This window comes from Acomys russatus, chromosome 7 (assembly GCF_903995435.1).
Source record: "Acomys russatus chromosome 7, mAcoRus1.1, whole genome shotgun sequence".
NCBI classification, from domain to species: domain Eukaryota; kingdom Metazoa; phylum Chordata; class Mammalia; order Rodentia; family Muridae; genus Acomys; species Acomys russatus.
The window spans coordinates 60383709-60527450 of record NC_067143.1 but is presented as its reverse complement, the minus strand read 5'-3'; the positions used below and the strand labels follow the sequence as shown (position 1 = coordinate 60527450).

The following is a 143742-nucleotide window of genomic DNA, read 5'->3' as shown; positions in this document are numbered from 1 at the left end:
TCTGTTAGTGACTTCTCCAGAGGAACCAAGTGGGGGGGGGGTCCTGTAGTTTGACTCAGTTTGAGCTGTCCTGGACTCACTTCGTAGAGCAGGCTGGCCTCAGCAGTTCTTTGATCGCTGTAGAGGCGTCATCATGCAGGTGTGATCAGCTATCAGCCCAGTCCATGGCTTTCTCTTTCAGCTAGGCTGATGCCCAGAGTGCATCCATGATTCTCCTGCCTCTGCCCGTTTCAGTGCGGGGGTTATGGGCATCAGTGGGGCCACATTTGGCTTGTAGTGTGGGTGCTGGGGTCTGAACTATGGTCCTCACAGTTGTTGGGAAAGTGCTTTTACCAACTGAGCCATTTTTCCAGGCCCTAATTTGTATACTTTGATGTGCATTTTGATTTTATAAAAATTCTGTCAAGAACCCTCTTGTGGCATACACCTTTAATCCAAGCACTAGGGAGGCAGAGGCAGGCGGAGCTCTGTGAGTTCGAGGCCAGCCTGGTCTACATAGTCTAGAACAGTCAAGGCTACACAGAGAAACCCTGTCTTGAAAAAACCAAAAACCAAACCAAACCAAAACAACACCCCTCACACCGCCCCCCCCCCCTTGCAAAACAAAAAACAAAAAACAAAAAAACACCTCTCATTCAGGTGCGGTGGTGCACACCTGTTCCCTGCACTCGGGGAAGCTGAGGCAGGCAGATCACTGTGAGTTCGAGGACAGCCGTAGCTACACAGAGAAACCCTGTTTCAAAAAACAAACCGAAAACCAAAAACAAAGACAAAAAAAAAGTAAGATTATGTTTTCTCTGGCTTGGAAGTTAGTATTTTGAGCGAATTCTCTTTTAATGCCCAAATAATATTGCTATTTGTGCAAATTATTGACTCCTCTCAATAAGGCCTCTGGGTTTTGTAGTTGTCTCAGAAGGACTGTTACGTTTCTCAGGCTGGTAATTCCTTTGCATTCTAAGTGACCTTAGGAGTTAGTGCTTACATCTGAACACTTCTTTCATCAGAGTGACTGTGGGTGTAGGGAGCGGGACAAGAACTCACGTAGTCTCCAGCGGTGGCAGGCAGCTGCCTCAGCTGCTCAAGTTACAGTAGCTAGGGAACCAAGCCAGCTTAGATGTCCACCAACAGATGCACAGAAAAAGGAAATGTGGCGTACACACACACACACACGCACACACACACACACACACACACACACGCACGCACACACGCACCAGGATTATGTTAGTTGTAAAGAAGAATGAAATGGAGACATTATCAGGGAAGTAGATGGAACTAGAAACCATTAGGCTAAGCAAAATTAGCCAGGGAAAGACAAAGACTGTATATTTTCACTTGACACATAATCTAGAATAAATATTTTTGGGATGTGTGTGTGTGTGCATGTATGTGTGTATGCATGTGTGCATGACATGAAAGGAGAAATGAGACCATGAGAGGAGAGGAATCAATGGGGTTGGGGGGCAAGAGAGGATAATAGAATACAAGCAGAATATGGGTACCACGTGGGGAGAGCAAAGGACCAGCAGATGGGGGCTTTGTGGCCTGGGGAAGGGCAGTGTATGTGGGTGAACAAAGGAACAGTGACAAACGCATGAACATGTCACAGTGCAACTCATCTCTCTGTGTGCTAACCAAAAAGGTCAGTGTGCTTGGGAGCAAAGGGGAGGAGCTCCGCACTAAATGCAGAGCCAGATATAGGACTCGTGCCTAGGAAACCCAAAGGCAGGCAGGAAAGAGTGTTTATTTCATCTGGAGTGTGCAGAGAGGTCCACCTGGAGACACGGGCCCACGTGGGAATGTTTAGAATCACAACAGTGGAGCCGCAGACAGACCCTGCCGGGCGCCAGTTCCAGGTGCATGCTGCAGCTTTTCCATGGCTAGCTGGCCCCGTGGGCTCCTGGCTTCAGTTTTTTGTCTCTAGCCCTCTTACCAGCTGCTGCCTCTTCTGACCCTCCCCACCCCACAGAATCTTATTTATTTTCAACCTTACTCACTGCTGTGTTGATTCAGGGCAAGATGCTCCACGGATTGTTTGTTTGTTTGTTTGTTTGTTTGTTTTCCTTTTCTTCCTTATCCTTAGTTCTGACACAGCAACAAATAGGCACACAGTAAGTATGATTCAGTAATGAATAAGCTCTTTTAACCCAACTATGACTCTGTAAAGTAGCTTTAACTCTTTTCTACCTTTTTTTTTTTTTAAAGAAACAAACTAAGGACAGGATCCTTGCAATGAGAGGTTGACTTCTCACACGTTAAAACATAGTGAGTAACCGGATGTGGTGGCTCACGCTTTTAATCCCAGCCCTTGGGAGGCAGAGACAGGCGGATCACTGTGAGTTTGAGGCCAGCCTGGTCTACAAAGCAAGTCCAGGACAGCCAAGGCGAACACAGAGAGACCTTGTCTCGAAAAACAAAACAAAACAAAACATAGTGGGTAGTTATGGGTGGGTGAAAATGTTGGTGAGTTTGTTTCAGGGACTGTTGGTCGGGGAATGGGCAGTTGCTGGAGAGTCAAAAGGCTGTGTAGGCCATGACCTAGCAGTAGGGGGCAGCAGAGGGCCACGCAGGGCCGGGCTACTGTGTTGAGATCTGCTGATACAGCACTGAGTCCCAGTGCCTTCCTGTGGGTCCCTTGAAAAGGGACAAAAGAGATGGGAAGACAGGGGTGGAGGTGGGAGCAGCGATGGGCTCCCCACGTGGGATTTGGGGCCCTGTTTGCTGCAGCCAGGCAGGGAGCTAGGAAGGGTGAAAGCGCCGGTCCCAGGACATACATGGTCAGAAATAACTTCGTTTCTTTTGTTCTTTAAACTAGTTTTCCTTCTGCCCTCCTTTTTGTTGGTAAGGGGTTTTTGTGTTTGTTTTAAGTGTCCAGCCTATCATGAGGGTGCTGAGGAAAGGGATTTTGCACAGGTTCCTGGGGCCATCAAGGCCTCAGCAGCAGTGACCAGAGTGCAAGGTCCTGCGTAGAAACGGCTCAGTCCAGGATTTTAGTTTCTCAACTCATCCGCTTTGTATAAACATACATCCACAAGCCACATTCATGCACTTACGTGCACACATCTCACATGTAACATACATTCATGTGCTCAAAGGCATACATGCCACCCATGACCCAGCGTGTTTTATGCTGACACACGGTACGACACACCATGTACGAACTCAGTACTGGGTTCTATAGATGCCTTTTTAGCAGCACTGGAAGTTTCTCTTCCTCCACTTCCAGGTGCCTATGCAGAGAGTAACAGTGTGATTTAAGTCTAGGATCAAACCAACTCCCAGTCCCCATGCACCTCATGCCACCAACACTGTCCCAGCTCCTCGGCATTGCCTCAGTGACTGCAGGTGTTTTAAGAATGAGTGAGGAAGCAAGTGGCTGTGGAACCTGTTGGCTGCTGTTCTGTTACCACCGAGAAAAGGCCAAGTTAGAAACAACTGATGGGGGTGTGCAGACAAGAGACTTATAGACAGAGTTAGCAGGGGCACCCCCCTCCCTGCCCCAGTATGGAGCCTCAGATTAGCCAGTGCCCCCTCTGGGCTTTAGATTTCATCATTACAAACTAGCTGGCTGTGGTGGCACACACCTTTAATCCCAGTACTCAGGAGGCAGAGGCTCTGTGAGAGTTCGAGGCCAGCTTGGTCTACAAACAACCAAGCTACACAGAGAAACCCTGTCTCAAAAAAATTAAAAAAAAAAAAAAATTCCTCGATTAAGTTGCCATGGATATTTAACTCGCTCACATTGGGCTTTTCTGTTTCTTATATCCAGGATTCTCAATGAAGAGCAATTTCTGTCAGAACTCTTGATGGAAAGGCCTGTCCAGCCTCTGCGTTCCCTCCTTTCCCTCTTTTGTCCACTTGGTCCCCGGCGTGACCACAAGGTACTGTGTGTAGTCCTTAGGAAAAGATGGTGGTATTTAAACCAGCGCCCATGGCAGCCTCTCTGCCTCCTAGGCAAAGCCACACAACTCAGACCCAGAGAAGAATGACTCTGCGTGGGTCTTCCTTTCTTGTAGAGGCTGGGATGAGGTCAGGCCAGTGTCTTTGGATTAGGAGGGCTAGTTAAACCTTGGCTCCCCTCTCCCCCCATCTCTCTAACCACTCAATGAGTGGACATTGCTTATCCTATTTTGTAGACAGGGAGGGATCTCAGAGAGGGTGCCTTCCGCTCAACAGAGAGTGGAGCTCAGCTTCCAGGCCAGGGCTCTTTGGCTGAACAGCTTGTGGATGCCTCTCCAGGAGAGAATGGCCATGAGTAAACATGGGCTGCCCCCTGTGTGTGATGTGCTTTGGGTAGGCTTTTTGGAGGATAAAAGGGATGGTGAAAAAACCAAGACCCCAGACGTTCTTGCGTATTTATCTAACTTGTCACAGGAGTGGTGGAGGGAACAGGGAGCAGGTTCTACTTGTGGTAGGAGAAGCAAGGTGGGCCTTAGAAAGTCAGTTCCTGGGCTGGGGCCATGGCTCAGCTGGCAATGTGCTCAAAGCAGGAGGACCTGAGTCAGAGCCCCAGCGCTATGGTTAAAAAACAAAGAGCGAGACAGAAGAGCTGAGCGGTGTACATGTGTAATCCTAGCTCTGGGGACACAGAGACAGGTGTCAGACACCAGGCCAGCCCCAGGTCCCAGTAAAAGACTCTGTCTTAAAAATTATGGTAGACGGCTGGAGAAACGACTCAAGAGTCTCAGAGGACCTGGGTTTGATTCCCAGCACCCTCCTGGCAGCTCACAGCTACCTATAACTTCATTTCTAGGAGATTTGGCACCCTCTTCTGGCTGCCTTAGGTACTGCAAACACCTGGTACACTCATGGACATGCAGGCAAAAAACAGTCATACATATAAAATACAAATAAACAAAGGTTAAAACAAACAAAATATTGGTGGTTCTCCCTAAGAAATGACACCTGGGATTGTACTTTGACCTCCACAGCATGTGCACATATGTACACTCACGTGAACACCCACCTACATGAACCCACACACACATAATCATACAGACATGAACCCACACTTACATGAACACCCACCTACATGAACATCCTCCTACCAGAACACATGCACACAATAATATTCTTCTACATGAACACACACACAAAACACATACATAAACACACATATACATGAACATCCAGCCACATGAATACCACCAACATGAACATACACACACACACACACACACACGGAAGGAAGAAAGAAAGAGAACAGCTCTTTTGGGGAGTGGGCCCACAGCAAGGGAACTGCGCACCTAGATTAGGAGCCCAACTATGGCTTGCATTTCTAGGCCCATGATGTTTTCATTCTATTATGTCAGAGTGCAGCAAATTATTCTGAGTTTCTGGGTGAGGCAGTTCTGAGTTTCAGGCTTGAACACAAGAGCTATCCTTGGGTCTTTGGTGTAGGTTCAACCAAAACCCACAAGTAAAGCACTTAGCTCTCTACCTGGCTGCCCCATAGAGAGCTATTTCCATGCTGTATTAAGGTCCATAGTGCTTAGCAGGTTTGCAGGCACCCTGGAGTCCTCTTCTCATAAAAATTGCCTTGTTCAGTCTGCGAGGGGGCAGGGAAGTGGTGCCTCTTCCCTTTTCTTTTTCCCCCTTGGGAGCAGTGAGGCAGGGAGGAGGGTGGGCACTGGAGCAGCCAGGCCGATTGCTGCCTCTGCTACTGACCAGTGGTGGCAAAGAAGGGTTCCTCACTGCGTGGGCCCCAGGGAGGCATCGGGACACGGCTGAAGGCCTCTGAATCCAGACAGCTTGATGTCAATCTTTACTGCCAACTTGGATTTACAGTCACTTAGGAAGTACACCTCTGGTGTTTCCAGAAGTTTACCGGAAGAGGGTCATCCTGTGGCTGGTGCCGTCACCATCATTTGTGATGAGCCTCTTGAACCGTGAGCCAAAGGAAACCCTTCCTTCCTTAGGCTGCTCTCATCAGGAGTTCTGTCATAAGACAAGTAACTAATAAGCCTGGAAGGAAAGACTCAGAGAGGCCAAGCCCCTTCTCACATCTGGCCTGGGACTCAAACAGGATGTGGCAGGAAGCCTGCACTTAAGGAGACACTGGTTTTCTTGCCATTCTGATCTTCCATGAGCCTCACAGGGGCATCTCCCATAATTTAGGAGTTGGGACACCTTCCTTGCCCCATTCTCATCTTGTCCCCACATGGGAAACCAGGCTTTCTATCACTGCTCCTGTTTCAGAGCAAGGGAGATGGCATCTGCTAAGAGGTGTGTGTGTGTGTGTGGGTGTGTGCATGCGTGCGCACCTGGATAAAGGTACACAAAAGTCTAGCTAGAGGCAGAAGGGCCCTGGGTGGTGCCAGGCTAGGTTGTGTATTATGATATCCTTTCTCAGGACCCAGCCTCATGTTTTTCATGATTGTGCACATGCTTGGTGTGATTTTTTTGTTTTTTGTTTTTGGCACTGAGTACAAAAGAAAGCTTGAATTTCATGTAGACCACAGTCCAGGAGACTTGTATTTGTGATGAGGCTTTACTGCTTATCTTCCATCTTGTCATTGCTGCTGTTTGTTTCCCGGACAGGGCTTTATGTAATCTGTACAGCTGAGGCTGGTCTGCTGCTTCTGCTTCCACATCCCCAGTGCTGGGGTTATAGGTAAAGACCACCACTCTCCTGCCGCTAAAGTGTCAGCTTCATATACCAGCGCCATGGGGCTGTCTCTCCCGGACACACACACACACACACATACACACACACAGACACGGACACACACACACATGCATGCACACACACAGACATGGACACACACACACATGCACACACACACACAGACACAACACACAGACATGGACACACATACACACAGACACACACAGACACATACACAGACATGGACACACACACAGACACACACACAGACATAGACACACATACACACACAGACATAGACACACATACACACACATATACACACAGACATGGACACACACACAGAGACATGGACACACATACACACACACAGACATGGACACACATACATACACACAGACAAAGACACATAACACACACATACACACACAGACATGGACACACACACATACACACACACAGCCCCCAACATTCTTCCAAGCCACCCTACACACACATTCACTTGGTAAACATTTATAGTTTAAGAGAGGACAGGCTGGAATGCACAGACAGCTTGGATCTTAACCACAGGCGCCTTGCTTGCATCAGCTTGGCTTGTCAACATCTCTGAAGAGTGGAGGTGGGCTGGGTGAGGCAGCATGGGCGGAAACACCACAAACATGTACTGTTTGGCTAAACTCATGGCAAAACGAATTCTAAAACCAGACATTAATTGTAGATTAACCACACAGCCCATGAGCTGTAGATGCTGTGGGTGCTCAGCCCGAAGGGAAGATTGGTGTAAAAAGATGGAGTTTGAGTTTTGAAATGCAGCTAGGTGTGTTAACCTCTAAAACAATTCGAATTTTATTTTACTAAGTAAATCAACAATTAATATAATATTTAGAACTCAACAGTCTTTTTCTTTCTTTCTTTTTTTTAGACAGGGTTTCTCTGTGTAGCCCTGGCTATCTTGGAACTCACTCTGTAGACTAGGCTGGCCTAGAACTCAGAGATCTGCCTGCCTCTGCCTCTGCCTCTGCCTCCCAAGTGCTAGGATTAAAGGTATGCGCCACTACACTCAGCAGAACTCAGTAGTCTTAAACAATGAACAAACCACCTTCATGGTGATACAATTTATTTATTTTATTTTATGTGTGTGAGTGTTTTTGCCTTCATGTGTGTCTGAACATGACATGTATGCCTGGCTCCTGCGGAGGCCAGAAAAGCGGTCAGATTCCTCAGAATTGGAGCTACTCAGACAATTATTAACAGCTGCACAGGTGTTGAGAGCCAAACCCAGGTCCTCTGTAAGAACAGAAAGCGCTCTTAACTGAGCTACTTCAGCCCATGATATGAATTTTATTTTTGGTGTATGTGGTAGATGTGTGTGCACACATGTGTAGCTGCACGCACCCATACATACAGATGTAGAAGCCAGAGGCCGAAGTGGGTGGTCTCCCTCTGTCACTGTCCACTTTATTTTTGAGATGGGGCCTTTCACGGGAGCTGGAGCTCACTGCTTCGGTTGGACAGGCAGCCTAGCAAGCCCTGAAGGCCCTCTTGTCCTTTTCTCCTAGCACAGGCACACATGAGACTGCACTTGGCTTTATGTGGGTGCTGGAGAGTCTAACGCAGGGCCTCACCCGTGGGCATCAAGCACGTTTACCAGATTGAGCAGGCTCCTCAGCCCATGACTTTTAAGTTTTTGTTGGTGTATACTCAGTGATCCAAGTCATGGCTTCCTAACATTTTGTTCAAGCACATCATGAACTGTGACCACGTTCACCCACTATACTCTCCTCACCTTATCCTGCTTCCTTTTTTCAAACAATGCCTTGTTACATCATGCGTGTGCACATGTATGTACCCAGGGAGTCTAGGGTCCATGCATGAGAGAAGTGTGGTGTTTGTCCTTCTGGATCTGTTTTAGTCTGCAGATTTCCAATCCCACCCATTCTCCTGCAAGGGGCCCCTTTTCTCTCTCTTTTTGAGCCGAATGGTCCCTTGTGCATATGTACTACAGTGTCGCTAGCCAGGCATCTTTTGATGGACAGCTAGATTTGACTCCATTTCCTTGCTGTTGTGAATAGAGCAACAGTAAACACGGATGTAGAAGTATCTCCACAATGGGGTCCAGGGTCCTTTGGGCATTTGCCCATAAGTTAGCTGGGTCATATGGTTGCCCTAGTCTTAGTTTTCTGAAGATCCTCCATACTGATTTCAAGAACGGCCACGTCCTCTTACATTCTAGAGGCTTCCGTAGAGCTCCAACAGCATGTTCTACGCAGCCATTACCAACCAGAGTTGTATATCTAAAGGGTCATTTTTCTGTTTTGTTTTATTTTGATTTTTTGAGACGGGGTTTCTCTGTAGCCTTGGCTGTCCTGGACTTTTCGTTTTGTAGATCAGGCTGGTCTTGAACTCACAGAGATCCACCTGCTTCTGCCACCCTGAGTGTTGGGATTACAGGCATGCACCACTGTGCCCGGCTTCAGTGGGTTGCTTTCTAACATATTTTTCTTCTCTGCTGCAGGCTTGGCTTAAAATGAGATTCATAAATTTTGCCTTTTTCTATAAAATTCATTTTTCATGCTGTGTATGTATGTTAGACTGTTTAACACTTAAAAATGTTTATTCATGCCCCATCCAAAGCAGGCACGTACACTGGAGAAAATGTTGATGTGTTGGCAAGGTGGCTGAGCAGAGCTCAGAGGAGCTCGCACCACCGACTTTCTGCAGGCTGGCCTTGGCCCCATCCAGTGAGCCTTTAAGTCCATATCTTAGACCTCACACATTCAGGGAAACAACTGTGGCCAGCTGATAGCAGCTAGACCCCCACCCGACCCCCAGGAAGTGGCTGTGCACATCCTCTGGCCTTGTCAGTATGCTCTCTGGCCTAGAATCAGAAGAAAAATGAAGGGGTTCATGTTTTTGCAACAAACTGATGTTAAACTTGAACCAACGACGCATGAATGTAAGCTCATCATGTGAATTTGAGTGGCTCACTGGGCACAGGGGTCCCTCTGTCTGTCTGTCTGTCTGTCTGTCTGATTTTCTCATTTGTAAAAGGAGCTACTCCCATTTCAGCTACCCTTCATTTCCACCCATCTAAGCTCCAGGAGGCTCAGCCCTAAGGCCGATCATTTCTGACCTGAGACATCATCTTCCTTGAGGGATGCTCCTTGCTTGACTTCCTGGCTAGCCCTGAAATCATCAGGGTCCTGGGTGCTCCGTTTCTGTACTCCCTTTTAGCCCCACCACACCCTTAAGCTCCATTCTACCCAACCGCTGCTAATCTTCTCCTGCTACCCAGTGCACTCTGTACAGCACAGACTTAGCCTACCAGGCCCATAAACACTGGTTTACCAATAGACCCTAAGCAAGACAGGTAACCTGGTTAGGAGAGAGACAAACTTCCTGTGTTTAACTCATCTTAAAGTGCTCTTTCTTTTAGCTACAGTTGAGATCTTTTTGGGATACCTGCAAGGACATTCCTTAGCCCTAATTTATGGTCTGTATTTGGTAGACAGCTTTCAGAAGCGCACAGGCCACCAGCAGCAGGCCCAGCCCCAAGGCGACTGTTATCTTTTTGACGCAAGCTAAGAATAGCCAGGGGTGTCCCATCCCCCAGTTTTCCTTTTAGAATTGTGACCTTAAACTGAGCATACATCTTAAACCTGCTCAGGGATGTGCCAGACTCCAAAGTGCCCCGCATAAATAGTTGTAGGCTCAGATAAAAGTCTCCGAGCCTCCTCTACTATTACCGTTTTGACATGATTTCCCTTGCTCATCTCAGCTGTGGTGGTAATCCAGCACTCTGCGCTCCTCCTACCCTTTATTTTCCTCTTTTACCTCCCATGCATGCCTACGCTGGCTTCGTCTCACTACAACACCAGCCTGTTACATTTGGTTGCATCATCTTCCAGATTCCTGTTGGCAGCCTGGCCTCCACTGCCATCCCTTGGTGACCTGCTGGCCACCCCAGCGCTTGTGTGACCGTCTTGGAGCTGTCACTCATGCTGTTCGTTCTCATCAGCATGAGCGGGAACCCATATGTATTGACAGCAACCCTGTTTGAACATGTCTACGTGAAGACCAGGTACCAGGCTGTGGTGGATGATCTGGGTTGTCGGCATGACAAGATTTAGATTCATCCAGGAGGTACATCTCTGCGCATCTGGGCCTGTCTCTGAGGAAACTTCCAGAGAAACTTAACTGAGATAGGAAGGCTCACCCTGATTGTTGATGGCATCGTGCCATGTGGGTGGCAGGTGTTGCTGCTTCCTAACTGCAGGCAGAGAGTGACTGGCTGCCTCATGTTCCTGTTGTTATAGCTACAGCCGCTCTCACCCCCACACTTTCCTTTCTTCAGTGAACTATACCCTCGAGTGGTGAACCAGGACAAATCCTTTGTTGTGTTGCCTTTTAAAAAGAGTATGCGGCCTCTGCACATAAGTAGCAGATGCGCAGCTTGGTCTTCATGTGGGTCCCCCAGCAACTGGAGCAGGGGGGCCCTCTCTGACTCTGAGGCCTGCCTTTGGATCCTATTCCCCTAACTGGGCTGTATTTTCTGGCCTCAGGGAGAGAGGATGTGCCTAGTCCTGCAGCGACTTAATATGCTAGGCCCCCCCCCCATTGGTACCCATGGGGGACCTTTCCCTTCTCTGAGGAGGAGGAGAGGGGAGAATGAGGGGGAGCTGTTAGGATTTAAAAGTAGAGTAACTCGCAACAGATCTGATATGGAGAGATTTATTACTGATGTGTGGGGAGAGAAGGGAAGAAGAGATAGGGCCAGAGTGGGCCATGAGGACAGAGAGACAAGACAGAGAGAGAGAGTAGGGGAGAGAGAAAAGGGAAAAGAGGTGCCCTAGAGAAAGTGAAAGAGAGCAAGAGGAGGGCAAGAGGCAGACAAGGTGGCGCATTGGCCCCTTTATAGTCTGGCACACACTTGGCAGCAGCAGGTGATGACATCAGAGATTACCAAGCAACCTAGAGGCAGGCCCTTTATATGCCAACAGGAATAGTGTGTCCAGGGTGGGGATGGGGGAATGGGAGGAGAGAAGGAGCTGCGATTAGGATGAAAAGTAAATAAATAAATTAATGGAGGTAAAAAATGTGGATGTGGGTGTGCACACGCATATGAGTGCAGTTATCCTCAGATCGAGATCTGGACTAAGGTTGTGAGCTTTAAGACACATGCCAGCATTACTCACAAGGAATCTCCTCCAGGAGAGCAGAGTGTGACAAAGACCAAAGACGAAAGCTCCAGAGAGGGGCAGCAGAGTTCCAACAATGACTCAGCAACTTAGGGTCTTGGATGCTTCTTAATCTTTCAGAACTTTGGAGGCCTCATTTGAACAGGCAGAATAAATAAAAGTACCCAATTCTCCGAGTTAATGTAAAGATAAATATAAAAGTAACTAGCATAAATAAGCCTGATTTATAGTGAGAAAAAAAAATTTAAAGCAGCCTTAGTTTGTTAAGATTGCTCTAAGAGGGCTGGAGAGATGGCTCAGCAGATAAGAGCACTGTCTGCTCTTCCAAAGGTCCTGAGTTCAATTCCCAGCAACCACATGGTGGCTCACAACCATCTATACTGGAATCTTATGACCTCTTCTGGCATGTAGGTGCACATGCAGACAGAGCACTCATACATAAAAATAAATAAAAATCTTAAAAAAGATTCCTGTAACAAATTGTCACAGGCTGACTGGCTGATACAGCAGAAATTCCCTATCTCTTAGCTTTAAAGGCTGAAATAAAAGCATTCTGGGGTTGGCTCCTTCTGAGGGAAGGCCCTGCTTCAGATGGCTTCTCTTTCTGTTTTCCACTGAGATGCTGCTGCCCCTGTGAGGGACTCTTGGAGCCCAAATATCCTTTTCTTTTTTAAACTAATTGTCCTATTGGACTAGGGCCCACTCTAATGATCTCATCTTAACTAATTACGTCTACAGCTACAACAACCTTATTCCCAAATAAGGTCACGTTCTGAGGTACTGGGGACTAGGATTTGCACATGTGAATTTTGGGGTTAACAGTCCAATTCATAACAGTAATTAGCTCTCTCGGAAGTTCTACTAAAACCGTGGTTACCGAAGGGACTTTTGGTGAAGCCCCGTGAAGGAGTTCTTCTGTTGAGTTGCATGCTAGCTCATGTGTAGGAACTGAGTCTGGCCCGAAGAGTGGCAGCAGGGATGGTGAGGATGGGGCAGCATCCAAGGGTCATGGCAGGCCACGTGGGAGCCAGGGGTCCATGTTGGACCTCTGGGCCTGCAGGCCACCGTGTTCAATTTATGCTGTGTTGGGCATCGAAGCAGAACTCCATGCATCCTAGGTGAAAACTCCACTGCGAGAGCTACACCCCTGGCCTCTCAATATATCTTTGCCATTAGTTGGAGCTTAATATCATGGGTGCTCTCCAAGGGAAGCCACGTTTGGGAAGGCACCACTCTGCAAGGCAGGGTTGAGAGTGGGACATTGAAATGTTTGGGATGGTCACTGGTGTTATCAACATCCTCGCACCCCAGGTGGCCTGTCCTTTGGAGAGTTGTCATTTCTGCCTCTTGTCAGGTGGAGGAGCTGTTTGTGAACATGGCAGCAGTGGCTTCACAGTCCCAACCCCTGGCTGATGGTCCTTGAGGATTGGTGGCAAGCCCTTGGGAGTAGCCCAGCCTGAGATGCAGTGACTTAGCCTCACCCCCCCTTCACTCTTTTTTTTTTTTTCAAATTAACAAACTGTAATTGTTTTCCCAAAGATACATTTTTTTTCATACACATCCATCCTACACTGTAACCAAAAAAAGCAGTGTACATGAAATAAGAGAAAATAAATTAAAAACCTATAGCATAGGTAAGGAGGCTCTAGTCTGGAGCAGAGCTGCGTTTCCAGCAATATAAGGAGGCTTGAGTTTCTTTATAAGAATGCCTGCTAGCAAGGGTTCCAGCAAGGTGCTTGGTCTGTAGTCAGTCTTGAGTACTGGAGACAGTTCAGTGTGTGTTGTTTGTTGTTTTTCCTTAGTGTTTAGAATAGCCATCATTGTCCTGCAATAGGCAGAGCTATCACGTCCAGGAAAAATGAGGGTGGGAACCAGAGGCAGCGTGAGACCCAAATACAGCATTCAAAGGTAATTGGTCCAGTGGTGCCTGGGGAGGAGGGGGGACACTCCAGGGTTAGCCATCTTCCTTCGGGGGTGTGTACCAGCCGTTTTTTTCATGGATCTGCACCAAAGACTTGTAGGACTGCTGTGCTCTTGTCAGACTGTACTGGGATTTGTTGGCTCCAAACTGCACCCGTGCCTTCCCCTTCACCAGCGTGGCGCTGATCTGCATGATCACGGACTCTATGGAGTAGGCACTGCTCCAGCCCTGCTTGGTGAATAATTCCATGCAGATGGCACCTCCGCCTAGAACATACCCTCCAGAGAGGACTGGAGACACAACCCTGATGAACGGTGGGTCAAAGGGGAAGTTATCTTTAAAGGAGAAGTTAAGTAGGATGAAGTCTGCCCTTTCCTTCTCCTTTAGGATCTGAAGATCATTGTTATCTTTGGCCTCCACTTGCACACACATGCAGGTGCCCCTGCACACATATGTACAGGAACACAACATAACCCCGTGCACCCACAGATAATGCACCAGAGGCGGCAGGAAGTGAGTGGTTGTTCTTGCCTGAGGCTTGTGGAGGAGGAGCTTAGTAGCCTGGATGTCAGTCAGGCCTGGCCACTTGTGCTTCTCACCCCAGCGCTGGGGTGTGAGGGTCAAGACAGGAGGGTCACTGAGTCCTACAGGCAGCCACATGGCCTAGGCAAAACAAAGTCAGGCTTCAGGTTCAATGAAGACAGTCTTAAGGGGATGAGGTGGAATGTGATAGAACAGGATACCACGCACACCGACACACACACGCTCTCACACACACATACACAAACACTTCCACATGTACTCACACACACACCCTCACTCACTCACACATACTCGCATGCTCATATACTTGCACTCACACACAAACTCAAATACTTGCACATGCACATATACACGTATACACTCTCACACACACACCCATACACACACGCACTCTCACACACACATATATACACTCTTATATACTCTCTCTCTCTCTCTCTCTCACACACACACACACACACACACACACGCACACAGTTGTCTAGTAGTCTGTGCAATGACTGGGTTAGTGTGGTAGAGCTGGAGGCAGGGAAGGCAGAGGGGAGGCTGTTGCCACAGCCCAGTCAAACATTGCCAGTTGCTCCTCAGCCCCAGTCTGTTATTCTTATGTTCGAAAGGAAGTGTTTTCATCCTTGCTTCCCTGGTTAGGACGGCATAGTAGTCTTCTGCAAGTAATTATGTGGAGGTTTTTTTAAAAAGAGAAATTACAGGCATCAGGGGATTCTAAAGCCTTCATTTTACATGAGCTCCCTAGTATTGATTATTTTTGTCTTTCACGAGTTGGGACTGTCCTCGGATTTCAGTAGCATGTTTCTCAGAAAGCTCGTTAGAGATGACAGACGTGTACGCCCTCTCCCAGCCTCCACTCATTGCTGTAGACCACAAGGGGCGTGTACGCCCTCTCCCAGCCTCCACTCATTGCTGTAGACCACAAGGGGTCTTTAGCCTGTCTGGATAGGTGGGGTTGGGTAGAGCTCCAGTGTGGTCTATACAAGGGGTTTGCTCAAAGCAAACCAAATGTGGTAGGTGTTTTAGCTCTTCAGGAGAATTTTTCCATTAAGTTTGTTTACAGCTCAGTGAGAACCCACCATCACCACCACCACCACCACATTAGTCTGTCTTCCTTATCTGTTCAGAGGCAATAGTTATAATAGCTTATTTGTCAAGTGTGGAGTGCTGAGCTGTCTAAGGTCTGGGCTGATAAAGGACCCAGGCACTTGTGGGCCTCAGTGTTTTAAAAACAAGTTGGTCTTTGCTTAATAGCTTTGCTTCCTGCAGATATGAGGCCTTCTTCTGTGAACAGGACCAGGTTAGTGTTATACCACTCACTCTAGGCTCTGCTTTTAGGGAGCCATTCCTCCCTCTACTTTTCTTAGTCCCTCACCCTACAACTTTGGTGTAACTGTGACTTGGTTTGCTACTGGGACCGCATTATGGAACCAGAGCATCCTTGACCACTGAAGCTGGAACCAGGCAGCTGCTGGTGTCTCCTTTTGTTTTCTTTTGAGTCAGCATCTTACTGTGTAGCTCTAGGCTAGCTGGGAACTTACTATGGAGACCAGGCTGGCTTTGAACTCAGAGATTCACCAGCCTTTGCTTCCTGAGTTACTGTGAGTAATGCGTGTGATAGGAAGAGAAATTAGTGAAAGTAGGAGGTGCACTTTCTGGCAAGCGTTCAACTTTATTTCCTTTTGTTTTGGTCTATGTGAAAAACCACATGAGCTATATGGAATCAATAATATATGAAGATCTTAAATTAGAACATATTTAGGGATATGTTGTTGTTATTATTTTTTAGACACATTTCCCTCATTCCTTTCCTGTCTTTGTGTGCTTAGGATATAAACCGTGAGACTAGGAAAAGGCCCATGCTGCACCGCCATGCCTAGCCTTTTGTTGTTTATTGAATTTGGTTTTTATAGCAGCTGTTTGGCTTTTCAGGGGGTAAAGATGGAGATGGAGGTCCTTCCAACCCCTTGGAGAAAACTCCCAGCTTTGCAGCAGCAGCAAAGGAAAGCTTTAAGAAAAAATGGGGAAAAAAAGGAAAAAACTAGGCAAAAATATGAAAGGGAAAGTGTAAAGGCCGCTCTTCCATTGCTGGTGTCTGGACCCCAGATGGCATGACTGCAAGGCATGGAACAGGGTCTCATGAGAGAATGAACAAATGGGTGAATACTGAGCTGTGGCTGTTATTATTGAGCTGTGGTGTGGGGCCAGTTCTCTAAGGACAGTGGCGAGTCTTTAGACTTCTGGAGGAGTAAGGCTGTCTCCTCTTAAGATCTTGAATCCCCATACTTCTGTATAGTGACTCAGTGTCGCTGGGCCAGGATGGCTTCTATCTGTGAGTCCTGGGACTACAGGCATGGGCCGCTACACCTGCACTGGAGATTGAACCTAAGGCTTTGTGTATGCTAGAGAAGCCCCCCACCAGCTGAACCCCATCTTTGGCCCCTCCTGTCCTGCTCCAGTCTGTGTTCTCTGGTGCATATGGAGCTCCATCAGCAGCTGATGGTAAGACCAGTTCCGTTCATGGTGAACTCCACTTTTCCATGTCTTGTGGTTTGCAGGGTGGCTTGTACATTAGCACAGTCTCTCTCATAACCTCTCTGGTTTACATCATTTTTAACCCAATAGCACCAACACCTTTTAAACCTCCACATGTGGATTCAAAGAACAGGTGGTAATCTCTGGGCCATAGGATGGCAGCTCACATGCAGAGCCATAGTCCTGCCAAGGGCCCTGCACCTGTAAGGGACTGTGCTGGCTAGTTTTTGTCACCTTGACACAAACTAGAGTCACCTTGCAGGAGAGGACCTCCATGGAGGAAATGTGTCCATCAGATTGTCCTGTTGGCAGATTGTAGGGCCTTGTCTTGATTGGTGATTGACATGAAAGAGCTCATTGTGGGAGGTGCCACACCTGGGCAGGTGATACTGGGAGGTATAAGAAAGGTAGCTGAATGTCAGCCTAAAAGCACGCTGGTAACTAGCATCATCCACGACCTCTGCTTGAGTTCCTGCCTCTAGGTTCCTGCCATGACTTCCCTCAAAGGTGGACTGCGATGGGATGTGTAAGCCAAATAAACCCTTCCCTCTCCAAGTTGTTCCCGGTCCACTGTCATAGCAATGGAAAGCAGACTAGGATGGGTGGACCACTCTGCTTGGGCCCTCGTTGTTCCTCTGGACCCATGATGCATGTGCCCATTTCAGAGTCTCATGTTGTAGTGTTTCAATGCCAAGATGTTCTCAACATCCAGAAAAGCACACTGGGCACTGATCAGCCCAGGAGACAGGAGTGAAGTCTTAGCTCCCCTTAACCTGACACTGGGAGAATCCAAGCTAGGCTCCGATGCTGTAAGATGCTTGCCTTTAAACCAGAGAGAGGAAGGAAGATCACAAAGGAAGGCTCAGGTCCAAAGTGAATTCTTTTGTCTAGTACACGGTTTATTTTAAATGTGAAGGCTCAAGGTTATGAAAACAAACAGTTTGCCTAATGCGTTTGTGAGTTCTGAGGCAAAGATATTTCTCCATTTTTGGAGGACATGCTTAGATAATTGTGTGATTTTTTTTTTTTTTTTTTTTTTGGTCATTGTTGAAATAAAAAAAGGTACTGAGACTGCAGACCCTTGCACCCAGAGCAGTGACCATTCCTGGTAGTGCCTCCATGCGATGCAGAAGGTCCAGCACTCGTAAATACCACACTGTTAAAGTTTAAATTTGAACTTCAAACTTCAAGTTCATGGTCTGAACGCTTACTCCCCAAATGCTGGTGCTGTCTGGGGCCTGTGAAGCCTTTAGAAGCTGGGGCTTGCCATTCAGAGGTTATAGTCCTGTCCCGATGCTCTCTGAGCCCTAGTCTGTGCTGATGTGAACAAGCCTCTGCCACATGCTCCTGCAGCCAGGGACTCGGCCCTGCCTTCTCTGAGTGGTAGATTGGCTCCCTCTGGAATAAGCCGTCCCTCGCTTGAATTGTCTCAGTGTTCTGGTCACACTGAATAACTAGCAGACAGCCTGCTCAACAGAGTGAACCAGGTCATCAAGCTGTTGCCAAGGACAGGACGTCAGCCCCCTTCCCCTTCTTCCTCTCTGGCCAGCCTGATTTCGTTACGAGCCCTTTTCATTAACTTGCGGTTATATGGCATTGACTCTAGCAGGCATCGTTTTTAAAATTGATTTCCTGGGGATCAGGGTTGGTATTGAACTCAGCTTCAGCCCCGGATCCAGGCCTTCCTTTTTTTTTTTTTTTTTTTTTTTGATGGAGGGAGCACAGGCCTTGAGATGGTTAGGCTTAGTTCTGTCACTAAGCTGTGCGGTCTTACAATAGGGTGCTTCATTTCTCTAAGCTTCTGTTTCTTAACTGGAAGAAGTGGCCCAAACACTTTTAGGAGTGCAGTCTGAGGAAAATCAGTTTTGTATGTGGGGAGCCTTTGCTCCTCGGGGGGGGGGGGGTGTGCCTCTCCGCTGCACCCCTTCCCATTTCCCTTTCCAACATTTCCAGTCTTCTTCCTTGGATCTGGCTTCACATCTTGGCTGATAACCCCTAGGAGATCTTTGGATCCCGTAAGTTAAATATTTCTTGAGTGTGCACTTCCCTCACTCTTCTTTATCTCAGTGAGTGGCCAGTCCATCCTCCAAGTTACTTAAGCATCCTCCAGGCGCTGTTGAAGGCACCAGGGGTCTGACAGAAGACTAATGAACTAAATAGAGAACATTTAGTCATGATAAGTGCAAGGAAGCAACGGAAGGGAGAATGGAGCACTATGGGGGTTTATTAGAATGACTTGCAGCCTGTGATCCAGCTCAGCCAACAAGGGCTGGCTGTGAACAGAATCCAAGAGCCCCGTAGTTTCTCAGTCCACGAGGCTGGCTGTCTCAGCTGGTCCTCAGGACACACTGGAGTCCTGAAGGAGTAGGCTTCAAGGTCAGGAAAGGAGTGGACTTGCTCGCAAGGCAAGGACAAGCGAGCAAAGAGCAAGAGCTTCTGTCCTCTGTGTCCAGGCTCCCAGCAGAAGGTGTGGCCCAGATTAGAAGTGGGTTTCCCCAGCTCAAATGACCTGGATTAAAGGCACAGCTTCCTACCTCAGAGATCTGGATTAAAACTAGATCTTCCTACTTCAAGTTAAGCAAAACACTCTAACAAGTGCCCTCCATTTTTGGGTTCTAGTTAATTTCAGATGTAGTCAAGTTCAAGTTGACAGCCAAGAATAGACATTACAGTCAGTGATGTGGTGGTGGGGGTCAGTGGGAAGGGTCTAGTTGTGTAGGGTCTCTCAGGCTGTGGAACTGCTTTCCTATCCCCTCACTGTCCCCCCAGCTCTTCCTGTGGCCCCCTCAGATTTATGACATCTTGTATAATTATTATTATTGGTGTGTGTGTGTGTGTGTGTGTGTGTGTGTGTGTGTGTGTGTGTGTGTTTATATACAACCTACTGAGTCCATTTTGTGTTTCTTATACGAACATGTGTTTGGGTCTGGTCACTTGGAATTAGAGAACCCAGCGGGTTGCTTTTCCCTGGAGGAAGCTGATTCCCCCTCTCAGTGGCCAGCGGTTGCCATTAGCTCTTTACTTAGTGGTGGGGCCTTGTGTAATCTTCCCATCCACTTTGGCATGTCCCAACTGGTGGTGTCATTATGCAGGTCCTGTGGAGGTGACCACATTGGGAGGCCTCATGAGTGTGGCTTTCCTGGTATAATGGAGAGATACAGTGTCTCAGCAGACATCCTGGTTCTCTGCCCATTTCAAAAGAGATGGCCCCTGAGCCTTAGGTGTAGAGGTTTACCATAGATGTACCAATTATGGCTGGGCACCCTCTGCTTGTTTTTTTTTTTTTTTTTAATCCTGCATTTTGGCCAGTTGTGCATCTCTGCAGTAGCCCCCATTGGCTGTGAATTTCATGATTTTTTTTTTTTAAGGTGAAGTTTTACTTTGTAGTCCAGGCTGGTCTACTGCTCACACGCCTCCTGCTTTGGTGTCCCGAGTGCTGGGATTACAGGCACATGCCGCCACTCATGGCCCCAAATTAGCTTTTTATGCTGAATCCATGGGGAGCTGTTGCAGCGGTATGGCAGGATCTAATACAGTTGCATAGAATCCTGCTTCCTGCACTGCGGGGGCAGAAGGGCAGCGAGAGGGTGACTGAGTTGATCACACCACAGGGAGGTATGGTGATTTGGGCCAGGGTAGATGGTAAGAAATGGTCACATTCTGGACACATGTAGATAAAGCTGGCAGAGTTTTCAGATGGGTTTGCTGAGGGGCATGTGCTGAGCAGGATAGGTATTATGGGCAGGGTTTACATTTTATACTTGAGAAGCTTGGAGTATGGATTGGCCAGTCGCTGAGATGGATAAAAGGGAAGAGCAGGGACTCAGGTTGGACATGTTAATTTGGAGGGGGTCCATGAGATATCCACGAGGAAGTGCCAAGTGATGGTTGGATGTTTGACTTGGGGGCCTGGGGGACAGGTTCAGGCTGGACACAAACATTTTCAAATGTAGCAACTAGGGAGATGGCTCAGTTGGTAAAGTGCTGGCTATGGACGCATAAGGACCTGAGCTCTATACCCAGAATTCATGGACAAAGCTGGGCACGAGCTGGGCATGGTGACAAGCACCAGGGAGGAGACAGCAGGAGACCGTGCCTTAAGACACAGTAGACATCCTTAGGAACCAGACCTGAGGTTGACCTCTGGCATTCACCCACACATATGTGGATCCACATGCACTTGCACACACATGAACAGGCACACATAGATTTTCATGGTACGGGGGTCGGGGGGGGGGGAGGAGAATGGTCTTTAGTGTGTAGATGGCATTTAAAATCTGAAGTTTGGCTAAGGCAGACTTAACGAAGAGCATTTGCTGAAGACAATCTAAGTCTGAGTGTTGAGCCTGAGGCAGTTTAGTTCTGCAGTTGCACATCAGGGATATGGGGAGGAGGAACAAGCAGGCCTCCCCAGCCCCTCATCTTTCTCTATTTCTCGTTATGAAAAACAACGGTTGTATGGTTTTTATCTCATTCAATTTAGTTAGCCTTTACTTGAAGAAAGGTGCTTACAAAACCTCTTCAGGCTTTGCTCTTCAAAAGTGATGCGTGCTCTTTGCGACTTCAAAGGCTTTTCAAAGGACAGCTCCATACCCCAGGCTGGGGAGGAAGGCCTCCTGGTGCAGGCAGTGACCCAGGAAGGCCAGGCGCATCCCTTTCAGGATTAGTGAAATTAGGCTCCTGTTAGCATTCATGTCGGTGGAATGCCAGCTCGAAAACCTCAAAAATCTTCTGCTTCACAGCTCTTTCACTTCTCCATCCAACAGGAAAACCGTGTGAAGCCAGAAGGGAGAATCTGAGAAAGGTTGGACGGTTTCTTTGGTGAGATAAGCAATCTGGTGTGTCATGGGACCTGCTTAGAAGCCACAGAAAGCTGTGAGCTCTCTCTCCTGCAGAATCTGAGTAGGGGGGTGAACCACTGGTAACTGGGGGTGCTGTAGAGAGGCTTTAGGAGAGCAGTGGAAACACTTCAGGGGGGTCTGTATACACTAGCAAAGTTTACTGCGATGTGTGGGGTTGTCTGGCAGCAGCATGCATAGATTTCAAATGATTTCCAGAGGTATGGGGCCCTAAAAGGTGCTATGAGGGGGCTGTCTTACCATAGCAAGCACTTTAAGTCTGCAGGACCCCTGTGGCCTTCTTACACTAAGTCCTGAGGTCCCCCATTGGCTCTAACAAAGCAGGTCCCCAAGCAGAGTAATGCTAGAAGAAAGACCGTGGAGTTTGTCCTTGGGCAAGCTTCTGTTTATGTTCTCATCAGCTGCATTTGAGGTCCTGGATGGCTGCTCAACTTCCTTTAAGCGTCATTTCTCCATTGGTCCAATAGGAATATTAAAACGCACCTCACCGTGCCATCAGGTAATGCGACTTCAGGCCCTCCGGTAAACATCTGGCCTGTGGTGAGAGTGTGGTAAAAGGGAGGTCCTTCCCTCACTCAGTGACATCCTAGAAAAGCGGCCCATGGTGCTTATATCCTGGCTCCAGCTGTCATTATGTGATCCATTAGGGTTAGCTGCTCCCAGGGCATCCCAGGGTGTGAGAGATCTGATTAAGCAAACCCTGGCGGGTCAGATTTCTCCGGTCAGTTTGAAAGAAGGGAGGAAGACAGCACATTCTGTAAGAGACAGCGGGCCTGGGTTCTGACAGCTCTCTGCTCCCCTGAAGTCTGTGTGCATGTCCGCTCCTGACCTTCGCCTTGTGGCCTCCACGGGGATATCTGAGTTGGCCATTCACCCCTGCACAGTCTCCTCACTCAGCTGCCCCCGCTGAAGCACCCCCACAGGCCCTTCCTCACTGCCCCTGGGCCTGGAGTTCTCTTTTTCCTCAGGGCCTCTGCAGGTTTTCTGGTTTTTCTGTGTCCGTCTCTCCCACTACAGGTACTGTAAGTCTTGTTCGCTCGGCTCTGCCAAGTTTCTCCATGAGAAGCTTCTTAATTAGCATATTATGGAGGATAAGCTTTGAGGCTATGTAAATGCCTGTGATTCTTAAACCTTCCTTCTTTTCTTTTTCCTTCGAGATAGGGTTTCTCTGTGTAGCCTCGGCTGCCCTGGACTGTAGACTGTAGACCAGGCTGGCCTCAAACTCACAGCGATCCGCCTGCCTCTGCCTCCTGAGTGCTGGGATTAAAGGCGTGCGCCACCATTCACAGAGATTCTTAAACTTTCAACCAGGAGTTTAAACATTTACTCCTGTCCTCTCCCCATCAATAAAGAACACAACTGCCAAATCATGATGTTTAGCATTCTTCTACATTTTTCAAAGATTTCACTCCACTGCAAAGTAGAGCTTCCCTTTCTCTTTGGTCTTGTTTTTATCAGCGTGAAGTCATGCTTCCTATTTTACCCAGTGGACTTCAGCTCCTTACTAGCATTCGTTATTTGGATGCCCATTGTCTTAGCTTTCTATTGCTATGACAAAACATCATGGTCGAAAGCAACTTGGAGAGGAAAGGGTTCAATTCAGCTTATATTCCACATTACAGTCCATCACTGAAGGGAGTCAGGGCAGGAGCCGAAGCCGAGGCTGTCTGTGGAGGCATGCTGCTTACTGGCTTGCTCCTCGTGCGTGGCTTGGCCTGACTTCTTATAACGCCCAGGCCTACCTGTCCAGGGGTGTCCGCAGTGATCGGGGCCCTCCCATGTCACCCCATGATATTCTTTTGTACTTGTAGATCAGTGCCCAAATGTCACCAGAGAGGCGTCATCCAGCAACTGAGAGGAGCAGATGCAGAGACCCACAGCCAAATACTAGGCAAAGCCATGGAAACCTAGAAGACAGGGAGGGAGGATTTTAGGTACCAAGAGGGGTCAAGGATGCCACAAGAACATGACCCACAGGCCCTCTGCGTATATTTTATGTTTGTGTTGCTTGGTGTCCTTGCGGGAGCCCTAACCGTGGGAGTGGGAGTATCTCTGGCTCCTTCAACCATGCTTGGGACCCTTTTCCTCCTACTGGGTTGCCTTATCCAGCCTTGATATGAGAGTTTGGGTCTAGTCTTATTAATATGCCTGGGAGGCCGGTTTTTTAAAAAATTTAAAGAGAAATGGAAGAGGAAAGGATTTAGGGGAGAGGGGAAGTGGGGGTGAGGGACTGGGAGGAGTGGAAACTGTCGTCAGAACGTAATGTATGTAAAGAATAAAAACAGCACCAACAAAACCAGAACAAACAAATGGACAAACAAAAGAAGAAGGCGCACCATTGGCTTGTCCACAGGCCAGGCTGGTGGGAGCATCTTCTCAGGTGAGCGTCCCTCTGCCCAAATGACTTCAGCATGTGTCAAGTTGACGTACAACTAGCCAGCACGCTCATATTGTCTCAGATGGGCTCAGTTGAGGCCTACAACCTGCACGGGGAGGCAGAGACTGAAGGATCCTGGAGCTCGCTGGCAGCCAGTGTAGTCAAATCACCGAATCCTGTGTTCAGTAGGAGACTGGCTCAAAAGTAAGGTAGACAGTGACTAAGGAAGACAAGACACTGTCATCAGCCTCTACCCTTCACACACACACACACACACACACACACACACACACACACACACACACACACACAAGAAAGAAAAAGAAAGAAAGAAAGGAAAGAAAGAAAAAAGGAAAAGGCACTGGTTCCTTTCTACCGGAGAATAGTATTTAAGAACAAAAAAAATGAGTGTAAAATATTCTCATTGCTTCTTGAGCATTTTTACTGCAGGTCTTCTTAGTGACAGAGCTAGAAAATGGTTGAAGATTTATACACACACACACATGTATATACATGTATATGTACATGTATATGAGGACACATATAGACAGTGCCTGGATTATGATGCCTCAGCTCAGTGGGTTTTTCAGTATTTCAAGTTGCTCAGTAGAAATTAAATTTTGAATTAAAAAAAAATTCCCAGCCTAGAACCATGCAGCATCACACTCTTCCAAAGGCTGGGTGGTGGCCGTGAGTGGCAGATCTTCCTCAGCCTCACAAACCTGCTGGAAACAACTTAGGTACCATAAGGAAACATTGCTAGCTTTAGCAGCAGGTGGTCAGTATATTCTCCCACATTTCTTGTAAAATAGGCTACTTGTTTATGAGTGCGTGTTCTGAGCAGAGCACTTAGAGCAGTCTGGGCTGAGTGATGCTGTGGGGTGGGTTGAGTATATTAAACGCATTTCCAACTAGCATTACTTTTAGCTTACAATGACTGTGTTGAGATGTGACTCTGTCGTAAGTCGAGGGCCCCTGTATACACTTACACCTGCATATTTATTTGTATCTATTCATCAGCTATCCTATCTCTGTCCCTCATTCATGTCGATACAGTACACAATTTATTCTGTACTCTCTCCATAGTTGACAGTGAAAAACTTGGCTCTCAACAGCCACACTGTGCTTTCATGCTAAAATGTATGGAAAATACTCTCAGAATTACAAACTCTTAATGTCTATGAAAAAGGAATATACTCTCTCTGATGTTAGCTTAAGATCACTCATCTAAGTCTTGTACAGAGGTTACCTGGTTCCATTCCTTTCTGCCCCTTCTGTCCAGAACTTTGGGTCGCCGCTTTTCTAGCCATTTCACTCCTGCCCTTGTTACACCTGAACCTCTCAGGAGTCTCAGAACTGGTATGAGCAGCTTCTTGGCCCTAGAAGCCCTTCTCTGTATGTTGTATGAAGCTCAGCTTCCACCCCCTGATTTGACAGGCACCATTCCTCCAGCAGTATTCTCTTGTAAACTTCCAGAAATGTCTGTTTATGTCCCCTTCCTCCCTTCTCTTTGTGGCTGAGATTTTTCTTTTCTTTTCTCTTTTGTTTTATTTTTATTTTTATTTTTTTTAAAGATTTATTTTTTATTATGTATACAATGATCTGCCTGCATGTATGCCACCTGACACAGATCATTAGATCACATTATAGATGGTTGCAAGCCACCATGTGGTTGCTGGGAATTGAACTCAGGACCTCTGAAAGAGCAGGCAGTGCTCTTAACCTCTGAGCCATCTCTCCAGCCCTTATTTTATTTTTAAAGATGTATTTATTGTGTATACAATGTCCTGCCTGCATGTATGCCTGCCCAGAAGTGGGCACCAGATCTCATTATAGATGGTTGTGAGCCACCATGTGGTTGCTGGGAATTGAACTCAGAACCTCTGGAAGGTCAGCCAGTGCTCTTAACCTCTGAGCCATCTCTCCAGACCTGTGGCTGAGATTTTTATCTTATCCTCTCTTTTACCTTATTTTCTATTTCTATTTACTTTTTGTTTTTTTAAGGCAGCATCTTTGTATATAGCGTAGGCTGCCAGGAACTCACTGTACTCCTGTCTAAGTCTCCTAAGCACTGGGATTAGAGTGTGTTCCACCACTCCAGTTTAAATATACATTTCTGTTTTTAAGGAGTCCCTTAGTATTTTATCAGGATGGTAGGAGGAGAGGGATACTCTTATTTTGGAGGAGGGAGACAGAAACTGGGTTCTTGGGTTTGCAGTCTGTGGTCTTGGGTTGGTCACTTGGGGACTCTAGAGTCAAAGAGACTAGACTTTGCAAACTGCAAGATGGTGGAAGGTTCCTCAGCTTTCCACAATGGATTTTTCATTTAGGATGTGGGAGTGGAAAGCTACACATCTTGCATATTGGGCATTGATGTCGGCATTAGACTATGCCTGCAAAGTGGCTGGCATGGTGCCTGTGAGCCCGGGCTCCGTGAGTGACACTTGTTGGTTGCTGTGCCTGCTGACTTGGCCTCTCCCTCTCCATTCACTCAGGGCCTGCTAAGTGCTGAGCCTTCTTGGAGTCCCTAAGTTAACCAGGCAGCGAAGTCAAGCTCTCAGAAAAGCTGTCCAGCCGTCAACCCCAGGGCTGGCCACATTCTTGGCAAGAAGCCGTGTCTCCTCCCTTGGCGTCCCTCTGTCCCAGGATGAGCTTTTGTTTTCCTGGGCCTTAAAACTTCTTCCCTGGTCAAAGGTCAGATGGCCAGTCAAGAGCCTCCCTGAGCTGTGAGCCGGTCTGCCTCTATTGGCCCATTGCTTTTGTGCTGAGGACACATGACGGTCGCTGATGGGATGAGTGACGAGCTGGAGATTTTGGTAGAGTGAGGCCAAATCCCTGTGTGGCTCCAGGAACACGGATAAATATAGCCAGGGTAATTGCTTATGTTCTTTTAAGGATTAAAAGTCAGCTTTCGGGCAAGCTGTGAAGCTCCGTGACCGAGGACAGCAAGGGACACAGTTCCTTTTTTAGAGCTGTGGCCAGCACTCCTTGTGCATTGCTGGATCCGAGGCCTCAGTGACGCTACTGTCACATGACTTAAGGGGTCGTTAAGAGGGCACAGATAGGCCACAAGTGTCCCTGTCACATTCCACCAGCCAGCACTGGGTCAGCTCACCAAAGATAATCAATGAACACTTTTTAAACTTTTGTTGTTTTTTTTGAGACAGGGTTTCTCTGTATAACAGCCCTGGCTGTCCTGCAACTTGCACTGTAGATGAGGCTGGCCTCGAATTCACAGAGATCCACCTGCCTCTGGGTCTAAAGGCATGCACCTCCACTCATGGCCTTTAATTGTTATTTTAATTGTGTGTCTGTGTGAGTGTGTGTGTGTGTGTGTGTGTGTGGGCGCGTGTGCGCGCGCACGTGAGTGCAGAGGCCCTCGGAGGTCAGAGGAGCCGTTGGATCCCCCAGAACTGTAGTTACAGATGCTGGGAGCATGCTGGGAACTGAAGTTGGAGCCGGCTATGATAGCAGTGCATGCTTTTAACCATCTCTGCGGCCCCATCAGTAAACATTTTAAGTGCATAAATGAAAAGATTATATTTTTAATAATAGCCATGGGGATAGGAGCATCTAGTTAACAGTAACGTCTCGATGCCAGTTTTCTGGTTCTGAAACACCTAAGTGTGATGTATATATGCGCTGCCGCTGAGAGAAGCTGGTGAAGGAGGACTGGGGACTCTACTATTTTTATAACTTCCTGTATGCCTGTAATCCAAAATAAAAGTTTAAAAAAAAAAAACCCCACACACCAATAACCTTTAGTCAGAATCTTCCCAGCACTCTTATTTATTTATTTATTTATTTTTAAATTTTTCTTTAGGTTTTTCAAGACAGGGTCTCTCTGTGTAGCCTTGGCTGTCCTGGAGCTGCTTTGTAGCCCAGGCTGGCCTCGAACTCACAGTGATCCACCTGCCTCTGCCTCCTGAGTGCTGGGATTAAAGGCGTGCGCCACCACCGCCCAGCATGTCTTCCCAGCACTCCTGACAGTTAGAAGAGGTGATGCTGAAGATACTCAGAGTGATGCTTTCCACTTTATTATTACTGTTACTATGTCTTATTGCTGTGGTCCTGACCTTAAATGTGTAAGTAAGAAGGCATAGTGGACGCAGTGGTTAGCCTTTATATATATATTTTTTTATTTTTGCTTTTATTTTGTGTGTGCATGTATGTGGTTTGTGCATATCTTAGTGGGCATGAAGAGGTCAGAGGACAACTTGTTGGAGTCAGTTCTCGCCTTTCATCATGTGGGTCATGGGGAACTGGACTTAGGTGGCCAGGCTTGCAGCAGGTGATTCTATCCCCCGAGCCATCTCTCTAGCCCCCGTGGTTAGTGAGATTCTTAGTCCACAACTTAGATTCCTTTCTCATGAATAGTGTCTTAAAGTTATTGACTTTTGTGCCAGCTTTTGTATGCACGCACACACACACACACACACACACACACACACACACACACACACACACGAGTGTGGCATATATGTATGAACACAAGTGGCTTTGTATGTATGCAAACATACATCTGCCTACAGTTTTCTCACCTGTGTGGTACATGTTCTTTTAGATAACTCTCCATGTACCAATACGTTTTAGAGCACTGATTCTCAACCTTCCTGATGCTGTGACCCTTTAATACAGATCCTCATGCCATGGTGACCCCCCAACCATAAAATTAGTTTGTTGCTACTTCATAACTAATTTTGCTACTGTTATGAATTGTATTGTAAATATCTGATATACAGGGTATCCGATATGTAACTCCCATGCGGGGTGTGACCCATGGTTGAGAACCACTGGCTTAGAGGCTGTTCCCATCACTACAGAGAGAGTTCCCTCCTCCTTCATTATGGCTGCACCTCGGCTTCTTTTATAGCCCCCAAGTAGTGGAAATTTATGTCATTCCTAATCTCTTGCTTTTCTAAACAATGCTGCAATGAGTAAGCATGCTCATTGGTCATGTCCCAAGTGTAGGAGTTGTTTATAAAATAAATTCCTAGAAGTAGAACTGGGCCAAAGGTCACGAACCTCATAACCTTGACAGTGCTGATGTCTCTTCTATAGAGTTTTTTTCCACTTTGCACATTCACCGAGTGATGTTTTATAAAATACTTGCAGTTGTAGTGAGCTTTAAAAAGTCACTTGGTGGTGACTGCTATGTGAGCCTGGTGAGAGCTTTGGGCCTCTACCAAGAGAAACAGGAATCATATGCTGACCCAGAGACTCACAAAGGCCACCCGTGACCCCGGGGTAAGAACTATGGTGGAGCGGGTGGCAGATGGTAAGGAGGAAGGAGTTTAGATAGCATCACCTCAGCTCACATCTGAGTCCTGGCACTCAAGGCTGCAGAGCATCTGAGGACTTGTTCTAATTCTCTGAGCCTTGGTTTCCTTTTCAAAGGAAGGATGCAGTAATTCTATTTGGTAAGACACTTGTGAGATAGATACTGCTTTCAAGAAAAGTATGTAACAGTGCACTGTTAGGAATTCAGCGGGCATTTACTAAGTGGCTTATACACACACAAGCATGTGCACACACAAGCACACAAAGCCTTAAGTTTCATTTTAGCTTCTGGTTCCCAGGGGTTCCTGTAATATCCTTTAGATCCGTTGTTCAACCTTCCTAACACTGTGACCTTTTAATGTAGCTCCTCATGCTGTGGTGACCCTCCCCCGCCAACAACCATAAAATTATTTCATTGCTACTTTATAACTCTAATTTTTCTACTGTTATGAATCATAGTGTAAATATATGGTATGCAGGAAATCTGACAGGTGACCCCTGGCGTAGGGCTGTTCAATGCGCAAAGGGGTCACAACACACAGTTTGGGAACCACTGCTTTAGAGCAAAACTCCCCAGAGTTGGGATTGTTGAGAAACACAAGCACCTGGCTTTGGATGAGGTGCGTGGGCGTGTGTCTTGTTTCAGACTTAGGCCAGTGAAATGAGAACGTTTTGGAAGTGGGGTTCAGAGTCTCTGCATCCAGGCTTAGAGATCTGCATCATCCTGGAGTTGGTAGAGCATTGCTAGAGGCCTCAGTCAATGTTAGCAGGTTCCACATGCGGCTTTGCCAGGGGGATGTCTGTCCACAGACAGATATGCGCATGCAGGAGAAAAAGTGACTCAAGGCAGCCTTCCCTGGCCTCATCTTACCCAGAAGAAGAGATAGGCAAGGATATGGTGTGCTGGACGCAAGCCTGGCGTGGAGCCCCCGTGGATCCAGGTCAGTTTGAGAACCTGTGCTGTAGCTCTGGTGACTGGCCTGTGGCTAGGGGCTGGAGATGGGGCCCATGCCCATCCTGGCAGAAGAAGACGTAAGGCCACGGGCCTTTGAGATCCTGTCCAATATACACTTACTCAGGACTCAAAAGTGACTGCCAGGGTGGCATTCTCAAATTGAGCAAGAGAAACCACCCAGTTTCATTTGAACTTCAAATGAACGCTATACAGTCTTGTGGTTCAAGCATGTCTCATGCAGAGTTTGGGGGCATCCTTGTACGGAGATCATTGTATTTCATTTGAGATTTAAATTTGAGTATCCTGCAGTATCCTCCCACCCAAGGGCTTCTCTGTTGCTGTCTCTAACTGCAGAAGGGGCCCCCATGCAGTTGACATTCTATGCCAGCAGCCTTGGGCGCTGTACCTGAGGGAGACAAGGAACAAGCACAGGCAGGGTGTAGGCTTCCAGAAGAGAGGCAGCCTTCCCTACCTGAGTTGAGGTGATGAGTCCAAGAAACTTAGCTATGCAAGTCTAGTACCTACAAGACCCTGGCCCGCAGTCATCTTTCACTATTGACCCACTTCACAGACAAATAGATTGGGGCTTGCCATGTTCAGGAGACAGGGCTGCTCAGTGGAGGAGCTGGGACCTCTGTTGCGGGGACTGCCAGGCCTGGAATGAGTTAATCTCCTTCACCATGGTTTTTCTTCTCTCTGGCAATCCCGAGGGTTTAAGATGGGATCTGCCTCCGCCCCCAAATCCCTGGGACAGGAAACATTCTCAGCTTCTCCTGGCCATGAGCCAGGATCATATCTAGGCTCACATGCTTGCTGGACATCCAGGGTGGGAGGCTGGTTTACAGATGTCCTCTTCATCCCCCTCTGGCAAGAACAGAGCCCCGCCATCTTCAACTGTCCCCCTAAGCATTGCTGTTGGCTATAGGGGTGCCCCTGCAGGAGCCTAGGGTGAGGGGCTACCATTGAGGCTCAGCCTTCCTTGAGCCTGAGGCTGGCTGGGAGGCTTCTTTTCCTGTAACCCAGAGCCAGGCTGCAGGGGGCCCTGGTAGAAGTCTGGTTCCCAGCCCCTCATCCAGCCCCTCTCTGAGGAGGAGGCAGGCAGCCGGGGCTCTGCAGCCAGAGCTTTTCAGCTTGGAGCTCCACAGCCAGATGTAACATTGACCTTAAATGGTAAAAGCTCCCCAGAGTGAAGAGAGGCTGGCCAGGGAGGAAAGCGGAATAACTCAGTTTTAGGTAAGTCATTGCTATTGCCTAGAATAACCTGCCTCTTCAAGCCCGAGGGAAGCGGAGAGGCGCCGGCTCCTCCTTAAAGGTACAGGGTACTGGGATGGGGGCGCTTAACTTTAAGTTCAGGGGAGGTGGCTTGGGTGGCAGATATTTTAGCTGAGTGGTTTTTATTGTCGCTGTCTGGGGTTTTAAATAAGAAATGAAGCTCTCACTAGATCCTGCCCCTTCTGCTTGCTATTGCAAAGCATCTGAAGGTTGGGGTGAAGATGTAAGCTCTCAGGGAGACCCCTACCCCTGGCTTTCCTGTGGGATCCTTTGTGGCAGTAGAGTAAAGTCAGAGTTGTGCAAGGCCGCAGAGTGGGCTTGTGTTCCCGGGGCTTCCGGAGTCTTGCCTTCATCCCCCCTCACATCTGTGTATGTGAACCCCTGTTAGTCCAGCCATCTTCATCCATGGCTCTGTCCATTTCTATGCTTGACTTTCTTGACCTGTGCTCTGGTCCTAGCCCCTGTTTCCGCCTCTGCCTCTCTTTTTGTACCTGTCCCTTCGTCCACCACATCCTGTGCCCTTTCTCAGCTCCATGTGTGACTGCGTGAGTGAGTGAGTGAGTGTGTATGTGTGTGTGTGTGTGTGTGTGTATGTGTGTGTGTGTGTATGTCCATCCCTGTGTCCAAGCCTGCACCCGTCCGGAGGTCAATGAAAGCGATTCCTAGAGTGAGTGGCACTCAGACAGGCTTGCTCAAAGGGAAGGTAGCTCAGGAGAGGCCCAGCTGCCTGGCTCCCTCCTGCGCAGTAAACAGTTGTAAAAGCTGGAGAGTCTGCATAAACAACAGCACTGCCTGGGACCCTTGGCTGGTGCTCCTGCCTCTACAAGTGACAGCTGCTGCTGTTTAACACTCTTCAGGCAGCTCTAGGTGGCACAGAAAGTGAGGCAGCCCTGAACTTGGTTGAGCTTTAATCTGCATGGAGGAGGAGAGAGACACCAGGCCTGTCAGGCTGGAGGACAAGTGAGGCAGCCCTGGAAGGAAGGGTCTCTCTCCCTGACAAGAGGTGCCACATGCAAGTGGGGCATGCGCAGTTACTCACTTCTTGTTTCAGTGACTTGCCTAACTTACACACAAAGAGTCAGAGCTAGGATTTGAAAGCAGGTCTTGGGCAGGGGGGGGGGGGAGTCCCCACCTGACAACTTGGAGCACCTCCAATAGTGGCATCTGATTTTCCATCAAGTGACAAAACAGTTGCCACTGTTCTATTGGATTCATAATTCGTTGGCATGTGTGTGCATGTGTTGGAGGTGCCTGTTTGTGTTCAATCCTATGTCTCCTCCCACATGCGTGGTGGTGAGTCATTTCCATGTACCCTTTATGACCCTCTGGGAAGGAGATCTGTGCTAATTGCCACAACACAAACAAGGCATTGCCCATAAATGTATTTTCCGAGCCACAGTAGCATAGCTGGTTTTTTCTGACCCCGGTTGGCCATGTCTAGAGATTCTGCTTTTGAACCCTGCTCTCCTCCCCCCAAAATACAAACAAACCTGTGCACCATTCACTTCTGCTGGATCCTGTTTCTGGGAGGATGGTGGGAATAGCACAAACCCTCATGCTACATCTGGGGCTGTCATGTGATGTGTCATATGACCCCCCCCCCCCACAGCATTTCTAGCTTTACAGATGGGCACTTGGGCTAGAAGGTATTTAGTGCCGCAGAGGGATCCAGTATCTTAGGTAGGTTGAGTGATTCCCAGTTCCCAATAGGCTCAGGGGCTCTTAGTTTGGGGATAAAGCATTCTGGGAGTCTGTGAGAGGAAACTGGACTGTTCATGTGATGAATGGTCTGGAGCAGTCAGGAGACTGACAAAACAGAGTCCACACTGCGTGTCCCACACCCCAAATGGTGGTGCGAGCCTACTGAGTGTTCAGAGTCAGTTATTTTTGAATGAATGGACAGATGCAACACTCTAATATTTGTCCTGGTTAAACATGTCTCAGGTTGTGAGCACATGCTTCAGCCACTCAGATTCTGGCTTGAAGGATGCTGCATGGGGTGGCTCGCGCTATTTTCAGTGGAGTAGCCCCCATGGGACCACTGGGCAGCTCCACAGCCATCTTCAGTGTGGTTTGACAGTCTGTTTAATGCCCAGGGTCCAGGTGGAAAGATGACATCTCTGCCTTTGCGCCTTAGGGAGCTATCCGAGTCACAGCGGGGAGATGGAAACTGAGTCACAGCAGGGAGATGGAAACTGAGTCACAGCAGGGAGATGGAAACTGAGTCACAGCGGAGAGATGGAAAGCTGAGCTCTGGGATTGGAAGTGCAAAGGGGAAGAGGGGAAGAAAAGTATCGCAGCGTGTTAAAACCACTAACTGGAGCCGGGCGTGGTGGCGCACGCCTTTAATCCCAGCACTCGGGAGGCAGAGGCAGGCAGATCTCTGTGAGTTCGAGGCCAGCCTGGTCTACAAAGTGAGTCCAGGATGGCCAAGGCTACATAGAGAAACCCTGTCTCGAAAAACCAAAAACCAAAAACAAAAACCAAAAAAAAAAAAAACCACTAACGGAGTTGCTCAGACCTAGTCCCAATGTGTTACCGCTGCCACGAGTGGTGAGGGGGTGGGTTCCAGCTCAGGCCGGTTCTCTCTAGGACCAGGCAACTTCTGCAGTAGATGTCACCCTGCATGGAGTTAGTAACTCAGGTCCCAGAGTTAGTCACTGAATGCTGCTGTCCAAGCAGGGAAAATCAGGAAGAGAGGGACAAGGGGCCATCACACCAGCCCTGAGGATTTGGGGATTCAGGTGACAGCCCAGGTCAGTCTCACATGATGCACCTTGGGACCTGAAACCTGAGCAGAGGTAACTCTTGACTGTGGCCTTGGGCAAACCTTGCCTTCCCTTCCAGGGGCTTCTCTAGGGGGGATAAAAAGCAAGAGACAGTCAGACAGAGAAGCTTCCCCAGCCAGTGGCAGATGTTAAGACAAGGCCCCTCCCCGCCCTAGGAGCTGTTGGTAGTTACTGGCAGTCTGGTGTCATTTTCTTCATTGGTGTAGCCATTAAGTTGCTTTTCCTCTAGGAAGTAGCCCACCATCCATGCTTACACAGGATGACTAATGGAGAAGTGGGGGAGCGAGAGTGGGAGGGGGATAAGAGCGAGTATGGAGAGTGAATATGGTCACAATGCATTGCGTGTGTGAAATTGTCAAAACAATCTTAAACTCAACCAAATGTCTTTTCAGTAAGAACGTGATTAAATAATATCATTGAAGTTATTAATACAAAAGGAACTGGTCTTAGTCAGCACTGGCTACTTATTATTTTCCTTTGTTTATAATTTTTATTCAGTTATTTTCTGGTAGTAAAAGTAGTCTTTGCTCCTGCTAAACTGTCTTGGGAAACAGGGAAATGAGTATAAAAAAGAAATTCAGAAATAATTATAAAGAAAGGAACCACTTCAGAATCTCATTATTTAGACATAAGTTTTGCTAATACTACGGAAGTATTATTACCATATTAGCATAATACTATTGCTAATATTATGGTAGATTTCTTGTTTACATTTTTTACCATCTAAATGCTGGCCCGGCCAGACTCTGCATAGCTTCTGAGATTGTGTGAGATTGGGGAGATCCTCTCCTCCATTTTCCCTCTTTTAACACAAGGTCGTAGGTAGCCCGGACTGGCCTCAAGCTTGACAAGTCGCTGAAGATGGCCTCGAACTTCTGACCTTATGCTTCAGTACCCATCACTACTCTCAGTATGTGTGCTGCAACTTATCAGACATCAGCCTTCATGTTTCCTGGGTGTCATAGTTATTTTTGTCAACTTGACACAAGCCTAAGAAGACCTGCGAGGAAGGAATCTCAGCTGGGAAGTGGCCTCCATCAGATTGGCCTGTGGCCATGTCTATGGGGCATGTTCTTAATTGATGATTGAAGTGGAAGGGCCTGGCATGGACTGTTCTATCCCCGGGTGAGTGGGCCTGCCTTGCGGAAGAAAGGCCACTGAGCAAGCCACAGGAAACAACCCAATAAGAAACATATCTCTGTGGTTTCTGCTCCAAGCCTTTGCCTTGGCTTCTCTCTGCCCAAATTGCTTTTTGGTCATGGTTTTATCTAAGCAACAGAACAATAGGCAAGCAGCCCCGTAGATTTTATGTATCTATATCTATATCTATATTTATATCTATATCTGAATGGCTTTGTAGTCTGATTTTTTTTTACTGCACATTCCACTGTGATATTTTCTCTGCATTGTTAACGATTTTTCAAGCACATGAAGTCACCATGCAGCTCTGGAGCTGTGGAAGTTTAATCAGCCTTCCTGTTAGTGCTGTTGGCAATGTGGGTTTCCCTTAGAGGATTATCTAAGGGACACACACATGACATGATGGCTTTTCCAAACATTTGTAGCATCTGGGGACTCAGTTCTCAGAGATGGATATGGGCTGTGTGGTCTGAGGTGTAGGCTTGTTCTGCACTGGCCAGGCCTATATGTAGACAATCGCATGGGTCAGAACACTATTTCACGGTCCTCTTGGTCTTTTGTATCAAAGAGGGACTCTGTATTTGAAGTTTGGTGTCTGGGAATGAGCACTGCTGAAACCAGGACAGGCCTGGACAGCCTAGTGTGCCTTTAACAGCTTTCTTACATTTCTTTGTCTTCCTTCTTGGCAAAATGAAAGCAGGTCTTGGTGCGGAACCTTTGGTAGGTAATAGTTGGAATGTAATAACTGCTCTCACTCCATTTACAGCTCTCTGTCTGTGTTAACTGCTTCTGACTTTTACCACTTTAGATAGGACATAGAGTTTCCCCTTTAAATAAGAGGAGCAGTGGTTGTGGGCACACACTGAATTCCTGTTGTGTGCTGGGTGATGGTCAGAGCTTCACAGCAGTGGTTCATGAAGCTCTCATGGCAACCATTCCTGGCAGCTGCTGTTGTGGTCTTCAGTGTACAGAGGGGGGAGGGCAAAGAGCTGGCCAGACAACACAGAGTTAGTAAGTGGTAGCATCCAGATTTCAACCTCGGCTCATTGCTCATAAATGAAAGAATATTAAGCAAATGGACATATAAGCCTTGCCCCAACTAGCCAATAGCCTGTGGAACAGTGGGTAGCAATGCGGGTAGAGTCGGGGTGGCGGGAGGCGGGGGGGAGCTCAAGCCCGTGAGGGATGAGCAGGCACTGCTCACATCCTGCTGTAGCTGAGGGATGCAGTTCCCAGTGCGGTCTCCCTTTTGAAGGAACGCACAGGCCACGGCCACTTCCTGCTGACACACTAAAACAGTAGATGTTGCCAGAGGTTCAACAGAGGCAGTCAAAAGTAACAAGTGACCTGAGATCAAACCCCAGCTCTTCAGGTTGCCTGTGCCCTTCTCTGTCTCCCCTGACCCCCATCCTATAATCATAGCAGTAGGACTGCTCTCAGGGTCATTATGAAGAGGAAATGGAGTATTTATCTACCCCTCTGCACGTGGAAAGCCCTCTTTTAAGTCATCGTATTTGGGACTGAGGCAAGGGCTCAGAGGTAAAGGGCTTACTGTAGAAGCATGAGGACTTGAGCTCAGATCCCTAGTTTGAGGATGTAGTCCATTGTGGTGGGAAACACATCCTTAGGAGTAGCCCTGGACGGTGGCAGCATGAGGACCAGTTGCTCATCCACCCTGGGGCAGGGCACGAAGCAGGACCAGGGGCTTCTGGTGTTCAGTTGGCTTTCTTCCTCCTGTCTCCCTTTTGCTCAGCCCAGGATCCAGCCCATAGGGTGATTCTGCACACATCTGGAGTGGATCTTCTCTCTGGGAATGCCCTCACAGACATAGCCAGAGGTGTGCCTCATTAATGTCCCAGCTGTTCCTTAACCCACTCAAGTTGACAACCAAGAACAACTATTAGAAAGATAGACATTGTAGAGGTCATGATAGTGACCTGTCAACATATGATATATGATGCCCACCACTGGGAAATATTTAGGAAATATTAAGCAAGTTTATTTGCTTCTGTTTTCTTAAAAACAGTTTCCAAGTTTTTTCCTACGTTCTTTTGGGACATCTTGTATTTCTTTGTTTTTATTTTTATTTTTAGTTTTTGGAGACAAGCTCTTGCTATGTAGTCCAGGCTGGCCTTGAATTCATGATCCTCCTGCCTAATCCCCCAAATGGTGAGATTACCTGGCATGCCTTGTATTCCGTGGGTGGGCCAACTGTACAATGAGGGCCCTTGCTCTAGGGCACAGGCCCAGCCTGATCAGTCTCCAAGCTTTCAGAAGAAAGATCTTGAATGTCCCAGCATGAGTTCAGCAGTGACAGTCAGTGGTCAGGGTCATGGGACAGAGGCTCATCACTTATATCAGTGATTCTTAACCTGTGGGTTGAGACTTGGAGGTTGAGTGCCCCTTTCACAAGGGTCCCATATCAGATACACTGTATAGTGTATATATTGCACTGTGATTAATAAATGTAGCAAATTTACAGTTATGAAGTAGTAACAAAATAGCTTTATGGTTGGGGGTCCCCACAACACTAGGAACTGCATTAAAGGGTCGCCCCATTGGGAAGGTTGGGTGGGAGTCACTGTCTTACATGCAGGTTTTCCTCAGGAAGGGGAAACTGCTGACATCCAAAGTGTCTTCAAACGAGGTTTTGACTTCTTAACTTGGGATGGCCTCTCTGCCTGACCTGCTAGGCTCCCTGAGCCCCCAGCACACACAGAGAATATGGCAGCCACAGCACGTGGGCCTTTCACCTTAAATCCGCTTGAGGTCAGATTTCTTTGCTCTTGTCCCTGTATGACCAGTGCAGTATACAGCACAGTATGGCATTCTAGCACTTTCCCTGACTCAGGGGCAGACTATTTCTTAGTTCTGCTGAGCCCAGCAAAGGAAAACAGGAAGGAGAAATGTTAGGCCTCAAAGATGTCATGTCTTAGACCCAGAACTGTTCGGCAAGTTGTTCCTAGGTCATCATTCCTACAGTTTGGAAGGCAGCAAAGTCATTTACGCGAAGCTTTTCAGAGTTCACAGACTCCACTTGCTGAACTCTGCAGCGATGTGTCTTATTTGATGACATCAGCAACAACAGCAACAACATACTCGTTATTATAACAGCTAGCACTTACTGAGTGTCAACTAAGGACTGTGTCTGCTGCGTTGCCTATATTATTTCACACTTTGGTGTTCTGTGAAGTAGTTAATAATGTTATCTCCATTTTAAGAAAATTGAGACAGGATCACACAGGTGCAAAGCATCTGTGCCAATGCCATAGCGCCCTTCCTTGGTGGCCAAGGGCAAACAGCACATTGAAAGATAGAAACTCTAATCCCAGCAGTTGGGAAGCGGAGTCAGGCAGATGGCTATGAGTTTGAGGCCAGCCCTGGGCTACATAGTGATTTACAAGCCAACCAGGGTTACAAAGCAAGACAGAGAGAGAGAGAGAGAGAGAGAGAGAGAGAGAGAGAGAGAGAGAGAGAGAGAGAGAGAGAGAGAGAGAGAGCGCAATAAATAGCACCGCACCCCTGGGAGTTGACCAGGCCAGGAGGGAAGTGTAGGTTGAGTTAGTAAGATATCAAAAGGGTTGGCCTCAGAGATTAGGCACACTTGCTGCTTTTGGGAAAGACCTGGGTGTCACTCTCTTACCCTACCTCATACCCGAATGGCAGCTCACAACCATTTAAAACTCCAGTTCCAGGGGATCCAACACCCTCTTCTGGTCTTCGTGGGCATTACATATACATGGTGGAAAAACACTCATTCCTACGATAAGAAACAACAACAACAAAAAGGTTAGCTCGTGAGTTTCTAGAGAACCACTGAGAGAAGCTGGTGCTGTGGCAGGTTCTTCATGGTCCGTGGCAGCAGTGCATGAATGGATGAGTGAGCCCACCCGGCTCGGAAGGCAGTGAAAGTTCTCCAATACCCTTCGTGTCATGTCCCGAGAAGAAATGCAGCCAGCATAGAAGGACTGGTGCCTACTTCTAAGCCTGGCTCATGCTGTGCCCACAAGCAAACCATTGCTCCTTTCTCTGAAGGCTCAATTCCTCACTTGTAAACTGTTTATTCTGCGAGGCCTGGGGGATCTACTGATGGTTGTCTGATTGAGGCCATCCCAGGGCAGTAAGTGTGACAGACACCGAGTGGGTGACAAGGAGGGGCCTTGCAGGTGTGTTTAAGAGCCAGCTGTTATGGTTCACTCTCTGAGAGGCTCGGCAATGCCCCTGGGGACAGCTGAGCTGGCATCAGGCTGTGCTTAAGGAAACATTTACTGCTGGAGAGATGCCTATTTCCCGTCGTTTTGTTAACAGGACACTTGATTCACACTCTGGTTTAGACATTAGGTGCTCACATCAGAGTTGATGGTCTTGTTTTCACTCTTAGCAGAACTGCAGCAGGTCATGCTCTGGAGGGTCAGTTGCTCCAGGCTCCCTGGCTTTGGGGAGCAGGAGAGTGCTCATAGACCCTGGAGTTGAGTTCCTGGGAAGGGATAGACCCTGTAGACATCAGACTTGGGGCGGGGATTCTAGCAGACTTTGGGCACACCTTCAAAGTTCCCAGGGTGGAGAAGAAGTGGTAAACCCAGGAAACTATGCAGCCATCCTGCCAGGCTTAGAAGCAGGTACCAGTACTTGCTTTGATTGTTTTCTGTATCCTCCCGAGGACCATAGAACCTGCACCTGTATCACTTCTCATGTATTCTCCAGAGTTCAGTTTTAGGTATGCATTAGGTGACACAACCAAGCTCACTGCCGCCTTCCCTGTCCCCAGGCTCTCATTGGCATCTTGCAGACCCCAGGCACTTTTGTCTTCTTGGGTCTCCTCCTCCTTCAGAAGTTATGTACAGGCTAGGAATGCAGCTCGGTTGATTGAATATTTGCTTAGCATGCACGAAGATCTACATTCCATCCCATAAAACTGGGAGTGATGGCCCACATCTGGAATCCCAGCACTCAAGAGATGGGGGGATGGGGATTAGGAGTGTAAGGTCATCCTCAGCTAAAGAGAGTGAAAAAATAAACCCAGGTGTGGTGGCGTGTGCTGGCAATGCCAGCACTGGAGGAAGAGAGACAAGCCAGTCCTTTGGTGGGTTTCACTGGATAATCGACCCAGGTTTACTTGCTGAGTTCCAACAAAAGACCCTGACCCAAACAAACAAAAGCATGGTGAATGGATGGCTCCTGACCTCTGGACTCCACATCCACATGCCCACATGTGCATATACTCAGGCACACGTGTGCACACACACAGGAACACATAGTCCGATATGGAAGATGCACCCAGAATTCAAAAGCCATGCAAACGTCATCAGTTTTGGATGACCCCATGCACCTTCCTTCTCTGTGCCATCCCCAGTGGACAAGCGAGACAGCGGGCCCCTAACCCTCTTCTGGGTTACCACTTCTAGTTTCTTATAAAGTACCAGTGTTCTACAGAAAGCCGGTCTCCAGCCCAGGGTGCCACAGATCTAGTCACAACCCTAAGTGACTACTTCTACATCTACCCTCCTCTCCCACCTCCAGATACCTTCTAATCCATAAGGCCTTAGGGCACCCCAAACTTGTGTTTCACAAAGGGACACTTGGCCCAGAAAAAAATGGTTTGACCGAATAAGGCTGGAAGACACTATGTCCTGTCATACCGTTCTGGAGATTTGTGTTGGGCATCTGTGCTTGGAGATGTCCTGCAGGGATTAAGCCTATCATGGGCCGAGATCTACAGATGGAGTGGCATGTGAGCCACTGCTTTTTAGAGCTCTTACCACCACTTAGACATGCTCTGGGAACAGCTAGTCTGGTGTTTGTGCTTGAATGGATGTAGGGTAGATCTCCAAGGACCTACAGGAGCCTCAGCTCTTGCAGAACCACCAAGGAAGGCCAGATCATCCCCCAAAGCTCCTACTTCGAAGGCAAATGGCATGCAAGAATAAGGAAAACACTGGCTTTGACGGTCTTTAGCCCCTCTTCGGCTCCCATCATTGCTATGACTTTGAAAGCATCGTGGTACTTGATGGAACCTCGGCTTCCTTATTTGAAATGGCATCTGCTCACAGGAAGCTTGAGTGTCCCAGACTTCAGGCCTGTGGCAGGGACGGTTGGCACTGTGACCTTTCATCTCTTGCCTGTCTTAATTTTTTTGTTTTTTGTTTTGTTTTTTTGAATACTAGGGCTGGGAGCCTCCAGTGCACAGGCCAGCATGGCTCTGTTACATTGGTTTGGAGGTGGATAGGATTCCTTAGACCAAGAGCTGATTTCTCCCTGAGAAGGGAGGGGCATTCCTGGGACCAACAAAAGCCAGAGAGGAAATCCATAGAGTGTTGGCTGAGCTGTGGGCTGCATTAGGGTCACCTTGGTAGAAGGAGGAGAAGAGACCACCCAACTAGGATTCTAGAAAGCAGAGGAACACCCGGCAAAGGTATACATTATTCTCCAGGGAATGAGCAGAATCTGCCCCAGGAGAAAGGACAGATTAGCAATGAGATGCCTGTCATGGCTAGTGGTATAAGCCTGTAGCCTTAGCTATTGGAGAGGCTGAGGCAGGAGGATTGTGAATCCAAGGCTTGTCTAGCATGTCCAGGGCTCCTGATTCAATCTTTAGTTCAGCAAAAACCAAAACAAACACAAACAAACAACAACAACAACCCAAGATACCAGCTGTCTGAATGTGTTCACAGAAGTCTAGCCAGGCCTAACCCATCACCCAGCAGGGGACATATCTAAACAGTAGCATTCTGAGAACCAATTCTGGAAAGGTAACTACTTCAAAATGACCTTAGACAGAGGGACAGATGGACAGAGGGCCCTGTGGCGGTGTGGAAAGGACATTCAGTTAGAGTGTCAGTCTTGCCTGGACCTTCATGGCCATGTGGCCTTGTCAAGTCCCTTCTGCATCTGTAGGACAGACCTGACAGAATCTGCCTGTGCATTAGGCAGAAGACAGGACATGCCTTGCACAATAGAAAGGTTCCAGATAGAAAGAGATCAGCCTTAGAATGATGCCTTCAAGGAGCCACAAGGACAGGGAAATCCTCATGCCGTCCCACTAAAGAGCCATGGCCTCTCATCTCATGACGTCATCTAGACAGAGATAGCTTGTGTTGGTGAGGATGAGAGGTAGTGAAATGAAGTCACATGGCTTGGAAGGGTTTTTTCCCAGGCATTTACATAAAACAACTGAAAATAAGTGTTCCCACAAAAGTGGGTTTAGTCATATTTATAGCAGTGCCATCTCCAACAGCTAAAAGGCAGAAATAACCCACATGTCTATGAGCTGATAAGTGGATAAACAAACTGTGGCATATCTATACAATGGAGTATTAGCCAGCTGTAAGAAGAAGTGAGGTTCTGATAAGTGCTACAACGCAGATGAGCCTCAAAGCACTGTTTAGGCAAAAGAAGGCAGACACAAAATTACCTGTTGTGTGTTTTTGTGACTGATAAACCTGCCTGTGGAGAAAGAAAGTGAGAGCTATCTCCTACCTCCCTGAGTACATCTCTTACAGAAGTCCAGCCTATGTGGGGTGCAATTTTACTTTCCAATCTTTATTCTTAGGAATTAAGTCACAGAGAATCACCCAGGCCACTTCTCCAAGGGACCATTCATATTTTAGAATTTGCTTCACTGTTGTCATTATTATTGTCACCACCACCACCGCCATCATCATCATTTTTAGTAAAAGAGACTCTCCTGATCCTCTTGTCCGTGTCTCCAAAGTGCTAAAGCTTCCCAGGGGCGTGTTTCTGCTCTCCTAAGTCAAATGCCAGGTTAAAGGTCTCCAGCTCAGTAAAAGCAAGTGGGAGGCACAACTTGAGAATTGCCTGTCTGGGAGGCAGCTCTGGCAATGCAGGATAGAGAGAAAACCAGGCAGTAGGGAAACCTGGAGAGCCCAAGGTGGCTCAGATGGAAATTAGGGTTTGACCAAGGCATGCTGGGAAAACAGGGAAGTTTTAGAAATAGCCACATCATTCCAGAGGGACTGGCCAGGCTTAGGATGGAAGGCAGTTTTAGATGCTCTGAGGACTATTTTTGGAGACAGAATCACATTTGTTTATTGTTGCTTTAGATGGTGGACATATAGGGCATCCTGCAGGAGCTCAGGGGCTGCTTCTCACCCAGCACTGATGCAGCATCCTTGGAATCTGCCAGCCCCTGCCCCTGCCCTCCCTCCTGGGATTGCTTCCTGTTTCTCTATGGTACCCAGACCTGGAAGCACCCAACACCCCACTTCTCCAGTCTGCGATCTTGGGAGATGACAAAGCCATTTCAGGCACACTGGGTAGCTTGGGCTCTGGCTAAGCCTAGCATTTGGGAAAAAAGAGATGAGAACAAAGCATCCAGAAACTTCTCTGGCCTTCTTTCCTTTGCTGAATTGTCAGGGAGCCAACATAGTTCGCAGATCATAGCCACTTTTCCTGCTGAGCATATTTTTTTTTTTTTTTTTTTCAGCAGGAGAGACTTAATCGAGGAGGATCAGGGTAATGGGTGATCTTTCTCATTGAGATGGTCACACTGGGAGGGGTGATCACAGAGGTGGCCAGACCATCTCTGGGAAGTTCTCAGATGAAATCCCAGAGGAATGGCCTTGTGAGCTTGGAATAGCTCGCAGTCCTGTCTTGCTAGTCTTCCCCTATTGATGAAGATGAAACAGATCTGGGAATTTCTGACTGTGGAGTGTATCCTGTCTCTGTTTGTTCGTAGAGACTTCAGGATGAGAGCCGCACGACACAGTCCCCATTTTTGCCGCGCTTATAAAGTACATCTTTGTGAATGCCTTTGCTGGCAGAGTTCCTAGTGCCCTATCTAAAGCCCTACTTTGAAGTGTGTGTGTGTGTGTGTGTGTGTGTGTGTGTGTAAATGCACTTGTGATCTTCTTCCTAGACTGTGGCATCTCAGCTTGCCCTAGCCCTGCTTGTACTTTCCTGTCTACAGTAGCTTTGTTAAAGTCCTCATCTCTTGTCCCTTCTCCTCCTTCAGACTTTTCTTTGTCTCCCCCTGCACATCCCCCACCTCCACCACGACCCCATCAGAGAAGCAAACTCCATCTCTTCTATCAGCTGTTTTTCATGCATTATGTGCATTTAAGACCTTAAGATACTTCTATCTTGTATGTTTGGTTCAATTCTGCCATGGCGGGGAGGAAACTCGGGACCTTGCACAGGGCAAGCAAGCACTCTCACTGAACTTTGGCCTTAGCTCATACGTTTTATGTTTCAGGAAGCTTCCTACAGATGAAAAAATATAGGGTCAGGGATCAGCTTGCATTCTCATTCTCTCCCTCCCTCTCTCTCCCTCCCTCTCTCTCTCTCTCTCGCTCAAGTTTTAAACCAGCTTTATTAAGATGTAGTCCATGCGCCATATGACTCATTGATTCAGATGACTACACTGATTTTTTAATACGTTCAGAGTTATTAGTCATCATTATAACTCTAACTCACCAACCTCAAGAAACGCTCTTCATGTTAGCAGCCACTCTCCTTTCCTTGTGCCCCCTGCTCTAAGCAGCCACAATTTAATTTGTATTCTAAAATTTCATAAAAGAAGTCTACAGTGTGTTTTTTTTTGTGACAGGCTTCTTTCATTTGGCGTAATGTGTTGAAGGTTCATTTTTTTTGTTTCTTATTTTTATTTTAATTAATTAATTTACATCCTGACTGCAGTTTCCCCTCCCTCCTCTCCTCCCTCCCGTCTCTTCCTCCTCCCTGTCTCTTCAGAAAAGGGGAGGCCTCCCATGGATATCAGCCAGCCTTGGCATGTCAAGTTGCCATATAAGACTAGGTGCCTCAAGCCGGGCATGGTGGCGCACGCCTTTAATCCCAGGACTTGGGAGGCAGAGGCAGGTGGATAGCTATCAGTTCAAGGCCAGCCTGGTCTACAAAGCAAGTCCAGTACAGCCAAGGCTAACACAGGGAGACCCTGTCTCAAAAAACAAAACTAAAAACCAAGCAATTAAAAAACAAAACAAACAAGCAAAAAACTCCAAATCAAACCAAAGACTAGGTGCCTCCTCTCCTATTGAGGCTAGGCAAGGCAGCCCAGGAGGGGGAAAGGGTCCCCAAGGCAAGCAACACACTCAGAGGTAGTCCCTAATCCTGCTGTTATGAGTGTCACATGTAGACTGAGCTACTATTTTCAATATTTTAATTATGCATGTATGTGGGAGGAGGTACATGCACATGGTTACAGTACCTGTGGAGGCCAAGAGAGGGCGTTACATCTACCTGGAGCGCCAGCTATGAATGGTTGTCAGCTGTCTGATGTGGGTGCTGGGAATTGAACTCAGGCCCTCTGGAAGAGCAGTATGTACTCTTAATCACTGAGCCATCTCCCTAGCCCCCTGCCCCGCCCCTCCTCATCCTGAGATGCACAGTCTGGCGTGTACTTGTTTTAGACTGAGTAATACTCTGTTGTATGGTTATATTGTATTTTGTTCAGCCATTTATTACACAGTGCGCCTGTAGTGTGTGTCCAGGAAAGGCTATTGCAGGAAAGGCTGCTGTGGACACCATGCATGTGTTTTGTGTAGATATGTAAATTCAAGGAGCAGAACTGATGGATCAATGTGGCTCTGTTTAACTTGTAGAGGAACTGCCAAGGCGCTTTCACCATTTACCAGTTCTGTCAACAATATTTGTGCTCTAAACTTTTTACATCCTCCACAAATCTGTTACCTGGCTTTATAATTTTTGCCACCATAAGGGCTTTTAACTGATAAAGCAGTCTTTAAATTGCTTTGTTTTTTGAGTTGCGATTGTACATATGATATTTCCCCCTTCCCTTTTCTCCTTCCAAACTGTCCCATATGCCTTCCTTGCTTTCTTTCAAATCCATGGCTTCTTTTTTTCATTAATACTGTTACTGTACATACGTGATGTGTGTGTTTCCAGGGCTGATCATTTAGTATTGGATAACTAACAGTTATGCTCTTTCCTGGAGAAGCCTTTTTTTTTTTCCATCTCACTCTCATTCTTTCTCAGTTGCCTGTAGGGCTGAGGCCTTGTGATCTTTCCCCTGTGCACTTTGGCATGTCTATTGGTGCCATTCTTGCTTGGCTCATGTTTAAGAAGCCATTTTGGTGAGTCTTTATAGCTGTACTTCTGACATTCCTAGGAGACACAGACCCTCAGCAAACTTCCTGTTCCTCTCGCTCTTACAGTCTTTCCACCTCTTCTTCCACGGTGTCCTCCGAGCCGTAGGTGTAGGAGTTGCTTTGTGGTATGGAACTGGGCTCTATAACTCTGTGTTTTGATTGGTTGTGGGTTTCCGTTATGGTCTCCATCTGTTGCAAAGCGAAGTTTCCTTGATGTGGGACGAGAGCTACACTTACCTGTGGCTGCAAGGACAAATATTTAGAGTGTAGTCAGGAATGACTCTGGTTTAGCAAAGTGGTGGTGGTAGGTTCTCTCCTCCAAGATCCATGATGCTGTAACAGTTGGCTGGGCTTCCAGTACTAGGCATGGTTTCCCTCTTATTGAGCGGGATCAATATTGCATTGCTACTCTGAGAGCTATTTCCTTGATGGTTGAACATCTTCGACGTTGAATGTTTTTGCAGATGGCCAAAAGATGTGCTTTTTAAAAATGTGTGTGCTGGGGATCCAAACTCAGATATTCATGCTCACACAGCGAACACCTTTTACCCACTGAGCCACCTCCCAAGCCCTAAGTCTTAGCTGCTCATTTGTGTATATTCTCTAGAGAGATGACTATTTAAAAATTTCACCTATTTAAAAAGTATGTTCTTTTTGTTATTGAGAAATAGTAGTTTCTTCATTATCCTAGATATTAGTCTCTTATTAAGTATTCTTTTTGAAAATATTTTTCCTCTTAGGTAGAGTCTCTCCCTTGTCACTTGGCCCCTCCCCACCCCCACAATACATGTAAGGTCACAGTAGAAATGGAGCTACCTGTAAGCCAGGAAGAGATATCATTAGGACCAAAACAAGACAGCATTTGATCTTGGACTTCTAGCCCGATGACTGTAAGGAGATAAATGCCTATTATTCAAGATCTCTCTCTCTCTCTCTCTCTCTCTCTCTCTCTCTCTCTCTCTCTCTCTCACACACACACACACACACACACACACACACACACAAATATACAATGAATCTTTAAAACATATATTTTGAGGGGTGGCCTGGAGAGATAGCTCAATGACTAAGAATAGTTTCTACTCTTACAGAAGACCAGACAGAATTTGGCTGTCCCCAGCACTCACAATGGGTAGCTCATAAATGCCTGTAAGTACAGCTCTAGGGAATTCAACACTCTTTTCTGGCCTGTGGGGACACCACACACACACACACACACACACACACACACACACACACTATGAATCTTTAAAATACTGGGCATGTGTGTTGTATAGCATGTCTATAACATGTGTGTGTAGGGGTGTGTGCACAGGCACCTAAGTGGAGGCCAAAAGAGGATGCTAAGTGTCATCCTCTGTCACTCTCAGTCTTATTCCCTTGAGACAGGGTCTCTCACTGAACCTAAAGCTTATTGTTTTCAGCTAAGCTGGTGGCCAGCAAGTCTCTATGACACTCTTGTCTCCAACCTTCAGGACTTTGGTTACAGGTTATGGTCATGCCTTAAAAAAAAATGGCTAAAATTTTCAGATAAGTGCTCACAACAACAAGCATCTTTACCCAACTCAGATATTCATGCTCACACAGCAAACATTTTTTACCCATTCAGCCACCTCCCAAGCCCTACAGACTAATTTAAAAAAAGAGAAAGAAAAAGCAGATGAGGAAGATGGCTAAGTGTGTAAACATAGGAGAAAACAGATCCCACAAAGCTGTCCTCTGACCTTCATGCACAAGCCCCTCCCACTGTATTATATTATTATTATTATTATTATTATTATTATTATTATTATTATTATTATTAAAAATAATGTAGGAGCAAAGGCCATTCCAGATCGCAGTGTGTAAACAGCACTATAACATACAACATACATGCACATGGAGTCCTTCTGTGCATGAAGTTGAAAAGTCCTGAACTGCAAAGTCTCCCTGCAGCTTTGCTTCCTTTAGAGCAAGGGTCCATTTTGGGTTCTGTAACTGTTCACTGCTCTCTGCTCTGTGATGCTTTCAATGAGCCAGAACAAGGCACTTCCTGATCTTCCTCTATCGGAGCCTCAAGATCGCCCTGGGGCTTCTGGGGCTCTGGAGCCATCCCACTGCAGCTCAGCCTGTCTCCTTCTTCCCTGCTCCCTTTGTCGCTGTTACTTTTAATTCGCTTAGCCTCTGAGCATTTTTACTGATATCTGGCCGCAAGCCCTTTTAGGAAGCAGGCAGTTATAAATCATCCATGAGGCAAATGCACAAGAGCGACCCTGCAGGCACTGATTTCTCCCAGATAATCAAGACTGCAGGCTCAGGATTTGGGTCCAGGGGGATAGCTACAGGAGAGGGGTGGGGGCGGAGTGCGGGGAGCCAGTGCTTCTGAGCAAGCGGTAGGCTGTCTGACCCTGGATGAGGAAGAATGGAAGTTGCTTTTTTGTCTGTGTGTAGCTTCCCATCAGGCCTCTGAGGAGAGCTGTGTCTTCAGAGTTCTCTACGGCAATGGTGTGTTTGTTTGTTGGTTTTGTTTTTGAATCTTTTAAAGATTTGTTTCAGGGCTACAGTCCGTTCCTTAAGCCCCAAGAAAGAGCTGCAGGAAGGGCTGTGATATGCTGATGACAGTGCAGGGGTGTGGCAGGGGCAGGGCCTACTCATGCACTCTGTTGTCAGGCCTTTGGTCACCAGGAGATAGGGGAGGCCAGGCCTCTGGCAGCACCCCAGGGAGCTGAACCTGAAAAGCCTAACCCAGGGAGGCCTGGGAGCGAGGCTGCTGGCCAAGGGGACAGAGTGGTTTTTCACCAACTTGTAAATGAATACTTGGTCATAATGCTCTGAAAACTTCTAGTTATCTTCGCTCAACATTTGCTCAGAAAATGTGAACGTATGGGTGCCTGAATCTAAACAAAATGCCAATCTGCAGAGATGACCACCAACACTGGCCAGTTCGTTTATTAAAAATGGGTAAGCCAAACTGGCCGCTTTAAAGACCGGAGGAGTTGTTGGGACGCGCCTGGCATCCATGCGTGCCCTCTTGGATGGTAGACAGCCATTAGCTTTTGCAAGGCAAGTTCCTAAAAGAGCATTTCCTCTCCGTCCATCAGGGAAAATAGTCCCCAGCCAACGCCCAGGGTGCTGAGCTAGGTGGTGGCAAACGGTGAGACAAAAAGACTAGTCAGCACATCCTCTAGAGGGGAAGAGTGTTAGTAATCAGGCAGCAATGCAGCCACCCAAAGGCCCTGATGGCCATGGGGAAACAGGCAACTTCAAAGCCACCCCGGAAACACATAATCGCCAGCTGGTAGGATTTAGGTTCCCCTAACCCACTTGTGTACTTTCTGCGCATGCGCTGGGCAATTCCTCTCATCTCCTCGCGTGTCTTCAGAGACTGTCTCTCTATCTCCCCCCACTCCCATAAAACCTCTCACGTGGATCTGCCCCTTGGTGTGATTTCTATTTCGACGTACAGCTCTGCCGCACACATCCTAATAGGCTGCTGGAAACACCTCAGATTCCCAAATGTCCCTTAGATTTTCATTTGTCACTGATTCCCTCAGCTTTGAGTCTCAGGAAATCTCACCCCATCTTCCATAGAGGCTCTTTGGAGGAGTGTGCTCCAAGTGTGTTGGAAAGGATTCCTTTCAGTACAACACTGGTTGAGCCCTAATTACACCTTAAGGATCAGAGACACACGGATGAGAAACAGCGAATTTGGGAAGACAGGCAAGAGTCTGTCAGGGCAACCCTGGACTTGTTAGACAAGTGGGCGCATTCACCCTGAAAACAGAAAGTTGTAACTATGTTGGGACAGGCTTGGCTAGTTTTCTGCAAAAAGATAGTAAATACATTTTTGTTTGTTTTATTTTTTTAGTTAGATAATGTGTGTCTGAGCTATTCAACTGCCTTTGTAGGATGATAAACACCAAATTACATAAATGAATGTAGCTGTATTCCAGTGTACCCAACTTACTGAGACAATCATGTTTGGTGTACAGGGGGTAATTTCTTCAACTCTGCAAGAGGAATGCTTGTAATAATATGGAAACAATCATAACAAAAAACTACCCTCCCAGTAGTCGATTTGGGCTAAATTCAATGGTAGGTATACTGTTTGATTTGCATATATTTACTTACTTATATTCATAACAATTTAAAAGGACTGAGGTTCAAGAGCCTAAGTCAAGGGCTAGGAAGAGCAAATGAAGGGAGAAGTTTATGTTCACAACTAAACAGTTCAAAATACTATAAGTATATAGGACAGGTCACCAAGGACAAATGTCCCCTGAGGTGTGGGAGCTCCCAGGTCTTTAACCCTGGTCAGACCTGATAAACCCTGCCAACAGCAGTGACTTCCCAGGTCTGGGATCCTTGGAGCCCAGCCTGGAAAGAGGGTCCCGCTGGCCTGTTCTTCCTTCCCAGGATGGTCCACTACAGGACCGTGGAAACATTGCCCCGTCTATGGCTGCTCCTCCTCCACCAGAGCTCTTGTAGCTCAGGCTTTTATGGAGGCAGAGAATGAGGCATGAAAATGGCTCAGCTTAACCCTGGGATTGAACTCCGTGCTGTTTTACCTAACAGTTAAGTTAGGCTGAGCTCTTACAAGGATAACAAATGGTGGTGTGGTGGCGGAACAATGGATCTGGTGGTTAAAGACAGGACCTTCTCCGTGATGAATTGGGGAGGGCTTAGCCAGATGAAGTGAGCGCCTCTGGTCCCGTGTCAACAGCTGTGTGGTGCTTATTGTTGAGGTTCAGATGACCTGTGATGTTCCAGAAGGCCCATCACAGATACTGAACAGAACCCCGGCCTGCCTGGGAGTCAGGCAACACTCAGCCCAGGCCTGTTTATGGTACATCCCCAGCAGTCATGATGCTCGGAGCACACTGGCCCATCCTGCCGAGCTTCAGCAAATGAGACTGTTGTGAGAGCTTGTAAAGCCAGGTGCAGCCCATGTTTGGATAAATGACAGTAGTCTCCCAAAGATAACCAGAGGAAGTGCTCTGTGGTGCCTTCCTGTGTTATGAAACTGTAAACCTGGATGCCTGCCATGCTCTGAAATGGACAGGGTCATTGGATAGTCTTACTTACAGACTAGCCTATTGGCCGGAGACCTGCTTTCCAGCTGGGACTCTCAGGGAAGTGGCAGAGCAGAGAGTCGAGGGAAGGTCTAGTGTGTAGAAGAACCCTATGTACGCAGCTTACAAGGCCACACTGCTCCCATCAGGTGCAGCTCGTTATTATCAGTGCCCCAAAGCCAACAAAAGCCAATGTTAGAGGCAAAACCAGGAAAAGCCAGAGATAGTGACCACAGCTCATTGGGATGTTGGAGGCTACCCATGGGGACTTGTTTGACTCTCAGCTGTGCTCAGTTTCACACTGACTTCATCCTTAAACAAGCTATTCATCTTCACAAGGATTCGGGTTTACTCTCGTAAATGCTCAGTCTACAGTTAAGAGTAAAACCTCCCAGCATGCCCAGCAAAGTCTTACTGTGTCCCACTGCCTGTGGTTCAGTCATATGTCACCTTTTAGCCAATCTCTGTGAGCAGGGAGTGTGATGCATGGGCTCCTACAGACCACCTCCTGCCCTGGGATTGCCTCCTGCCCTGGGATTGCCTCCTGCCCTGTCATTGTTATCTGGGCTCCTGGATTCTCAGCTCATGATTGCTCTTTATAGACAATGGGGAGCCTGGACAAGTGGGGTGCAGCTGAAAACATATCAATGCTGTGCTGTAAAGATGGGGAGGTGGGGCCTAAGTAGTAATGAGGTCATTTTGCATGGCAGTTAATAAGGCACTTCACTCCCAAGAAGGCTTGTCCTAAACTGCCGTTGGCCTCTTGGAGCCATAGCAGACCTGACTTCATCCCTACAGCCCAGCCCCGAGCTATTGTAGCATTTCTGTGGGTTCTGAAAGCTGCGCTCCCCAGCGTGGAGATGAGTGAGGTAAAGGCCCTTCAGCTAGAGACACTGCATCTTCTGGTGATCTCAGCTGCTGCTTGTCCACCCTGGGGACACTTTGAGGACCTTTAGCGCCCAGAGAAGAACTGCATGCTGCCGGGCATGCCCTGGTTGGCCATGTTGACCTTGAGATAGGTCTGGGAACCCAAGAAGTCAAGACTCTGTTAGGAAACACCTCCCATTTGCTAACTGTTGCTGCTGTGGAGAACAGTCTGGATATGGCATCTTTGGGTGTTTTGCTGTTGTTTGTTTGTTTTGATTATTTTTGTGTGTATGAGTTCATGAACACACATGTGAGTGTGCACATGCTATATGTGCATGTGAAAGCCAGAGACCAACTGCAAGTGTTGTTACTCTGCGTCATCCATCTTGCTTTTTTTGAGCCCTAGTCTTTCACTGGCCTTGAGCTCACCAAGTGAGCCCCTGGGATCCTCCTGTCTCTGCCTCCGTAGCACTGGGATTAGAAGCATGGTCATGTAACCAGTTTTCTCTCTCTCTCTCTCTCTCTCTCTCTCTCTCTCTCTCTCTCTCTCTCTCTCTCTCTCTTTTAACCCTGGGTGCTGGGTGTTTAACACAGGTCATCAAGCTTGTGTTGAAAACATCCATCTACCCCGCTATCTCCCTAGATTATTTACTTTGTTTCCTTTTGAGACAGGATCTTGCTATGTAACCGAGGCTAGCCTGGAATTCCTGGTCCTCCTGCCTCAGCCTCCCAAGTGCTGGGATTACAGGCGCTAGGCTGGGAGGCCCAGGTTTAATCCTGTGTCTTCTGACCATGTGACTAGCACTCCTGTTGCATCTTTGAGGTTTGATTTTTCTCATTTGTAAAATAGAGCTACAGTCCCTTGCCGCAGAGCCTTTATCTGTGCTGGGATCCCTATGCCATATGAGAATGAGGTTTGGTCATAAGAATCCGTGCCTCAAAAAGAGGAAGAAGAGGAGAGCGGGGGAGCAAGTGAGAAGCATGCTGGGAACTGGGCAGTTTGGGAGGGTCCTGGGTTTGATGATGAGGGAACTGGGTTGAAATTTTTATGTGTTACAAAGTTTCAAAAGAAAGGCCATTGCTCCTCGTTTTCTGGATTGACTTTTTTTTTTTTTTCAGATCTCATATGGAAAAAGGCCATTTCTCCCCATTCTGATCTCTGTCTTAAGGAATGGTTGTTCTCAGGTGCAGATGTCCAAGCGCCACAAGGATGTTGTTGGCTTTGATCCAGATGCACACCCTGGCTTTTGAGGGCTGTGTGTGCAGGGCAGCCAGAGCTGGGCAGGCAAACTGGTATGATACGTCTGGTCCTATGCCTGTCACAAGGGATTAGTATTCTCAAAGGCCTGCCTCGTAGTAATGGGGGGATTCCAGGCACCAAGTGAGCAGGTCTTGCAAGTGTCATTCTGTCCCCAGATCGGAGAAGGAGTTGGGGCTTGAGTCTCAAGGCATACCCCATGGCTGCCCTGTGTTGAGAAGGAGGTGGTACCAGCAGTGTCAGGGCAGTGGACACTGGGCTTCTGCCTCTTCTGAGAACACACTCCCAGCTTCATGGGTGCTATGGCTAACTCCCACGGAGAGACCAGTGGGGAGTTTTAGAGACCTGCTGCAGCCTAAGGTTGAAACTGTATGTCCCATTGCTAAGTTTGTCCTAAAACTCGGTTTGCGCAGGGCTCCTGAGTGGAATGACAGGCCTGGAGGTGAAAAGAAGGACCCTTGTGCTTTGAGAAATTTGCACACATTTGTGGCAGAAAAACCAGGAAATGTGGTTGAATCACTTTATTACTGCTCTAGCCAAAACCCATCAAGAAACAACTTGTGGTGGAAGGCTTTCTCTTGGCTCGCAGTTTGAGGATTACAGTCCGTCACGGCAGGGAAGGCATGGCAGCAGGACTGTGAGGCAGTTGGTCACATTGTGTCATGTTCACAAAGTGGAAAGAGAGCAGGGAGTTGGGCTGGACTATACAACCTCAAATCAGGGGCCCCTGACACCCACTTCCTCCAGTGAGGTTCTAGATAACACCACCGCTGGGAAACAATGCACATGAGCCTGTAGGGGACATTTCACATTCAGACTGGTGAGAGGAAAAACTCAGAAGCTAACCGGGGAAACCCTCTGGGATTGGGGTGGACACGGCCACTCCCTGAACTTACAGCAACCAACTGGTCTACGTTCACATCTCTCCAGAAAGATGGAGCATAGGGCTGAGCTTTCCTCACTTCTTGTGTGTGGAACTCCAAAAACCGTGGTGGAGTCACCAGGTAAGTTAGTCCTGGAGAGATCATAGCTGCCAAGGTACCCTCAGACCCAGGACTTGCACTTTTAACACCTGTTTTAGGGAGTGTGTGATACTCTCTTTCTTTCCCACGTTCATTCATCATCTTTTCAAGACGCCTTCAGAGGTGAGTGACATGCTGGCCTTTGGTCCAGGCCCCACTGGCTGTATGTGAGTCTAAAGTGAAATGTAGCTAAGAAAGAGGAAGAGAGGAGGTGGCGGGTGGGCGGCGGGGGTGCCAGGCAAAGGTGTGCTATTACTGTTTTTTGTCACCGTAATGCTCAACAGAAAGCAACCTGAGGAAGAAATGGTTTACCCTGCAGGTACAGTCCACCGTGGAGGAGGGTGGGAGGGCATGGGGTGCTGCTGCTGAGGCTGTCGTGGCAGGAGTGTGAGGTGAGGCTCAGGAAGCAGAGACAAGAGAGGAAGCCAGCTGGGGCCATAAACCTCCAGGCCCACCCTCCAGAGATCTATCTACTTCCTCCAGCTAGGCCACACTTCTCTACTGGCCCACATCTTTCTAAAACAGCACTGCCAGTTTGGGCACCGTGTGTTTAGACCCAGAAGCCCGTGGTGGGCATTTTTACATGCAAACTGTCACAAAAGAGGTCTAAGGTGGTCAGTGTCATCCTTGGTTGAGTTAAGGAATATGTTGTAAGTGTCTGTATGTACCTTACTCAAGTACTTCCTGTTGTTTAGACCTATGACCCTTGTGAGAAGGAGCTAAGGCCTTTTTACCAGCCACAGACTGAAGCCCGAGAAGGTCATGACTTTGCCAGGCTCTCTGAACTTGGAGGCAGAGCTAGGAGGGAGCCAGGTCTATGGTCTGTCTCCCACTAAGATCCTTGCCACCCTCTCTGTGATGTGCTGTGTCGTTTCCACCACCGCTGGGCAGTGTTTGAAGTAATGGTGTTTTCTAGGCGTGTGGTCATTGGCTTGAGAAGTACTCCCTTGATACAAGACCTGGCCTCTCATAAAGAAACGAGGCCAATACAGGGCAACCATATCTAGGCTCAGACAGCAAGGAGCTATCCCAGGAACCACACAACCCTGGAAACTGAACTCTGTGTGCACTCCTACAGCCTTTTGGAAGGGCTAGGCTCTGCTTTGCACACTGGCCTTCCTGAGAGTGCTCGTGGCTGGCACTGCTGCTGAGAATGGATTAGATTAATTGGTATGTAAGGCCCAGAAGAACGTGCCTGAAGGCATAAATCAGAGGTGGCAACTGGTAGCTGCCGTCTAATTCCTCAGAGACACGTGTTTGGTCCTTGTGGTATTTCTTGCTTTTTTTTTTTTTTTTTTATATTAGCATTAACATTTCTAAATCAGGTGGTTTTATTTTTAGCACTGGAGTTTTGGCTTTTCTTGGAAACTGGAAATGCTTGCAAACAAAGATGGTTTTTTTTTTTTTCCTGACCCCAAAACTGAATGAATAGCAGCCGTTCTCGTGAAGTGACAGTTGCACTCTGTGCTGCCACAGACCTCCATCATCAATGCATGGAGAAGGCTCGGCCATTCATCTTCCTTGCCTGTCCCCAGAAGGAGGTGTGTGTGTGTTATCTCTTCATGAATCCTATTTACATGGAAGCTGCTTCTCTACTAAAGCAAAGCCTCTCTACTTATGTATTACAAATGGGCTGTTGTTGGTTCATTCAACATACATTTACAGAGCAGCTTGTCTGTGTCTGTCCCTGTACAGGCCATCACCGAGATATGAATATTTATAACTTTATAATGAATATTTATAAGGCTATTCACTCACGATTTGACTGGGTGTGAATGAGACAGATTCCCACTGTTGAGGTATTTAGGTTTAACTGACACGAGGCCTATGCAAAGATCTCTGGGAGAAGTCCCAGAGGAACCCGTGAGTTCTGCAGATGGAACCAAGCAGAGAGTCACAAATGGAGAGATCACCTAGGTCACCTGCAAGGACAGGCACAGCATCATAGTCACTGGAGTCCTTACATCAGGGGGTACAGAGTCAGAGAAGGAAGTGCACACCTGGAGGCCAAGGTCAGGCTGGGGGGAGGGGTCACCCTAGGCTCCTGGGCTTGTGGCAACCCCACAAGGAGATAACTTCCTTTCCTTGAACCTCTGGAAGGAAGGCTCTGCTAACACTTGGATTTCATTTATTTATTATGAAATTTTTGGTATTTTTATTTTATGTGTGTGGGTGTTTTGCCTGTGTGTATGTCTGTGAGCTACTGGTGTTCCTGGTGTCCTCAGAGGCCAGAAGAGGGTGTCAGATCACCTACAGTTGGAGTTACCGATGGTTGTACATACCGGGAGTTGAATCCAGGTCCAACGAGCCATTTTTCCAGGCCCTGCCCAGCACTGAAAGGGGACTTGACTTTCAACATCAGAATAGTAAGAGAATGAATTTGTGTTGTCCGTCATCAAGTTAGTGGTGCTTGGTCGCAGCAGCAGTAGGAAAAAATACAGGAAAGGAATCACCTTTTCTGGGGTGAAGAGGGGGAATGGTTTAGGAAGGAAGGAGTGTTTGAATTGGGTTTTGAAGAATGCATAGGAGTTTGTCAGGGATGGAAAACAGCTCCGGCACAGGGGAGAAGATGTAAAGGTCATCACTAACACAGCAAGCGTCCTCAGGGTAGCTGTTTGTTGGACACTGAGGTCAGAACATAACATTTTTGTGATATTCCCTGGAGGACTTGTCTAAAGGCAACTGGTGGACTCATAGCGAGGGTAATAGTGCTTGGTGTGCAACGAGTCAGAATGAAAATCTGGTTTGGCCAAGCTTCATAGTATGTAGTAAACGTTAACAGCTAGTACTCTGGGAGGAGTGTCCCTCACAGGTGGCACTCGCTCAGGTCTGTTGGCAGATGCTCCCCTTACTACTAAGTGGATGTCACTAATGACAACCGAGACGAGGTAGACAGAGGCATGTCACTGGACGGTTCCCGCTACAGAAGCCCATGAAGAGCACAGGCCGTAGTGAGACCTAGCAAGATTCCAAGAGAGTGGCCAAGTATTGACGACCTTCAGTTTTAGCTAACTTAGTCAGTTGTAAGTTTGTGTAACTTGATAATGTGCATACAACCTGTGCCTGTGCCTGTGCGTGTGCGTGTGCGTGTGCGTGTGTGTGTATCCATGCATGTTTGCGCACATGCAGGTTTTGAGGCAGTGTCTCTCGTTGGAACTTGGGGCTCACCTGTTAGGTTAGACCTGAAAACTTGGAGTTGGCCCTTGTGAGCCGGTGACCAGTTTCTGTATCCCACCACAGAAGCATGTCTAAAACACAAGGTAGAAAAGGCCTAAGACTCCAGGCTTGGCCAGGTTCATGATGCTCAGATTCACCCACCTGCGCAAGGCAGAACCAATCCCAGAGCCTGAGACCTTCCATTTCTTCCGAGCATCCCTTGGGGGCCCTGCCCTTTACGGGGTCTCTTGGAGCTTGGCATACCATGTGGTTCTTGACTCCAGTGATGACTCACGTCACCCTAGCCTAAGTGACTAGGGAAGTGTCTCTGGACAGTCAGGCACAAAGAGAGCTGGGTAAGATTTATTTCTGCTTGGAGCTAAATAGGAGGCCCTGATACTTTCCTGCCATCCCCGGTGTCTTTGAACTGCCTGGGATTGAGCAAGCACACATATTTTCAAGAAGGAAAAAAAAATTTCAAGCAGACTTATTTTTAAAAAAAGAACTGCTGAAGTGAACAAGCTGGAAAGGAAACCTGGGGAGATGTCTTGGCTTATTTCCTGTCATGGTTGGGGAGCGGAAGCGGTAGGGAGCAGGGGTTCTGGGCCTCGGCTGAGTACTCTTCAAAGACTGGAGATCTAGAGCATGGATCCCCAGGGCTTCAGCGCTTCGGTGGCATTTGCACCCAGGACTTTCTAAGCATCGTGGCAGGAGTGAACATGGCTGGTCCTGATGGGCATGCACATAATGGTGTGCCCTCGTACATGATGGTGTGCCCTCGTACATGATGGTGTGCCCTTGTACATGATGGTGTGCCCTTGTACATGATGGTGTGCCCTTGTACATGATGGTGTGCCCTCGTACATGATGGTGTGCCCTCATACATGATGGTGTGCCCTCGTACATGATGGCGTGCCCTCGTACATGATGGTGTGCCCTTGTACATGATGGTGTGCCCTCGTACATGATGGTGTGCCCTCGTACATGATGGTGTGCCCTCGTACATGATGGTGTGCCCTTGTACATGATGGTGTGCCCTTGTACATGATGGTGTGCCCTCATACATGATGGTGTGCCCTTGTACATGATGGTGTGCTCTTGTACATGATGGTGTGCCCTTGTACATGATGGTGTGCCCTCATACATGATGGTGTGCCCTTGTACATGATGGTGTGCCCTCGTACATGATGGTGTGCCCTCGTACATGATGGTGTGCCCTTGTACATGATGGTGTGCCCTTGTACATGATGGTGTGCCCTTGTACATGATGGTGTGCCCTTGTACATGATGGTGTGCCCTCATACATGATGGTGTGCCCTTGTACATGATGGTGTGCTCTTGTACATGATGGTGTGCTCTTGTACATGATGGTGTGCCCTTGTACATTAATGGGTGCCCTCATGCATGATTGGATGCCCTTGTACATGATGGGATGCCCCTGGTTTGAAGGTGATTGACAGTTGTACTGAGCAAGTGGGTGGACAACTGCAGGGGACACAGATGAGTCTGTCTCAAGGCAGCCCCACATCTGGGGTACTGAAATGACTGGGGTGTCCCAATCATGAGCTGTCACAGCATCCAGGGGATGTCTGGAGGCATGTTGTGCTTTGACATACCAAAGATCTACCTCTTTGGGGGTCTCCTCCTTAGAACTCTGTCTGGGAAACAGGCCCAAGACTTCAGACTAGGAGCTGCTCGCCTTCCAAGAGAAGCAGGGTTCAGGTCCCTCTGGGGTTCCCCAGCATCAGCAGTGTCCTTGTCCTCACCTCACACCCTCATCCTGGGGAAGGAGGGATGCCTTTACTTGAAATGGTGCCCTGTCCCACCCCCATCAATGAGAGCAGGTACCATGTGAGGTCACCGTGTGAGAAAAACACAGACTAAGCCTCAGAGAACTTAGGAGCTCTGCTCAGCCACACTGTGAATGGTCCTGCTTTTCTTTACTGTTTCCAGTTTGTGCCACATTATTGATGGATCCCACTTGTTACTCACCTGTGATCTTATGCAGCCTTCACATAGCCCTCACTCCTCCCTCTTGGGTCTACCTGCAGAAGCAAATGCCTAAAGTGCCTGGACTTGACTCTTCGTTTTCTTCTTGTGGAACTGAGGTTTCATGCCAGCCAAGCGCTCTACCACCAAACCATATCACTACACATTTCTGTATTTTTCATTTCCAGATAGTGTCTCACTAAGTTGTCCAGGTCGGCCTCACATTCACTCTGTTGCCCAGGTGGACCTTGAGCCATCTTTGTTCGTTTTCTGAGCCCTTTCCATTCTATCTGAGACTGACAAGGCAGAGCCAGGCCTCCTCCTTTTCCTGTTCCCTCACACATACACACACCCACATACACCCCACAGACACACACAAGAGGAAGAAGGCCTGGGGGAGGTGACACCGTAGCACTCTTATCTTGGAGAACTCTCGCCCACTCCCTACATAGCCAACATGTCGGTACCAGGCTCTCCTGATGTGTCCCGGCTCACTCTGAACAGGGTTGGCTCACTAGAGACGTCTCAGGAGTGGCTGGTATGGCCAGAGAAAGCTGGGCCTCAGGATTTTGTCCCAGACAAGGGCAGCTCCTGGGAATCTGGTGTGCTGGAGATGCCTTCTGAGTGCACAGCTAGGCCACTGCCTTGTGCTTTTGGCCGTTATGGACTACAGGGGTGGTGCTAAAGGGACAGTCCTAGGGAAATGCCCTCCAATTGTTCACATCCTCATTTTCACCTTCTTCATCCATCCTTATACCCTCTCTCCACAGCAACCCAAATATGCTTTCAGGAGAGAATTGGGGAGCCCACTGTCAGATAGATGGTGCGAGTGTTCATTCATGCACCCACTTGTTCAGACAACCCCAAGTGTGAGTGTGACCAGCCACTGTGGCAGATCATTTCTTGGAGGTGGGGGTCACCTGTCGCTTGTACATGAAAACCTTTGGGACTCACCATCGCCACAGGGGTGGCAGAAATAACTGGGGCTTTGAACCAGACAGAACCAGGACTAATGGCAAAGACCTGGGCCCAACTCCAGCACAGACTCATAGGTGGCCATGGGATAGGCTGGGACTGATGACAGCATAGACCAGGAAACCCCTGGCTCTGCTCCCACTTCCCCAGCTCAGTAATGTTTGCCGGATGCCTCTCAGACCACCTCCTGGAGCCACTGGCTGTCCAGCAGCAGGAGTGTGAGCATTGCCAGTGGTTGGAGCCCTCATAGTTCTTGTCATGTCTAACACTCACTTATCTAATGGTGTACACAGGGGAGAAGCCAGGCCCAGGCAGAGGCCCTTGTGTGATTCTGAGCCACTGGGGAAATCTTGGGGCTTTGGTCAGGTTTTGGTAATTGTGGGTGGGAAAACTCAGATGCCCTCTCAGAGCAGGCATGGAAAGTTCCAGAGAGCATGCTGTGTGTCTGCATGTCACAGGAATTTATTACTCTAACCCTTACACCAAACCTAAAAGGTAGGAACCATCACCTTCCTTTTATAAATGAGGAAACTGAGGCCAAGGGAGACTAATCCAGCGAGGTAGAGCTAGGAGGATTACAACTGGATCTGCTAGGCTCTTGGATTCTTTTGCAGCATGAAGGATGCAACTGGATGCTGGGCTCTTAGGTTCTTTCTCAGCACACAGCAGGATGCAGGGCACATCATTCACTCAGGGTGCAGGGCCCAGACCTGCAGTTGGCCATAGAGACTCTGTCCAGTAGCTCAGGCTCATCTTAGTAGTCTGAGGATATTCTCCAATGCCACCCAAGGGTGAGGGCAAGGAAGAGGGTCCTCTCTCCTGTGATCCAGACCATGAGTAGAAGGGCACCAGAGACCCTGATCTCACATTGGCTTGCCTTCTGCCCTCAGCCAGCCTCATACTTGTGCCCAGGGAGCAGGGGCTCACTGGCATTTTCAGAAGCTGTCCTTCCCCTAGATGTGGCCTTGGTCAAATCCCTGCTCTTCTCTCTGCCTCAGCTCCCCATCTGCAAAAGTGGGAACAGGGCCAGCAGCCTCCTGCCCATATGGATTTGTTGAAGGGCTGACAGATGTGTGTACACTTACTCTAAGCAGTCTCCTGCCTCAGCCCTTCGTCCAGAGAGAGGCTAGGCTGGATATTAATACCGGCCTAATCACACTCACATTCTTTGGGTGCTAAATGAAAGCAAAAATCCCAAGCTGGAAGAACAACCTCCCCCCTCCTTCTGGGAAGCCTGGGTTGCCCCAGTGAGGTCCATGGGGCTGGCTTAACCCCTCGCTTCCCACAGGGCCTTTTGGCTTTTTCTAGATTAACAGAGCTAGTGAGAGCCACACAGCATACAGGCCATGCTCCTGGGACACTGTGGCTTCAAGTGAGGGGTTTGATCTTTTCTGGGCAGGTCACAAGGCTCTGAGAGAGGCCAGCAAGCTTGGCCCCACAGGGAGCTGCAGAGTCAGGCAGATAGACTGGGCAGGCTTGCCACTGCAATTCCTGGGCAATGCCTTCAGGCCTCTGTCATCTGGCAAACAGCATGTTACGGTGTTAGTACTGTCATTGCCACTGTCCAGGGAGGCTGCAAGCACTGAGGGTATTTCTGTAAAGACTGTTCATGTCTTCCCCCTGACTCCTGAAGACAGCCTGGTGCTTGCTGAGGCCTGGCAAGCCGATGGGACCTTTAAGGTGGGCTGAGTTTCCTATATCTACCCTAGATACTTCAAGTCCCCCAGGACTTGAATAGAATAAAAGGTATTGGCCTCTATTGCCAGAGCTCTCCTGCCTTCCTGCTCTCCTGCCTATCCCCGGACAGCCCACAGGGCTCTAAGGCAGTTTTTTATAGGATGGAGCCTATGCTTTGGACCTATGTGTGAGGCTTCCTGGCAAGAATGGTTCAATGTACAAGTCTCTGGACAGTTGTGTAACCAGAAGAGTGAGAAGTGAGGCCAATGAACGGGCTGCTGCCTCCCTGAGTGAATGAACACATTGCCACACCCCTTACTGGGAACATGAAACGTCAAGCAGTGGACCTTCTCTGGGCAGGCACACATGTGTCACAACTCATGTTCAGAGGTCACAGGGCGATCTCGGATGTTGGTTTAGTCTTCCACTTTGTTTGCGGTAGGATTCCTTGTTTGTGCTACATATACCCAGTGATGTGGCCTTCCAGCATCTTGAATTTTCCTGTCTCCTCCTCCTATCTTTCCTTAGGATCAATGGATTACAGGTGCCTGCTGTCATGTCCAGTTGTATGTGGGTCCTGGAGATTTGAACTCGGCTCGTGTTTGTGTGCCAAGCGCTTTACCCAAGCTCCTTCCTAAGCTGGGCCCCTTCTTTTGCTCTCAAGAGATACTTGGCCTAGCAACCAAAAGGTTCAGTGTCACTGCCTCTCCCTGCCTCTGGGAGCTTAAACCCCATTCTCCCTGCTGGAGAGTGGTCTTGTAGAAGGCTCTTAGGCTGTACCCTAGGTAAGAGAGGTTTGCTCAGACTTGGACTCAGACTTACTAGCTATGTGGCCTTGCCGATCATTTCTGAGACCCAGTGCTTTATTATATTAAATAAAAGTAATAAACCTTACAGGAAAGGGCAGTGGTGAGCACGAAGAGAGCACATGACCACACACAGTAGTGTTGGATAACCAGTAGGGAAACTGAGGTCTGGATGACAAAGGCACATTACCTAAGGACGGCTTGGGCACCCTTAACCTCTTCACTTACACAAGTGACTGTGTCAGTGCCCAGTGGAGGCTCTGGGTAATTTGCCTTAAGTACAAAGGCAACTGAGCCCTGTCTTGTTTGTTTCGCCTCTCTGTGCCTCAGTTTTCTTCCTTGTATAATGGGCCAGGTTTTGTCTTACCATTGGTAAAAGGCCAAATGAATTGAGTCCAAATTGCTGATTGGTTCTTGGCGTGACTCACTTAACCTGACCTGGCCGGAGAAGCATCAGGAAATATTTGGAAGTGGATTGCAAGGGAGGCAGGGAGACAAACATGACTCAGTGTTCTCTCCTTTTATGGGCTGGCACTCCAGACCGTGGCTTCCTGGAGGTTGTATTCCAAAACCGTGCTATGATGGATGTGAGGTCCACATGCCCACGCGCCCCCACAGGCACCCCAGATGTCACCCTGGGGGCTGGACTGGGTTTTTTACCTTGCTATTTTAAGCAGTGAGTTTATAATAATGGGTGGGAAATCACACGGGGGCTGGGCAGCATGGGAACAGTCCACAGCAGGCTGCAAGGACTCCCCTGGAGCCTCACGGACTCCATCTTGTTCGCCAGTGGGCCTGTAGCCAGCCTCCACCCGGCCTTAGCCAGCATCTCCAGGTTTGTCTGACCTCATTCATGAAGTTTCATTTCTGGCCCAGGACTGGTGGAGGCCTCTCCTCAAGACAGGGAGGTGGAAGGTTAAGGAATGGGATATTTCTGGTATGACTTCAAATCCTAGGATCTCTGAATGAACCCAGGGCTGGGAGCATCCTTGTGGTCATGACTGGATAAAGTCTGGGACTTCAGAGTTGGAAAAGGCCATGGTGGTGGTTGGGAGCCAGTCAGTATTGAGCAAGACACACTTGACCTTGAAGAGCATCCTGTTTCACCTTTAACTCACTCCAGCCACTAGAAGGTTCCTTTGCCTTCTCACTTGGCTGTTGAGTCCTTGGCCATACAGCTGCTCTTTCCTCAGAGCCACATGACTGAGGGTCACATGCCGTATGTGACAGGGCCTCAAGACTACCTTTTAGATATCCAAGAAGAGACTGGTTTTCCCTTGCAGCTTCTCTGGCCCAGGTTAAAGTCTTGAGCTCTTTTTTTTTTTTTTTTTAAGATTTATTTATTTTACATATATGAGTGTTCTGTCTTCATACACACTAGAAGAGGGATTCAGATTCTATTACAGATGGTTGTGAGCCATCATGTGGTTGCTGGGAATTGAACTCAGGACCTCTAAAAGAACAGATAACGATCTTAACTGAGCCATCTCTCCAGCCCCTCTTGAGCTCTTAAACACAAATTCTTATCCTCCTAGAATCTTCGCTCTTTTTTTTTCTGAACGTGCTCTTATTTGTGTGGCTCATCATTTTAGCGCACACAATATGCTTCATGTAGATTAAGACATAAATGGAAGCGGATCACCTGCCTCCCACACTTTGGAAACTGTTCCTTTAAGATAGGCTGGACTTGCAGGGGTGAGGCAATGATGCTGCCTGAGAAGGTGAGCCAGCTTGTTACCCTCAATTCCCCCCATAACTACAGCACCGTCCGCACTACTGATGCTGTTGCTGTTGCTACTGCCTAAGTAAAGATGAGAAACTATCCAGACCCCCCCCCCCTCTGTTTTTCTGAGTCAGGGTTTCTCTGTGTAGCCTTGGCTGTCCTGGACTTGCTTTGTGACCAGGCTGGCTTTGAACTCACAGCCATCTGCCTGTCTCTGCCTCCCGGGTGCTGGGATTAAAGGCCTGCGCCACCACTGCCCAGCCCAGACATCTCTCTTTTGTGGAACCTGATGTTCAGTTTCTTCATGCAGCAGCCTCTGGAGATAGGAGAGCAGTGGTCCTGGCCCCACAGTTCTTACTCTCTAGAGTTAGATGCATCTGTTTGGAGCTCAGCCCAGCATGGCTTCGTCTCTGCCTGCTCACCTACCATGCTCGGCCCTGAGGCCATTCTGCAAATAGAGAAGTTCCATTCACATTTCTGAGTTGTGGCTCAGCTCAAACACTTCCTATAACATAGAGCCCCGACTAGAGCCACACCTCCTGCTCCCAGCTGCAGGGAGGGGCTCTCTCTTCATTTTGAAGTGTTTATTCCAATCACAGTTTTTTTGGTTGTCTTCCAGCACTTGTCTCAAGACCCCTTGAAGGCCAAACACTACACCCCCACTCTCTGTGTCACAACTCAGGGCACAGGCTTAATAAAATGTTTGTTTGTGGAGAAAGAATAAGAGACTCAGCCAAGCGTGGTGTCATGTGCCTGAAATCTTAGCACTTAGGAGGTAGAGAAAGGAGAGTAAGTTAGCCTCAGCCACATAATGAGTTCTAAGCCAACCTGGGCTATATCAAACCCTGTCTCAAGCCATTAAAAAAAAAAAAAAAGAAAAGAAAAAGATTCAGTGCATAAATGGCTTAGTTGAGATGAAATTTGCAAGGTGATGAGCTGGGGTCACCCCATATGCTTCAACACCAAGCAGGCTACCTAACGGGGTGCTGCAAAAGGCAAGATGGCACCCCCTTTGACAGCTCCTGGACTAAATGTCTCCGATTCTTTAAACATAAACCATCCATCATTTTAACATGTACTTTGAATATTCATAATGAACCAAACACCTTCCCTGCCTCAGAGAGCCAGGTCCAGGGGGCAGTGTGTGCCGTGGTTAATGCCAGGTGTCAACCTGGATGGCAGCTCTCTGGTTTGGGGAATGTTCCAGGCCCTCTCTGTGGAACAAGAAGGATATCTTATGTCACAGGAAGCAGCAGAACTTTCTGGTTTTTCCTATAGGGTCCAGCAGTCAGCGGATACTCACCTAGGACCTGTGACACAGTGGTTACTCAGTTCATGGCATTGTCATTTGTTCTCCTCAAGGGGAGGAAGTAGGCCACAGGAAGGGCTGTGTGGTATAGTGGAGAGAGCCCTGGCCTCCAATCAAGAAGACCTGGCTACAAACACTTAATTTTTCTGTGTGACTCAGGACAAGTGGCCTCTACCCTGAGAGGTTCTTCCCTCGCCTATAGAGTGAGACTATTGATGCCTACCTACATCAGAGGTAGTCCATCTGGTGACGATAGTCATGCAGCCAGTAGGCGCTCAATGGACGGTGTACAAATGCATCTGGTTTCAATGAACTCTCTCCCTAGCTATAGCTTTGAGGAGCTGAACCACTTCTCTTCTGGAATAGCTGTGTTTACTGTAAGGACCAAATTAGATGCGAAAGGTCACCTCTGCCTGTGTAAACAAAGGCAGAGAGCAGGAGGCAATGCAATTCCCAATGCCCGCTCCCAGCCTCGCCTCGCTTGACCTCCCATGTTGATGCAAAACCAAGCAGCGGACCCATGGCTCTTGGATCCTGGAAAGGGAACCCAGCTTCGGGACAGGGATGGGAAGGAATTTGACTTGTCCTTTTGGCATCTCCCCAGCCTGCAGAGCCCAAGCCTCTTGGAGCATCTTTGGGGTTGACACAGCAGAGGTTCCAGGCACGCACAGCCACTCCAACCAGGAGGCTGCCATGCCCCACATTGCTGAGGACGAGGAGCCCCCTGGAGAGCCACAGGCAGCCCAGACCCAAGTAAGTGCCCCTTCCTGCCCATGGCTAGCCTGGGTGAGGGCCAAGCGAAGCATTCTGTGCTGAGGTCACAGCTTTCAAGCTGGCCACAGAGCGCACCGACCTGATGCAGTGCAGGCTGCAGTGGGTGCCTGGGGAAGAGGTATAGCTGCACTCTGAAGAATCCACTGCCTTGAGTTCATTTATGTGAACAGGGTCCCATAAATCCTGGGTGTGGAACTGTCTGCACAGTATATGATTAAGGCTTCATGACAGGACTAACCACCTTGGCCCAGGATGCTCCCTCCTACCCTTGAGAAAGATGGAGAAGAGACAGGGTAGCACAGCCAAAGGCCGCTTTGAAATAATCTGCTTAAAATGAATATCAAAAGTTCATAGGAAAGACTAAGAAAGGGTTTCAGTAAAAGTTGGTAATAAAATAGGAAATGATTTTTCTAAAAGTACCCTCCCTGAGTCAGGCTTGGTGCCTTATGCATGTAGTCCCAGCCTTCAGGAAACTGAGGTAGGAGGTCTCTGTGAGTTCCAGACTAGCCTAGGTTATAGGCTGACACCCTATCTCACAAACCAAACCAAACCAACCAACCAACCAACCAAACAAACAAACAAACAAAAACCAACCCCCCAGACAAATAACGAAAGGAACAACAACAGTTAAAAAAAAATATCATTGAGGTTAATTTTGCAAATGAAATGAAGAAAAGTTATTTTTAGTTACATATATATGTGTGTATATATCATAAGTATAGGCTATATGTTAATTTTCAAATTGAACAAAGAATCAAACATGTTTGGTGTTTTTTCTTTTGTTTGTTTTGTTTGTGTGTATGTAGTGTATACATGTGTATTCATGAACATTGAAGCCAGAGGTTGGTGTTGAGTGTCTTCTGTTGGTCTCCCCTTTATTTATTTATTTTTTTTTTTTGAGGCAGGGTCTCTCACTGAACTTAGAACTCACCAATTTAATGAGACTGGCTGGCCAGAAATCCCTTGGGATCTTCCTGTCTGTTTCCCACGCTGCCTCTGCCATTTTTTTATGTGGGTGCTAAAGGATCCAAAATGACTTTCTTATGCTTACGTGGTAGGGACTTTCTGATTGGACCATCTCCCCAGTCTCTGCTCGTTTTTTTCTGTCAACCAAACAATGTGTTCACGTGATACCACATTGGTCACATTTTATTTTATAGCGACGCCATCGAGAGAATGTTTAGAATGTAAGGCTATGCCCATTTATCCAAGACACTGAAGCCATTCCCTTCCGCAGCACTCATCCTCCCACCGTCCTCATGTTCTCTTCATCTGGTTCCTGGCCCAGCTCCATCTGATCCTCTCAGATGAAAGGCCTTGCTTATGAAGGTCACCAACGTTATTTTCTTTGACTTGGGCTTCTCAGTTGGTTTGCACTGAACTTGTGCTGTCCTCTTGTGTGTATCTGACCGTGGTCCCACACTGATGAAGCAGGCTTGCTAAGCAGGAAGAGTGTGTGAGCGAGCGTGATTTCTCCAGATGGGCAGATTCCTAGTGAATGTTTTCATATTGTGATGACATCTGTTTTCCTACATATGATAACTGTGGGAACTAAGGCAGCAAATACTTAGAAATGAATAGTTCCTTGTATCTCCATATCCCAAGTTCATGAGTTTGAGATGGGAACTTGGCACCTTAGGGGCAAGGGAATGTCTAAAAAACACAGTGAGCTAAACTCCTATCTCTCTGTCTGCAGGCCGTAGCTTGGGGTTCTAGGAAACGCTCCACAACCATCCCAGGGCATCTTGAGCCATAGTGAGTGTTTTTCATCAGCAAAGCTTGGGAAGCTGAGATCTGGGGCTTGGAGGAATGAGAGAGGAGGCCAGCCCTGGGGAGGAGATTCAAGTGTGGCTGCTCCCAAAGCCCCCGATGGCCAACTTCAACTCTGTCACTCCTGTACTCCTCTCATAATGGTCATCTCTGACCCCTCCACTTCACTAACAGTGGTAACACGCTGAAGTCACATCCTCAGGCAAAGCGTAGATTCCCAAATCTTAGGCAGTTTCCCCAGCTAACCCAAGAGAAAATGTGGGCTTCCATGACCACCATGGCCAGCAGAAAAACAGCCGTGGGAGGCAAGAAGGTGGTTCGGCTGACCACGACTAAGCAGCCATGTTGGTTTAAACTTTCGAGTCCAACCCCCCAAGCAGTTAATTTTAGGCATATGTAAGTGCAGCACAACTTGGTGAAAGCTTTTCTGCTAATTAACTTAATCTCATGTGCATAATAAAGCTAAATAAAGATCAGATGTGACTACATTGAAACTCTTTGTAAAGTACGTGTGAAACCATTTGCAAAGATGGGTTCTGTAGAGTGCGGAAAACAAGCTGGGCGTGGTGGCGCACGCCTTTAATCCCAGCACTCTGGAGGCAGAGGCAGGCAGATCACTGTGAGTTCGAGGCCAGCCTGGTCTACAAAGCGAGTCCAGGATGGCCAAGATAACATAGAGAAACCCTGTCTTGAAAAACAAAAACAAAAACAACAACAAAAAACCAGTGTGGAAAACAAGCTTAAGGGGCTGGGGGAGATTCCACTGTGGTCTCGGCCACACATCCACGCAAGGTTCACCGGGCCATTGACCACATCTGCTCGCAGCCTTGTGTTCAGATAACAGGCTACGCATCCCTTCCTTCGTAGGAACCACTTTGTGTGTTTCACATCCCAGGTTCCTCTAGGGCTTGTCTGAGAGCACGAGGACCTCTGTGCCTCCTACAAAGGAAAAAAATATATCCTATAAATAAATAAAGCACTCCTAAAGCAAGTGTAATACAAGGTTAGCAAAGATACAATTTCATCCCTAGTAAAGGCTGAGTTCCATTCTTCCTACCTCTGTAGCTCTCAGTGCTTAGGAGAGGATGCCGCTCTTGTAGAGGACCTGAGTTCAGTTCCCAGCATGCACCTACAATTGCCTACAGCTCCCCCTCCAGGAGGTCTGATGTCCTCTTCTGGCCTCTTCACACATACACACACACATGCACGCATGCACGCACCCACGCATGCACGCACACATGCACACACACACACACACTTAAAACATCTTTTTTGTGTTTTCAAACCATAACAAGCCACTCCCCTTTTTAAGCCTTGTGGTTGTCAGTGGCAGGAGGGCGGGGGTCCAGGTGAAGCTTCTTAGTGGTCCAGCATGGGGGGCGGGGGAGGGATTCATGAGCTGGCTGTAGAGTCAAGGGTAAAACCGTGATTGGCCAGTAGGAGCCCTGAGTGCCAGTTCCCCACAAGCTGTGCCTACCTGTAACCTGGAGCCAGAACCCCATTTACAGACTACTGAGTGGGTTCTGATGGTCTCTGAAGGCTTTTCAGGTGCTGTGATTCTGTCTCTGGGCCTGTAGTTCTCTGAGGCTATCCTAAAAATGTTTGCAAGCTCCAGTGGCTGAGGCAGTGCTGGAGCCTAGAGGAGGATGCTTGACTGGGATGCCAACTGGGATCCAGAAGGCCCAGGTACCTTAGAGAAGACAGGGATCAGGGTTGAAGACTACGATCTTTGTGGTCAGACCATGTCGGCCTTCAATCCCAGACTCTCTGCAGCTTCATTCAGAGACCTGGAGGCCAAGTCTGTTAGCTTTTTCATCCCCATGGTTCCCCGTGTGTTAACTTTGAACGAGCGTTAGCTGCTGCCACTTCTTTCTTGCCTGGTTAGCTCAGCCCTGAGGCAGTTTAGGCCCTTAATCAGAGGTCCAAGGTCCACATGAGATGTTCATTCTCTTACTTTCTGGTCTTACAAGCAGGCTCTGGGCCTCCCTGAGTTCTCCAGACGCCACATAGGCATAGTTCATAGAGAGCTTCTGCCCACCCTGGGCTCCTGAGGCAGCGTGGCCACAGGGGAGATTCTGATCTCCCAAGCCAGCTGGAGCCTCCAGGGGCAGAAGCCTGGCTTCCAAGGAGCACAGAAGCCAGGCAGCCAGGAAAGCAAGGCTTGCCAGGGTTCAGCCGGAAGTCCCCGTTCTGTGTGAATTCCCACTCCGCGGGGCAGGCAAGGAACAGAGCATCCTTCCAAGTTCATAGCTCCCTGGGGTCCAGCCCTAGTTTTGAATACTCTGGTCCCAACCCTCCGTTTCCCACCACTAGCCTGAGTGCTAGCCACAGTCCTCACAGAGAAAGCCCTGACGCTGGAGAGCTACAGTGTCCTCTTCGCTGCAACGGCTAGTTGGAAGCTGTAACCCGTCGTTATAGTGAAGCAAAGGCTTCTGGCAGTGACTCTGGAGTGTGTCCTTAGCAGCTCGCATACCCTGGGGCCCAGGCACAGGGAAGGACACAGAGTTTACATTCAAGGGGCTCTGACTGAATTGAGGCTGTTGGGACACATGCTGGGGACCTTTAGGGACCACAGGATGACAGACTGTCAGCTGCAAGGATCCTAGATCACTGTGTCTGAGTTTACTTTCTGTTGCTGTGATACACACGATGACCAACAGTAGCTGAGGGGGGGGAAAGGGTTTATTTTATCTTATGCTTCCAAGCAGCAGTCCATTACTGAAGGAAGTCAGGGCAGGGACGTGGAGCAGAAAGGAATGCTGGCTGTCCTTCTTCATGGTGTAGCCGCAGAGCCCAGATGCAATGTGATCCAGTCACCAGTGGTTTCCTGAGCTGTGACCTGAAGCCACTCAGGAAACTGACTCGTTGGGATGGCATGCATCCTCAGGTGCCTAGCACACTTGGGGTGTAAGGACTCATGTCAGTAAGAGCCTGGGTTCCACTTGTCCAAGTTTTTTTTTTTTCCTCTTTTGGAAGTTTCTAGAAGCCTTTAGGAACAGGTCACTGTGGCTCATGGACAGACCATCTGCCATCATATTGTCAGCTCTGGCATTCCCCACTCTACCTCTGTCTTCTATATCCCTGCACACAAAACCATTTGATAATAGAAATAGCCAATCAGGCACCAGATACTGTTCAACTTATATTAATACATTTAGCTTTAGATTTAAAAATTACTCTTTGGAAAAATTCAATCAGTTATACAATGAGTTTTGATCCTATCCACCCACCACTACCTCCTTCGATTCTGCATAGCGCCCACCTATCTCCTCTCAATTTCTTGTCCTTTGTTGTTATTAGTAACTGCCCCCAAGTCCACTTAATGCTGTCTATTGCATGTGCACAAAGAGGCATGGCCAACCTACCAATAGTTTCCTTCCTGATTTCCATCCTGGTCTCTTCCTCGTCAGTAGCCACCAGCTGCCAGTAGTTCCTCTGCTAAGGCTAGAGCTGTAGGAGTTCCCCTCCATCTATGTTGGAATTTTGACTGGCTTCATCTTACAAAGGCCTTGTGCAGGTAAGCACAGCGGCTGTGTGTTGGTGTGTGTGACAGCCATGCCATGACACTAGAAGTTAGCACCTTATAGCTCTCCATCCCATCTCCTGATTCTTAAATGTTTTTGTCCCCTCTTCTGAGCTGTTCCCTGAGCCTTGGAGGATGGGAGGCTGAACACTCACAGTTACTTATACTCATCACTTGGACCAGTTATGAGTCTCTGCATTAACTATTACCCACTGCAAAAAGAAGCTTCCCTGCAAAATTGAGAGCAGCACAACTCTATGGACATAAACATACATATTTAGAAAGTATGACCATTCAGCAAAATAACCGTAGGTCCTGCCCTAGGATCTATGATCTGCCTAAGTTATGGGCCTTTGCTGACATTTATAGCCCAGGCATAAAATCCTTTCTGGAGAGCAGGGCTTATATCCCATCTGAAAGTGACTGGTTACCCTCATGACCATCAGACCACATTGCATCAGTGGGCGCATCTTGCCAGGCAGGTCAGTCTTGTAGTATTTGGGCTTCATTACTGGGTAAGATGGTCAGTGTCTCTTCTCCCCCGGCTATCCTGCCCAGCACCATCTGGCACTATGTAAGACATTCAGTGGCAGAGAGAGGGTCTTCCTGGCCATTCTGCTTTGATTACTTTATGTCTGGCTTCCAAAGTAACAAATTTAACTTTCAGTGCACTGCAACTTGTGGCAGAAGGTCTCACCAAACTCTCAGTACATACTGTGGCCTCAGGAGCACAAGCCCAGGTTACAAACCCTTCCGAGATATTTGCTGACTTCATTCTCTTTCAGCTAGATGATAAAATAGCACAACGTGGCTCTCTGTCTCTCGAAAACACACTCTGCCAAACTGAACCTAGCTTAGGCCTCAGCTCCAAGGCCCTCCAGTTCTCCCAAAACACCTGTTCTGTGCTTCAGATCTTGATGCTCCCAACAGACGGTACTGTCCAATCACACGGCAACTCTGTGGCTGAAGATCGTTGTGGCATTCCGCTGTTTCCTGGCATTTCCTCCCTTTCCTGTCTCCAGTTTTTGAACAAGGGAGATGAGGTTGAGGTGGGCTCTGGAGAAGCAGTCCTCTGTGTGTGGCCCTGCGACAGGCAGCCTTATAACCAACCTGTTGGAAACACATTTCTGGGTATGTCTGTGACGGTGTTTCCAGAGAGAGAGTTTAGCTGGTGTGGGAAGATCTACCTTGAACGTAGGTGTCACTTACATTCTGGGCTCCTAGAATGAATAAAAGGAGAGGTGAGTTGAGTACCAGCATGCATTTCTCTCAGCTTGCGACCGTGGATGCAGTATGGCCAGGTACCTCACACACTGGCACCGTGCCATCCCTGCCACGAAGGACCAAACCCCCAACCCATGAATCAGAGTCACCTCTTCTTTCCTTCAGTTACCTTTGCCGGGTAGTTTGGAACAACAATGACAAATGTAACTGATATAGGCTCAATCCCCTTGTGAGACCTGGGAACTTCTGGTCTTAAAGCCGCCAGTCTCCTCGTCTTGGGGTCTGAGTTGGAGACCCTAGTAAGTGCCACCCTAGCACCATCAGAAGTTCTCTCTCTCTCTCTCTCTCTCTCTCTCTCTCTCTCTCTCTCTCTCTCTCTCTCTCTCTCTCTCTCTCTCTCTCTCTCTCTCTCTGTTGGTGTCAACGTAGACAAGACTCATGCTATCATTTCCCTCAGGCAGTTGGGATTTATTGCCCATCACCCTGGTCTGTCCTCTTGTGTGGTGAGATGACAAAATAGCACTCCCTAAGCAGTCAGAACATTGCACAAGGGGCAGAGAATGCTTCCAGGTCCCAGGTGTAGAGTGTAAGCAGCATGGCAAAGTACCTGGACTTAACATTCCAGGCAATTCCGAACATTTCTTAGTTGAGTCAAGTTGACAATGAACACTAACTATTCCAGAACCTGAACAACCAATCCCCTATCAGAACAAGATGGATATAAATTGGTGATGTGTATGTAATTCTTGTAAATTCATAAAGACCCCTGGAGCAGGCATGTCCTTCCACAATCACCTAGTGAGAGCCCTCATCCTATCTCCCTGAAAGCCAACACTGTTTTATGCACCAAGCACAAGGTAGCTTCATAATGCCAGGAGGCAGATGTTGTTAGTTTACACCTGCAAACACCCAGGTGAGTCAAGTACACGCTCACCTCCTGAACAGGAAGGAAGTACTTTTGCTCTCCTTTTGGGGTGTTGGCATCATCTTCCTTGAAGATGTTTCTGCACTGCTGCAATTTACCTACCATATCTGTGATCGAAACACCTGGGACCAACTTAGGAATTACTCATCTTCATCTCATGGCTGAACAGTTTCGGCCCATGATCCTTTCTCCCTGTTATTCCTGAGCTAGGTGTAAGGCAGAACGTCACAGCCAGGAACACGTGGTAGAGCAAGACCATTCACCTCATGATGGGCGGGAAGCAGGAAGCTTGACAGGAAAAGGGTGAGGACAAGGCATATTCTTCTAGGACACTGGTGAGCTAGCCTAACTTCATCCAGTTAGGCTCCACTCCCCTACAGTTTTCAGTCCCACCAAAACAGCACCACCAACCTGTGAGCCTATGGGGACATTGCATATTTGAACCATAACATCCACTTAGGTCATCACATCCTTTTAAGATCTAAAATGAAATGTCTTCACAGACGTTATCAATGAGGCATTATCAATAACCATCTGGTGTAAGAGGTAATGGTAACAATTTTTGGTACCTGCTATTCATTGATCCAAGCTAGATATTGTCATCTCTACCTTATTATAGGTGAAGATGCTGGACCTAAAGTGTTATGTATTTGTCAAAGGTCCCATAGCCATGTCACAATTAAGTGTAGATTCAAACAGAAGATTCTTTGCATATATGACCCTGTCTTCTTTGCCTCCTTTTGCCTGCAAAGACACAGTAGCGAGCACCAGTGGCCTCAGGTGTGGGGAGCACACATTTCATCTTCTATGGTTAGATGGGAAGGAAGAGTCGAGAGGACTGTCGGCACTAGAGCTTTGAGACAAGCTGTGGGAGGACTTCAAAGAAGAATGCATTTTAGAAATGGTACCCACTGGCTGGTGCCATAGTTTGAGGAGGACCCCAGGACCCAGATCCACCTGTCATAAAGTTCCTCTTGTAGGTTTCCAGGACCCTCTGGATCCTTCTATTGCCTCATTTTCCCAGGCTTCTCTCACCTAAAGTCTCAATAGGATGTCCTATCCTCTAACCCACTTCCTTGGTAAGTAAAGTTTTTCATGGGACGTGCCCCTTGGACTAGTCTCTCGATATAAGTGAGTGTATACCATTTAACTCTTTTTTGCTTCTGGGTGAACTCACTCATTATGATAATTTCTAGTTCAATCCATTTGTCCACAAATTTAGGGAATTCCTTGCTTTTAATAGCTGAGTAGTATTCCATAGTGTAAATGTACCACAGTTTCTTTGTCCTCCTCAAACTATGGCACCAGCCAAGGAAAATATAGGCAGTAAACTTAGATCCCCTACCCAGACTAGCCGATGGATAGGACATTCTCCACCGTTAAGTGGAGAAGGAGATCTGACTTTCACACAAACTCTGGTGCCTCATCTCTGACCATGTCCCCTGGATGGGGAGGCATGGTGGCACTCAGAGGAAGGATAGCAAGTTACCAAGAAGAGACTCGATACCCTAAGAGCATATATAGGGGGTGCAGGTCCCCCTCAGTCACAGACATAGGGGAGGGGAGTAGGGGGGAAGCAGGAGGGAGGGAGGAATGGGAGGATACAAGAGATGGGCTAACAATTGAGATATAATATGAATAAATTAATAATAAAAAAAAGAAATGGTGCCTACAGTCAGGGATGCACATCATGATAGTTCATCCTTGGTTCCCACTGTGAGCAGTAGAGTGGCTTGTCCTATTTTTCTGTCTTCTCTGTTAAACTGTATGTGGGTACCCTAGAGCTAGGGGTATTTTGCACATGTATCTCTGCCCTTAGCATAGACCTAGAGTATAGGAGGAACTTAGGCAAGCAAGGTTGGAAGGGAAAAAAGGAATGAAGGAATGAAGAGAAGAGGAAAAAGGAAGGAAGGAAGGGAAGAAGGAAGGAAAGAAGGCTGATTCTAGCTGGATGATTGGCTATTTAGATGGATGATGCCTGGATAGATGGATAACTGGGTGGAGCCTGGATGGATGGGTGGATGATCATGTGACAAGTTGGGTAATTGGATGCTTAGATTGAGGGGAGGAAGACAAAAGAATAACACCAGCAAGAGAGGATAGAAAATGATGGTGGATGAAAGTCTGTCTGTCTGTTTGTCTGCCTGAGTGACATTTTACAAAGCACAGGCAACAGCCATTGTGTACCACTCCGTACTTTTGAAATGTGTTGGCCTGAGAGTAAGAACAGGGTGAAAGAGAGCAGAAAAACCTATGACTATGGATCTCAGGCTTCTGGGAACTGAGTGGACACTGACAGGGGCTGGCAGACCCAGAGTGGGCCCTGGGCACATGGGAGCACACACTAGGCAGCAAGCCTTCAGGATTGTGGGTAAAGGATGCTCCTCAAGCATTACATGGAGAAGCCACGTGCCCAGCAGCAACCCTTTCCCCCTCTCCCATGGCCGTAGGACTTCACACTGGAGCCACCAGTTTCTTGCAAGTCCCATGAGACTCTCTTTATTTTGTCTTAAGAGCACAAGTTCTCCTCCCAAGGGAGTCCCTGCCTACTTCCAGGCTATGACAAATAGACTGCGGATATGGTCAAACAACGTGCATCCACCTCCCAGCCCTCCCTTTCCTCATTCTTGCTGCCTTATCTGTGCTTTTTTTTTTTTTTTTTTTTTTAAGCAGTTGAGGGGAGTATTAGCTCCATTTGATGTTTATAAACATAAAGATCAGAGAAATGAAACATCTCCCTGGAGGTCATCCAGCAGGAGTTTCGTTGTAAGTCCACCTTGCTTCTCTCCTGCTCACACTGATCCACTAGGGTCCTTGTCCCATTGTCACTCAAGGCCATTACAGCAGCCACACTCCCTACTCTTGCCTGGGATAGACCTGAAGCTGTTCCTAAAGAGTCCTTGCCCAGACCTAGTCATGTGATATTGAGGATTTGAAGCTTATATTCCCATCTATGACACCAGTCTATATTTATCCCTGTGCTCAGGGGCATAGGAAACAATTGTGCACTCTTGGGAATTTATGAGTGAAATAAACATTTAAATGTTTCTATAAGATTTATTAGAGGGAAATGAAATTTGACCTGCTGCGTATGATTGGAGTGAGCTTGCTGCGGGTGGCACAGCCCCAGAGCTTGGCTGACCCCCAGAGAAGAGAGATGGACCCCTGGGGAGCCTGGTTCCCTGGATCAGGGAGAGGAACAGGAACCCCAGAGCTGTGCTGGCCCAACCTGCTTCCATCCTGCTGTGTATCCTGTCTCATCTGGATTCAGGGCTTCTTGGAGGAAGATGCACCCCATCTTCCTCCAAGTGTGCAACATAGAGAGCTAAGGGGAGACTGTCTGAAGACACCAGAAACCAGAGGAGGTGTCAGTATGGACAAGGTGATAGAGGGAGAAGCAGAATGGCACAGTGGGAAGGATGATGCAGCCAGTGACTGGGGTAGCCCTGGAGCCAAGGAATATTTTGAATGGCCAACTGCACACTCATGAACTGATTTTCCATCTTCTCATTCTTCTTTCATGATCCTAGAAGGGGAGTGTGTTGATGGGAATCTTATGGAATTGCGGGTTGATGGATACTCGTGGTGTGTTGATGGGAACCTTATGGAATTGCGGGTTGATGGATACTCGCGGTGTGTTGATGGGAATCTTATGGAATTGCGGGTTGATGGATACTCGTGGTGTGTTGATGGGAATCTTATGGAATTGCGGGTTGATGGATACTCGCGGTGTGTTGATGGGTATCTTGTGGAAATGCAGGTTGATGGATACTCGCGGTGTGTTGATGGGTATCTTATGGAATTGTGGGTTGATGGATACTCGCGGTGTGTTGATGGGTATCTTATGGAATTGTGGGTGGATGGATACTCGCGGTGTGTTGATGGGTATCTTGTGGAAATGCAGGTTGATGGATACTCGCGGTGTGTTGATGGGTATCTTGTGGAACTGCGAGTTGATGGATACTTGCGGTATGTTGATGGGTATCTTGTGGAACTGCGGGTTGATGGGTGCTTGCAGTGTTTTGATGGGTTTCTTGTGGAACTGCGGGTTGATGGGTGTTCGCGGTGTATTGTTGGGTTTCTTGTGGAACTGTGGGTTGATGGGTACTCGCAGTGTTTTGATGGGTATCTTGTGGAACTGATGGGCCAAATTAGAAAAAGATGAGGGTTTAGAACAGCCTCAAGGTACAAGAGGTCTGAGGAACTGGCCTTTTCCTCTACGTCTATGGCCTACATGTGGCATCTATTGTTTGAGAAGGAGTTGATGAGAGACGAATGGAGCCAGGTAAAGATGAGTGACCACATGTCTTGGGGGTGGTGCAGTGAGCTTGTTGGCTCCGTTACCAGACAGCCAATCTGATGCCTTAACGAACTCCTAATTTAGCTCTAAACTTTCAACCAGTCCCAAGACCAATAACATCAGTTTCCTAGAAATCAAATTCCAACATGATAAACGCAGCCGTGAAGGTAAAACGTGCCCGTGGTGGTTCCACGGCCTTTCCATCTGGGGCTAAGAGAGCTGGTGAATGAAAGTAGTCAGATACTTTCAATATTGGGACACGCATCCTAAGATCTGTCTTCTACTTATTTGGAATTCAAATATAACTGAGAATCTTGCATTTTATTTAGACATTCTATTTCTAATGTCAATTTAATTTTTAAGGGTTTATTTGTGTGTGTGTGTGTGTGTGTGTGTGTGTGTGTGTGTGTGCCTGCACATGTGCACAGTGCCTTTGAGGGCCACAGGAGGCATCAGATTCCTCAGAGTTGGAGTTACAGGCAGTTGTGAAGTGACAGACATGAGTTCTGGAAACTGAACTCAAGTCCTCTGGAAGAGCAGCAAGTACTCCTAATGCTGAGCCATCTCTCCAGCCTGTTTAATTTTCATAGAAACTCTGTGAGCGAGCTATTGTATGGATGAGGTACCCAAGGCACAGACAGGCAAGGTTACTTGTTCAAGTTCACATAGCTGGGAAGAAGGACATTATAGCATAATATGGTGACCTTTGAGTCTGGGGCTTTTGAAGTCCCCAAGCCAGTAGCTCTCTTTTATTCTGTATAATATATTTTGTAGTCTGTCTTCAGTAACATATATTGCCAGAATTAATCAAGCTTCCTGGGGTCTTGTCTTTCATTAGGAGCTCCAAGCAGAAGAATTGGCTATTTGTGCTGCATTAAGCATGGCAAAAATGCCCCCAAATGGCCCCCAGGAAATGTACCCCACACTCTTTCTTAAACTCTCATCTTTTCAGTCTCTCTACAGTAAACATAAAGAAAAAGAAAGTCTATATTTCTCAGGAATTGTTCTGCAAACAGTTTTTGGGAAGACAGCCATTCCCAGTCTGCTCAGTCATTCTTAAGCCAGTTAGTGAAAGAACACTTGCATTGTATGGCTTTTATGCTTTAACTACAATGGCAGGAGAGAGGGAAGATCTTCCTAGCATGTCTACCAGGGCACCAAAGGGTTTCCTCCTGGTGAACTCAATCCTCCTGGGTTGTGAGTAACTTGATACTATATATGTGTCAACAATTACATGTGTGGCACTTACCAATTCTGGCTTGGCTTTGCCTATCAGCGTGGTCACCATGTCTGGTTCTGTGTCCTCCCCAAGTAAGGGTGCCTGTGGTCCCAGCAAGTCCCAGAAGGCAGAGAAAATGCCAACCAAGAAGCAGTTCCCTTCAGTGACTCAAAGGCCACTGGCTCATAGGTGTCAACTTGGGCCGTTATTGATTGTAGGGAACAGGTCTTCCACACCTCCCCCCGCAACCAGCTACTAGCAGAAAGCACCTCAGGCCAGTCTACCTCCCAGCATAGACCTACAGTGGGTATTCCTGAAATGTTTTCTGGATAGATGGATAAGAGTAGTGGGTAGGCGTGTCTAAGTGTTCACAGACTTCATGGACACAAAGGGAATCTTGCCGCTCCCAGCATAGCAGCCTTCTCAGAAAAGGCCTTTCCTCCACAACACTTTTTTGTAGACTGGTGTGAGTCAGCTGTAAAAACAGGCATTAAGACAGTCTGCAGATGGCCGGGTGTGGTGGCCCACGCCTTTAATCCCAGCCCTCGGGAGGCAGATTAAGACAGTCTGCAGATGATGAGCAAGTGGAGCTGCAGGAGTGTGGGTGATAGATGGATAGAGGAGAGATAAATAAATTGTTAGGTTGGTGCTAGATTGGGGAGGAGTGGATGGGTTAGTGGATGGATAGGGGAGAAAGAGGTGAAGAAAGAAACGGATTGATAGATGAGTAGGCGAGATAGGTGGATAGACTGGGAGAAAGATTAATGGATAAATGGATGGATTAATTGATGGATGGATGGAAAGACAGAAAGGGATGAATAAATGGATGGATGCGTAAGAGAAACGGAGAGACAGATGAATGGGTGAATTAATGGATAGCCAGGGAAAGAGATGAATTTGCTGATGGATAGGAGAGATATTTAGAGAGAGCGAGGGGGTGAGTTTGTGGGAGAGACAGGGATACGGATGGGGGTGGATGGGGGAGAGACAAATGAATACATGCATGCATGGATGGATAGATGGATGCATAGGTGGATGGATAGGTGGATGGATAGATGGATGGATAGGTGGATGGATAGGTGGAGACTGATGGCCAGATAGAGATGGCTAATGAGGATTTGGGCAGGAAGGGTAAACAAGTGAGTGTGGAATTATGTGATGTGAGAAAAGCAAAGGACAGAAAAAAGAGAGAAAAGGTGAGGACAGAACTTAGCTCCCCCTCCCCCTTAAATTTAATTTAATGCATATAGGTGTTTTGCCTGCACCCAGCCCCAAGATTCATTCTCCTTTTAGGTCCTTGGAGAGGTGAAACTGTAAAATGAAGCTCTTGGAACAGTCCTTTAAAGCTGTAGTTCTCAGAGCCCAGCCTGGGGTGGGGGTGGAGGAATCTCAGCTCCACAGGGTTGTCAGGACAGACAATTTACGGTAGTGCCAGCTCTAGGCCACTAGGGGGAGGCAGTGCTTGTTCTGATGTCTTCGTGCTCTCAGGCTCCTCTCGCTGACATTTTCTTTTGATTATTTCTGGCTGCTTTGGAAAGTAAAGTGTCAATGAATTAAAATAAAACCTCTTTTTTTTTTCCAGCACCAATGCACGCTGGGAATTTGCCCATGGGGATGGCAGAAAACATGTGCTGCATGGGTAGAAAAGTGAAGTTTTAGCTAACATATGTTTTTTTTGTTTTTTTTGTTTGTTTACTAGAAGAATCATACGAGAAGGGCTCTAAGTAAGGACGGCACAAAAGACAATTTCCAGAGATCAAATATTCAGCTGAGACAAAATCTTGTGCACATTACAGGAGTGCTGATTAGCTTTCCTGTGGCAAGAGCCTCTTGTGGACAAGAGCATTCAGTCAGGGAGAGTCCAAAGCTAAAGATCTTGTGCTCCTGAAATACAGGTCAAGCTGAGCCACCAGAGAGGCCACAAGGGAAGTGTTTGGGTCTATGGACCGGGATGATTGATAGAAACAGGCCAGGTAGAATTTCTTTGGACCACAGTTCTTATGCAGAAATATGGACCTGAGATCGCTTATTACTCAGTTTCAAGAAAAGCGGGAAGCAAGGGGCTGGAGGCGTGGCTCAACTGCTAAGAGCACTGGATTTGATTCCCAGTAGCATGGCACATGCCCACGTGACAGAGAGAAAGGGGGGGGGCAGGAAGGGAGAGGGAGGGAGGGAAGAAGGGAGAGACAGAACTGAGGTGGTCACTATCTTCATTAACTCAGCTGTAGCCATATTACAATGTACACCCACATCAAACATCACACCTTGAGTATATGCAATTTCTATTTCTCAATTGTATCTTAATGAAGCTGAAACAGACAACTCAACATACTGAGCTAGTGACCAGTGACAATGGCCTTGGGAGACCCTGCGGTTCCAGGCCCTGCATGCTCCCCAAGCCCAGGCCTAATTCCATCTGTGTTTTGCTCTAAACCACCAGGACTCTCCCTCTGCAGGACCAGTCCAAAACCCTCCCACAATCATCCTGACGGGAGATGCCAGCTCACCTGAAGGAGAAACGGACAAAACCCTGACCGACAGGTACGCAGCCCCGGCTGATAAGCAATGCTTTGTGAGGATCAGATACCAAGGAGGATACAAGAAATGGATATGCATGTAGAATCAATTGGGGAGAGAGTGGAGAAAGCCAAAGAAAATAGCTGCGTTTCTAGAAATGCTGTCTGCCTCCTCTGAATCACTCTATTGATGAAGATATTGTCAAAGAGGGCTAGGTTTGTGGCTCAGGTGGCGGAGTGCTTCTTGTCAAGGTTGTATAAGGCCTTGGGTTTGATTCCCAGTGTCACATAAATGGGGCACGATGGGGCACACCTGTAACGCCAGCACTCAGGTAGAAGCAGGAGGACCAGAAGGGCAAGGTCACCCTTGGTTACGTGAGGAGTTCAAATCCAGCCCGGGATACAAGAGGCCTTATCTCAAAAACAAAAATAAATATGATCAAGTAGTTTTTCAAAATGGTAAGGAGAACCTAGGATATTTTCCCTATTATCTGCTTTCCAAAAGTGTCCTTGCTCTTGGATTTGGCCCTGTATATGCTGCTAGATTTTAAGAGAAGCATAAGACATCACAGCAGGGAAAATTCCCCTAATATCCAGCCAGGTATGCATTCCCACAGAAGCCTGGAAGGTGTGGGTCTTTGACTGCAGAATCCAGCCTTGGCCAATCAGGGTCCTCCCTGGAACAGCCCCTGTTTCCCTTACCACAGGTTCCTGCACTGATCTAGCTGTTGGCTGGGTATCACTTTTTAATAAAATTAAAAGATAATTCTTAGGGCTGACCATACAGGTCAGTGCTTGCCTAGCCAGTGCGAGGCCTGGCTTTGACAGGCAGCCACGCACATGAGAGGGTAATTCTCACAGGACAGAGTGAGTCTTCTTCATTCATTCGTTAAGGGTAGAAGCAAAAGAGCAGAGTGGATACCAAGGAAGATACAAGAAACGAATATGCATGTAGAATCAGTGCGGGAGAGGGTGCCGAAAGCCAAAGAGAGCGTTAAGTCGAGCATAAGACAGCGTCCCAGGGCTGCAGAGTCGGCTCAGTAGTCATGAGCACACGCTGCCCTTGCAGAGGACTTGAGTTTGGCTCTCACTACCCAAACAGGGTGGCTCACAACCACCTGTAATGCCAGTGCTTGTAGAATCCGATGCCTCTGGCCTCCATACGTATCTGCACACACATGCACATGCGCACACACCCCCTCCCACACACGCATAATTAAAAGTCAATCTTTAAAAAGAACTCCATGTTCTGCAGGCCAGTGAAACTGTGTTTTTATCGTCACTCTCAAAAATAAGTTATCCATGTCTCTAGCGGACCCCATGTATGTCTTATAAGGTTCCCACAAGATAGCTCTACAGTAAAGCCTGGGTCCCCACAGAGAATAAACACTGTAGTAAGTTTTGTCATCCTTTGAGAATGGGCCAGGATAGTTTGCGTGAGCAATAGAATGGCATAGACTTGTTGAGTCAATGGTGCTCCCAGGGGCTTTGATGTGGGACACTGGGGTGCAGCCTAGGAATTCATCCATCTAACATGCTCCCAAGGTGACAGTCAGAGGACCCATAGAGGATGCTCTGGGTGACACAGAGACTGCACAGCACCTCATTTGTCCATCTCTGAGTAGATTTCCTAACAGGATGATCATGTTCTGTCTTTCAGAACTCCCAGCCCCCACCGGAGGCTTTCCCACCGACACCTGAAGGTCTCTATTGCTTCGCTGACTTCTGTGGGTAAGGACTGGGTCAAATGAGGAAATGCTTGAGTAGCAAGCATTGCTGCTTAGGGATGAGCTTAGTCGGACTCAGGCCCTTTTCCTGCTCCCCCCCCCCCCAAGTCCAAAGGGTAGAGGAGATCACCCACTCTGTGCTTGAGTCCAGAAGAAATGACATCTAGTGTCAGTGTTAAAATGAAGAGTAAGATGAAGTCAGAACAGACAGAAGCATGATGCTTGGTGATCAGCTGAGTGACGCTCAGCACCGGGCTCAAGGGGCAGAGCCCTGCGGCTGTCCTGGGCTGGTGCACATCCAGGTGGGAGTGTGCCCATGTGCGCACATGTGGCGGCCGTGGTCCTCTGCTGGTTCCATGAGGTTTCACACCTTCGTCGGGCCATCAAAGGATAGGGGTTATAGACTTGGTCTTTGTATTCAGTGTTGATTATACTCTATAAGGGGGTTGAGAAGCAAGCAAATAGAGTGGATAGAGGCCTTCATGAGAGGACTAAGGGATCCAAGGTGAGAAGGGGCCAGCTTCTTTCCAGGGAAGAGGAAAGATGTGTAGACATTCCAGGGAGATGTGGTGTTCGAGCTCCCCTTAAATAGATGGACACACAGGAGGGAGGGGTGGCATTTTAGATGGAAAAAGACATCGTGGGAATCAGGAATCACCTGGAGTACAGTAGCAACCAAATGCTGCGCCATGTGTATATGTCATGACCGCTGAAAACTATGGAGCCATATTTCATATTAGCTCACTCCAAAATAACAAAATTCTCCTCCACTCTCCCCTCCTCCTGCCCCCTCCTCCTTGTCATCGTCCTCCTTCACTGTCTCCTCCCCCTTCAGGGTGTGTGGCCTCAGGTGCTGCTGGCTTCAGGCACTTAATTTGGTTATTAGTTACCTGTACCATTCCCTCTCTCATCTCCTTTCATGTGTGAGCTTTCTTCATGGACAGACTTTCAGTCATGGAAACAAATGGCTTGCCTCCCCAAGCTCCCATTTCGTCTGTGAAGTTCGCTTCCCCCTGAGCTCCCAAGGCTGCTTCTCACTAGCCTTACATGGTCATCCCTATCTGATCCCTGTGGCTCCCTAGATGGCATCGCTTGACTGGCTGAAACGGGTTGGAAACCCATTTCCACTAAGCCTTGGTTCTTGAGGCAGAGTTGTGAGTGGGGATGGCTGCTCACTCCTCCTGAGCCATTTAGAGGCGATTCAGAGGCTTGCTTTAGTAACAATGAAGAGCTACTTCTGGAAGAGATGAATGGAGGTGTGTGTGTGTGTGTGTGTGTGTGTGTGTGTGTGTGTGTGTGTGTGTGTGTGTGTGTGTGTGTGTGTGTGTGTGTGTGTGTGTGTGTGTGTGTATGCAGAGTGGAGCTCGCCACAAAAGGGCTGGAGTTGGGAACAAGATCCTGGAAGGAGGATGTAGGGCTAGCAAGGTTGGTGCCTAGTTTAGACGTAACCCTGAGAATGCTAAGTAGTTTTTACTGGATGGGCAAGAAAATGGCATGGTCAGATGTGGCTGCTAGAAAGGTCGCTCTAGGGTCGGGTGTGGTGGCGCATGCTTTTAATCCCAGCACTTGGGAGGCAGAGGCAGGAGGATCGCCGTGAGTTTGAGGCCAGCCTGGTCTACAGAGGGAGTCCAGGACAGTCAAGGCTACACAGAGAAACCCTGTCTCAAAAAACCAAAACCAAAACCAAACCAAACCAAACCAAAACACACACACACACACACACACACACACACACACACACACACACACATACACACACACACACACACACCCAAACAAACAAACAAAACTCAAAAACACACAAAAAAAACCAGAACAACAACAACAAAGAAAGGTCTCTCTGTAGGCAATAGACCATGGGACAGAGAGATTGGCTTGAAAGCAGGGGCTTTTCAAGGGGGCTAATGTCATTGTCCTGTTTATGAGCAGGAATAAAAATGGGGACAGGTCCTAGGGACATGGAAACTAAGGAAGAAGGAAGTGCCTGGAGTGCCCATTATTTCCTGAGCATCTGGCAGGGACACAGTGCCATCCACTCAGCTTATCCAGGGCACCTGGACAGGGGGCACTTTGGGGGAAGGATGAGCAGGAGAAAAGAAAGGGAAAAGTGGTCACAGGAGTACAGCTGGTGTTTCAGATGTCTCTGAGTTGTGTCCCTAGCTACACATTGACTAACTTGTAAAGTAACAGACCGGAAGATGGAAAACCCCAGGAGAAACAGCAGGAGCCAGGGCTCCCGGATAGCCTTTACAGCCAAGCTAGGACAGTTCTGGGAACTGTCCGTGAACCCTTCTGACAGGCTACAAACCAGCGGCACCTACTGAAGAAGTCACTGATGGCCCCATGTCCCCCACCCTGACATTGGTATACGGTTGAGTCCTGAGGTGGCTCTCACTGGGAGCTCACTCTCTCTCTCTGTAGATCCCACAGGACATGTCATTGACCTGGTAAATGACCAGCTGCCAGAAATCAGCATCTCAGAAGAGGACAAGAAGAAAAACCTGGCGCTTCTGGAAGAAGCCAAGTCGGTGAGTGAGCGATTCCTGACCCGGCGCGGGAGGAAATCGAGGAGCAGCCCCGGAGACTCCCAGTCAGGTAGGGCAGGACCAGCAGCAGGGCAGGTAGCTTCCCTGAGCCTCTTTGAGGCTGGACTGAGGGGAAGGAGGGGAGGACCAGGCTCCAGCTGCAGGAGAACCTTGTTTCTGGGAGGGATGGCCTGTTCCTTTGGCTGCCAGGTTCTAAAGGCCTAAGCCTTACAGAGATGACCCCTCCAGAGATGACCCCTCCAGGAGCCACTGTGCTTACTTTCCAGAGTTCTGAAAAACCTACCTAACTCTACTCATGAGAACTCTCCTGTGTTTTCCTTTTGGGCCCTATGTGTGACGAGCTGGGACTTCCCCAGGTGGGGACAAATGCCATTCCACATGATGCCAGCGTTGGTAACTTGGTCTCAGCAACTCTCCTTAGCTCTAATGCAGAGAAACCCAGTGAAATTCCAAGAATGCATAAGACCCTTGCAGGGCCCTGGAGGAGAGACAAGGCTCCTTTGCTAACCTGTGCTGGGGTCCCTCTTCTTCCTGAGTGCAAAGATGAATCAGGTTTTAGACAAGTCCAAATGGCCTTGGAGGACAAGGAGAGTGCTTGAAATCAAAGTGGTCCTTTGGCATCTGGGCAGTGCAGCCTTGCTTGCTTTTTCTGTCAGTTTCTGGAAAGTTCTCTGAGGTCAGGACCAGCAGCCTGAGGAATGTGACCTCATATACTGGAAGTTACCCGAGGACGCCTTGCTGGGCTGGCTGTAGCAAAAGTTGGGTTGTACTAGGAGCCTCATATGGTGGTCCAGAGTCAGCCTTGACAAGGCAGTCTGGGTTCCCAGGGGTGAAATCTCCCTGAGAGAACGATCTGCTTGGTGACAGAAATCCTAGCTCTTCATGAATGCCAGTCAGTTGATGTTTGTTTCCACAGCTGTTTCCTCGAACCACAGCCCTGGAGCATCTCCTGCACCCTCTAGAAGCTGTTCACTCACCATCTCCACACCGGCAGGTGAGGCTGACCCCTTGCCACACACACACACACACACAGGGGGCAGGTGTACAGGCTTTGAGGGCAGGGACTTGTATGACAGGCAGGAAGAGACAGGCTGAGTGAGGAAAGGGCTAAGGTCATAGGAAGGGGGCTAAGTGGCTGCTCTTTGCTCAGAGAGAAGTCATCACAGCTTATTTTGAATCCTTTTGTTTGGACCAGTGTGAGTTCTGTTTGTTCTGGTAACACTAGGGTTTGAACCTTGGTCTTCACACATGCTAGGTAAGCACCTGTCCACTGAGCTACATCTCCAATACCGGCATGCATTTTGCTCTCTTTCTTTCTGGGCTGTGTCTAGAGCCATACCCTCAGGCAGTGGAGTACCATGGTGGGCAGCCTGCCCCTGTCGGTGCTGGAAGACAAGCCTAGGATTCTACATTCACAGATGCATCCCGATGATCAGACCTCAGGGTCCCTCCATGACTCAGTTTCCTTATTTGGTTTCTATGGCAATTCCATGCTGGCATGTGAGCAACAACAGTGTTTTTTGGGCTGCTAGAACTTACAGCTGATGGCTCAGAAAAGCTGTGTGTGTGTGTGTGTGTGTGTGTGTGTGTGTTGTTGTTGTTGTTGTTAAACTGACAAGCACGGCACTAGGTGATGCGTATAACTTACTTGCGCTGGCCCATTACAGGTTTCGACACACACAGTGACCCACAGTCCTCCTCTCTGCTGGGAGCATTGCCACAGGTAACAGCATACCTGCGTGCCGTTTCTATGCCAGTGGAGTTCTTGTCCCTAACATTCCTGGACCCTCTGTAGCCCCTGAACGAGGAAGGCAGAGGGGACACCTACACCCTGCTATGCTAAGCTTCAGGAGGGGGCAGGCCTGTTCCCACTGCTACTGACCTGTGTTTTCTTCCTCAGCAGAAGGGGCATGAGGCCGACATCTCCTCACTTTGCCTTGGAGAGCCGGTGAGTTTGTGCTTTGCTCACTTTGCAACGATCCGAATGTGGGGAATGTGGTCTCAGAAGCCTAGGCTGGACCCTGGGCAGCCTACAGATGCATGGGCCTGCATGTGAGTAGAGGGTAGGTGCTGGAGCAAGAACAAGACTCCACTGTCATCTTAGGAGGTGGAAGTCTGAGAGGAAAAGAGGTAAGGCAGGTCTCAGGAGGGTTTCTGCACCCCCAAATCCAGCCAGTCATATACAACAGTGGCCTCCCTCAGTTCCAGAGAAGTTGCAGGAAAGCTCGGACTCTACTCCATTTGCATACATGAATGTAGCATGCCTCATTTGCATATGCATAAATGGTTCGTATATACATACATGGGCTCCTTCTCAAAGTCTGCATCTCCTCAGCCTACCTTCAGGGTCCCAACTATACCTTGTCTCTTTCAGAATGTGCCCAAAGGGCTAGCTGACCGGAAACAGAATGACCAGAGGAAAGTATCTCAAGGCAGACTGGCTCCTCGCTCTCCCACGGTGGAGAAATCCAAAGAACTTAGAGTAGAACAAAAAGAAAACTTTGATCCTCTCCAGCACTCGGAGGCCACGCCCATGGCTCAGGCTTCCGGAGCAAGTATCAGTGGGAAAATGGCACTGAACAGCCCTCAGCCCGGCCCTGTTGAGATGGAGCTGGCGAGGCAACTCCCGAAGACAGCCAGGGAAGGCAACCCTCTGCCCAGAGCCACAGTCCAGGGCTCAGGAGGAACGGTCAGCCCGCATTCCCAGGGTCAGAGCTCTGCTGGAGAGTCTGTGGGGCCCAAGGCTGGCTCCAAAGCTGAGCTGCGGTCCCCTGTGTCCTGCTCCCCCCTGATTCGTGGGGTCTCCTGGGACAGCAGCCCTGAAGAGCCTGGTCCCTTGCTGCAGAAGGTGCTCGCCAAGCTGCCTCTGGCAGAGGAAGAGAAGAGGTTTTCAGGCAAAGCCAAGCCAGCGAAGCCAGCTGGGCTCAAAGACTTCCAGATACAAGTACAGCCAGTGCGCATGCAGAAGCTGACCAAGCTCAGAGAGGTGGGTTCCTGCCCCGCTGCAGTGTGCGTATGTCAGGTCCCCTCTGAACTCCAGGCGTTTGTGCTCAGGCTAGGCCCTGGGACAGGACAGCTCTGACCTCAAGGAGTCCCAAACTTCTTGACCCTGAGAAGCCAGTCCTATCTGTGTCACATCTCCATAGCTCCAGCTTCAGGTGCCTTTACCCCCTGTTAATATGTAGAAGTCAGCCTGAGATACAGTGGTCAGACTTAGCCACACTTGAGGAGAAGCTGGCCACAGGACTCCTTATCCTGCTCTGTCTTCCTCCTCCAGCTAGAACTGGTGAGAAGATCCTCTGATGGAGTATTCGGTCACACCTCGAGTTGGGCAAGACCGGGATAGTGTTGCTTTTCTTTTTTTCTTTTTTAAATATTTATTTATTTATTATGTATGCAGTATTCTGCCTGCATGTCTATCTGCTCGCCAGAAGGGGGCACCAGATCACATTATAGATGGTTGTGAGCCACCATGTGGTTGTCAGGATTGAACTCAGGACCTCTGGAAAAGCAGCCAGTGCTCTTAAGTACTGAGCCATCTCTCCAGCCCTGCTTTTCTTTTGTAATGACACTTACCCACCTCGATACTTGTTAACCAAGGGCCTTAGAACCAAGTACCACTCTGACAATGGCCATAAGGGGCTGCTCCTCCATAGTGAATTCCTTCCAGTATCCATGGTGTCCCCAACGTTCATTGGCCATCAAACTAGGAACAGTGGTCAGTCAAGAGGCTGCCCTGCTATCCAGGTGTGGAGGGGCAAAGGCAAGACCAGAGCGTAAAAGAGAGGACTTAAGTGGACAAAAAGGTCTTGATCCAGTCCCTTCTCTCTCAGGTGGGCAATCTCAATGCAGGTCAAGGAGAATGGAGCCTATAGATTAGGGCCTAGCACAAAGTCCCCTGGCTCTTCTATTGAGGGAGTAAGGGTGAGGAAGGAAGTGAGGACCAGAACACTCCAGCTCAAACCAGAGCATCTACGCTTGCAAGGACACCTTGTAGCAGACCCGTCTACTGTTGAGAGAGTTTCAGTGAGAAAGAGCTCTCAGTTGGCAGAGTGTTTGACCAGCGTGCACAAAGCCCTGGCTTCTCAGAGTCACATAAAACCATGGGTGGTAGCTCAGACTCGTAATCCCAGTACCTGAGAGGGAGAGGCAGGAGGATGTCATGTTCAGCTATATAGTAAGATTGAAGCCAGTCAGAGACAGACGGAGATAAATGATAGATAGATACATAGATAGATAGATAGATAGATAGATAGATAGATAAAAAGAAAGAAAAACTTGCTCTTTTATAATGTTCTGAGGTAGAGCTTAGGAAGATGAACAGTTCACACAGAACTCCTGTCCTCCAGTCCAGAGTCCAGGGTACCTGGAGGGTTAAAACAAGGCCAGGCAGAGCCTCCTACTGTGGGCCACATCCCACATCTGTGGGGATTCACCTTCAAGGACTTCAAAGGCTAGGGGAGTAAGCCACTCCCTCAGAACTCCCCACATCCAGCAAAGGGCACTGCAGAGAACCTGGAAGCTCATGTCACCAGCTGCTCTGGCACCTGAGACCTGCTCTGCACCCTGTCCAGTGTGCTGACAGTGGAGGGACTGTGGATCCCTGGCTTGCAAGGGTTCTGTTTGGATCCTGAGCTCTGTTGGCCTTTCTTTCCTTCTACCCAGAGGCCAGTCACTCAAGTGGCTTCTGTCACTTGGGAGGCTGAGAACCCTTGGATGGCACCAGGGGGCAGGAGAGAATCCAGGCATCCCACTAGAGGGCCCTAGTCTGACACAGTTTGGCTGGGAGCCTGCTGAGTCCTCACCAATGCCCTCAACCTAGTTCTGTCTGCTCAGTCCCCAAGAAGCAACTCTTGGGGGCTGTATTTGTCTGGAGATGCCACAAAGGTCATTGAGGAAGAACTGTCACTTACACAGAAGGGCAGGGCAGGAAGCTGCAGCCAACAGTGAGACCAACAAGAATTGCTCCTGGAAGCAGCTGCATGCATATCCAGGGGACTTTACTGTCTCCAGAGTCCTTAGTTCCTAAAGATTAGACAATCCTTAGACACTTCCCTACCGTAAGGCCAGGCAGTTCACTTCCCCTGAGGCCCAGGATTTTTTTAAACAAGCAATTCACATAGGAGGTAGCTCTTGACCCAGTGAGTGTGGCACAAATGGTGGGATTTCAGGCCCTTTTATAGGCCGGGAGAGGACCCTGTGCCCCTCTGGCCTCACCATCTCATGCTATGCAAATTCATCCACCCTGGCCACTGTCCTGGGGAACCTCTCTAAGGCCGAGTGGTAACAGAGCCACTAGGGGAACAAAGAGAAGAGTCTAGCCCGGTGTTGTCATCTGAGCTGTGTCCCTTCTTCCTCTCACCCAAGGAACACATCCTGATGAGAAACCAGAACCTGGTGGGATTCAAACTTCCTGAACTGAGTGAGGCTGCAGAGCAGGACAAAGGTAGGCTGCTGGGGCCTGTTTGCCCTTCCCGGGGTTGGTCAGCCTGCTGGTGTCAAGCACAGTCTGTGTGCGAACACTAGGTTTCCCGTCAGTATTTGTGCGTGAGTGAGCAGATTGTATAGTCCACTGAGGCAGGGCATGCCCATGTCTGTCTCCTCCCTGCCGCCCCACCCTATCCCTTTTAGTGACAGTGGGTCTGGAAGGTGCCCCACACCTGAACTTTTCACACTGCCTTTCTCCTCACACCCAGGAAACCACCCAAATAGATCGGTTCCTCTTTTCAAGACACCAGAGCTCTCTCTTTCTAATCTGCTGTCACCACAAAGTCCATAACCCAGCTCTGCCCTGCTGGGTGGTTGCGTATCCCTTCCTCCAAGCCTTTTGCTTCCTACCACCCTACACCCTCTACCACACGTCTCTGAAAATAAGGACAGAGGCTGGACCCTCCCTATTCCTGCCTTAGTCTGCTCTTTCCTGAGTTCACTGGTGCCCCAGTGTGAGCCATAGCGTTCACCCTGGCTCTGCAATGAGTGAAGAAGCTCCAAGGCATCCCCAGGCCTGGTCCTCACCCCCTACCTTGTAACACAGGGCTGTCATAGTTGCCTTGAACGTTATCAAGAAGACCACATGAATTAAACTGTATTTATAAGGTGCCCAGAACAGCACCTGGTACATAGAGAGTGTTGTCTAGGCATTAGCCGTCAACATCCCTAGAGCAGAGGCCTCAAGAGCCAGCATCTCTCTCTGGGGGTGTGTCTATGTGTGCACACATGTGTCTATATATACATCGCAAGCTACATGCTTACACTTACAATGGTGCCTGGCACTATTAGGCCCTGAATATGTACTTATGAATGAACAAATGGGTGACGTCATAAAAGAGTTACCAAGATAGTTGCATAAAAGCAACCTATAACCAGAATGCTTCGTAATGGCTAAAGAAGAGTGAATGTGTTCGGAGGGGTTCTAGAAGGCAGGTTCTCTGTCCTTCCCTCTTCCTCAAGCCTCTTCCTTGGGGACACTCACCCCCTTGTCTCTATGCTTTGCGTAAGCTCTGCTGAGTCATTGTACATGTCTCTTTAAGCAGTGGATAAGGTAAGCAAACCTGCTTCACCCCCACCCCCACCCCTTTCCTTACTTATGTTGTGTTTATGTCTATCTCTTGTCTTTTGTTGGTGTTTACTAATTTGTTAAGTGGTGGCATGTACAGTGTTATATATAACATATATATGGCATTAACTTTACTATTTCAATCATGTCCACCATGTGGTTCCGGGCCCTTGAGTCTAGTTTTGCTCAATCACGCAGCGGTCACCACTGTCCACTCACAGAACCTTTTCATCTTCCTCAGCTGCAACTCCATACCCACGAGACTCCAGATGCCCATCCGCCTCCCCTGCCCTTGCAACCGCCATTCCATTTCCTGTTCCTGTGGATTGTGCCTTCTTGAGGCCCCTCACGTAAACAGAGCCATGCAATATTTTGCCCTACTCCCTTCAATGCCACCGCGACAAATTCTCTCTGGCATTTTGCAGGCTCTAAGTAATTTGCAACTCAGATTTAATCTTCTCCCAGGAAACTAAGAGGCAAGAATTTTTGCACTCATCTTACTGTTAGGGAAACTGAGGCCCAAAGAGCTGCTGACTCCAGCACATAGGTAAGCCATCCCAGGAGCAGTTCTGAGACATGTTTTACCTTCATTCTATTTTAGATAAACTAATCCAGAGGAGACCAGCTTATAGGGAGTAGGACAGTGAGTGCAAAGCCTTTCTCCTGTGGGCTCCAGTGCACCCCAGGCTTTACAGAGCACTTCTGGAAAGGCACAGTCCCCTCTTGCATTGTCCATGGCTAGTGTCAGTCATTGTATGAATTATCACATGAAGTTATTCTGGGTGTCGCTGGGGAGTGAAGATTCTGGGCTAAAATACAATGACAATCACCTTCTCAGTTGACAAGGTTCCCAGAGGTAAAATCTCCAGAACACCTTTTAAAAGGATGGAATTATTTTTTTTTAAAAAATAGCCATCTTGAGCCAAGTGTGGTGGCTCATGTCTTTAATCCCAGCATTCTGGAGACAGAGGCAAGAGGCTGTGTGAATTCAAAGCCAGCCTTATCTACGTAGTGAGTTCTAGGATAGCCAGGGCGATGTAGCAAGATCCTGCCTCAAAAAGCCAAGACAAACAAATAAAATACTTTGGAGCTAAAGAGATGGCTCAGGGGTAAAAGTGCTTGATCTGAAAGCATGAGGATCTGAGTTCAAATCCCCAGCATCCGAATAAAAATCCAGTTGTGGCCATGATGCATGTCTTTAATACCAGAGCTATGAGGGATGGAGACAGGAGGACTGACATGTTCTGCTAGATGCCAACCTACCTCAGATACCTCAAGGCAAAGAATGACAGCAAAAGCACCCAGCATCTCCCTCTGCCCTCTGTACAAGCACACACACACACACACACAAACACACACACACACACGTGGGTATAAAACACATACATCTATACATACACACAAAGTATTAACCATATTTAGAGGTATGCTTTTAATGTATACTTCTTCACTTTTAATTTTTATTGAAACACTAGAAAAACCTCTAAGATTTTATATACATGAGGCTGCAGAGATGGCTCAGCAGTTAAGAAGCACTTGCTGCCTTTGCAGAGGATGTGGGTTTGCTTCCCAGCACCCACATGGCAACTCATAACTGTCTGTAATTCTGGTTCCAGGGAGCCAACACCCTCAACCAGACTCCTCCAGCACCAGGCACCCATATGGTGCACACACGTGCAAATCACTCATACACATAAAAATAACAAATCTTTTTAAAAAGCCTTTATACATAGTTCCATCACAGTTTTATTTGTTCCAATATTTATAATTTTTCCTAAGTTAGTTTGATGGTATAGATGCAACTTCCTTTTAAAGGTTTGTTTTACTGAGTTATAATAACTAATTACATGTATTTAGATTTCATATTTATGGCTGAGTGGGTTCAGATTTCCTTCTGTGTGACTATCTATCCCTAGTCAAAAAATATTTCAGATATTTATAGTTTTCCATCTGTTATAAACAGTTTTGTCTTTGTGATTGTGGGCTTTTTCTTTCTTCTTCCTTTTAAGTAATTCCCTTGGGATACATTCTCAGACTTGAGAGTCTCTGGCTCAGAGTATAGAAATACTCGTCTCTTATCAAGTGTTCCAAACATTTGTGTAGGTTTTTCTTCTTAGCATGGTAATTTCTGTATGGTGCTTTGATTTGGTCTTTCTTAGTCAGAGTATAATAGAGCAAGGAACAGATGATCAGTAATAATGACAATTCTAGTCAGGTGCCATGTCTGATCTTGGCTGTCAACTTAACTGAATCTGGAACCAACTAAAATGCAAATGAGTAAGCAGCCTCCTCCATGGCTCTGCTCCAGTTCCTGCCTCCGGTTCCTGCCTCCGGGTTCCTGCCTTGAGCCTCTGCCCTGGCTTCCTTTGATGATGGACTGTAAGCCAAATTAACCCTTGCCTCCTTCTCACTACTTTTGGTCAGTGTTTCATCAGAGCAGCAGAGAAGCAAATCAGAACAGTAGGCATGAGGGTACATGTCTGTAGTCATGGCAGGCAAGGGGCTGAGTCAGGAGAACTCCAAGTTGAGGCCAGCCTGGGCTACATCATAGTGAGACTATATTTGAAAACAAGCAAACAAAAAGGATGACAGTTATAATGGGCTATTATTATTGGTGTAAAATGACACCTTGTTTCTATTTCAGTTGATTTTCTAGCATGCTTAAACTTAATTTCTTTGCTTTATATTGGTCCATTTGGGGCCTAGATTATTATTAGTTGTTTTTTTTTTTTTTTTTTTTTTTTTTTTTGCTGTTGATAGTATTATATGGGAAGTGTGAATAACTGATATGAATGCTTTGCCTTAATACTTTCTCTCAATATTTGAATTTATTTTATTTATATGGGTGTTTTGCCTGCATGTATACCTATGCACCATGTACATGCAGGGACCACAGAAACCAGAAAAGGGCATTGGATCTCCTGAAACTGGAGTAACGGGCAGCTGGCAGCAGCACGTGGGTGCTGGGAACCAAACCTAGATCCTCTCCAGGAGCAGTGAGTGAGAAGCCAGGAGACAGGAGCTATTCACCAGGGGTGAATGGAGCTTCACATTCCCTGACGTCTGGATGCCTCCTTTGGATTTGATGTCTACACTGTCATATGCACTGGCGTGCTGGATTCAAAGGACTGTCCAAGGTTTATTTGCTTTGCAATTTATATCCCTTTAGTTTACTAACTTTGCAGATATTCAGTTCTCAATCGTATGCATTTAGGTATTTCCTTTTTCTCTTCCAAAAGCATTTAATGCTCTTTGCACATGGCTCTTGTCACAGTCTGTGTAACCTTGTTTCGCTTGTTCATTGGTAGCCGCGGCTCTTAGTTCATGAGCATTTCTGACTGATCACTAGTAGTGGAGATGAACGTGGCCTGGTGTTGCATACTTCCTGCATCCTAAATATTGCTATTAAATGGTAGAGTGCTGGCTCCAGGGACTGGTAAAGTGACTGAAACTAGACTGACTACTACATGCCAGATGCTGTGCCGAGTATTTGGTCCTGTTAGACTCAGTGCTCACAACACCCATGAGAACCAGCCTTACCATAGTCACCTTGAGGCTTATGGAAGCCATGGTGGTGTGTCTCTTAGCTGCAGCAGCAGGATCAGAACCCGGATGTGTCTAACTTCTGAGAATTTTGACCACTTTGCAGAACATCTTTCTTTTTGAGTTTACAACTCAACCTCCTGTTAGTTATTTTATCTGGTTCACTATCTTCTTAGTTGTCCTACATGTGGGAGGCCATCTGCATCTCTGCATCTGTGTGTCCTTTATTACTTTGGTAACATCCTCTAACTTGATAATAGTGATGAGATCATTTGCCTTTTCTCTCTCTCTCCCCCCAAGCCCCCCCTCCATTAATTAATTAATTTAATTTACAACTTGACTGCAGCCCCTTCCCTCCTCTCCTCCCAGTCCCACCCTCTCCTGCACTTTCCCTCCCCTTCTCCTCAGAATAGAGGAGGCCCCACCATGGATACCCACCCACCCTGGCATGTCAAGTCGCAGTAGGGCTAAGCACATCCTTTTTCACTGAGGTCAGACAAGGCAGCCCAGCTAGGGAAAAGGGATCCAAAGGCAGGCAACAGAGTCAGAGACAGCCCCTGCTCCAGTTGTTAGGGTGACCAAGCTGCACATCTGCTACATATGGATAAGAGGCCTATGTCCAGCCTATGCATGCTTGGTTAGTGGTTCAGTCTCTGTGAGCCCCCATAGGCCCAGGTTAGTTTGCTCTGTAAATCTTTTTGTGGTATCCTTGACCCCTTCAGCTCCCTCAATCCCTGATACCCCACTCTTCTACAAGACTGCCTTGAGCTCTGCCTGTTGTTTGGCTGTGGGTCTCTGCATCTGTTTCCACCAGCTGCTGGATGAAGCCTCTCAGAAGACAGCTATGGCAAGCTCCTGTCAGCAAGCATAGGAGAGTATCATTAATAGTGTCAGGTGCTGGCTCTCTTCCATGATGTGGGTCTCAAGTTGGGCCAGTCATTGGTTTGCTGTTCCATCGACTTCTGCTCCATCTTTATCTCTACACTTCTTATAGGCAGGACAAATTTGGGGTCAAAGGTTTTGTGGGTGGGTTGATGTCCCCCCCGCTCCCTCCACTAGAAGTCCTGTCTGGCTACAGGAGATAGCCACTTCAGGCACCATATCCCCAGATGCTGGGAGTCTCAGCTAGGGTCACCCCACATAGACTCCCAGGAACCCCCACTGTCCCAGAGATGTCCCCCACCAATTTCTGTTCTCTTGCCCAACCCTCTTCCCCAACTCTCCCCACCCTCATTCCCCTGCCCACTTCCTCCCCCACCCAGTTCCCTCCCTCCATTCCCCTTACAAGTGAGACTCAAACATCCTCCCTTGGTCCTTCCTTGTTACTTAGTTTCTTTGGGTCTGTGGATTGTAGTGTGGTTATTCTGTACTTTATGGATGGCTAATATCCACTTATAAGTGAGTGCATACCATGCATGTCTTTCTGCATCTGGGTTACCTAACTCAGGATGATATTTTTTAGTTCCATCCATTTACCTACAAATTTCATGATTCCCTTCTTTTTTAATATCTGAGTGGTAGTCCATTGTGTAAATGTACCATCTAGGTTGTTTCCAGATTCTGGTTATTACAAATAAAGCTGCCATGTACATAGTTGAACAAATGTCCTTGTTGTGTGGTGGAGCATCTTTTCGGTATATGCCAGGAGTGGTATAGCTGGGTCCTGAAGTAGAACTATTCCAAATTTTATGAGAAACCACCAGATTGATTTTCAAAGTGGTCATATAAGATTTCACTTGCACCAGCAATGGAGGAGTGTTCCCCTTTCTCCACATCCTCCCCAGCATGTGCTGTCACTTGAGTTTTTGATCTTCGCCATTCTGACAGGTGTAAGATAGAATCTCAGAGTCATTTTGATTTGCATTTCCCTGATGACTAAAGATACTGAGCATTTCTTTAAGTTCATCTTTGCTGTTTGATATTCTTCTGTTGAGAAATCTCTGTTTAGCTCTGTGCCCCATTTTTTTAGGTTATTAAATTTTTATTTATTTATTATTAAGTATGCAGCACTCTGAATGCATGTACATCTGCAGGCCAGAAAAGGGCATCAGATCACATTATAGATGGTTATGAGCTACCATGTGGTGGCTGGGAATTGAACTCAGGACCTCTGGAAAAGCAGTGAGTGCTCCAGCCCTGTGCTCCATTTTTTAACTGGATTATTTGGTTCGGTGGTGTTTAATTTCTTGACTTCTTTATTTATTTTGGATGTTAGTCCTCTGTCAGATGTAGGATTGGTGAAGACCTTTTCCCAATCTGTACATTGTCATTTCATTCCATTGACTTACAGAAGCTTTTCAGTGTTGTAAGGTCCCATTTATTAATTTTTGATCATAGTGCCAGAGCTGTTGGTGTTCTGTTCAGGAATTGGTCTCCTGTAGCAATGCGTTCAATGTTATTCACCACTTTCTGTTCTGTAGATTTAACATATTCAGTTTTATGTTGAGGTCTTTGATCCACTTGGACTTCAGTTTTGTGCAGAGTGATAAATATGGATCTATTTGCATTCTTCTACATGCTGACATCCAGTTAGACCAGCGCCATTTACTGAAGTTGCTTTCTTTTTTCCATTGTATTGTTTTGGTTTCTTTGCCAAAAAATCAAGTGTCTGTAGGTGTGTGGGTTTGTTTTTGGGTCTTCAGTTTTATTCCATTGATTCACCTGTCTGTTTTTATGCCAGTGCCGTTTGGCTTTCATTACTATTGCTCTGTAGGACAGCTTGAAATCAGGAATTGTGATACCCCAGCTGTTTCTCTTTTTGAGTGAATTTTAGTGTGTTTTTTCTCTCCCAAAGGCCATGCATCTTATTAAATAAACATATTATTTTAAATTATATTTATATTATTTGATATAAAGTATTTGTAATAATTATAAAACATGATGTTATCTAGTTAGGTCTGTCTATAGCTGTGATAAAACACTGGTCAAACCAACTTGGGGACAGAAAAGGTTGCTTTGGCTTACGCGTCCTGCATAGAGCACCACTGAGAAAGGACTGGGCAGGAACTTGGGAAAAAGCAGAGGCAGGAGCTGTGGAGGACAGCTGCTTGCTGGCTTGCACAGCTCTCTCTCTTTTTCTACCCAGGACCACAGTGGGCTGGACCCTCCTACCCCTGTCATTAATCAATAAATGCCTCACGGAGATGTCCACAGGAAAGCTGAATAGAGGCGGTTCCTCAGCTGAGAGTTGCTCTCCCTAGATAGGTCCTGTTTGTGTTGAGCTGACAAAACTAACCAGCGCAGATACTATTTAACCTTTGATTATTATATATATGTTGCTGAACTGTGGAACTCTATCCTGTCAGCCAAGTGTGGCAGGACAGCACTGGGATGCAGCTTCTTCATGTTCCCGGAACAAAAGGTTTAGGAGCCCTCTGGACACTGGCTCAGAGAATGGTGTCAGGCTCTAAACCAGTGGTTCTCAGCCTGTGAGTCATGACTCCTTTGGCTAACATCTAGCTGCGCGCCCCCCTAAATTTACATTACAAGTCATAACAGTAGCCAAATTACAGCTATAAAGTAGCAATGAAAATAATTTTAGTTTAGGGTCATCATAATATAAGGAACTGTACTAAAGGGCCATAGCATTAGGGGGGTTGAGAGCCACTGTTCCACATTCAGCAGAGCTCACAGGAAAAACTCAAATCTCTAATGAGGCTGGTTGACGGTTCCTTGGGGAGACAGGAAAGGTCCTTATCAGACAATTCTGGAGTCTCCAGGACCTTGACTCTCAGTTTCCGAGGACTCCACTCCCCAGTAAATCTGACCTTCCCCAACAGTTCAACCTGATCCCGCCTCAGGGTTCATTTTGCACAATGTGTTGCTCTTTGGTCATTATTTTAAGACAAAGATATGAGGCTGATATAGGCCGCTCCCTGGGTTGTTTGAATGTGATGCAAAAAGAAAAAAGAAAAAGGCTGAGATCATAGCATCACAGAGATGGCCTTGTCCCAATCGCCATTATTGTTTCATCTGTCCCCTAATGGGACCTTTGGCCCACATTCTTGACTCCTTGACAGCTCATTGTCCAGAGTCTCTGCAGTGCGCTTGTGCCTCATCTGCTTTCAGGACAAGCCTGGAAGCCCGGAGGGCCCTGCAAGGCCCTGTGGCTAACCCCACCCACTTCCAGATCAGCATCCAGAACCACTCTCTCCTCAGCTGTCCACGGTGCCTTTCCTGCAACTCCTTCGCCTTCCACTTCTCAGTTTCCCCTCTTCATGAAGGGTTTTTCTTGTCTTCTTCTTTGCCCAGTGGACTCCCACTTTAGATTTTCTTATGATTAATCTCTGTCCTCTTAAACAGTAAGCTCCAAGAGGGGCAGTTGTGTGGCAGTTTTCTTAGCTCTAAGCCCCCTTGCCTGGGACACGGTAAACACTCAGTAATGAGGGAAATAAGTCACTGAATGAATGGAGCCACCTTCACCATCTATGAGAGGAAACCCAAGGGAGACAGAGTCACCTAACACATAGCACAACTTCAAGGAACAAGGAGGAAGCAGCAGCTAGCTCAGAAGGGGTGAGTCAGGAATGGCTGGGAGGGGAGCTTGGGGCTGGGGAAAAGAAAGGCATACCAGGCAGGGCGAACAGAGAGAACAAAGGCACGCCCCTGGTGCTCCGCATGCTACAGAAGCAGACCTCACCTGGACCCACTGTGTAACATGTGCCCCAGAGAGATGGGCTGTGTGGCCATGCAGCTGAAGCAGCGAACTTGAGTCAAAGAAGGTAGAGGCCTCAAGGGCCAATTGATGAGTTAAGACGCTCGATGAGCCAGAGAAGCCTACAGGATAGGGAGCCTACATCCTAGACTAATTATTCTTAGCAGACGACAACAGGTGGCCTGAGATGGGGGTCATCAGAAAGTGCTATAAAGACCCTGGCTCGGCCACCTACAGAATGCCTAGTTCCAATTGGTGTCATCAGGACATCTCTTTGTAAAAGACACCTTGTAAGACAATATGCACGTAGTCTGGGGAGGGACAAGGGATGACAGAAATGTGGGAGGATGGTTTAAAAGCCATTTGGATGTGAGGACAGTAGGACTTGGTAAGTGAGACACCAGAAAACCACCAGGAGTCTGCATGCATGGCCAGGTGGGTGATAACAGTGCCAGGCCTCAGATCACAGCAGCGAGAACTCCCTTGAGAAGACCAACCAAGTATCTGGATTTGAACATATTGAGTGCCCAGGGGGCACAGCTGAGATGCAACATTTTACATCCTGGCTCTCCTACGGATGAGCTGGGCTCTGGGGGGATCTGTAAACCCTAACTGGTCTTCAGTTTCCCCCGGCAGTGATTGACTTGGCAGGACAACTGTAGACAGTCAACAAGAAAGAACATGTAAGGTGTGGCTTACGTTCCATGAGTGGTGGTTTTGGGATGGTTTTTATTATTTGTATCTAGTTGATGATGTCTAAAGGGTGGATGGATATCTGGATAAGGATTCTGAGGTAGGTGGATGGTGCTTCTATGTAGCCCAAGGCCAGGCCACAGTCTCATGTCTTTCATAGGAAAGATGCCTTCCTGAGAAGATGGATGCAAAGACATTTATTCTAACTAGTGTGGCTTTGGCCTTGGAAGACAGAAGAAAGTAGCAACTACCTCACTGCACTAAAATGTCCCCTTTTCTACAAACAGAGAAGGGGGTAGGGAGGAAGGAGAGAGACTGTACAAAATATTACAGTTTAACTGAGTTTGAGTTGAAGTGAAGTGAAACTGTAAGATTTGCTGAATCTCTATAATTTGCTTCCTCCAAAGAGGCGAAATTAGTTTTGGCAGTTGTATTAGGGCATGCACTCAGGTTTAGAGTTGCGGTGGCTTTTTCTGGCATCAGTACTTTGCTTTAGAGTAATTGTTCTAAATTCTTTACCCAACATACAGTTTCGATCACATGTGGCAAGACAGACAGACCCAGAAATAATTGTCATAAGAGAAGTTTATACTCACAGATTCCCTAACAGGCATAGTATACCCTCCAGGCCAACTGGAAAAGGGCCTGGGCCAGCTAGGGGAAGAAGGCAGGGGAAGCATCTTTACTGGTGTTTTCATGGTAAGGGGTGGGCTGAGCAGTGTGGGTACCCTGAGTACACTTAGGATCCGATAGTTTGAGTAAGGAGAGAGGTTTATAATTGTTGGATACATGGTGATGGGAGGCAAGGATGAATATTGAGTTGGTGTGTGAGAGATGGATAAAGGAGATGGTTGGGAATATGGCTTCTAGATCGATTGAGTTGGTTAGATGTCAGAGTGCACTCAAAAGAGTGCTAATTCCCCCAGAATTAGCTAGCCTGGCAGAAGCAGTCTCTCCAAGACTAAAGACCTCAATGCTAGAGCATCAAGAAGAAGAAAAAAAAAAAAAAAAAAAAAAAAGCAGAACATCTCATTAAGCATTTTCTTTGTCTGCAATTTCTTCCAGCTTTCCCGTCTCTGCCTGTCTCAATGCTGAATTCTTCTTTGTGTGATGTCAAGGCTATAGCATTTGCACTCCACTCGGAAACCACTTTTCACAGTTTTCTAGCTGTGGACTCCAAAAACAGGGTTTCACACTGACTGCCAGTTCCTTGCTTGTGGCTAGCCACCCTGAAGCATTTTGTTTTGATTTATGTTTTCTTTAGCTGGCTTTTATTACCTAGTGGTTTCCCTGGGAAGCAGCAGAGGTAATCTGTGTCCTGAGTTCTAGACACTTGAAAACATGCTTTGACTTAGCAGTAGTCTGCATAAGCACAAAATTATGACATCAGCCACATGTCACATGGCTAACTCCTTCCTATGAAGTGTTGCTATCCCACTGCATTCAGTGTTATAGAGAAGCCGAAAGCCAGCTGGATTCCTGTGTCCCTTTGCCCTCATGCTGTGTGTGTAGTGTCTGTGTGTGTGTGTGTGTGTGTGTGTGTGTGTATGTATGTGTGTCTGTGTTGTGTGTCTGTTGTGTTGTGTGTCTGTTGTGTTGTGTATGTCTGTGTGTGTGTTGTGTTGTGTGTGTCTATGTGTGTTGTGTGTGTCTGTGTGTGTGTCTGTGTGTGGTGTGTGTGTGGTGTGGTGTGTGTGTGTATGTCTGTGTGTGGTGTGTGTGGTGTGTGGTGTGTGTGTATGTCTGTGTGTGGTGTGTGTGTGTGGTGTGTTGTGTGAGAGTTGTGTGTGTGTTGTGTTGTGTGGTGTGTGTGTCTGTGTGTGTGGTGTATGTGTGTATGCACACATGCTATTTTTTTTACTGTTAGGAATAAAGGCACTAGCATTTCTTTATAGGTATGCCTTTAAAACAAAAGAAGACAAAAGCATCCTATGTACAGTCAACCTCCAAGTTCATCTCTTCCCTCCACTGAGGCCAATTTTTCTTCTATTATGTCTTTGAATGTATTATTCATTCAATGAAATGGTCAATCTTCCTTTCCTCTTTACATTCTTTATTATCATTGAATCTATCCTGCCCTCCTTACTAATTCAAGTAAAACTAAGTATGTTTTTGTGCTTTTTATTTGTTTTTTTAAAAATTTATTTACATTTATTTTATGTGCCTGCATTTCCTACATGTATGTCTATGTGAGAGTATCACAGACAATTGTGAGCTGTCATGTGGGATTTGAACCCTGGTCCCCTGGAATAGCAGTCAGTGCCCTTAACCACTGAGCCATCTTTCCAGTCCCCAGACTGTATATATTATTTGTCCTCATTTTTCAACATACTGACTAGTTCTGCTTTTCAATTTCTTATTCATTTGTTCTTGGTCTTTAATTTGTTTCCTTAAATAGAAATCTCTGTCCATCTAGATTTGATCTTATCTTGTCCTGATTTCTTATTCTCATTTTTTCAAATTCCAATTTCTCCTAGAGTTAAGCACTTACAGTATATATTTTGCACAGAGCTGCAGTTTTGCTCCAACCCGCCCACCCCATGTTCCTTGCATCTCTGTGTCCATCCTGACATCTGCCTCCTGTGCGTTCCCATCCTTCCTTCCTTTCTACCTTCCGTCTTTCCTTCCTCTTTTAGCTCTAGTATTTTTGTCTAGTTGCCATGTCACTTGTTTTCATTTCATTTCTTTACAATCTGGACATTTCTACCTGGGTTTTCTCCTTCTTCTTTGTATGTGTGGGGCAGCATACTTTTCCTTCCCTCCCTCCGGCCTCATTGGAGGTCTCTTTGTCCTCTTCTCTCAGGAGTTACAGACTGGTGCTCACAGGCATTTCTTTGCTGCTTGAGTGGGAGGAAAGAGGAAGTTTAGACAGAGCTGTGAGCGACATCATTTGTAGGCTTGGCTTTCTGCTTTTTTTCTATAACTTTGTTCAGAGTCTAAAACTGGAATTTATTGTGCCAAACTGGGATATTTCTGTTCCCCTGGCTGGGGATTAGTGGGGTTTGGAAACCCGTTTAAGGTAGAATTGTAGGAGAGTCCGTCCAGATGTTTATTGTCCAGACCTGACCCAACCTTCCGGGGAGCCATTCGCTCCTCTGGCAGGCAAAGGGAGGGAAAGAGACAAAATCCAAGGGCCTCTGCTGGAACTTTCCATGCATCTCATGCCACTCATTCCATCAGAAGAGCTTGGTTTAGTTGTTTGTTTACTTTTAATCTTCCTTTCTGGTAGATGCCTACATGTTGTTCAAGGTAAGTCACTCTGATACAATACCAGATACCAGATGCTCTCCCCTGCTTCTTGGCAGGAAAAGCTAAATGCTGACATGGGCAACAATTTCTATTTCTCTCTTTGTGGTGTTGGTATAGTAGAGTGTAGAATTCTCTAGAGAATCTTTCTTTCTCAGCTTCCTCCACAGGCGCCTACTTACTTGCTCTGTCCACTCCTTTCTTGTTCTGTGCTCTTGCATTCTTAGAAGTTTCCCCTTATCCCGAACCCAGAACCCATTCTTAAGCCAGGTGTTGAAGTGTGTACTTATAGTCCCAGCATGCAGGAGGCCGAAGCAAGAGGATTACTTCAAGTTCAAGGCTAACCTGGACTATATATATAGTGACATGCTGACTCAAAACAAACAAACCCAACAAAACCCCTGTTCTTTGAGGGAGGAAGCAAGGGGAGATCAAAGGTGGGGGGACACACATTTATTTCTAGGAAATTCCTTTTTTGACAATTATTATTATTTTTTTGAGTTTTTTTTGTTTGTTTTATTTTTGTTTGTTAGTTTTTGAAGACAGAGTTTCTCTGTGTAGCCTTGGCTGGCCTGGACTCACTTGTAGACCTGTTCTTTTCTGTATTTGAATATTGTTGGCACATATAAAGTTTATTTTATACTTTTATGTTGTTAATTTGGTTGCATTCAGGAAGAGGGTGTTTGCTTTTGGTATCCAGTTATGAGACTGGTATTTTGTAAGAGCTGGAAGTCCTAATTAGCTCTTTTTCTCCTTTCTAAAATCATTTCTCCTCTTCCCCCTCGCTTCCCCTCAACTTAGAGGAGTTTTTAAGGCTGAAGCCCTGGTGTGTCCTTCACTTGGCATTAGATTTGATATGTTCCAGTCACACGGAGAGTTCTCAGTAGCCCTCTACTTAATTAGCTCTCTGCTAAGTGTGGTGGAGGTGCATAAATACAGAGCGAGGCCGAGGGCGACACAGCTTTGCCATTTGACACATGGAACTGCCAGCAAGCTGTAAATGCCAGAGAAAACCAAAGAGTTGACAGGAAGCTACAGGAACATCTAGTCTAGTGTCACACCCAGGGATGCTGTGCTGGCTGTCCTGTCCCCAACAGGTAGCTCTGTAGCCTCCATGTGAATAACCAAAGTATCGGGGAGTCTATAACACTTCTGTCGTTGAAACAGAAAAGATCTGTTATCCCAAACTGTTTGAAATGTATTTGCTGGGAGCCCCTCCCTGCATGATAGGAATCTCATTCTTTGCCTTCTGTCCTGATCTCTAGTCTGACCTACAATTCTGGAAAACAGAGAAACAAATGGAACATTGCTAGGTCAAAGGCCATGGCAGACAGTAAAAAATACAGGCAGTGAAGAATACACTATATCTGTTAGGGACCCTGAACCAGCTCAAATGAAAGATGCCTGAAGCTTTTACTTCACCGTAGATATGCTGTGAGTACACAGAAAGGCACAGCAAGTCCATCCTGCATGGGTGCGAAGCTCAGTGCCAAAGGCATTAGCCAATATCCCATGTTAAATTTGCTAGAATATATCTGGGTCTCTCAAACAGCAACAAGGCAGAATATATGTAGGCGTGGGATGGGGTCTGGAAACCAGAAATCATAGGATTCCCCAAAGAGTGACTGGGAAACAGGGGACAGATCCAGGAAAGAGCTCGCTTGCAGAGGTACAAGAGCTGTTCAAGCAAAAGAGAGATTTATGATTTGCTCTTTCTGTTTCCTGGACACAATCCTGCATCGTTTTAGGAGGCAGTGAATGCCGATTGTTGGCTCTGTTGACTCGCAGGCATCCGTATTTCTGAGATCTGTGGCGGGGTTGATGACCTTAGCTTTATCCTGGAAAATACCTGCTTCTGTGACTATCTAGTGGCTGATATCCAGGTAGGAGCTGCAAATGGTGCTTTTGAATTTATTTGGGAAAGAACTATCAATCAAGAGATCCCTTTAAGAGCCTGCCAAATAGAGAGGTTTTCCCCGAACACCATAAGCAAAGAGCTAAGCAGCTTCCAGCTGCCAGGAACCAACATCTAAATGCGGACACACGACCCCACTTGACAAAGTGGGGCATCGTGAGAGGAAACAGCTAGGAACAGATAGATGTCTATTAGCAATTGGGCTGCACCATTTGCTATGCCTGTGATCTTCCGCAAGTTACCAACTTTACTGAGCCTTATATTATCTACCTGTAAAAAAAAGGATGATTGTGAGGGGTGACAATAATGAGTTCTCTGGCATGTAACAAAGTGCTTACAAGTGTTGACAGTCTTCCTGGGACCTGAAGCCAGCTGCCCATAGCACTAGTGTGAGTTCAAACAGGCCTTGTATACTCTTATTTTCCCAGGGGTCTCTTCTGAACTCACCCCAGCAACTGAGGAAGAAGAGTCGAAGAGTGGTCTGGATGTGATGCCCAGCATTTCTGACATATTGCTGCGCAAGCTGAGGGTTCACAAGTCACTCACTGGAAGGTAAAAACAAGGACGTCAGCTTTTGGAAGACCTTTCTGGGGCACCCATGTCAGAGTATGGGTGGAACACAATGGAGTGTCAGGCTTGACTCTTACCCTAGAAGGATGCAGTCCAGTGGTCCAGGCAGGGATGATGCATCCAAAACACAAAGCAAAAGGATGAGCCACGTCCGTGTTTCCAGCTCTCAGAGTATATGGGATTCACAGGACACTGAGGACATGAGGGTCACCAGAGGGGAGAGTGGTGGGCTTTGGGCCAGGGGATACACATATAAACCATTACCTGTGGGTCAGACTGTATATGGAGAGATGTACAATGTCCAAATTACATGAAGAGCTGAGCAGAAAGCGCCCCCACCCCCCGCCCCCGACTTCTACTCACAGGAAGAAAGTAAAGCCTTTACTTTCTGAGTCTTAGCTTCATGGCCTGTACAAGAGTCCTAAGTGCTCTGCCACTGTCAGGGGGCCCTAAATGAGGCCATCTGTGGGCAGGGACTTAGTGTCAGCGCAGAACACATCCTTGATAGTTGGATTGGAAAGCAAAGAGTAGGGATCTGAGATAATGAAGTTGCTAGGAAGAGCATGAGACTGGGAAATACAGAGAGTGGTATGGTGAGACACTGGGGGGTGTGTCACAGTAAGAAACCCAGGACACAACGACAAGAGGCCACACAGGTGAAGACTTCATTGAATAGCTTTCCGAACAAAAAGAAACGGTTCTCATGAATGGCTGTGAGACGACTGGTGAGTCACATGCCAAAGAGTGCAGCTACCATGATATATAAACGTCATCTCAAAACGGACCACAGGCCTAAATGTAGGGGCTACTACTGCCGAACGCTTGCAGAAACCACAAGAGGCAAGCCTTGGGAGCCATGAGCTTAGGTTAGTCCACAGCATTAGCCAAGACAGGAAAAGCACAGGCAGAAGCTTTAAAAAGAACAGGTAAAAGCTAAGTCATCCTCATACTAATCCTAAAAAAAACAAAAACAAAAAAAACAAAACAAAACAAAAAACAAACAAACAAAAAACCCTGTGTTGTCAATGCTATCTAGAAAGTGAAAAATGACACACAGAATGGGAGACAGTGTTCACAGATCACTCACACATCACAGGCACCTGTTTCTAGACTTGATAAAGAATTCTTGCGATTCAGTAGAAGTTAGATAAAGGATTTCTCAAAATGGGCAAAGGGTTTAAACAGACATTTCAAAGAGAGTGCACAAAGGTCACTGAAAACACACTCTGCTACTCTCCATTTTCTTGGAGGCTCATGGCTCCGCCTCCTAGCTGCCTGTGCAGGTCTACAGCTCTGCCTTAAGAACTAGCTGTGCCATGTGGCCCCTTTGTCTACAACACACTACCCTGTTCCTGACTATGTGTGTATGAGTGTGTTCTGTAGCTCAAAACAGAATGTGAGTCACCAAAACAGAAAAATAAGCTTGCTTAATTATGGAAAGATGTAAACTTCATGAAATAGCCAAACGAACTCAGGTGTCAGAAACACATTCTAAGCACTTGGATAAGCCACCCAGACAGTGTGCACCTGCTCTAAGTAAGAGAGAGTATGTTGACCCTTAGAGGGCAGGGCCTGTTGGGCGGGGCTGCGACAAGAATTGTAAGCATGAGACAGCTTTGTCATTGTTTGTCCCTATGCTCTGTTTTCTGACCGTTTGAGTGCCACAGGGTCTTGCTGTCGCATCCTGACAGGAAGGCTCTCACTGTCCCTTGTCAAGGGTGAGAACCAGCCCTTTGCAGAGAGATGACTGACCCCTACCTTTGCTCTCAGGGTCTCCCCATACCCGTCCAAGGGAGGAAAATTGTTTTTCCTGAGAAGTTATTGATGGTGTGTTTGCTTGCCAAGTCCTGTGACGTGAGTTGGACCCCTCCTGGCCTCCCCACCCAGCACAGGAAAGTGCCTGTGTGGTATTTACGTTATCTGGGCTTCCAATGGGGCCAGCTTTAGTTGCTAAGAGCTGCACCAGGCAGGCAGCCACATGGAGTGGCTGTGCAGATCAGGACTCTATTGACTTGGCAGGGTGCGGGAACTTCTCAGGACCCTCTCAGAAGGTCACCTCTATGTCAACTGGGACTCACTTGCCACCCTGATTCCAGGCTTCAGAGGGTCTTGCTGCAATGAGCTCTACCAACTCTTTTCTTGAAGTTTCTGGACCAAACAGATGCTTGTCACAGTCCTCGGTGTCTAGGAAGGGAAGATGAGTCTTTGCAGAGTCCAGAAGCACCTCAAAAGCTACACTTCACCTCAGACACGTAGATCAAAAATGACAAGTGCATGTGTGTTTTCTGATTCCTCACAGCCTGTGGGTAAGCAGTAATAATAGCCAAGATGTCAAATATAGTAATATTCAAAATTGATCCCAGGACACAGACACACACATACCACACGACACTAAAATCCAAATGCTCAAGACTTTGTACAAAATGGTAGTACTTACATACAGTCTCTACAACCCTCCCATACTTTAGATAATCTCTGCATGATTTATAATATCCAATATGGTGTAAATTCTATATAAGTAGGTGCTATACTGTGTTGCTTAGAGAATGTGGCCAAGAGAAGTCTGAATAAATTCTGTATAGACACAATTTGTTTTAAAGTTTTCAATATATAACGGTTGGTTCTAGGAATATGGAACATGTAGCTGTGAAAGGTTGACATGTGGTACATACATGTTCGTGCAGACATATGTGTGTATGAGCAAACATATGTATATATTCCTTATAAGGCTTATTACACAAGATAGTTGCTATTATTCTGATTTTATATATGACCAAGCTGGAATTTAGTGAGATCATAGTGGCTGCACAAAAGGGCTGGCCTCAGTATCTAATATTTTCCGCACCACTTCTGTAAAGGTCAGTGTACAGATACTGGGGTGGGGAGACAAAGAAGATTGTATCCTTTTGTCTCGCCAGCTCTGCACACTGCATTTCTGGAAATGCATGGCTGGTCATTCAAAGTCACCTTCTACTTTATTTACTAGGCTAGACAAAGCTCATTGGTGCGTTCTTTTCTTCTTCACAGTGCCCCTCCACTCACTGAAAAGGAAGTTGAGGTAAGTGACTCAAGGGCTTTGTGAAATGTAGTGTCTGTCTTCGATGAGGTTTGCCCAGATATCCCTTCCTCCAGCCTGTGGCTCTAACATTTTTACACAAGAGTGAGAACAAGTGACCGTGGGATTCTGGGTAGTTTCTCCTAGTCCACTGCTGAGTTTCTCATGCCTGCCTCCATCCATGTTGACAAGTCAGAGGTGAAAAGGTTGCCGGAGACTCCACCTTCAAAGACTGTTAATGTCCCTTGATGGATGGGTTTCTAATGCAAAGTCAGTCAGGAGACTTTACAATTATACCAAATTTATTTCAATATTTTTAAAAAATGTGGCCATATTTCAAGCTTCAGGCTTTGGTGTGGAGGACAAAGGTGCTTGCTCCTGAGAGTTTCGGCTGCAAGAAGGCTAGCCCAGCTGACAGTGTGAAAGCTGTTGATGTCGCCTTTCATGATCTGACTTCCTGGTCCCAATGCTGGGTGATGGGCGAACTGAGAAGAACATTCATTCTGGTGAAGGGACAGATGGATAAGAAACATAGCAGAAGCGAGAAGGCAGCACAATGGCCTTGAACCAGGCGGTAATGGTATAGTACACTCACAGCCCTTCAAGCAGTGGATCTGATAGCTCGGCAAAGTGGTAAAGCAGAACTTCGAGCAGAAGGGAAACTGGGCGATGAAACAACTCGCCCAAGCTCCCAGACTCAGGACTCACCAAGACCAAGAGCTGGATACAAATATTCCAACTGACCTCAGGATCCTTTGTCAGGCATAGAGAGCCAAGCATTGAGAATTGTTCGTAGACTGAGGCTGCGTAGGAGAGAGAACCCTCATCACTGGGCTGTGAGTCATGCTAGCATCTGTGGAGATTAACCGTGGCAGCTCATTAAAATGCCAGGTTCTCCCCTCAGATGTGTGCTAATACAGTCATCAGCATGGTAGAAGTAAAGCAGACTTTGGAATCAGATAGACTAAGGTCAAGTCTTTGCTCTCTGCTCCTGTGTCACCTTGAACAATAATGATGTCTCTAGTCTTGGTCTCTTTGCCTGTAAAATGAGTGTAAGAGTCCTCACTCCAGAGAGCTGATGTAGGCTTAAATATAGCAAGATTCACAAATTTCACAACAGTGGTGGCCATCGTGATGGTCAGTAAGGGGCCATTTCCAGTAGAACCACCACTGTCATCTAGGGGTCAGTTCCTGTCTGAAGATAGCTGCCGTTGGTCATGTTATAGGAACTTCAGAAGCCAGGCAGAGCCAGTGACCACGCAGTATGGACTGGTGAGATGCAGTGAGCAAATGTAGATGCCGTGCAAGGTTGACAACATCAGGACCCCAATGTAGGGAGAAAGAACCTGGAAGTTGTTCTCTGACCTCTACATGGATGCTATTGCAACACACACACACACACACACACATGCACGTATGCACACATACACGCACACATGCACATATGTACACATGCATGTGCACATGTATGCGTACATGTTCAGGTACACCCACACAGCCCTGCCAATAAAGAAAGGAAGCTGCTCTTCCTTTCTTTAGGCAGGGTGGATGAAGCAATTGGAATTGAAGACACTTCCCTCCCTCTCTTCTTATTCCTGGTATGGAGGCCGTTTGTCTATTTTTCCTTCCCAGTAGTTTCGTGTTATGGTGAGTAGTATTAATGAGATGGGCCTGGGGGCTTCTGATTATCCTAGGAATTCCACATCTGGTCAATACCACCTTTAAAAAAAATCAGTTCTCATGGGGCTGGAGATGGCTCAGTGGTTTAGAGCACTGGCTGCTCTTCCAGAGGATCTAGGCTCAATTCTCAGCACCAACATGGTAGCTCACAATCATCTGTAACTCCAATTTCAGGAGATCCAACTCCCTCTGCCGGCCTCCTCAGACACTGCACTCATGTGGTGTGCAGACATATATGCAGGCAAAATTACTGCCCCCCCAAAAAAACTTTTAAAAATTAAAAAAAGGGGGATCCTGTATGGCATACTTCATCTCGTGTTGAGATATTTGTTCCTGGAAGTTACTTAGAGGTGATGTAGGAATTTAAAATAACAAGGCTGGAAACTGACGTTTGCTTTAAATCCACAAGCCTGCAGCTCAGCTGTCATTTCTGTAGTTACAGAGGTTTTATGGGAACCCCCCTCCCCTGGCAATAGACCCCAGTATGAATCCAGACTGCTTACACAGGCACTGGTCTAAGCCTATCTCAACCCAAACACCCCAACACGGTGCTCACACTCTTGATTTGGGCAAAGGCAGAATGCTATTGTCTGGTGGACACATTTGTCCTCTGGTCCTTGAAAACACCTTGCCTGGACCTCAAGGGCTGCCATTTGTCCATTTGTATGTGCTTCGCTGTGAAGTGGAGTTCATCTGCACACGGGGGTCTCAGCGACTAGTTCCAAGACCTCTGCCAAAGTTCATCTGCACACGGGGGGCCTCGGCAACTAGTTCCGAGACTTCCCGTAACAGGCTAGAACACAAATCCCACCCGTGCCTGAGCCGGTGGCAGCACCTCCTCCCAGCACTTCTACCACACTCTTGTTCCCAACAGAACGTGTTTGTACAACTGTCCTTGGCCTTTAGAAATGACAGCTACACCTTGGAATCTAGAATTAACCAGGCTGAAAGAGAACGCAACCTGACGGAAGAGAACACGGAGAAGGAACTGGAAAACTTCAAAGCTTCCATTACGGTAATTGAGGGGCCCAGTTTAAGGAATCCTTGCGGGAGCAACTGCCTCTATGGCCTGGGCCAAATGTCACACTTCTCCCACTAGCGAAGTAGTCTCTGGAAATGAGAAGGGAGCCAAGGGCCTGACAGTCTTCCTCAAAGGGCAGGGGAGAGCTGAGATCCTGAGGCCTTAGGCTCAGATACCCTGGCAGCTCCTTAGGAGTGGGTGGTTTGCTTGGCTAGGACTCCTTTCAAGCCATCCAGATGTGGTGACTCCACTAGGCTCCTCCAGTGTCTGGAAGACACTGTGCCCTGGGCTTTGTAGGAGTTTCTTCTCCTAGCAAGGATGTCTCATGAAAATGAATCCAGGTTTGGTGTGCCTTCTTAGTCAGCTTAGCTGCAATGGTAAGTTTTCATAGACTGGGTGGTTTAAACAACAACCATGTTGTTTCTCTTAGCCCTAGAGGCTAGAAGTTCAAGCTCAGGGGTCCAGCATGGTCAGGTCATCACTGAGACCCTCTTCAGACTTGCAAACTGATGACCTGCCATTATAGGAGGCCCCTGATGTGTAAGCAACAATCCCATCTGCAAGGTCTCCACTTGTGACTGGAGCCCCTTCCCAAGGGCCCACCCTTCCACTTCCACTTTGGGATTAGGCTCTCAGCACGAACGTGTGGAAGAACAGCTTAGAGGACTCTGGGTGATGCCCCTTCTCGCCCCTCAGTCCTCGGCATCCATCTGGTACCACTGTGAGCACCGGGAGACCTATCAGAAGCTTCTGGAAGACATCGCAGTCTTGCACCGTCTGGCCGCACGCCTCTCCAGCCGGGCTGAAGTGGTGGGCGCTGTGCGCCAGGTGAGCCCCACGGGACTTGGCCTTGCTGGCTGGCCCTGTTCCACTTGCAGTGACTACCCCATGACACAAACAGGGACAAGAAGAGGCATCACCCTTTGATGACTGTCTTAGGCCAGGCACTCTGTGGAGGTTGTTGAGATGTTCCGATATATTTGGTGCCAAGTAAACCTTTGAATTATTCCCTCTGGAACTGTTTTCTGTGGACTGTGAAATTTGAGGTAGATTATTATATACTGCTTTCTCTCTTGGAGCTGGTCTCTGGTAGTTGAGTCGGAGAATTCCCCACTGAAGAAGTCTGTTTAGCTTTTCCTGTGTGTTTTGGAAATATATGTGACGGGAGAGGCCCTTCCACTTCGTTGTCCTTACAAAATGCCTACCCAGCTCCTACAGAATCAGTGATGGGCAGAGAGTGCTTCACTTAACACAGCCAGCAGCCCTGTGAAGTGGCCTCCATCCCACACCTCTGCCCCCCAGTGAAGCCGGAATTCTCAGAAAGACGAGGCTCCTAGACAGTGGGAAATCCCAAACATTCCAAACGTTTTCAGTGCCTCCATTGTGTCACAAGTGGAAAACAAGATTATCTCTGGGCCACACGAATAAGGTACATGTGGAACATTAAATGAATATTGTATTTAGACTCGAGTCCTAGTCTCAAGATACTTCATAGTGCATATGCGATATTCTCAAGACCCCCAGGCACCTTCAGGAAGCATTCAGGGTCAGGGTTAATGAAGCTGCCCTAGCATTAGTGAGGGGCCCAGCTCAGAGCAGGCCCAGCTTAGGCTCCCCACCTTTGCCATTTTGAAGACCCGAGGTACATGGGGCCTCCACACAATGCTGCAGTGCCCACTGCCTGTGCACTGCTTGAGACCCTATCCCTTGTTTACACTGTGGCCCTGGCCTTCACAGAGCTCCGCACACTTGAGTGTCATGCTGACTGTAAACCAGGGATGCTGACAGTGTCTGCCATGTAGGACTGACGCAATGCGTGGAAAGCACTATGTAACAGTGTTGCAGCTGCCTCCTGCTGAACTGTGTGTGTGTGTGTGTGTGTGTGTGTGTGTGTGTGTGTGTGTGTGTGTGTGTGTGTTCTGAGGGTACACCCCTAAACACTGCCTGTGAAATGAGAAGCAGCCAAGCCACCAGTTGACCCACCCTTGCTTCTTTCTGAAGAAAGAGCGTCTGACTCAGCAGAGTGACCTAGGAAGTAGCCCAGTGGGGAACAAAACTGGAAAGATGCTAGGGAGGTGGCAGGTCTCAGTCCTACACAGTGCTTCGGACATTTATAGGGAAATCCCTCCAGGATAGACAGGACCTAAGCTGGGTCATCTTGGGGACCCTAGGGACTATGAGAAAAGGAAAAAAAAACCCTCCATTGTATGTAACCCTTCTAAATAGGTTTCTAGTTCCCTACGTTAGTGGTTCTATTTTTGCTTTTCTATATTTTTTAAATTCGTATTTGTTTTTATATAGTATAGGTATTTTGCATGCATGTATATCTAAGTATCACATGCATGCATGGTGCCATCAAAAGCCAGAAGAGGTCGGCAGATTCCCTGGGACTGGAGATACAGACAGGTGTGAACTGCCACGTGGGTGCTGGGAATGGAATCCAAGTGCCCTGGAAGAGCAGCCAATGCTTTTAGCCACTGAGCCATCTTTCCAGCCCCCACTTACTTATTTTCAGGCAGGATTTAGGTATGTAGTCTAGGCTGGCTTCACAGCATGCTCCTCTTACCTCAACTACCTGAGCACTAAGGTACCGGCATGGACCACCGTGCCTGGCCTGTATCCTTGGACCACCGTGCCTGGCCTGTATCCTTGGACCACCGTGCCTGGCCTGTATCCTTGGACCACCGTGCCTGGCCTGTACCCTTGGACCACCATGCCTGGCCTGTATCCTTGGACCACGGTGCCTGGCCTGTATCCTTGGACCACGGTGCCTGGCCTATATCCTTCGTAGCATGGTCGCCCATGCTGCCTTGTGCTCCCCTACCCTGCCTTCTCTGTCTCAGTTCTCACTTTCCTCCCTGGTTCCTCTGGACCAGCTTAGACACTTTTTGCCTGTTGCTGTCACTGCCACGGGTCTCATTCACTTCTGTCCTGTCTCCATTTATGACTTGATCATCTCTCACTTTACCACGGTCAGCCATTCCTCTTTTTGTGCAGAGTAAGTCGAGGTTCCTTCATCTAGCATGTTAGGTCCTTCAGGATCCAGCCTATATCACTTCCTCCCTGCAAACCCAAATGCTCATTGACCTTTTTTTTTTTTTTTTTTAATGAAGGGGAATTTCTGTGCTATGTTGACCTGCAGAAGCCCCTGGATAGGCTCAGTATCCCAGCATAATATGGAATGGTGCCCACTTTCATTCTAAAGGCTTCCTGTCTGGAGGATAAATCTATGTACGAGTCCTATGAGGAACTGCCTCTGCCTCTGGATGCCTTGGTGTTCCCTTGCCTTGGGCCTTCGGCTGTCCCGTCCACGTCCATGTGCCCACACCCCACATCTGTGACTTCAGGCCATCTCTGGAAACCCGTTCCCATCAGTTCTATCCCAGAGTAAACCAATCCCTGACTCCTCTCACCAGCTAAGGCGTGGGGCTGAGCCTTTCTCCTCCCAAGACAGGGCGACACTCTCAGCCCCATGCCACAGGCAACACACTCTCAGGGTAGATGCGCATCTGGCGGGTCCCTGCTGCCTTTCTATTCTGGCAGCACAGGGCTGAGCTCAGAGCAGTCGATGGTGCCTTTTCTTCAGCTGTGCCCGCCTTCCCTGCAGGAAAAGCGCATGTCCAAGGCAACGGAAGTGATGATGCAGTATGTGGAGAATCTGAAGAGGACATACGAGAAGGACCACGCTGAGCTCATGGAGTTTAAGAAACTGGCAAATCAGAACTCCAGTCGCAGCTGTGGTCCCTCTGGTAAGAACAAGGCTCTGCCCTCGTTGTGCCTGTAGGTCCCAAGTGGTGTTCAGCCGGGACCTCGGGGATCAAGACAGCTTCAGGGGCTGTATCTGGCCCAGTGGAACTCCCCACCTCTGTCCCGAGCTATTCACGGGGCCTTTACAACAGCTGCCCCAGTGAGGTTGGAGTCCTAGCATCAGAAACCATGAAAGGTACCAAAGGCTCCTGACTCGTGACAGTTAACCAAAGTAGCTGATAGCAGGTGCAAGGCACACTCTGTGACTGATCCCACATCCCATAAGTCTTTTTTTGTTTTTAAAGATTTATTTATTTATTATGTATACAGTGCTCTGCCTACATATACACATGCAGCCCAGAAGAGGGCATCAGATCACTTTATAGATGGTTGTGATCCACTATGTGGTTGCTGGGAATTGAACTCAGGACCTCTGGAAGAGCAGACAGTGCTCTTAATCTCTGAGCCATCTCTCCAGCCCCACCCCATAAGTCTTTGTGCTTTGGGATTGCCTTTTGAGCATCACATGCTAAGAAACTTGGGCTTTATTCTAGAAAGCATCAAGGATCCAAGGATTCCCATCAGGGAAATGTTCCCGGTTAAAGTGGCTCTCTCTAAGTGCAGTACTCCAGTTACACAACTGGAGCAAGCTAGCATGCCTAGTCCAGGCAGGCCTCAAACTCACGAGCCTACCCACTTCATTGTGTCCATCAGAAATGGTTGAGTATTTCAGTCAAAGCATATTTATTTTTTCCAGTCACCCAAATGAGCAGAACTAGAAAATACCCTGTATTTGCAAGGATGTGGCAACAGTCCAGGGGAGGGATGGAGTCTGGGCAGTAGGGCAGAATAAAGGCCTACGGGAAGTGAGCTGTTGCTGAGACAAACAGCAGATGCACGGGCAAGACACATACTTCAGCGGTTCTTTTCCTAATATTTTTAAAGTTCTATGCAAATTGGGTTAAGAAGACAGATTCTGCTCAAGAGAGTCAAGGATGGAATCACCCAGGTCGGTCATCTCTGCAGGGTTTTAAAGTAAAAACAGGAGGAAGAAGTCAGCTTCCAGGTGGAGGAAGCAGTGTGTGTTAAGGCATAGAGGTTGGGGACCAGGAAGGAAACAATCCGATACAGTTGCAGTGCTGGGGTGATGTTGAGAGGCTGAACTTAAGCCCTGGCCAACCAAGGCCACCTTCCAGGCCACAGGAGCAGCTACGACTTTGTCCTGTAGGGACAGAGCATCGGTGGGGAGTGTGGCACAGGACTTACCCATGTTTGTCCTGTGGGGACAGAGCATCGGTGGGGAGTGTGGCACAGGACTTACCCATGTTTGTCCTGTGGGGACAGAGCATCGGTGGGGAGTGTGGCACAGGACTTACCCATGTTTGTCCTGTGGGGACAGAGCATCGGTGGGGAGTGTGGCACAGGACTTACCCATGTTGTCCTGTGGGGACAGAGCATCGGTGGGGAGTGTGGCACAGGACTTACCCATGTTTGTCCTGTGGGGACAGAGCATCGGTGGGGAGTGTGGCACAGGACTTACCCATGTTTGTCCTGTGGGGACAGAGCATCGGTGGGGAGTGTGGCACAGGACTTACCCATGTTTCACTTTTGCGTTACTCAGACTTCAGCCAGCCCAGTGGCATTTGCAGAGTTTCAAAGCTGAGGTAGGGAAAAGTGAGCTCAGAGAGTCTTGCTCAATCCAGGAGGGAAATGACAGTGCACTGGACCAGAATCTCTCCCTGGGTGCTGCCAGAGCCTAGAGTCCTGGCCCAGGAGGGTGCTAGCTGGAGCAAACAGCTTGTCACATCAGGAACTCCTGTGGAATGCAAACATCCGCGTTACGGAGAGCAAGAGGAGGGAAAGTATAACAGACTGAGAAGCCTTTATAAACAGGAGGTTCCGTGAGCTTCCTGGGGAATATCAGCAACACTTGCCAGAGTCCAGAGGCCGTGTACTCATGCTAAGGGCTGTCTGCTTTGGATCTCAGCAGCCAGGTTCCTGAGCCACAGGCGTCTGGGCTCCTAAGAAACTGCCCTTGCCTACAAACGGGGAGCTGATTCCAAGAAAATCCTAGTGTATTGGTTAGGTAATTACTTCTCTGCAAGGGTCAGGTCTCCTGCAAACCAGTGTCCTGAGAATTTATGGAATGAAGTCAGCGTCATCTCAGTGGAAGTTTACAATCCCAGCACCAGGGGGTGAGGGTGGGAGGTGGGGTGGGGGGGGGGCAAAGGCAGGGTTGCTGTGCGTTAGAGGCCAGCCTGGGCTATAGAACAAGAGCCTACTACACCAAAAACCAAAGTGCTCTATGGGATAACCAGTCATCCAGGGTCTCATTCATTCATTCATTCTAAGATGCTTTTTGAGCACTTTTGGTGTGTCCCACATGACATAGGGCAAGTCCTAGAGCTACAAGAAAAGTAAGCAGACTTCTTGGGCGGGGGCCGTGTGTGTGTGTGTGTGTGTGTGTGTGTGTGTGTGTGTGTGTGTGTGTGTGTATGTGTGTGTAGGAGGCTGGCTCAGTGGGTAAAGTGCTTGCCATGCAAGCATGAAGGACCCGAATTCAGATCCCTGGCTCCCATGTGAAAAAGCTGAAAACAGCTACACTGATCTGTTACCACAGTGCTGGGGAGGAAGAGACAGGTGGTCCCCAAAGCTTGCTGACTAGCTAGTCTAGAGAATCCGCGCGCTCCAGGTTCAGTGAGAGGCCCTGTCTCAGAAAAGAGGTGGAGAGAGAGAGAGAGAAAAAAAAAAAGACACTCTGGCTTCTATATGCATGCATTCCCTCACGTACATGGTGCATAGCCCCCCAAGCATGTAGATGCACCACAGCTACCTGCAGAGAAATGCACTGAGCAGACTTCTGGGGTGAGATGAACTCTATAGAGTTGCTATAATCTGGCCTGAGGCCTGGGAAAATGCTAGTGAGAGGAAAGGATTCAAGAGCCAAGCCTTAGGCAAAGAATGGTTGGGACATTTGGTCTCACTTTGGTCATTTTCCAAGGTCTGACTCCACTGTGGCTGCTGCGGAGACCAGCACTGTGAATCAATGTGCCAGCAGGTGTGTCTCTGCTGTGTGCCAACCACTCTGTAACAGCATGTTTCTAAAAAGCCTTTATGTGACGTCTGGCAGTCTGCCTGCCTATGGCTGAGACTTTGGAGACTGTTGTAAAATAAAATATCCCTGATTAAAAAAATAAGTTGCTCATTAAAAATAACATTTTTGGAACATGCAATATGCTGATTGTCTGCATTTTAGATTATTTTCTTAAAGATTTATTTATTATGTATACAGTATGCATCAGAGCACATTATAGATGGTTGTGAGCCACCATGTGGTTGCTGGGAATTGAACTCAGGACCTCTGGAAGAGCAGTCAGTGCTCTTAACCGCTGAGCCATCTCTCTAGCCCCTAGATTATTTTCTAACTTCTAGAAATATGAATACTAGCTGAAAGAGAGGGGGCTATTTGTAGAGAGAAAGGGGACCAGTGGGCCAGGGAAAGGAAGGGCACGTGGGTAGGCAGATAGGAACCTACCTAGCACACTGACATACATGTGTGAAACTATTATAATAAAATATACCCTTTTGTTTGCTAATGAAAAGTCTGATGAAATTAAAGTATTACTAGACTCGAGAAAATAAATATTTATAAATTACTTAAATTATTTTCTAGTAATCCATTGACATAGTCATTTAGCTAACGCTCAATTCGCTGTACCCTAACTCTTGCACACTTGTTCTTTCTTTTGAAATACATTTATGATTTGATAGACATAAATTATTTTATCTCATAGTTTTGATTCATACTTTGATGCCTTTCTATGTGTCTGTTAATCATTTACACTTCTATTTTATAAATTCTTTGATTATCCCATCTGCAAGAATGGTATTTTATGAACTCTCCAAATACAGAGAATGTTTTCTGGTTTTGCTCTTTGGGGTGACCAGAAAACTTAAAAAAAAAAAAAAAAAAACCCTTTAACCAAAATGCTTCAAACTTCCTGCTGGACAAAATAAAACAAGTCGCCTAAAAGAACAGCTGAGCCCACAAGAAAGGAAATGGAAATAGCTAGAAACAAGAAGAAAGCTGAAACCATGCTGACCCTGCAGCTTGCTGGGGCCAGAGCCGCCCTGGTGATCTGGAACTGTTTGCCTCCAGCACTATCCAAGAGCGGACTTTGAGCCCTGCAGCCGGAGTGGACACCGAGCTTCAAGTGGAAAACTGAGACCTTCTAGGGACTGTGTCTTGAGCTAGAATCTCAGCAAGGAGTAAAAACCGTCACTCACCAGCCAGCAGAGAAACAAATACAGAAGTTTGTCTGTTTCACCCTGAGCCCTGGGAGGATACCAAATACTCTCTCCTTCCTCTTAGGAAAAATACATGAGTGACAGCAGCAGTGGTGTAATCTGTGGAGAATCTGAAAGGACAGCAGGACGCTGTCTCCAGGAGCACTGTCAGCCACCGCAGAGGGGCACACCCTGCACCAGGACACACGGGATCCTCCCTAGGGCCGGATGAAGACACAGTGTGAAATACACAATGAACACTCTGCTGTGAGCACAAGCCATTCGTCCCACCAAATTCAAGATTACACCCCAAGAACATCAGATAGTAAAGTAATCAGAATTTTAAAACCAGCAGAGACATGGAAAGGCAGTTGGAGACCACATGATCAAATGATAGTTATAAAAACATTAGAACTCCTCAAAACAAGAAGCCGGGGGTGAGGGAGACTTGGTAGGCATTGTACAGGAGGTTTGCCAGCATTCTGCGTTCTTCTCCCTGTCCCACTCACTGTCCATCCCCTACAGCAATGCTCTCAACCTTCCTAACACCGAGACCTTTTTAATACAGTTCCTGATGTTGGGGTGACCCCCAACCATGAAACTGTTTTTGTTGCTCTTTCACAACTGTAATTTGCTACTGTTCTGAGTTGCAGTGTAAATATCTGGTGTGTAGGGTACCTGATGTGCAGCCCCTGTGACGCGGTCATTCGACCCCAAAGGGGTCTTGACTCGTGGCTTGAGAAAACCTGCCCTAGAAGCTAGCTCAGGCACTGTGCAGGGTTTCGTGAGTGAGCCGAGTCACATCTGGCCTGAAACCTGTAAGAACTAGTGTGCACATGGCCCTGATTTTCTTTCTCCTGATCTGATGAGCAACACTCTCCCAGAATATTACCCTGTTCATCTTGACAGTAAGACTTCAGTTAGTTGCCCAGAACACAGCCAAAATGTATAGAGTGATTAAAACACGAAAGAAGGCTTATGAAACACGAGGTATGGGGGAGAGCCTACAATCCATTTACCAGGTGGCCCATAAATGGGAACTTAGGCACAGAAAATCTTCAAGGAAAGCCTTGCATCTTCCACAGCTAAAGAAAGACACAAAGCACGGGAAGTGAAGTCTATTGGAAAAACAAAAAACAAAAAACAAAACAGAACTCACATGAAATGGAAGCGTCCAAAGAGACACAATAAGGAGTGGAGAAGTGGCTCAGTGAGAAAAGCACTTGCTGTGCAAACGTTGAGGCCTGAGTTCGAATCCCAGCACCAGCACAAAGCTCAAGTACCGTGGTGCACACCTATAACTCCAACACTGAGGAACTGCAGGCAGGCGGATCCCAGGTCCTCTCTGACCAGCCAGCATAGCGGAAACAGCAACATCCAGCTTCAGTGAGAATCCTTGTCTCATAAAAAAAAAAAAAAAAAAAAAGTAGACAGAGACAGGATGCCCAATGTTGACCCCGCCCTGTTTGAGCATGACCACACACATATACACGCACACATTGATGTACATGCATCACATACATAAATAAAGAGAAGATAAAGATAAGTAAAGATTTTAAAAGTAATGATTTTAAAAAATTGCAAATAGATGACAAGTCTCAGCAGCAACAATAGCACCAGAAGGCAGTGGGTCTGACCCCTCAAAGAACTGATGGGGAGTGAATGTGTGGCCATGTGAGGGTTAGGGCTGGGGACCGCTATAATAAGAAAGGGGTTCTTTCACAGGTCCTTGCTAAAAGGACAATTCAGAGAATATACTGGGTTTGGGGAGGAATGGAGCTCAAATCGGCAAGGTGCAAGGCAGGATGGTGGTCACGGATGTTCATAAGCACGTGGATGGAGCTGATTGGGTGACGAATGCATAATTTGGGGGTGCACCAGGAGACATAAACATGATAGCTCGCACTCTAAGGTTAGAGAGAATTGTTGTTTTGAGCTCTATTTAAGAAAATCCTGGAGATCTTGATTAATTTTAAATTTAGTTCTGGTTGTGACCCTAGCCTTTCACAGCAGAGCCATCTTTCCAGCCTTAATTTTAAATTTAAAGCCAAATAATATCAGAAATTAAAGCCATGTCTCAAAGATTAGAACTAGAATAGATACTTTTCTCAATTAATGTAGAGTGGCAAAGAAATTAGGAAAAAAGTCAGATAATAAATCAAGGTGAAAGTAATATAGAAGATTAAATGGTAGAAAGAAACACAACTTTGTTAATGATCACAAGAATTATAGACAGTGGAAAGCTGTTGGTTGATCAAGATCCTCAGATAAAGAAAAAAACAAAGCAAAGTGCAGAGCTAGGTGCTCTTCAAGGGCCATATGTAAATACAGGACTATGAAGGACAAAGTGATGGCATAGGCTCCAGGAAGTTGGTGAGACTGAATTAAACTCAGCTGACTTTGAAGATATTTTTTTATATATAATTTTTGGACAAATTGTATTTGGAATTATATTCAAAAGAACAGGATTTACACTTTTAACAAAATGAAAATATTTTCATATACCCAGTTGTTTCCTGGTAACACTCTTATGCAACTGTGGTGTTGAACATTGAATTGTGTCATTTAATATACTCACTAAGGAGAAAAAGGTCTTAAGTGGTAGCCTCCTTTGTTCTGAGTCACAGTGTAGATAACACACTGACACTACTTCCGTTAGTGAATTTTCATTCTTAACACCACGTCTTCCTTGTGTATAGTGTCTCCAACCATCCATCCTTTGAGTGAACACAGTATGAGTCCATATGCTTCACGCTTGCTGAGTCCTGTTCACAAAACATCCTGGGTGATCCCAGACACTACAGTGGGATTGAGTGAAGCCCAAAAGCCCAAGACAGGGCCTTCATGTGGTGTGTGGTGAAGTTAGAATAAACATTTTGTCAAGAGGGTCCCTTTGCTGCAGATGATTTTCCTAGAGGGTGAGAGAGCAGACAACAAAGGGTCCCCAGTGCCCAGATCGCTGAGCCATCCCTGCAAAGCCATTTATGACCTATGGATAGCTTGGCTTAATTTCTGCCTTGTCTGTATTCTGTTGGACCCCAACCTGAAACTCATACCCATTTTCTTCTGTTGTTTCCTACTATAGAAGACGGGGTCCCCCGCACGACGCGATCTATGTCCCTCACGATGGGAAAGGTATGCATGGTCAAGGAACTTCAGGGCTCCCAAAAGAAACATGGTCCCTCAAGAAGTCATTCACGCTTGGACCTATGGCTGCCAGCAGGGTCTTCAGCCTCCACACCTGCTCCCATGGCCTCTCACACCCTATCTTTTTTGCTCAGGGGTCGTCTTCCTGACTTGTCATTAAGTGGGCATGAAATGATGCAAATACTTTGGCTTTGCCATAGACAGTTTTTACACACTATCTAGGCTGCTACTCAGAGAATGAGGTCTCAGAATGTCAAATGAGGATATGTTGAGAGATCACTCACAGCCAACAGAAAATTTGGGTCAACTTTGGTTTACTCTTTCTACACCAGTTCCTAACACCATCACCAACTCCCAACCCAAATGACCTACTGAATGCTAGATTCTAGCAAGCTTTCTCAGCACCCCAGAACCATGACTGTTGTTATTCCCAAGACAGAGAGCCTGAATTGCTTCTCTTCCCACAGAACATGCCCCGTCGGAGGGTCAGTGTTGCTGTGGTTCCCAAGTTTAATGCCCTGACCTTGCCTGGCCAAGCCCCCAGCTCATCACCCATCCCCTCCCTACCAGCTCTGGTGAGTATGATATTGCCTTCCTTTTGTTTCCCCCACTCCCTCACTTCAGTACTATGGAGAAAACTCAGACAGGGACAGGACGTTTCCAGCGTAGAATATGGAGGGAGGCACACAATCAACCCAGTGTAAATCATGTCACTGTTCTGCGAGCAAGGTCTCTGTGCTCTTGAGCAAAGCTCAGGAAGTGACCTAATAGATAGTCACCCCCTTTGAACAAAACCATAATATGCTTTAAGGAAAACAGGTTGTATCAGACATACCTGAGGCAAAGCTCTGGTCTCAGAGCCGAGTTCACGAACTGGGTCTCACCCATCTTAAGTCACTACAACATTGTTTACAACAACGAAACCCTGAAAGCAACCCAGTGCTTGTCAATAGATTGGCAAACAGATCATAAACACCATCATAAAGGGTTTCTGTAGAGTTATCACACATGACTTGTTATGAAGAAATAGCAGTTGCTATATAGAATAACCACATATTGGAGTATATGTACTATAATTCTGTTTTACACTTTTAAAATGGTGCCTCTCTGCATAGAACACAGAAAATCATGGAAGGAATCATTCATACTTTAGTAATTGTTCTAGGTTCATTTTTGTTGTTGTGATAAAATATCCCGACGAGGATGAAGTTAGAGAAGAAAGGGCTCCTTTGGCTCATAGTTCAGGCTGTAGTCCATCATGAAGGGTTTACTAGGCAGAAACTCCGCCATCACCGCCACAGACCAGAGCTGGGTCTTCCTACTCCCACAATGGCTGGGCCTTCCCACGTTATTTAGTGGTCCCCATAGGAATGCCCATAGGCCAGGCTGATCTAGACAGTCCCTCAGCTGAGGCTGTCTTCCCAGGTGAATCTAGGCTGCAGCAAGCTCATAAATAAAAATCAACCATCACAATGATGGTTATTTCTGGACAATGATAGGACAGAGTATACCAGTTTTCCTCTTTATTTTTTAATGTTTCTATAAGATATAAAAAGAAAGGCAGAAAAAAAATGTCCATTTTATTCTAGATGAAGACAATTTTTATGTGTAAGAAAATCTTTTCTATACCTAAAGTCTTCATGGATCTAGTGATTTCTCTCTAAAGCTTTTAAACGCCTCTCTCCAGTGGTTTCTCTAATCGTGCACGGCAGCACAGCTGTTCAGAGAGGCAGGTACAGCGTCTAAGAAGCTAGTCAAGCTGCCTCTAGCTCTACCTCACCAGCCGTAGCTAGCAATCACTGTCATGTTTCTTTTACTCTGCATTTGACTGTAAAATGAGTTTAAACTTCCACCTCAGTAATAAAACGAACAAACAAAACCTGAAGAGTCTGCAGAGATGGCTCAGTAGTTAAAAGCACTGACTGTTCTTCCAAAGGACCCAGGTTCACCCGCAGCACCCACATGACAGCTTCCAACCATCTGTAACTCCAGTCCCAGGGTATCCAACACCCTATTATGCCTCCCCATGCAAATTTATGGTGCACAGACTACATTCAGGCAAACATTCATACACATAAAATAAAATAAAAAATTTTTTCAAACCGAATGTTTAAAGAAACTAGAAAAGGTTAGTTAGCAACAGACCCTTTAGCCATGCCTACTGCAGCAGAGCAGCGTGGGATTCTGGGTAACTGTACAGAAATGACTGCCAAGCTTGAGCACGTTGAGACATCGGCCATGAGGTTTGTGCTTGGAACAGTCCCTGAGGAAGCAGTGATGCTTACGTGAGTGCATCCCGAGGGATCCTAAGCCCACACTGAGGAGGAGGCCTACTGGCATTCCGGAAGTGGGACAGAGGAACACTGATGGCTCCCTGCTAGGATGGAGCCTCAGAGTGGAGACTGGAAAGCAATTGGGGGGAGAAGAATGGGAAGAGAAGGGACAGCACAGCCTCCCCAGCATCGCCGGGGTGCTGGCAGCCCTGGCCGCCTCCTTCATCACTCATCCGCCCTTCTGGCTCCTGTTTCCATCCAGTCTGAATCACCCAACGGGAAAGGCAACATATCCGTCCCCCCGGCTCTGCCTGCACTTTTGGAAAAGTAAGTTTCTCTGTTTTCCACTTGATATTGGGGGTCCTTAAAGAAAACTCCCAGCTTGCTTTCTTCACTCTCATTTTCAACCCCCCCCCCCCAAAAAAAGGAAATTAAGTTCTAGGGGAAATGAATAGGACTCTGAGACCCACAAAGTTTCAGATCTGACTGTGTAAAAGTCTGGGGCTAGGAAGATACTATGGCTGAGGCCAAGTCCACCATGCCTAAGAGACCCTGAAGGTAGAAAGGCTCCTCATTAGTTGGGGTGCCTTGGGGATGTAGACACAAAAGAGCTCAAAACAAGTCCAGGGCAGGCTGTTCCGGTGTAGCAGAACTCCATCTCTCTGCAGTTTCCTTCACTCTGGCCACTTCATGTTGACGGCAGCATCAGGCTTGTAGCAAATGGCTGCTAGTTCCCAGAACCCCAGACAAGACTATGTCTACAGGAAGATGTGTACTTTTCTTCTATCTGGGAATAGAATCATAATATGGGTTCAAACTACTGGGGAGTGACTTTGGGAAGGGTCAATAATTTTTTTAAAAAGTCTTATTTCTGTCAAGAAGTGGGAAAGAAAATGCCCTGGCTTGAGAGCTGAGAGGGCTTCCTGGGCCGGGCTTTCCCAGGCCTCTGTGCAATTTTCAGGTCTTCTCGTGCTAACCTGGAGCTCAAAGGCTGCTCTTCTGCACTGGAGGGAGCTTAGAGCTTACTTTTTGAACTTTTTAATATTTTCTTGTTGGAAAGGATCTGGATCACAGCTGCCACCTCCGAGGCCTTTCTCTGTGTGTCTTTCCTCAGTTAGTAGGGTGCAGATCTCATTTCTCCTTCTTTGCCTTGAAGCAGCTTTCATGTTTCTGTTGCTTGTATTTTTTCAGTAGGTTTGTGTTGTCTGACTTTGTGACTGCTGGGCGCCATGTCAATTCAGAGAGGCTCCCCAGCTCCCTACGTCCAGATGCAGCCTGAGTTCCTCACCCTTAGTACGTGTGACAGCTAGGTTCCCATTACAGACACCTCTGCTTACTGTCAACATTTGCCCTGCATTAAGCCCTTTGTCACCTACCAGCACATAGGTCCTTTACATCATAGAGTATGTCCCCTTCCTTCCTCTCATTTCTTGATCATGCCAGGAAAACTCTCAAGAGATGACAAATTATTTACCAAACAAAAGTAAGGTGACTACAGGTTGTAAAAATCTCACCACATGGAGCCACGGTGCTGAGTTCATGGCCCCTGAATCTACCTAGAAATGATCACTTATGCTCACTAAAATTCTGTCAGCTCTCATTTTAGGCTCACGAGTCCACTTTAGAGCATGCCTAATCAAAATCCTCTTCCTAGCCTCAGAACTACAGACCCAGCCAGGGCAGAAGAGTTGGGTTCCTGCTCTCCTCACAGGCTCACTCAGAACTAACAGTCAGGCCTGCTGAGAACTCATGTCTGAGACACGAGGAAGTATTAAGAACTCGAGATGTGCTCCACAGGAGGATCTGTGGTATAGCCCCAAATCTGTGGTGTCAATGAGTGAGGATCAGGGATGGTGGCAGCAATCACAGGCTTACAATCAGGAGCTGAAAGGCCAAAGTGAGACTCAGAGTCAAGCCCGAGGTTCCTCGGAGGAAGTTTGTAGCTCCCTCTTAGGCGAACTAGAAATTGTCATTGGCCATGTGTACACTGTGTACCCAGCTACTGGAAATATATTCAAATAAAGATGACTGCAAAGAGGGAAGTCTAAAGGAAGGGAAGACCACAATATCAGCTCCTCCCTGTGGACTTAGGAGAGGTGCTAGTTGCTTTTTCCTCCAAATGCACAGAACTGGAAGCATCGTAGACCCCCCAGCTGCCAATAATGAAACAGTTTGCAAGTCAAAATTAAGTCCTGTGTTTTCTTCTCATAGACAGATGCCACCAACTCCAGTTAGCTTAGTCATGTTGTTGAAGATAAATACCATGTTATAATTGATTAGACCTTCCTAGGTGATTGAGCTTCATGTGAAATGATGCCCCGTTTCCTAAGCTGAAGAGAACGGGCTAGGCATGTGATAGGACGAACAAGTAGCCTATGGCCAGTCCACAGTGCAGGGCAGCTGACAGTACTGTGTCCCCTGTGAGTGTAGTGTGTTCTGAGTCTTCCTCCCACCGGCCAGTTCATAACAAACCACTCTTCAGCTCAGCAAAGGTCTAGAAACATACAGATTTAAACGTGCGGCTAGGGAGTGGTTTTTAGTTATCCTTAAAGATACGCGTGGGAAGAGCTGTGTGTTTGTGGTCTTTTACTCCTTCATTCTTTTGACGAGTGCTCTGGGGTCAGTTCTGTGGAATGCTGTCAAGGAGGCTAGTCTAGTGGGAAAGTCAGCCGGGAAGCAGCCTATTATTCTACAGTATGACGAATGTTGTCATAAGGAAGTGTGGTTGCCAAAGGGACAACACATGAGAAAATGTGCCCCTAGCCCTGCGTGGGTGGAAGAAATGGGGTGGAGCCCAGAAAGCATTTCCCCCTAGGATTCTGCTTTTAAAGTTCAGCCTAAAGGCTTTGTTATTGACTAGGTAAACAGGAGGTTAATAGCATTCGAAGGTAGCGGTGAGTTCAAGGGAAGATAATGGTGATGGTGCTGGTGATGGCAATTCGTGACATAAGTTACAACTCATTCCTTGTGTGCCAGGCACCTTTCTTCCTAATTCTTTGTTAACCCTGCCGAGGACCTCATGAGGCAAATACGTTATTAATATCTCTGTCTTATTGATGAGGAAGATAGTGCCTGGAGATATGCTCTCCGAACTTACACAGGGAAAAAAGGCGTGTCTTATGCTCTTAACCTCATAATAGAAGAACAGAGGCCATTCAGAGTGGCTACAGAGGAAAGAGTGGGAAAAAAGGACCCTTTGGGGGAGGTTAGATGGGCATGGAGTGTTGGACAGAGCAGGGTGTCAGAGCATGGACAGAGAGGATGTGTCAGAACCTCTCACCAAGGGGATCTGCAAAGCTGGGATGTGGGAGTCTTTTTTTTTTTAATTAATTAATTCATATTACATCTCAATTGTTATCCCATATCTTATATCCTCCCATTCCTCCCTCCCTCCCTCCCACTTTCACCCTATTCCCCTCCCCTATGACTGTGACTAAGGGGGACCTCCTCCCCCTGTATATGATCATAAGGTATCAAGTCTCTTCTTGGTAACTTGCTATCCTTCCTCTGAGTGCCACCAGGCCTCCCCATCCAGGGGACATGGTCAAATATGGGGCACCAGAGTTCTTGTGAACACCAGTCCCCACTCTCCACTCAACTATGGAGAATGTCCTGTCCATTGGCTAGATCTGGGTAGGGATTCGATGTTTACTGCATGTATTGTCCTTGGTTGGTGCCATAGTTTGAGCAGGACCCCTGGGCCCAGATCTGCCAGTCATAATGTTCTTCTTGTAGGTTTCTAGGACCTTCTGGATCCTTCTATTTCCCCATTCTCCCATACTTCTCTCACCTAGAGTCCCAATAGGATGTCCTCACACCTATTGAGATGTGGAAGTCTTAACATATTAGTTTCGTGAACAGGCTGCAATGCTGGTGGGTCACAGGGTGGTGTTAGCTGCAGTCTTCTATGCTTTTGAAGCAGCCAGGGTTATTAAATTTGCACAGCAAACAATCTATGCCCTTATTGATTATATTCTGGGTAAAAGTATACTCCAGGATAATTATTACCCAAGAATCTGGGACTGGGTGTGAGGGAGCTCAGGGCCTCTGGTTTGGGATTATCAAAGGAAGCCACTGAGTTGGGATGAGTTAGGAACATTCTTAGCCCAAGAGGCAAGACCTGCCCTTCGGAAAGGCTTGAAGTCACTTTCAAATACTGCTCGCCAATAAACTGAGGACCTGCTTGGCCAACAGTTTACTTTGAACAAACAGACTTCATGTGACTGAGAGCAGAGCACAATGCTAACCACAGCTACAGTTTAATAGATTACCCCAGAAAGAAAGCACGGGATGCCAGGCTGAGGGTGGACGCCGAAATCCACCCAGTGATGCCTGGGGCGGGGGCAGACTGTGCTCAGCTCTCCTTTACAAGAGTGATTTTGGATTCTCTTAGCCCAAGCCCATTTCTAGGCTCTCAGGAAATCCTCGTTTACAGATAGGGTCTGCCACTTCACTAACGTCATTCACAGGGATTAGGCACACGCTGTGGAGTTGGAGTAACACAGGACTCCAGTCTGCACAGGGCACCATTCAAGCCCAGCCTCCTCCGTGTGATCACAGTCCAAGGGAGTATGGGCAGGTATGAAAACGTTCTCCCTTTGTTACACAGTTGTGGTGACAGATCCACTTTAGCCCGTGGGCCTGGGAGACCATCAGCGAAGGTCCCGCAGAGGAGAAGGACGTGATCTGAGTCTTAAAGATGCACAAGGAGAAACTTCCAGGGAGTTGGAGAAGATACTTAGGGAACTCCAAGCTTGGCCTAGAAGTCAGAAAATGACAACAACGTTTACATATTACTATATGTGGCCCACCTCCAATCCCAGCTCCCTGTCTGGTGCTAAACCAAGGCCCTCCCAGTCTCTCCTGCTTGAAGCACTCTGTGGAGGAGGAAACATTGCTGGCTGTGGGAGTGTGGTGGGAATAGCTTCATTCGACAGATGCCTTGGGCCTTACACACCAGTCAGAGCCCCGGGAGAGAAGTGAAGGAGTACCCCAGGAAGAAAACTCATCTTGATGTGAAATTAGTGGGCCAAAGTGGACAGCCCAACCAACATCAGCCATGTGAATGTAGGCAAGTACCGAGCTTGTGTTTCTTATCTGCCAGGAAGGAATTCCTCCCAAGGACAGGGTTAGTTAAAGCGTGTCAGCATCAACCTACAGCAGGGCTAAAGAAACACCTTCCTGCATGCTATTTGTTCTGTGTCCTGGCAGCCCTAATGAGTCAGGCTCAACTACCTACCCTCAAGCAGCCAATTAGAAGGGCCAAGTTAATAGAAAGCAGAAAAGGATTTCTTTAATATGATTTTACGGGGAAGAAAACAAAGAGATCCAGTGACCCTCAACCCAATATATCTTCAGGGTCCTGACAGAGGAGTTGGGTTTAAGTAGAGGGCAAAAGGTACATACAACTAAACAGTTGTGATGGTCCCTCCCATCACTGACCCTCTGGTCTCAGCTCCAGCCTGCAGTGCAAGGTGATCGGGGAAGCTGCAAGTCTTTTTCTGGGACACGAATCCCTCTGGCTGACCTAGGCTTCTATTCTTTTCTTCTACTGGCATGAGATTTCTTAGGGGATTTCAGTTTATTAGGGTACATTGCTTCACTAGTCTGAGCCCCCAAGGAAAGGCCACGGATGTCTTTTCTGTTAGAATGACCTCATCCCTTCAGGGCAAGGGGGTTACCAGATTGCACGACAGCAGGCTGGTGGTTTAAGGTCTCCTAAGGCTGGGGTTTGGACCAGGTCTGTCTCAGGAAAGTTCTGTTCATATCTGTTTAGCTTTAAGGACGCTCTAATGTGGGCAGCTGTAGAGAAAAGACGGCCACCGGCTTCATGAAATAATGACCGTCCCTGCCCTTGACTCTAGCTGTGTTTTTCTTCCCTTGCTCCAGGCATTGGACAGACAGGAAACTGCACATTAGGCAAAGGTCACGGGGAAGGGGAGTGGGGGCTATAATTTGCAGGAGGAGAAATGTTATGAATAGCCAGTATTTTTAGAGCGTTATTGTCCTCGTTCATGATGTGTTTGGGTTCCCAGCCTAATGAAACATATATTTTCAAGGTCTGAGGGAAAGCTAGGAGAGAGGAAGCAAGCTGAAGGCTCAGACCCGGCCTAAGGAAGGCAGTAGTGACCCCTCAGCTTCCTGCTAGAACTCAGCTTACAGCGTTTGCCTTGTTTCTGGGCTCCTCCATGGCACCATCACTCCTAGTGAAGTTAGGGGCAGCAAGGTGGCTGCGGAGTGAACCTACAGGGAAGGCGTGGCTCTTAGGTGGCCTCCTTTGAACTTCCAGTCCCATCCACATGTTAGGCTCCAAGCATGCCCAGCCATCCCAAGGCGATTAGCTAGGGTGCTTACTTGCCCACCATCCCACATGATGCTTGGCCTCCCTGCTCCATCTCAGCCCTCTCAGACCACTGTACCCTCGCTCTCTGGAGAAGATTGGGCCTTGCTCTTACAAAAAAAGCATTTCAGCTTTCGTCAGGCCCCCACCCCACTGTCTTTCTTTTCTACTCTTTGTTGCAATTAAAGAGAGGTTTCTCTTACTTTTCTAGGTCTTGACTCCTTTAGTCAAGGACTCAGTCCCTCTGGCCATCTTCTCCCATGCCCCCTGCTGGACCCTCTCTCCCTGTGTCGGAATGTGCTTGCTCTCCTTGAGCCACTTGCTGAACTGAGCAGACTTGCCAACGTCCCCATGGCTCTACTTGTCTTATTCCTCTTATTCCTCACTAAGCGCATTCATCCAGCACCTCATGGCTCCATGTGAGCCCTGCCTAGCAGACACCGCCAGGGACGCAGCGAGACACAGTGAGCCCTCTCCCCTGACTCCCTAAGCATCCACTCTCTTCTGGCTTGCAGCTACCTCTCCAGCTGCCACTTCTGCCTCTTTATCCCCCTCCTCGCCTTCCTCTCCTCCTCTCCCTGAAAGGAGTGTGAAGATAACTGGGACTTGCTCCTGGGTTCTCTGCTCCTCTTTCCTCACGCTTTCTCCTTAGGCCACCATCTGTTCTTTGCATTCTTACAATGTCAAGTGAATATCTCTAGCCAAGAACTCATCTCTGCCTCACTTGGGCGTCCCCAACTGTTCACTCAACATCTCTCCCTGGACACCTCATAGGCATGAAGATTTATTCTGCTCCAAACTTAGCTCCTGCCGTATTGATTGTTCTCAGCAACCCACTGCATCTCCGAGTCTATATATCACCCGTCCCCTGCCCCGTATAATCTTTGTATGCATAGTTCGTCATTGAGCTGGGGATTCCGTTTCAGCACCTCAGAGAGGCATTTCTTTGACTATCAACTTTAAATACGCCGTCTACTAGCCATTTTCTGTCACTGAATAGTTTCTTTCATAAGTGTTATGATTCGTGATTAATATGATTACTTTTTCCTTCTGCAAAACACTACATTGGCAAAAAAAAAAAAAAAAAAGAGGTTTCTCATTTTCTCTTTGCAATTCTTCCTTGTCTTATACCTGTAACATTATTATACTCTCCTCATGGTTGAAAGAATAAGTGAAAGTCATGAGACACAAGGCAGACTGTGAGAAAGGAAGGACCTGGGAGTTCCAGTCTGTCTCCTTGCGGCATTTCTCTGTTGCCTGTGACACTTGCCTGTCCACTCATGGCAGCTCCTGAAATAAGAATAAAGTTGGATTTGGGAACATCAGGCTGAAGGAGGTGATGGAGTGTCTGCCTCCTCAGAGGTTGCGGGAGATTCATGGAGCAGGTCTTTATGAAGTATTGTGCCAAGGTAGACGTTTTAAAACCCAAAGGCCAGCGAAAGAGGCCGAGTTTCCTCTTTGAATCAGGAATCACGCCAAAGATACGCTTTTGTCCCCGCAATGACGCCCTGTACTGCCCTCCTCTCACTAGCGGAAAGACAAATGCAGAGTCTGACTGTGACGCTTGTGCCCCTGCGCCACTCCCAAGCTGCCCGGAGGAGATGAGCCAGGAGACTAAGGCCAGGGGAGAGGAAGAAACCTACAACAAAGGGTGAGTCAGACCTTGCCACCCCGAGGGCACCTGGCTGGTCTCAGAAGCAGCTACCCACACCCTGGCTTGCTTCTGAGGAGATTTCGGGAAGCAACCATCGGGCCCAATGCCTTCTTCAGTGAAGAAAGGCCTACAAAGGGAAGCAGAACATGGCATGTGCTCAGACAGTGGCTAGGCTGGACTACTTTCCTTTCTCTTTCAGGCAGAATGCCGCTGCCTAGAAAGGTCTAAACGTCAAGGGCCTGGGCTAGGTCCTTCTCGGTGCTGCCTGAGGCTACCCGACACATGTGCAGATCTGTTGTGTTACTGCCAACAGTGCCCAAGGGCACCTCCAGCTGTGCTTCCTAGAATTACCCTGGTGTTCTGTGTGACTCAGAGCTCCTCCATCCTGCCATTGCTTCATCACTTCCACCCTTGCCTGTCTCTCAATGAGCTGCACTGGCAGTCAGGGCCAGCTCTTAGTCACTGGGAGAGTGCACTGAGCTGGTCAAAGGTCCAGGACTCCAGATAGAAACTCACCTTTAGCCTAGCATGGTGCCTTATGGACTCCTGAGGGAGGTTTAGCTTACCATGGGCACAGAGCCCCATGGCATTGGTGTGCTAGTCACTTAGTCATGGGTGTAGTTGTCCCAGCCAAACCAATTTAGGTACCTGGCTAGCAGACAAGTGAGCAGATTATGTTCAGGGAAATGCTAGTCCCAGGAGGGGTCACCAGGGGCTTTTAAGGAAGCTTCTCCTCAGAAGCATGAGAGCAAAATCCTTCCATTGGTTCTGTGAATATTTTATGGGTACCTCCCTATGTCAAGCCCTGGCACTTCTGAGAAGCACCCTAGTACCCTGAGATGAGCCCACCACCACCACCACCAAAGTTGAAGTTCCTAGGTTGTATAGGGAAAGCGCAGTCATATCCTAGGGGAATGTTTTGTAGGATAACAAACAGGAGCAGACCCTGTCCCACAGCCTTTTCCCAGTCAGTTTGTCATACTGTCACACAAACAGGAAGGATGGCTGAGGAGTGAGGGGAAATGGTACTGACATGTGTCGTGTTGCAGTTCAGGAAAGCGTCCCAGCTTTTTCCTGTTGTATGGAGCCATAGGAAGTGTACTGTGATTGGGATGGGGGCAGTCTTGAGTTCCTCTCCTCCAGAGTCTCAGGCAAGAATGTCCCGTGCCTGGCTCTCCCGGACTCAGTTGCTCCTTTTTGCCCTCCAGATACCAGGAAGGGGTAAAGAAGACTGAAGAACTGCATGACCTGAAGGAAGAGGAGGAAGAACAGAAGACGGAGAGTCCTGAGGAACCAGAGGAGGTAGAAGAAATTGAGGAGGAAGAGCAGGAGCAGAGGAGCAGGTTGGAAACCTACACTGGGATCCCAAATGGGCTGCGAGTTGTTTAACCCTTGAGTTGTACAAAATGGAATGAAATGTCAGTCCTGGGTAGCAATGGATCTGGGACCCGAGTTCTTGGTCAACAGAACTCAAGGAGGCAATATAAGTATGGACAGTAGAGGAAGTCAAGTTAGCAGGGACACATCTGTAAGAGCTGAGGGGTCGGAGGTGGTCGTGGACAAAGCAGGAAGCCATTAATAGCTCTTAGGAGCTGAGAAAGGAAGAGGGAATCTTAGTGGACCAAGCTCTGGGCAGCCCACGCCACAGCCGCCCACTCCACAGCTGCCCACTCCACAGCCACAGCCATATAAGAGTCCAGATCAAAGGAGCTGGCCTGGATTTCTAGGGAGGGTCTGGACAGGAACAAGAACATTAGTAGGAGGCAGAGGGAGCACATGAGGCAGGGAACAAAGTTAGGTCAGTGGCAAAGTTCTGTCTCTATCAGGCCCCCGGTATGTTGACCGAACACTTGGTCACTTGCACAGCGTCTTCACTTCAGGTTGGGAATAAAATCTTTTCTGTTTCAAGCTGCCTTCTTCTGAGCAGTGGAAGTGGCTATGAAACACTGAGAGAGAAAGTCTGCATCCCACAGCTTGCTCCACTGCAGGTGTAGGTCTCATTTTACCACACAGAACAGTCTATTAAAAACCAAACAAAACTGGCATCAGGGATTGGACCCAGGAGCTTGTCCATGGTAGGCGAGAGCTCGTCTGCTGAGGTACACCTCCAGACCAAGACCAATGGAAAGAACCTCGTCTGCCTGCAGGGTGTTCCATGGAATGAGAGCACAACCCTACTAGGCCTGATAGAGACTATCCCACACAGAAATGAGTTTGAGGACAGAATAAGCTGTCCCTAAGAGACACACACAGATCTATCAATGTAAGGACCATATCAACACCCTTGATTTTCAGGAAAGCCCCAATTTCATATATTCTGTCCACCTGTCTCTACTAGTGCATCAAAACCTTGGTTTTGCTTTGTTTTTCCTAAATACAGTTATAGCAATCTTGGAACACTTCGCTCAGACACCCTCAGCTAGGGCCAGAGCTTCTTCCCCCAGACAAAACCGTTAGCTGCCTGGTCATCTGCTCCTGACCTCAGACACGGTGTCTGTGATCTGAGCCTCCTTCTGGCAAGCTCCAGAACCTACTTACATGTAATGAATAAGTTAGCAAGTGAAGATTGGAAAGACGATAACCATGGAAGTTTAACCATGGAAGCCCAACCCTGACTCCAAGCAACTGCATCCTGTCACGCCTCCTTACGCCTCACTTCCTCCTTTGTCAAAGCCAAGCCTGGACACACCCCTTTCTTTGGCACCTTGAATTCGTCTAAGACAGGCTAGAATTTCCAACACTACCACACAGTGAAAGAACAAATGAGAAATAAACAGAGCAAGCACATGACTATAAACAGTTTGGCTTACAAAGAACAGGCCTTATCTAGCTAACTCAATCTCTGGCAAATGGCAGCTCCCTCCTGTCTCATGAGAGCCCAGAAAAGCCAGGCTTTTCCTGGGTCCCTTTCTGCCCAGCTTGCAGCACCTGGACCTTTAGAGGCCTTGTTCAGACTCCCGCCCTTCATGCCTGGTTAGAGTTGTCTTAGGTTTTGAGGAGATAAGTTCCTTAGATGACTGGTACCAGCCCTGAGCAGGCCTCCTAAAGGGTCCTGGGCCGTCAGCACCGGAGCACAGCTGCACCTTTTCAGACTCAGCGCATTTTCTCAGGACATTTGTCTTATAAACTGCACACCCACTGCCATAGAGCCCCGGCCAGACTGGTCCCGAGAGCCATCCTGCTTAATGCCAGAAGACTCTCAGCCCATTGTGGAGTCCCTTAGACCCAGAGTCGCCCGCAGGAACCTTCATTTGAGCACGAGCCCTCTGCGAAGTGCTGGTACCTCCCAAGCAAGCAGAATCTGAAGTCATCAAAAGTTCCAGGTGGGCTGGGAAAGTATCTCAGCTATTAAGAACACTTGGCGTACAACCGTGAGGACTGGAGTTTGGATCCTAGCACACTCACTAGCAAGCCAGGCGTCCTGTGCACACTTTGTAACTCCAGCTCCAAGATGGCAGAGACTAGAGGATCACTGCAGCTTGCTGGCTTCCAGCCGACCTGAGCAAACATGAGCTCCAGGCGCAAGGAGAGACCCTTCCTCAGAGGGATAGGGGAGGATAGAGGGAAGTGGCCTATGCCCACTGCTGGCCTCCGAGTGTATCCACAGGTGAATGCACACACACACACACACACACACACACACACACACACACACGTGTGTGTGTGTACATGCACACACACATGCACACATACACACACAGAGTTTTATGTCCTGTTTTATACATTTTTAAAAAACACTGGGGCTGGAGAGATGGCGCAGCGATTTACAGCACTTGTTGTTCTTGCAGAGGACCCAGACTTAGTTCCCAGCATACACGTCATGGCACAACTGTCCAACTCCACTTTCAGGGGATCCGACGCCCCTGGCCTCCACAGGCACCTGTACTCCAGTGTGAGTACGCCCCCTTCCCTACATATACTTGAAAAATAAATCTCTAAGTGTGGATTTAGAGTGAAATTCTCCACATACAGGCAGCCTGTTTTGGACCATAAAACAACAGCTTGAAAAATGACACCATTTTGGATTCTAATTGCATCCAACTAAGATCCAGAGATAGATCCAGCGCTAGAAAGAAGGAAGCTTGTAATTCTGACCTGTCCCTTCCCAGTGGTTGCACAAAGGGCCAGTTTTACTCAGAAGTGAAGATACTAAGCTGCCACATAATGGCTTCTACAGATGAAACCAGTCCCCTTCCAATCCACATAATGACATGTGCAGCTGGGATGGCTTGATAGGCTCTCCACATGGACAAGGGACAAACAGCTGTCCCGTGTGGCCCTGGCACCCAAGGCAAGCGTTCTAATTATCTGGCCCCTTTCTTAGGAGGGTGTTCGCTGACTATTTTTCACCCATGGCAAGCCACCTGCTTCTGACAGTTCTCCGTTCATGCTTCCAGCTTTCTGGGCATCTGGCTGTGTGGGACATTGGGTCTCCAGGAGTCCCTCAGTCACTCTCCTCACCTGTTTGGTCTGGTAACCCTCAATAATCTTGCTTTGCAAATCATAGAGTTGGAATTAGACATAGGAGAAAAATAGAGCCTGCTTAACATGTGCAGGGCACCTCCCAAAAGCTCTAGGATGGAGCTCTGGTCAAAAGTCTTTTTGCTAAGCTGAAGTGAGAGAGGATGGGCTGAGAGAAAGGTAGGAAATAAGCAAGGAGAATGTGGGATATTGTGAATAAATCTGCCAGCTAACGCTCTGTCTGGTTGAACTTAAGAACCTCTGCCTTAGACAGCATAGAAGGTATCCCCAGACAGAGAAGTATGGCTCTGGCCATCAGATACGTGCCCAGTACACTAAATCTCTCTATCCGTATTTTCATTGACAGCAAACTTGAAGAACTGGTCCACTTCCTACAAGTCATGTATCCCAAACTGTGTCAACACTGGCAAGTGATCTGGATGATGGCCGCAGTAATGCTGGTCCTGAGTGCTGTGTTTGGGCTCTACAGCTCCTATAACTCCTGTACAGAGCAAGCTGACGGGCACGCCGGGAGATCCACCTGCTCTGCAGCCCAGCGGGACTCCTGGTGGAGCTCGGGACTGCAGCAGGAGCTGCCAGCTGAGCAGTAGGACCTCGGACTCCTCAGCCATGCCCTGCTCTCGTGCATCCATCCCAACACCCTGCCCCCAAGTACAGCACGCCAGGCCCAGGTGTGCGCATGTGGCTGCCCATGCCGTCGGGGAACAAGGAGGCTTTCTCCTGTCACTTTTCACCTCCATGGAAGCTACTCACACACAGTAACCTGATGCTTTGAAGGGATAAACAAAAACCGCTCTGGCAAAGTGTCTGGTGGATAAAGAATCAGCCTTCACTAAGGACTTTGACCCCTGGCTCAGATGGATTGGGAGAATGGAACCCCCTTCATTCAGGGGGACGACGAGAAGCCTACTCCCCCTTTTTCCTCCCTATGTTTCATGGTCAGGAAGAAGCGTACTTAATGGCCAGTACTGACCTCAAGGATCAGACCTGAGACCTGGAGTCAAAGCACGGACGTCTTCCCACTTCCCACTTCATTTATCATGGCTGTTCCTTTGCCTTCTCTCTCCTCTTCAGAGTCGCCATTTCTTTTCAGAGAGCGAGAAAGCTTTCTTGTAAAAGTACACAGGCTAGAAGTAGCCCCATGCATGCTAGAAGGGAAACGGGAAGGCGTGAGTGAACGTGTAACATCTGTACACATGGACACACACACGTGTTTGTGCACAGACACCCACTCTCTGGAAGTGTGCTCTGCTCAGTGGCATCCATGCCGTGTCAACCAATTGGCTTTCACTACATACGGAGTGGTAGGCACCACGCACCAACACAGGGAGCCCTCCACACACTCTGAAGACGTCTGAAACCCTGAGAAACCACGTTCACTTCACTTCAGATGATGGTTTGGAGCTGCTGTCGGGCCCAGTCTGTTCCCTGGTTGTTTGCTCCATTGGAAAGTGATCTTACCCAGTTAGCCCACCCACCTCTTGAGTAAGAAAAGGTGTGCCTTCCACTCCAGACTCTCACTCTGCCTTGCACCTCGGGGCTGCAGTTCCCCTGCTGTTTCTAACCCTAATGTGTCCTTCCAAGGACCTGCTCGGCATCAACCTGAAGGGAGTGCATCCCACCTCCAGCGTGGCATCTCTCCACAGCGGTCGGCTATTAGCTTCATCAGCTCTCATCAGTTGGAGACAGGGCTTCTGCTGTGGCTGCTCTTCTGTTTCATTGTTTTGGTTGCTCATACTCAGTGTAGAACTTACTGTGAGCCAAAAACCGTCTCAGTGTTATCTAAGTATTAATCCATTTAGTCCTCAAGAAAAACAAAACCTGAAATGGATATGACTACCTCCATGTTTAAATAAGAAAACACACATAAATGGCACAAGACTACACACACACACACACACACACACACACACACACACACACAATGATACAACATGTTGAGCATATATAGCTAGTAAGTAAGTCATTCAAACTAGAGTGGTGTGGCTCCAGAGATCGTACCTTCCATGGCCTCCCAGCTAGGTGCCTTCCAGTCTGATCCCACTCTCCAAGCTGGCGCTTCAGCTGTTCCAAGCCAGCCATGGGTCCCAAGTTGCTTCTCACACTGTACTTTAACTCATAAGCATCTTTCCTGCCATTGCACTTTCTTCTTTCTCACCACTCTTGAGGACCAACCATGAACACTACCCGTCTATACAGATGTCAGTGAACTCCTTCCACACTCTCACCACGCCCAGCATAATGCTGGCACCCCACCCAGTGTTATGTGTTAATCGTTGACTTGTACCTACTGTCTAACTTATGTACATATCTCTCCCTGAACATTTTCCCTCAGATGCTATGTCTTATCATATCCTGGATAGGTACCTAGCATGGGAAACACTTGGGAGAGAATCATTTAATGTGGGTTAAAAGATCAAATGAACAGCCAAGGTGGAAAGCAGCCTAGAATACTTGACATTTTGAAGTTTCCCAATACTATCACCTCCAAGGCCATTCCTGTCTCCATGAGAAAAGCTGTCATGATTGATTCATAAACTCATCTTATTTTCATCTTTCTCTGAGAGAGCAAGAATGTAACCAGACTATAGCAACAGCATTTCTAAGTTCATAAACCAGACTCCATGTAACCACTCCCTTCAGAGAGACATGGCCCCCAGCCTATCCAGCTAGGCCTCACTTTAATAAACTGTTTCTGAAGGGACATCTTTACAGTGGCTGGAAAATGGCAGAGAGAGAAGGCCAAAAATGTGCCATTAAAGGTAATGAGGTTCAGAGTGAGGCAGAGGGATTTTGCAGGCGTGGGTAAACAGCTTACTTGGTGTCTTCTGTGGGACTAGATAGAACTGCAGGAGATTTAATTATATAAGTGCCTTGGAGCCAAAGACATGGTGTAAACAGAATGCAGAGAGAGAGAGCAGCTGTTAGGCAAGACTCCTTGAATGAGGATGTCCAGTCTCAGCCCACCCCACACCCAAAGAAGGTCCAGCCTGAGTCCATTGTCCACTTGGCCACAAATTTCCCACCCCTTTTCTAGGTGGGACAAAGTAGAGGAGAGCATGTGTGAACTTCTGCTGTATTGCCACTAGCCTTGGAAGCCTGCAGGAGCCCTCAGGCACAGACTAGCAACCAACCACGCTACTCCAGCTGTAAGGACAGTTAAGGAAAAGGATGTCTCCAAAGAGCGTAGCCCTAGTAGAATGGCATGGCTGAAAACACACGTGCTGGCCTACCTTTTCAAGAAGGCAAGGAGCAACTTGAAGCAGTTAGAGCTGCTACCACACATGGCCAGTGACATGGAAGCCAGCCTTGTGTTTCCAGACTTAATGAGTGAAACAAAATAAAAGCTCCCATTCAAGATGCCTCTGAAACCTTAACCTTGAGAGTCTGGTTGCCAGCCGCCTTTTGCTGAGGACGTGTTTGCATCCCCACGGGTGTCACTTCCTAAAAGGAACTTCACTTCCTAGCCACCACGAAGCCACGTGGACTGTTTCCTTTGTACAGCCTGGAAGAAAGAGTGACGAGAGATCCTGGACTTGCACGTCACCGGCTGTCAGTCCCTAATGCTGTTAAGCCTCACACAGGTAGGTGTACTAGTGTTGACCTGTAGAATGTCACATAGCTGCGTTTGAAAATAAATGCACATTTCCAAACCTCTGGCAGAAGTCACATGCCTCTTTGTTATGTGGAGCTGTACCCCAGTCTTCCTCCACAGAGAACTATGGAGCTGAATTTCTACCAGAAAACACAGCCAGGATCTAGCATTTCTAAAATGTGTCTCCAAAGATGTCTGTTACTTTTCCTCTTGCTAAAATACCCTGGAAAAAACAGCCTAACTGGGAAAGGGTTTAATTTGATTTGACGTTCAGGAATACAGCTTGTCATGGTGGAGAATTCCTGGCAGCGGGAGCTGGAGGCAGCAGGTCGCACGGCGCCTGCAGCCAGGAAGCAGA

At 47.6% G+C, this 143742-nt stretch overlaps 2 protein-coding genes across 2 annotated transcripts; one reads left to right on the top strand and one right to left on the bottom strand.

Annotated features, from left to right (window-relative positions):
- Positions 1-13322: 13322 nt before the first annotated feature.
- LOC127192037 (ubiquitin-conjugating enzyme E2 Q1-like) lies at positions 13323-14386 on the bottom strand. Its single transcript, XM_051149380.1, has one exon. The coding sequence runs from the start codon at positions 14384-14386 to the stop codon at positions 13760-13762; it is 627 nt and encodes a 208-aa protein (XP_051005337.1). The 3' UTR covers positions 13323-13759.
- A 52565-nt stretch (positions 14387-66951) lies between these two features.
- Irag1 (inositol 1,4,5-triphosphate receptor associated 1) lies at positions 66952-140928 on the top strand. Its single transcript, XM_051149235.1, has 20 exons — positions 66952-67155; positions 82578-82678; positions 84314-84384; positions 86802-86975; positions 87843-87920; positions 88594-88649; positions 88827-88874; positions 89301-89912; positions 92294-92372; positions 107962-108085; positions 111131-111161; positions 113713-113853; positions 114556-114687; positions 117467-117608; positions 124979-125028; positions 125508-125615; positions 127576-127640; positions 135185-135304; positions 136516-136650; positions 140136-140928. Exons 1-20 carry the CDS (start codon positions 66967-66969, stop codon positions 140377-140379), a joined length of 2700 nt encoding a protein of 899 aa, XP_051005192.1. The 5' UTR covers positions 66952-66966; the 3' UTR covers positions 140380-140928.
- The last annotated feature ends 2814 nt before the right edge of the window (positions 140929-143742 follow it).

Excerpts from the sequence above, each read along its gene's own strand:
- LOC127192037 (XM_051149380.1), bottom strand. The coding sequence starts at position 14,386 with ATGTGGCTGCCTGTAGGACTCAGTGACCCTCCTGTCTTGACCCTCACA.
- Irag1 (XM_051149235.1), top strand. The coding sequence starts at position 66,967 with ATGGGAAGGAATTTGACTTGTCCTTTTGGCATCTCCCCAGCCTGCAGA. Across the intron at positions 82,679-84,313 it reads GACAAAACCCTGACCGACAG|AACTCCCAGCCCCCACCGGA; the intron begins GTACGCAGCCCC and ends TCTGTCTTTCAG. Across the intron at positions 117,609-124,978 it reads TCGCAGCTGTGGTCCCTCTG|AAGACGGGGTCCCCCGCACG; the intron begins GTAAGAACAAGG and ends TTCCTACTATAG.